At 38.1% G+C, this 144179-nt stretch overlaps 2 protein-coding genes across 9 annotated transcripts; one reads left to right on the top strand and one right to left on the bottom strand.

Moving 5' to 3' along the window:
- Positions 1-11896: 11896 nt before the first annotated feature.
- Positions 11897-65701, top strand: GLCCI1 (glucocorticoid induced 1). Of its 4 annotated transcripts, none has more exons than XM_021538357.3 (8): positions 11897-12810; positions 31814-31965; positions 39664-39750; positions 47668-47781; positions 49717-49869; positions 55825-56035; positions 61606-61726; positions 62793-65701. In XM_021538357.3, exons 1-8 carry the CDS (start codon positions 12369-12371, stop codon positions 63139-63141), a joined length of 1629 nt encoding a protein of 542 aa, XP_021394032.1. In that variant the 5' UTR covers positions 11897-12368; the 3' UTR covers positions 63142-65701. The 4 variants fall into 4 exon arrangements, with proteins under 4 accessions (XP_021394032.1, XP_077643960.1, XP_077643955.1 ...); XM_021538356.3 differs by having other exon boundaries at positions 12099-12810; positions 47665-47781; XM_077787834.1 differs by lacking the exon at positions 61606-61726 and having other exon boundaries at positions 62793-62994.
- A 9841-nt stretch (positions 65702-75542) lies between these two features.
- ICA1 (islet cell autoantigen 1) lies at positions 75543-140215 on the bottom strand. Of its 5 annotated transcripts, none has more exons than XM_021538353.2 (17): positions 140093-140215; positions 130361-130407; positions 128748-128786; positions 126491-126662; positions 125582-125654; positions 123781-123904; positions 121391-121589; positions 99233-99358; positions 98952-99050; positions 92923-93017; positions 90885-90934; positions 87373-87441; positions 87221-87262; positions 83195-83470; positions 78221-78316; positions 76363-76498; positions 75543-75730 (listed from the first exon to the last, which is right to left on the bottom strand). In XM_021538353.2, the coding sequence occupies exons 3-16, from the start codon at positions 128762-128764 to the stop codon at positions 76377-76379; spliced, it is 1560 nt and encodes a 519-aa protein (XP_021394028.2). In that variant the 5' UTR covers positions 128765-128786; positions 130361-130407; positions 140093-140215; the 3' UTR covers positions 75543-75730; positions 76363-76376. The 5 variants fall into 5 exon arrangements, with proteins under 5 accessions (XP_021394028.2, XP_077643932.1, XP_077643930.1 ...); XM_077787806.1 differs by adding an exon at positions 131605-131647 and having other exon boundaries at positions 75543-76498; positions 140093-140208; XM_077787804.1 differs by having other exon boundaries at positions 75543-76498.
- Between the last annotated feature and the right edge of the window lie 3964 nt (positions 140216-144179).

The raw sequence follows: 144179 nt of genomic DNA, 5'->3' as shown, positions 1-144179 counted from the left end.
TTGTCACTGTACAAGGATCTGAGTCTTATTTTCACTTCAGACATGAGATTGGAAACAGTTTTAAAATTTTTACATCTGTCACATTGATTCAGATTACACAAGAAATTTTTACATATCTGTCAAATTTATTCAAATGATGTAATATGCTTAATTTGTAAATACAAACATTTAATTTAAATAATGTTATCCTGAAATCAGCTTCACACACCTCTCCCTCTTCTTATCCATGTTATCAGTTCTTTCTTTTTCAAGAGAAGATCTAATTAACAAATCCATTTTCTTTCTCCTTTCATTAAGTTTCCCATTTTCTTCTCTCATTCCCAATCCCTTTTCCTGGCAATTCTTATCAGATTTTCATTTTTCCCCTCCTTTTTTACCAGTAATCCTGTATGATTTCTTCCCTTGTTTGCTGTTTGTTGTAACTCTTCACCAATATCCCAGTATACATAGAATGATATCTGTCTCCATGTTTTTTTTAAATCCTATATTTGACCTATTTTTTTCTCTCATATTTCTGCTGAGTTTTCCTCCTGTGTATAAGTTTTAAAATAAAATAATGCATTGCCTGCAACTATGACCTCAGTTGGCTTTCTGACAACTTCACATTTTCCCAAGTTGTCTTTAACTTCAGCTGTGTACACCCCACTCAGCTCTTTTGAGGCTGTTATTAGTGATGTGACCAGCTCTCAGGACTCCTTCTACCTCCACAGCCTGTGATGTTATTGCTTATACAGGGACTCAGAAAAATTGTCCTCTCTTTACTCATCGTTGAAAAGATGGAAAGGGGTTGGTTTTTTTTCTTTTCTTGTTTTATTTTTCAAATTATTGCCAATTCCTTAACCTTTCTTTCAGCTGTGGGAGATGTCCATCCTGAATTTCAAGAGATACCTCACCAGGCTCTCTTTTTATCTCTTAGTATTCTACTTGTGTGTTTTTCTAGGTGATTTCTTCTAGTTTTGTCAGTGCAACTGTCATATCTAGAATGCAACTTCTCCACCTTTCATTACCCATACCTGATTTCCCCTTGAGCCTAAAACACTATAGTGAAGATACCTTCCTAAATTTTCTCTCTGATTTTATCAGCCTATCTCTGTATCCTTTCCTGGCACTCATTTCCCTTCAGTGCCTTTTTGAATAGAAGTTAGGAGCATCCATTGGCACTCACCTGTAATCTTATCTCATATCTTACTGTGCAGTTCCAGGCTGACAATGCCATTTTCAGTTGTCCTTACATCTTTGTCTCTCAGAAGTTCTTTCATATATGTATTTCAGGCTTTCTTGTAGAAAACTATGCCCAAAACAGACTTTTTAAAAGACTATAAAGCCTTCCTTCAAAGTTATCTCAAATCCCACTTCATGATTCAGCAAACAGAATTGATATTAGGCTGTGGCATTTTCAGTGGAGCATGCTTGTTTTCATTTATTTGTAGATTTTAAAAAATATTGTGTGCTACATTTTACAGTATAAATATCTAGACTATACTAAATACATTCCCTTCTTGTCCCATCTTGTGGGTTTTTTCTTCAATTTCTCTTATAAATGTTGTAAAGAGTTTTTTTTGCTTTAAAAAGTGCTTTTTGGGCATGCACAGTAACCAGTACAATATCCCATAAAATGACAAATAATACTAACTTAATTTTTTTAAGCTCTACTCACATGACACTGATGAGATTTCAAAAAGCACTTTGCCCAGACACCTGTAGTAGCACATGCACAGCAATAAGACTCAGTGCTGAATTATGTGATGACGAAGAAGTAATTAAGTTCGAAGATGTCAGATGGTTTGATACATTATTATTGTCAACTCATTTCACAGCATTGAAATACTGTAAAAATGTAGCTTGAAAACAAATCTTTGTGTGTTTTCAAACAAACACTTCTATCAATATATTTTCACAATCAAAATTTCACCCCTATTTTTAGGATAGTGATGTAGATAGGGATTCGCATTGCTGCCCGTCAAAACTGCCTATATCAGAACTGTCTATATTCTATATCAGACTAAGGGATGGAGAAGCATTTATTTTCTGTGTATATGCAATGCCAGACATAATAGAATCACAAGTAACTAACAGGCAAGAAAACAGTTGAAATAAAGTTGGTTAGCAATTTGAATTTGATTTCTTAAAGGTGTGAGAATCTCAGACCATTTCTGATCAGCATATTCTAATTTTATATAAATGAAAAAATTACCAAATCTGCAAAGGTCAAGCCTACTGGATTGCATAACTTATAAATCACTTCAAGAGAGTTCAGTGTGAAAGGTGATATGAAAGTGTGAGTTGTTAGCCACCGTCACAGCTGACTGAGCGTTTTGTTTATTCTCTAACCAGATTCTGCTTTGGGAGTCGGTACCACAACTAATTAACCATAATGCTTTATAATTGTATAAACAGAATATATAACAGATCTTTATGATATATAATTAATTCTGCCCGTAAGGAAAGCTTTTATAAGTCAAACCATGTGCTGTTGGAGAACTGCCTCTTTATGTTCTCCCTTACAAGTAATGTATATTTCCCTGCCAGCAGAGCTCTGGGAACATTCTAGAAAATAATGTTCGTTAAGGCCAGCCAGGTGTTTTCTTACAGACTGACTACTGGGAGCTCCATCTCTGAAGCTGAGGTGGTTGCAGCTGCCTCTTCTCCTTCCTTTATGCAGACTGCAGTGAGGAAAGGCAGTTTAGCACAGAAAACTTTCTGGTTTTAAAGATCAAACTCACTTGCTGTTGCCAGGCATTAGTTATTAATTTAATCTTGAGTTTTGTCAGCCTTACTTTTTTGTATTTTTTTGGTGTATTAAATTCCAGGCTGAATTCAATTATTGCAGCAAGACCAGAACAAGAACCCAGACAAACACAAACAATTTGGTTTTGGATTATGACCCATGAATAAGCACCACTCAATATGGTTAGAGGATGGCCATTCTCCCATCTGCCATTTAATTTGCTTGTGCTTCCTGTGGAAAAAAAAAAAACCAAAAAAAAAAAAAAAACCACAAAAAAACCAAACCAACAACAAATAGACACACATGAGTTCAGGAGACCTGGGAGATCAGACGCCTGATTTCACTATATGGAGACCTTCTTTCTTGAAGAAACAATATCCATCTCTAAGACCTGTTCAATCAAAGGGGTGAGTTTCCCTTACATCGGGCCTGGAGCTTTGCGTGTCCCAGGCCAGAGCTGCTAGCAAAATCTCGAAACAGCAGGCTTAGGAGAGCTGAAAGTACCGTGAAAGTCTCCAGCAGACTGTTTGCAGAGAAACCCTATGTTTGTAAAATGCTGAGCAGAACCAGCAAATTTCCAAGCATCCCAAGATGAGAAACTCATCCACCTAGTACTCTACTGATGGTCTAGTAAGAGGTCCATTTCTAAGAGCCACTGTGCCTTAGGACATCAGCTCACTCTTTGGACATCTTAAATGTACATAATAAAAGAAGTTAATATGAAGTTAAGTTGTTTGCTGGATGAAAAAAAAAAGGGAAAGAAAGAGAAGAAACAAAGAAAGAGTGACTAAAGAGCAGAAGCCTCCTTGATCTAGCCATCACTTGGCTGAATGGGAGGCACAGGTTCACATTACACTCCTTTGGAATGATAATCACACCCTTCTTTGAGGCTGACACACCACAGGGAGGATTATCTTTGCAGGGCAGCCCAGATCCTTCTCACTGATAAAGCTGCTGTATCTGAAAAGTATTTGGCAGAACTGTCACCATACACACAAACAGAGGAGCTGACTCTCCTAACCTCAGAGGCTTGGTATGGGGAGTTGTCTGCATCAGCTCCTGTGTCCTCCAGATCAACTCTGCAGATCACCTATGTAACTTGGAGAAGAAAACATGGTTTCCTTGGGGAGCTTTGAGATGGTTTTATTAATGATTTCCAAACCTTTTGAGGTAAAATTTTCAAGGTAATAAGCTTTTTCTTCACCCATTGCTTTCCCACCCACATCCACTTCTGAGCATACAGCTTTCTTCTGTCTCCTTGTGAGCTAAAAAGTCACCAAAAAAAATTCTTCTTTATTGCTTTTCTTTCCAAAATTAAGAGATACTGCTTCTTCTACCCTTGCATGATCAACTGCTCTTATTACTCCCTTTTTCTAGACTCCTTATAAGTTATATTACATATAATCATTTTTCCAGATACATTTTTTGTTTAACATTCCTGTTTATTGGTAGAGCCAAAGGCATAACTCAGTACTATAGGGGAAGGTGTTCCCCTTGAGACCTTTCATCATGGGTGTATAATGACTGAGCAGTTACATCAAAGAGTTTGGTTTCTGCATGATGACACCGATTCCCACTGTTTATTGGAATGTTCTATCTCCACCAGCAATGGTCACAGTGTATCTCAAGCATCAGGGAAATAATGCCTGTCTACATCTACTTGGCTGGCAAGTAGAAGTTTGAATTTCTTCAAGTAACATGCTTGCTTTTTGTCATTTAGGACTAAAAAGTATCTGAAGAAATTATCCAGTAGCTGTGCTTAATTGGAACTGCTCTGATCTATCAGAGAAAATACTCTTTATGGCCAAATAGTGCTTATAGATAGATTTGCCAAACAATGCTTTTCTTTCCAAGGACCCATAAATCTCAGAGTACTTTTGAGAGTAATAAATGTTGCAATAATGCTGTTCTTGATTACAGGCAACACTATAACAGCTCTGACTGGTAGTGATTCCATAATTATATGTGATTACAGACAGGCTCTGTGCCATGCAAGGGGGTTGTTTGTTGCCTTCTATCAGTCCTAGATTCCACTGGGTTCCACTGGAGACCAAGAGCATGCCATGCCAGCACACACAGCTTACTCAGCTGCCTTCCTCAGAGCTTTGTCATTAAAGCATAGCATTTAATAGCAGGAGCCATCATAGCTGGGTGTGCAAAACCTTTTACGGAACTGTAATTAAGTTACTGTGTAACTACATCAAGTGAGGGCCCCTGCCTAAGAGGATCCTGAATTTCAGCAGCCCTTAAGGACTTGATCTTGCATACTTCATAGTGTGGAGGGGCTAAAGTTACTTGTGCCTTTATTACAAGGACAGTAAGGGCCAAAGTGACAATGAAAAATAAACTATATCTGTAACATTGCCCACACTTTCTATTACTAAAGAATTTTTAAAAAGGAAAATCTCCATTACGTCAAAAAGCCCTCCCTCTGTCAATGAACAATAAAAAAAAAATTCATGCCTTACAATTTATTCTCCAGTGCTTTGTTTATTCAGTATTAAATGACTCATGGAATAAGGTTTCCACCTCTCCCCATGGGAGGTTATTCCAGCTGCTGAGGACCTATTAGCAGCTCCCTTTCTTTTCTCTTTTAAGGATGCTGAAGTTTTGCATTATATTTTACTTTGGGATGTAAAAGAGACAAGCGAAATTCACATCCCTAAACTTGCTTTAAAATGCAACTAAAGCTGTTGACATGGACTTCAAAATCCAAGGAAACATGCAGTTAAAACAGAAATGCATCATATATTTCACTTAAATACTGTGCCACCTCAACTGAACACTTTTAAGCTAACTGCATGCTTCCTTGCTTTTACAGGTTTGTTTCATACTGTTATGTAAATTGCACTTTTATTGTATTTAGCATATTGTATTGTAAATTAGCATTGGGCAAACTCCTAAAGCCTGTTTTATAGCAGTCACACCAACAAACCACATTTACAAATAAATATTTGTTTCTACAGGCGAGTATATTACCTACTTGGAAATTATAATTATTTCCAGCATTTTGACTCAGCGCTGTGACTCTGCTCTGGCTCCACAACCTGTTGTATGCACAGAATGGAACATTCTTACAAAGAATACTTTGCTTATAGAGTAGCATGCCCTAAAATTCTTTAAATGTGTCTCTTGAATGCATTTTATTGTTATTATTTTTACCAGGCGCTGCAAAATCTATTTAAAAAGAGAATATGCTTTGAAAATTCATTGCGTGTTTACCTCCCAGCAGTAGTTGTGGAGTCCACCTTGTCACTCAACAGCATCCCATTTTCCTAGTAAAGGAACAGCGATGATAAGTTCCAAATAAAACTGAGTCCTGTTTGTTGTGCCTGCAAAGAAAGGTCGTGGTGAACAAGGCTGTATTTGTCAGAAACAGTGAAGTAGGATAACTAGAAGGGTAGAAACAACCCAGAAAAGGACTCTCTGAAATGAAGGTTGAAGTTCCCCAACTTTCAGATTTGCCTTTTAAACCAGTATTGTCCAAATGTACCCTTATTAACATCAGCACTAATCTGATAGCTAGGACACTGATGTGGTAGGGGCATTAATGCTTAATGCAGTTCAGAAAAAAACAACACAAAACCAGATACAGACCAAATCAAGAAATCTTAATAGAAAGATGTGAGGGACTCTACTATCAGACACTTATTACTGTTTTAATGGATCATAATGGTTTCAAATCTACCTTGTTAGGGGGATGCTGCTCATTTAAAAATTTTAATATCATATAAATCAAAGTACTACATTTGTGCTTTCCTAATATCCTTAGCAAGGTAACTGCTCACATGAAATGGTGCTCTCTTTTATTATATTGGTGTGAATGGTAACAGATTTCAATAATTTCAATATCATTATATTGAAATTGCTACTGGCATTTGCTTACTGTTTCTACCTTTTCCATTAAAGATACTACTGCTATCTAAGTACTCTGAAAACAATTTTTTCCTCACAGATGGTTTTATGATGTAGCATGAAGCTATTTTAAGGGATAATTACTTTTGTTATGTAAACATGAAGTGTTGCATTATTTTGCTATTATTATTGATATATTTTAGATAAGAGACTTACAAGAGAAATTATAGTAAAGAAGTGCTAGAAGTGTCCACTACATTTAACGTGGCAGGTTATCAGAATACCAGCCATTTTACCTTTGTTTCAATCAGTTTCTCTTTGGAGAATAGCAACAACACATACTTATCCAAAAGTGTTCTCATACCAAATGCCTAAAATGGAAAAGAGAAAAGAAACCTGCAGGATCCCTCAGCTCTTCATTTGAAAGAACTTAGCTCCAGCTGTGCAAATCAGACCTTTTTCCAGATAATGAAATGGGGAAGGGAGATGGAGGTGGTGGTTGAGTCAAGTAGTCAAACTCAGAATAGGGCAGGATTGCTGCCTGCACAAAACTCAGCAGGCAGCTGAGTTTGGGATACGGTCTGACATGGTTAACTTGCTAGCTAAAAGAAAGCATTGAATGGAGTTACCTGTACCAATGAATAGAAAGAAAAACAGACTAAATGGAGAGCTGGAAGGAAGATTTGGTGATTTTAGCTGTGGGTTTTGAATGTTTGCCTTTATGTTAAAGCAGATGCCTAAGGAATACATAATTCAAAAGTCCAAAGTGGTTGGCCTATTTTCCTGAAGAAGAGAAGAGAATGTAGAAGTAGGTCTGATTCCAGATGAGATAAGACTTTGTTATAACAAAGGTAATGTTAATGGGCAGGTTCTGGTTTAAGTGAGTTATTCAGTATCACAAAAAGACTTCTGACAGATAGGAAAAAAAAAGACAATTATCCAAAACGGTATTCAATTTTCTTAAGGGAAAATCTTACAGCTGGCTCTTACTCTGTAGTTGCCTGGCTTGTTCATTATGCACTCCTAGTGACAATCCTTTGCACTGAATGAAATAATGTTAACAATGGCATTTGACTAAAAAGGAAGTACTATAATACCTTCTGGCTGAAATTAGACTGTAAACTTGATTCTGAAATTTTCTGAAGTTTGTAAGTATTCATAAAGAGTAATTTTGATCTAGTATAAATACTGTTGGACCATAGGTCTAACAGCCCTTTACTTAATGCATTTTCCCCATATCCAGGAAAAAAAGACACGACAAAAAGAAACCTAATACTTTACCACATGCTTGACCCTAAATTGGATGATCAGCAGTGTTAAGGTAAGTCCTCAGTTTCCTTTTGTTGTTGGAAGATAACTTGAGCATGTAGAGACTTGAAAGTGATCATAGTTGGAAGTCTTGTCCCTGGCTAGTACCAACAGAGCCAGCAGTGGGGATAATGATGTTGTGCCAGCAGCCCTGGAGAATTCAAGGGCTCAAATGCAAGGTAATTCCCAAGAGGCTTGGGGATAGAGAGTGCTTGGCTGATCTGAGGAGATCACATCTGTGTCACTGAACGTTTTGGAGCAGTGAGAAGATGGAGTGTGGTTGATGAAGGCAGTGTCTGTCTGTCAAAAATCCTTGTAGTAAAAACAATTCCATATCTATTTTTCCCCATTACTGTCTTCTTCTAGCTAGAACTTTGTTTGATGGCAAAACAGACCAAAAACAAAACCAACATCTCCACAGCTTGAGACAGATATTTTCTAGGAAAATGGGCCACTGCTGCTTCAGCAGAGCTGCTCAGCTCCAGACAGCAGTTGCATTTCACATGGGGGCCCTTACTACAGGTGCTGTTCCCATTCCTGCCTAGGGATGCTCCCAAGTCCACAGAGGCAAGCCTGTTTTAGCATGTTTTGTCATTTGAGAGTGACAGTTTAGGTCATTAGGGGCTATTCTAGTTTTTTCCACAAATAATGCTTTCTGGTCATCATCTCTTTCAGAATTACTTACTGTGATGTAAGTAATTCTTGTTATTTCTCTCTTCCCAAATGTAATATTCCCAGCTGTATATTCATTACAAATAAGAGAAACACAAGGAATGGACCTGAACATACATGAAGGTAAATGCACCCTTTCTCATTACTGTTTTGTGTTAGATACTGTGTTAATACCTCAGAGACAGTCACAAAGGACTTTATTACAAGTGGAATGGGGAACGGGCAGTAAAGAAAACATAGAGGGAGATAAGAGAGGCATAAAAATAATGAAACAGGTGGATAGATACACTGGGAGCAGAGCATTGATGGCCTTTTGCCCTGGTAAGTGCATAGAACCAAAGTTATGTCCAGATTTGAAGAGTCTGCCTTCTCTAAAACCTTCAAGTAGGAACCAAATAAGGATTAGGATTGCATCTAGTCTAATGACTGTTTAAAACTTCTCAGATTCCATGGCTCATGGCACTCACGTAAATCTGTTTCTGACCTCAAGAGATGAACCCATTATCAACTGATAATGGAGAGATGTGAGTAATTTTGCTTCAGCCTTGCCTGGCACTGCTCCCTCCTAAAGTTCACTCCCTTGCAGTTGTGCTCTTGCTGTGATGTACAATTTCCACTGCTCTCAGGATGCCTCTCCCAGAAGCTGTGTTAAGGATGTCCTTGTCTCCCAGAAGGATTTAAGATTCAGAAATACCTGTTACCTCCAGTATAAACTCCCTTAAGCACATGCCAGCTGACAAAGTATTTCCTTAAAGTGGTAAAGAGATGTGAGAAATGCCTTTAACGTGGCTTTTTAAAAGTAGAAAAGGGTATTTAAGGCAAACATAGGTTTTTGAAAGATATGAAGATTCTGATAGGAGCTCAGGTTTTACTTCACTTTCCCTGTAATATCTTCTTGGTATTATTTAGCAGTGGTATTCCCTGAGGGCACTAATCTGGAACCTAGATGAAAAATGGTGGAAAATTCAACAGCTGGTATCCCACTTTAAAATACTGTCTTCTAGAAGAATACTCTTGTCATCTTTTCTGGAATCACTTTTTCCTAGGCACATGGCATGGTGCTGTAACATGTATGCTAACTCTAGTTTAGAAGGAATTAGGATGGAAAAAACTTTTGGGGAGCAAAGTCTCCATCATACAGCTGTTGTGCCTGGTAACAGTTTGGCTGGAAGCAGTCCCAGTGGATCTTTTCTTCTCTGGTTGCTGTGAAGGCAAATGAAGTGTTGACTCAGTTTGGACTGTAAGGATGTGGCATGGTCTTCAGGTTGTTTGGGAAGGAAGACTTGGTATTTTACACTGACATGCCCTGTGGTTTGGGGGGTGTGTGGGTGTTCTTGTTTTGGGGCTGGGACTTTCTTTGTCAAACATTCACCTTGTCGTTACACATCCATTCTTCCTATCCAAATACGTTGCTTGTTCAATGTGCAAGAACATGGAAATTCTAAAATTTAGCCATTGTAAAGTAGTATTTAAACAGACAAATTCAAGGGTTATACTAGTTCATCCTTATTTTAGTCTGACATAACCTCAGTGTTGGCAATAGCTGGAATGTATCAGCTATCGTTAGTCAAAGGTGTACTTTCTTTCTCAACTGACACCAAATGATTTTTGTCTGTAAGACACTACTGTATCAGCAATGTTATCTGACAAAGGTACAGATATAGGAAAGCATGCTTATTGTTTAAAACACTGCTGATATTACTGTTTGGCAGATGGCTACTACAGGTGAATGCTTTCCACTCATTTCAAGCCCAGTGCAATGAAGCAGAAAAAAAAATAAACTAGATGGACTTCATAGCTGTGATTAAACACAGTGAAAATCCTTGGGAAAAAAAGTCTCTACAGCCCAGATTTACAAACAAATTTGGCTCATGCTATCAGAAAACAGAAAGATCAGACTAGTGGAAAAATATATGGTTGCTGATTTTTCTTCAAATTAATTTACACGAGTGGCTTTGTTGACTGAGCACATTCACTTGGATGTGCGGGGTATTATTCCAACCCTTTCTGTAACATAACCACGGTGACTGCGTCACATGGTGCTAGTGCAAACAAAGTCCTGCTAACAGCCCATGAATAGAAGCATTTTCCAAGAATACGGTTTCTCATTGGGACTATCGACTGATTCCTGTGCTACCAAGGGATAAGGATAGCTATGGACAGCTTTGGAAGTATATAAGTGCAGTAATCTGAAGCGTGCAAAACAAAAATTAGAGTTTGTTATATAATCAGAAAATGGTACAAGGGATATAGTTAATTCTGTAGCACTTTTAATTGATTCCTGATTGGTAGGTGGTGTCTAAAATAAGAGAGTGTATCTCGTTAAACATTCTATTTCAATGTATATTCCATGTCCTTTCGGATCTCCTAACGTTTAAATATGAGAGGCCATCACTGAGCAGACTTCCTCCACATAGCAAGCCTCCCTGCATTTTCCCTTCTCTTCCATTAGCATCCTGTTTGCATCAGATCCAAAAAAGCACTGTTTTCCTGATGGACTCAGCTCCACTTATCTTTCTGTTCTCACAGCCATTTATTTTCTTAGCTATTAAGCTACTCATCCTAACCTTTATTTTGTTTCTCATTGTTTCAGGTTATAAATTCATCTAATGGCAGCTCTTTTTCCTAGAACAAAAGCACTTTCTAAAAATATCACTGTAAAACTTTCTTTTGCTCTTGACATTCTCCAAGAAGCGTTTTTGGATGCACATTAGGAAAAAGACAGCAATATTCTATATACACTTAAAGGAAATGACGAAACCACACTTATTTAGATTTTGAAGAACATCTTGATTTTTTAACGGAAGTAGAAATACTGTCAAGGTTTGATGGACGTGAACAGACTTCGTTGTGAGAAATTCTGGCTGTTTCTGAGCCTTCCCTGCATGGGAGTGGAGTAAGCGTGAAGAGGCAGACAGTCCCCTGGGAATAGGGATAGCGCAAGATTTGGTCCAGAGCACTGCCTCTCTTTAAGTCAGTGTTAAGTCGGCACCTCGTAAGTTCACTTTGAACTCAGAAGCGCATCTCGTCACCTCACGCAGCGCACACCAGCGCTGCTCTCCCGGCGTTCCCCCGACGGGCACCGCATCCCGGCGGCGCCGGCCCGCCCCTGCCGCCGCCACATCCCACTTCCCCCGGCCCGCCTCTCCGCCGCCGCCACACCTCCGCCGCGCCGCCCGCTCCCATTGGCTGACAGCCATGAGCGACAGGGCCCCTGGCCAATGGCGCCCGCGCTGGTGCCGCGCTGGCGCCCAATGGGCTGCCGCGCCCACCACCGCTGCCCGTCGCGGCCGGGCGCTGGAGCTGCGTGGTGCCATTAGGAGGGCGGGCGGCGTGGGGAGCGGATGGTGCTGGCGGCGGCTCCCGGGCGCCGGCGGGGGCAGGAGCAAGAGCAAGAGCTGGCTGCGAGCGCCTTCTCCCCTCCCCATCCTTCCCGCTCCGGCTGCGTGTCCCCTCGTCGTGCTCTGCCGCCGACCGCCCTGAGCCGGCAGCGCTCTACGATGTGAGCGGCCGTTGGTCTCGGCAGCGCCCCCGGTGCTCTCGACGCTGGGGCGGGCAGCGATGGCCAGAGCCTGGCGTGGAAGCAGCAGTCGCCGTCGCCGATAGGAAGCGCCGGGGGCAGCTGGGCTGGCGGCGCGGAGACTCCCCAGGGCCGTGCAGTGCTTGTCCCGCCCCGCCCCCTCTCTCCTTCCCTCCCCTCCTCCTCCTCTCCCCGCGGCCGGTGCATGCGGGGCGCTGGGGGCTGAGCTCGGGTCCCCCGCAGCCCCCGGAGCGAGTGACCGGGGACGTCTTGCGCATCCCCGCTATGTCCTCGTCCAGCTCCTCGCAAACCCCCCCGTCCCACCACCAGCCCCCGCCGCAGAGGATGAGGCGCGGCGCCGCCGGGTCCCCCACCGCCGGCACGGCCGCGGGCCCCGGTAACGGCGCTGGGGGAGGCTCGGCGGGGACCAGCCGGCTGCTCCAGCCTATCCGAGCGACCGTCCCGTACCAGCTCCTGCGGGGCAACCAGCACAGCCCGACCCGGTCCCCATCCGCCTCGGTGGGCAGCAACACGGGGCCGGGGGGCGGCGGGGGTCGCGGCGGAGGCAGCCCCCCGCCGCCGTCCAGCGCCACGCCGCCGCTGGCGGCGGGCGGTGGAGCGGAGCCGGGCAGGGTGAAGGGCAGGCAGCGGCGGTCGCCGGAGAGCGGCGGCAGCAGGAGGAGCAGCTCACCTGAGAGACGGAGCCCCAGCTCCCCGGTGTACAGAGGTAAAGCACCGGGAGAAAGCCGGTCTCGCTTCCCTGCCCTGCGGGGGTGCGGGCCGGGCTGGGGCCGCCCAGGCTCCGGGCACCCTGGGCTCTGCGTTCCGCCGCTGGGCTGCGCCCTGCCTTCCCCCCGGGCCAGCGCGGGTGGGACGCCGGGGAACCCTCGGCCTGGCGGGAGGAGCCCAGCCGGAGCCTCAGGGAGCGGGTCGGGGGGCGAAGGCGAGCCCTAAATCCTGCACCCCCGGGGCAGGTGCCGTGCCCGGGTTCGCTTTGCCAGGAAGCGGGGGGGAAAGCGCTTCGTCCCGCGGCCCTGCCCCGCGATGGGGGCAGGCGACCCCTCAATTGTCATCCTTCTCGGGCAAGGTGAGAATCCTGCCCAGGAAAGCCCCCCCGCGCCGGCCTTGGGAGGAGCGGCGCGGGGCGAGCCCGGGGGCCGGCGGCGGCTCCCGTGCCCGGGGGCAGGAGCTGTCGGGGGCTCCGACGGCGGTGCTCTCGCCGCTTCTGCCCTTGGCCTCGGGCTCTGGCAGCGGAGGAGTGTAATAGGGAAACGAGCCTAAAATTAACCCGCTTCCCTGTCTCCAGCTGTAACTATCTAGTAGGGGTGATAATGAGTTAGATTTATATCTGGGGTGTCACAACCCAGTTCTGAAGCGTGTGTTAAAACCAAGCCTCAACTGCTCTTCCTTTCTGCAGATCTCGTTTTCTTAAAAGACTTGCATTTTTGTAAGATCATAGGTTAAAAGATGTGATGTTTCCAAGCACAGACTCCAAAACAAGGAAATTCCCATTTTGAGGTGCTTAATGTCTCCTTGTGATATTTAGTACAGAATCCTTGAGACTGTAAAAAACTCAACCAAAGAAACCACTGCAAACCAACCCCATGTAGCCAAAATAGGCCTGTAAAGTTTAAAATGTAAATCTGACTTAGCCTGCGTCAGGTTGTCTCTTAAATTATTGAATGTATTAAAGCGGCAGTGGCCATCTTACCTCCCCCACTCCCTTCTGCCTTCCCCCATCACTTGAGCAGTTGAATGAATTGGACTAAATGCACTTTTTATGTTGTCCTGCTGTAGCTATCAGTTATTGCACATCATCTCTTTCTGAGAATGCTTTCCGTGGTTTGCTAACACTTGTTTTTTCTGTCCCTTCCTTAAGTCTTTACTGTGTGTGATTTCTGTGTCAAATTGTGGTCTGTGTTGGGTGCCAGGGTTATGTTGTAGCAGTGGAATCTTACCTTCTTTCCTCTTCAGTTTTTATGTGTAGTAAACCCTTGCTATCTGTAGTATTTGCAACTTGGGCAGATCTGTCATCAGAATTGTCCTAGGTTGGGGCAGCATTTTACAAATGAGCAAAATGTCACTGCCAGTTACAAATGGAGTTAATTTGCCCTATGCATCTTCTTATGCTGATGACCTAATTGATTGTGCTATAATCTGACCAGAGTTACTTTTTAATGTATTTTTCAAAAAGAGTCTATTTCTGCAGAGTTTTGCGTGCTTGAAAATGGAACTGAGCTTCTGTGGTTTTGATTCATTCATTCAAGCTCTATTTAAAATTTTAAAGATCATATTTCTTCTGGCCGTATGGAGCATTAAATGTCGATGTCCCTTTTACGTCTTAAACCTTTGGAAAATGCTAATGGGAAACTAAGGAAAACCAAAATATCTGTGTGTATGAGTTGTGACAGTGCTGACGGTGAGCAGTAAATTATTTAATTATGGGAACCCGGAGGAAAACATTGTAGTGGTGCAGTGTATAAAGCCTACGCTTAAGGTGTATTGAAGAGGGAGGAATATGGGCAGTTACCTGCAAGCCAGAAAAATACTGCAAAGCTATGAAGTACTTAATTAATGTGTAGGATTTTTTTGTTGGAGGGGAAATTTTAATTTTAGAAAGTGGTTTCAGTCTTCTTCATCTATGGGCTATTTTAGCCTTAATAAATCAGACTATAAATTAATACTGAATGACTTTTCTGTCATTAAACTTGTTTGAGCTTGCCTCCTGGTGAACTGTGTCACAGAGCTTGATTTGGTTTAATGAGTGCAGTGTATAAAATCATAAACGGTGCGTCGAGAAATGCACCCTGTAATCTGTATGCACTGCAAAGAATTCGTTCCCCCTCCTCCAGGTCAAGCCAGCTGCTGCTGCAGAAGCTGACATCCTTTAGCAAATCCTGAATGAATGAAGGAAAACAACGTGATCGCCCTAATAATGACCACAATTGCACACGTCAACAGCTTTATTTTACTGAAATACAGGCACCATTTTCTAGCGGACGAGAGTAATAAGATACTCTATTTCTTCAGTCTCGCAAATGAAAAAAGATTACCAAACCTCCCCTTCGTCTGCCCCTCCACCCCCCGCCCAGAACTAGACGTGTTTTTACACAATTTGGAATATAGTTACATGCCATGGGGCAGTATTGTCTTTGTTTCTCTGCTTGTTCTCAGCATCTCAGTAAATGATGTCTGGACACTAAAAACATGTTTGTAGTGTGTATGGTGATAACAGTATCTAGAAAATTGATTGCTGAGCTGGAGGACTACTGCAGTAATAATGGAGGACTTGAAAAAAAATTTAAATGTTCCATTTTCAGACATGGACCATTTTACTGTGGCTTGTTAAACAATGCTACTCCAGCTATTTATAGTTGTTATCAGTATGCAAGTCTTGGGGAAGTGGCTTGATTAAGTTTTTTTGTCAGTTTTTAAAAGCCATTTCCCACTGCTGTAAAATGTGAGCTTAGGCTCTAGGTTTAATCCTGTTGTTTTCCTCACCAGTGCAGGAGATGTGTTTGTCTTTGGCTCTGCAGTCTGATTTGGATTGTTTCACAAATATGCTTGTTCTGGAAACTGCTTATGATTCTGATGGATACATGTTATTCTCTTAAGACACCTGTCCCTTCCCCATCTCCTTTCAGTCTTTTTCAGTATAGATGCCTTGAACTGACTATCCCACTAAGACTTTTTGTGTGGGTATTCTAGTGATTTGCTAGAGGTTCCTTTATGAAGGAGATTTCTGTGCAAACACTCCAGCTTTGAGCCTCTACAGGTCAGAGCAGCTACCACTGCAGGCACTGACATCACTACTACATGAATGAAAGCAGCATGGTCTGTTTTTTCTCCCATCATCTTGTTTTTTACCCCTTCTTTCTAGTATACTGTAAGGGTTTTTGTTCTGTAGCAAAATCCCTGTGTTTTTAGGACTATTGAAACTTTCAATAATATGATATTTTCTTTTAAGCAAATTTGTGTATTTTTAGTTGTTAGGAAGCTGTCAATGCCAGTAGCAGTATTTGTTTAGTACTGTTGCTGAATGGGTGAGAAATCGTGAATGTTACATATATATTTTTAAGGTGCTAAAAAAAGAGGGAAGAAGAGGGGAAAGACCTGCTATCATAGGATAAATATGGAATGTGCAAGTCAGCACCTTTCCTCTTTCTTGAAATGTGTTTATTCCTTACTAGTAGATATTTTTTTATAGTGTGTGTTCATGTTTTGGAGAGCTGGCAGTGGAGAAAGTGTCTGGTTGAATGTAACAACTCGTGGTTTTCTTAGAGGGAATATATCTGTTAGATCTCTGAGTGCATAAAAGTAATGTCAACAGAATCTTAAGTTGTGTGGTTTATGACAAAGGATGTTCCAGTAACAATCCAAAAAAGCCAAACCCTTGGACATGTCAAATAAAACTTGCTACTTGCCTGTGGACACATCTTTTAAAGAAAAAAGCAACCTCTTCCTCCTTACCTTACCTGGATAAAATCATCAGCATCTGCTGTTATGTAAGGTAGCTTGTATAAATATGAGAGTGGGTTTCCTGTTTAGTTTCTTTTTTCGTGATACATTATTCTTTTGTATACAAGGAGGTTGTAAATGACTTCTCTATGATTCAAACTCAACACTGCTCTCACTAAATGCTTTGATTTTAGTTTTAACTCTGGTGGTACTGTAATATTATGCCTCATATATTGCAACTTTCACTTACACATTTTATAGTACAAACTTTTTGCCATTCCATTTCCAAATGTTAAAGACAACTGTTAGTTTTAAGGACATATGAAAAATACTGTAATCGGTTTGGCTGTTAAAGGTTCCCAGTGCCTTTTACTTCCCAAAATAACTCCTGAAGATTTGCCAACATGAGTGAGAGAAAGGAATTACAAAAGATGCAAAACAACTGCATAACCCAGTTCAGTATAAGAAGTATATATGTCTGGTTTTAGGCTAGTGGAATTAGGAGTGGAGTAAAACAAACAATATTGTTGATCTCTAGACTTGTGAGAGATATCAATATTTAAAAAACACCAAAATTTGTACTTCAAAAGGTAGAACTATTTTAATATCCTGGATTGAAACCATCCAATATTTTGGCATCATAAGCATTTATGCCAGAGATCAAGAAGATCTTTCCTTTATTTCTAGCAAATGTAGGTAAGGAAGTAATTTTTGTGACGCTTCCTATTTCCTGATCCCTGAATAATGCAGTATTCCCATACTTGTATGGCCAAAACAGCTTTGCTCCAGCTTTGTCCCTCTTGCTTCCCAAAATAACTTTCATTGGAATATAATATGATGACATAAAAGATCCTGGCTAAATTTGATCCAGTTGTCCTGAACTCAGAGTCTTTTTAATTACATGCTTTAATGTGACTGTAAATGAGAATGGTGTATTAAATGCCTTTAATAAATAATGCTTTATAAAACAAATTAACTGAGCTTCTTTCAGGTGTTAAACTGCAGGAAATAAAAATTAGGAAGGTATTTTCTCGGTTGAACTTGAATAGTGCTGTAGCAAGGCATTAGCTTTGAGGACAGAAGCTCCTGGTTTCATGGAAAAAAAAAAAAAAAACAAAACTTAAAAATTATATGATTATACATGTTTTAAATTGCTTCCTGACCATTAATTCTTATTTGGACATAAGCAAGTATTCGTGTGTTACATATGGCCAAAGTGAAGTTACTTGCCAACATCTGTACATAGTAAAACAGTGGCAAATACTGAAATTTGGTTTCTGAAATTCATGGTTCCTGTGTTTTGTTTTTTTCTTTCCCATGGTGGTGGGGTGAATGGAGGTTCTTAAAATGTATTTAAAATGCAGGGAGGGTAGATAAGTGGAGTGTATCTTAGAATCTTAGAAAAAAGTCAGTGTTCACCAAGTCTAGACTGCTATATTGCAAAAATTCACAGTGGAAAGCCAGTTATTTTTAAAATGGGTTTTGTGCTACTACTCTATATCATTATAAAAAATAACTGATGCAGTAATTCTCAAGTTTCAGTTAAGTATAGACTTGAAAGCAGTAGCTGTAACAATACAAAACGTATTGGAAATAGAGTATATGCTCCTCAGTATTTCAGTATAAGTGAATATCTGCAATACATTTTAAATGGGGCTTTACCAGTTGATTAATTATCTTCATCTGAAGAAGATAATATTTTTTTTAACCTGCAGTGAAAAATGAAAGTTCCTGTTTAAATCAATTGACAGTTACTTCAGTAGAGAGCAGTGTTGCCAGGACTTGACAAAATAGGTAGCTCTTCATGGATTTCACATATGTTCCTGGGAAGCTGTTAAAATAGTAGAGTTTAAACATCAACTAGCATTTTTTTAAATGTATCTTTTATTGATGAAAAAAATGACCCTGTATTATACATGACTGGAAAATTGTGCTCAAGTATTTAACTGTCAGTGATCATCATCTTGCTTTAGTGTTAGTATTTAAATGGATGTTTATGTTAGTCTTTCAGTGCTGCCTCCTTTTGTAGTGCTTAAACAATGGCTTAAGGCAATTTCAGGCAAGTAGAATATTATTTACATCTCATCATTAGAATACATCATAGTAACTCGTCAGCCTGAGATTATGACCTTTTCCTTTGTGTCACCATTTCTAAGGTTTGAGTAATTGCAAAATTAAAAGCATTGGAGATCAGGGTGAAGGAAAATGGGTGTTTGTACTTAAAAATCAAATTCTGAATAACAATTTTGAATGAATATTCACTTCCCCAAAACAAGATAGTCTTTCAGTTGTGCTTTATTTTTTTCCCATCTGATTTGACTCTGAAGCTCATCTCTGCCATACAAATAGTTTTGAATTGGAGATTAAGTACTGAGGTGTAGAAATAGTACTGAAAGGGATCAGAGATTGCTCCGGTATGGATAATGCACAGAGTATCATGTCCCAGTGTGTAATAGCAATTCTTTGGAATGGCAAGTTGGACTCTCTGGTTCTTACCTTTCTGAAGCTGAGACGGTGTTGATGGAAGCCCTCATCCACAGGTGAAACTGAAAAACATGAGCTCTTGGGGACTCTTCTCTACTCTCCCAGCTGTGTGAGTCTGGGTTTAGGACCAGAGCTGTTCTGTTACATGGCCCCCTGGGATTGTCTGGTGATAACTTTGCTCCAGCAATGTCTCCTTGGTAGGACAGAGGAAGGCACGTAGCTCCTGGAAGTCTGTCCTGGAAGGAAGCACAGGCAGGTGAAGGGTGGTTGTGTTGAGGAGTGCCCTCAGCCTGCTGTCTCAGGCCCTGTCATACCGTCTCTGTCCTGGGTGTGTTCATTTCACTTCTCCTCCTTTGGTATATGCACTTCCTAGCTGCTGCTGCTGATTGCTGCCAAACTACTCACCCTGTTAGATTAGTTTTCTCTGACAGGGAGAAAAAACACCCAGAAGGTGTGAGTGCCTGCACTCAAGCTATAACAGTTTTCTGCACACAAAAAAATGTAAATAGGGGATTAACCTAAACGGTTTGTTGATGGTTGTGATGGGGAGTTTTAATTTTTTTAGTAGTAGATCTCTTAATTAGCTTTCCATAGTAGATATTGTTGCTTTGCAGTTTGTATATACTTCCCATTGGGTCATGAAATGTTACGAACTTGAGTTTTGAAACCCTAATGCAAAGTACTGTATGGTTAGGCTCCTTTATTTAGTGTTGCATATGCCCCAGTGATACATGATGCCACTGATGGTGTTTTTAGGACTTGACTTTCACTGTTGCTGGTGTCAATTGAGGAGTAGCTGTTTGCAATGTACATTGTTCTCACATGAGTGAGTAACAGCATTGGTTCTTACATGCCATTTATTTTGCACAACTTGAAACTAGCTTTACCCAAACAATGCATTGTTTCCTCTTTAGGAAGAAAGTGTCTTGTATTTTGCTCACAGGAGCAGAAGGTAGCAGTTCTGTCATGGTTTTTGAATAATCTTAACATCCTCTAGAATATTTTCTTCTCAATCTGCTTAGTCTAAATAAGAATAATAATTTAAGTGTCTCATTCTCTGAACAATGCTAGTCACCTGTTTGAAGAAGGCTACCTTCAGCCTCCTGTCCTATGCTCTTATCATTAGCCATGAAGCAGTGTTGTAAACACACTTATGAACTTCATGAATTAATACTTATTTCTGACTGTTAGGTCATTGCAGGATGACTGACACTCATACTTGAATTTGAAATGAATTTCTATAGCTAAATTAATTGTAATATTATATAATAAGTATAAATCTATCTTATAGAAATGTTTTGTATAACAGTAGCTACTCAGCTGTGAACCAATTAAATGTATGGCAATGTGGATATTGTTATATTATGTACCTTTTTATCTCAGGTCTTTTGGTTTACAATGCCTGTTCTGGAGTTCTGAAAGAAATAATTAGTAAAGGTTAGCTAGCTGGATTACCTGGGTATCTACACTTTTAAAAAGTCTTCATGGTTAGGAAAAAACCCCAAACATTTTAATATAGGTGCTTAGGCTGCAGTAAAAAAAAAAAAAAAATCAAATAAAAACTTTAATAATTGTTTGACATTTGTCAGCATTTGGAGACCAAGCTATCATTTGGAAGTAATGTGTTCTTACCAGTAAGCAAGTTTTTGTTATTCAGTGTTCAATTACTAGCTAATTCAATTAATTATAGTCTGCACAATTTACACTGTAAATACAAACCCCACTTTAAATTATGCCATGAAGTCAGAAGTTGACTATTAGGAGGCAGATTACATAGGTGCAGATATAAAATCCCAGGTTTGTGAACAGGTAGCTCTCAGGGATAACAGTGCAGTTGCTTTTCTTAGATGAAGTGCTGTATGCATGCTGCATCAGAAATGTTGCTGGATAAACTTTGAAAATTTTGCTCTGTGTTCCCATAATTCAGGCTACGGAGAGACAGCATAGAGGAGCCAGCTCTACAAGAGCTATGAATTTCTGTAGGTATTTAACGTGATCCCAGTACCACTCTTTCTGCATGCCATGGCAGAGCTCCCTAGCCCAGTAGGACTAGAACATGGTGGTGACTCTAGTAGGTATCAGAGTGGTGCTGCTCTGGAAACGTTTGAGTCCACTGCTCACACATGGAATCCAATTCAGTGCTGATTGTCAGTTAGTCAGTCTTTCTGGAATCTGGAGCCCTGGAAAGTACATTGTGAAAACCAAGTAGCTTTGCAGCTTTGACTCTGTGAGCTAGGTGCTATACTTCCATATTCAGCATATATTATTGTAAATCTTTGTTATATGTGATACCTTAACTTACTGCTTTTCAAAACAATGAAGAGTTGAGCTGCTCACTGAAAGTTAAACTCAGATTTACGCCATGTCCCGGAACAGACTTTGACCAGTGTGACTCTAAAAATACCAGCTAACTGCTGAAGAATGCAGAATGAGACTTAGGTTTACACAGTAGCTGGGAAGCTGCCAGGTTAAAGGAGAAGCTGTCTTCACAGAAGTAAATTTCTGTTCAAGGTCTTAAAATCTTCATTCTTAACTGATAATGGTGTTTGCTTAATTGTGGCAATTGATAGTGGAATACCACACTTCCTTTCTCCCATACTCTGATTCCTCAGCTATTTCACCTTCAGTGGCTCCTTTGTTATACCTGATAACCTGCCTGCAATAATTCTTTGCAATGTTTTCTTCACCCACAAAGAAACCATAAAATACATTTGAAATACTTTCTGTTCTTTTCAAAGGGAGCACGGAAAAGGCCTAATCTGGAAGAGAAAAATTTCTCATGGACAAAAATGTGATTAACTCATGCATATCTAAAAGTAATGTGTATTTGAGAAATGTCCATACAAGGAACTGACTGCAGACATATACTCTGTGTAGGATATTGCCCATGTGGAAGATCCAAATAAACTTTGGGTGTTGCTGTAGAAAGAGAGGCTCATTCTTTCAAAACAAATTTTTTAGCAAAGTATGCAGTCCATACATTATTTGAAATATTTTGTAAATCTGTTGCATAGATCTACCTTAATTTCTTCCAAAGAAGGAACTCAGCTATTCAGATGATTAGAGGTGCATGATTTGTGTTTAGTGGTGTGTATAGCCTTTAATATGAAGTTGAAGGATGCAGCGAGATCTTTTGACCTCAAGATTTATAGTACAAACTTAGACTGGCCACATTGAAGATAGGAATTACCAACTGTAACAAATCAAAATTTCAGAGAAGCAGAAGAAATGGGTGTGCTGACTCTGTACATACATTAAAGAAATGTTAGATCTAGCCTTTGTGCAGTTATGCAAATTTACACGCGTATACATCAAAAGAAGAAAATCCTACATAGAGGTTTCTTTAAAACTCATGAATCGGGAGTAAAGTTTTGGATTTTGGAAGGAAGTAGTTTGAAAATTTGTCTAAACGGTGTTGCTCTGCCTTGAATTATAGAGAATCTGTTTTAATGAAAAATGTTAATGCTATTGGAGTCTTTCAGACATCAGAAAAGTTCAAGGATGTGATCTGATTGCATGGATACTTACCTCGAAAAGGCTGCTAGGAATAAGCAGAGCGCCTGCAAGAAACAGCAGGAAGAACTGAGGAAACAATGTCATGTTACCAATCAAAAGGTGAACCTTAGCTGAAAATTTTAAAACATGAACAGGCTTGGACTTTGTGTACTTTAAGAGATATAATAGAAACATGCAGATTGAAAAATGAGGAAAAAATTGTAACCGTTTGGTATGAAGAAAAAAATTCTGAAAATGATCTGAGACTGATTTGCTTCAATGTATGGGTTCAAAATCAGCTCCAAGGAATAGTAGCTACAGTCTCAGAGGAAATAGCACAGATGCTATTCAATGCTTCTTAGAAAAAAGTCAAAGAAATCACTTTCCATAGGAACAGTGATTTTTAACCCAGAAATATTTAAAAAACCCCCAAAATTGTAAGGGACAAGGATAATTTGGAGTAGGAATTACCAAGACTGTGGTAAATACAGATTGCGTATTTCAGTAAAGTCAGTTCAGAGATCTGCATTGCAGGATTCTAGAAAAGCCTACTCAGAAATTGACACTTACCTTCAAATTTCTGAGGCAGTCTTGTTAGTAGGGGTGATATCATTAGAGAATAGATACCTCCTGAGTATAGCAGGTACATCAGCAATGCTGATGTTTTAAAAATGTGAAAAACATTGTGTCCAGTTCTAAAGCATGGAGAACTGTTGGTGAAACTTCAGAAGAAATTTGAAGGGATGGTCGAAACTAGAGAGAAATGTTAAAGTGCAAAATGAGCTTTCCAAGTAGTGTCATGCTAACCTGGCTGATTTGATAGGAAAACTGATGAACTAGACGGGAAGTAGATCTTATCTGTTTAGGCAAATTTTGAAATTAGGATGATGAAACTGTTGATGAATATTGAGAGGTTTAATTAGTACACAGGAAGATTATGCAAGAAGAATTTAAGAACCATGGGAATTGAAGTAATGAGTTTAAAAAATTGGATGTAAGAGTAAAAATTGGCCGTTAATGTATGTGGAGTTGTGCTTGATCAGAGTATCTTTTTCTCACAGGAGAAACATCTAATTTGAAAATTCTGGAGGGTGGAGTTGGGTGATGGTGAGATCTCTAAACTACCAACATGAAGCAACTGAAAAACTTCTGGGCACAGGCCTGGTTTTACATAAAGAGCACTTGGCCACACAGGGGTTTCTGAGGCATTAAATGGAGTACTGCACACCCTTTTCATGCTCCACAGGTCAAGAAAAGTAAAATCAAACTGGAGTTGACTCAGAGAAGGACTCGCAGGTTAGGAGTTAAACTGTGTGATTCTGAAAAAATGTGAATAAAAATACACTTGCTCTGTCAGGTGAGCAAAGAAGGGAATGAGTGGGTGGATTAGATTGGCAGTATAAATATTTATATATTAAACTGTAAGAAGGCTTGAAACCATCAGGAAAAGTTAAGTTCCTGAATTATTTTTCCAGTAGGAATTGTGAGGACAAATAGCTGATGTAAGATTTGACTTTAGTCTGTTTTGAAGTGATTATGTATTTTGTCAGTGATAGCTGCAAAGTGGGCTCCAGATTTAGGAAGTTGTTTCTAGTCCTTTGTTTCTATGTTTATGTTCTATGATAATGAAAAGATCATTTATTTAATCATCAAAGTTAAGCATTCTCATTTAGGCAATCAATTTTAGTCTGGTTTTACATTTCTATTTTTCATTTTTTTTCAGAAAAATATATTGTTGTTTAGTGTAATTTGCTCTAGCTGGGAGAATGCTTTCTGTCTCTAATAATTGGTGATCATTATGATGGCATTGTATAGCCTCTGTGCATTGATTACAGTTATTTGTGTATTTTGATTATGAAAATGGTGAGTTGTTCCTTCTGATTTGTTTTATTCATTATTATGTCCAGCTGCATTTTGATGGAAAGAAGAATTAGATTGAAGGTTTACAAAACCCTCACTTTCTACTTCTTGTTAAATTTTAAGTATTGTCTTTATAATAACAACCACAGCAAAAAAACCCTTCAGAGTCATCAAATTTATTTGAAAAAAGTGTTCTTCAGTTACTAAATCAACTGCATGTGTTTATAATGACCTTCAGTATTTTAATTATTAATATATTGGAAATAAAAATAATACCCCAAGCTTTAGAGCTGTTCTTGGTTGCCAGTTTGTTTCTCAGTGTTGGATACATAGAATAGATGATTCAGCTGATCTAAATTAATGAACTAAAAGGAAGGAAATTCTCTGTATCTGCTGAAGTGTCTAACAGTTAATGGATGGTTGTTTCAGTGTGCTTTTTCCCAAGTACTTAGCTGCTGAGCTCCAATCAAATTTGTCTTAACTTTATAGTACAAACACTTTATTGAATGATACTAAGTTTAGACACTTGTGTAGTATTTCAATTTGGAGTAATAATCTTACAAAGAAAAATATATTCTAAAAACATGAAATACATAAAAATATGGAAGTTTGGAATTAGTGTTTTTTACCTACATGTCATCCTGTTAGAAGAGTGCAAGTGTGTAGGTTACATCTGTTGAACAAAGCAGGCTTTTGTGATATGAAATCCTACAGGTCCTGTGCATGCCAGCAGTAATCCTTGTTAGAAGAATAGTTTAGCTTTAGCGGGCTGCAACTTTCTGCCATATGGTTTGTTTACTTTTCTTATGGAGATTAGAGCATTCTTTCTGTGTTTGATCTCTAAGGATAATGTTGATTTTAAACAGGAGAGTTTTGCTGTGAACAAAATCTGACTTCTGAAATATATTCATAGTCACATTTTACTTGACATGTGGTTGGGGGGAATAAGGGACATGAGGCAGAGACCAGGATTTTGAGTCAACTGCAGGTCCAGTGCAATATACCTACAAATTCATCCATGTGTTCTACTTCCTCTGGTATCCATGCTAGCCCTGCCCCTGTGCTATCCTGCATGGCTACGAGTCCTTGAGAGTCTTGCATGAAACCTCCATTATGGAAGGGAGTGCCTTAACCTATGGGTTGGATTCAGTGGCTAATCAGAAGATCTCTTCCCTTTTTAGTTGACTTGGTCATAGCTATAAAAGATAGTATAGTTGATTCCTAAATCCCATACTGTGGGTCAGTGTGTGTACAATTTTCCTTTGAAGGGACAAGCTGGTTTTGTCTTATGTTGTTTTCACAGTATTGGTGACGTCTTGATAGACTTCTGTTTCTTGCAGTTCAATCTGATAAGCCTTGTTAGGTACAAAACCAAATCGGCCCTGACTACCAGACTGTGTGGAAATGAACTGTGTGGAAGACTGGTCCCCCTCTTTATTTTTTTCTTCTCCCTGAAGAATTCTAGATGCAGAAAGCACATCATTCGTGAACCTGGATCTCTGAAAAGATCTTCGCTCTCAAGAAGTAATCTGCTTTCTGCTTGTTTGGTTTTGGTTGCTGGAGCCTTGGTTAGATTATGGTGCTGTTCTGTGCTGCCTTTATTTTCCCCTTCAGTTAGGATGATAAGAGGAAATTAGAGCGTATTGTGTCTGTCTCTTCAGGGTAGTAACTTCAGAACGTCAGCCCTCTTAGTTTTCAGTCATTCTCTCTTGTAATTTCTAAAGATATAAACTGGGGAACTAAACCAAAACCAGTGTAGTGCACATAATGAAAACACGTTTTAAGGAGCTGAATGTAAGGTACTTTAGAGATGTATCAGAAGGTAGCTTAAAAAGACTGTCTCTTCTTATATTCTCTTAGAATTACAATTTTGGTAGCAAAGCACTGTACTGCCTTTTAAATTTTTGAAATGCTAGTGTTTTGTTTTAAGCTATTAAAACGATTAGGCTATTTTAATTTGAAATGATGAAGGAAGAGTGCAGTAATTTAACTTTTTTTTCTTTTCAATTACATAAAAGGGTGCTGTGGGTTTTTTAAGATCCTATTTAAAATCCTATTTTTTGTTATTTTGTATGAGCAGTACGTGGCAAACAGCATGTTCTTTGTTGCTCTGCACCTTTCTGAACTGTTAATGCATTCATGCAGCCAGTTAGCAGATTGGGTCAGAAACAAGTCCGTCAGTCACTGGGAAATGTCTTTTGAGCCAACAGATCTCTTTACTCCTCTGGAGTAAAACTTCAGGGGACCCCAAATCCCTTGTTAATCTTTTTCATGAGAGATTTTGGCTCCAATTACAAGAGAAAAGCCTCCTTGAGAATGAAGATTGAAATATTTTTTTAGAGAGGCCTCTGAATCCCCATTATTCAATCTTTTTCCTGGCAAAGTCATAGAGACCAGTTCTGCAAATTAAACACGCACCAGTTTGACCATCTACCTACATAGTCAGAACAGGGGAGACCAATCAGATATGCATTCAGATGTCAGTACCATGTCACTATATACATGCTTAAAAAACAAGCAAAAAAGAAGAAAAGCCTCCCTTGACCAGGCTTTTCAGAGACAGAGTCTTCTTGAATCCAGAAGTCTGCTTTTATGGTACTCAGGGAATCACTGTCCAAAGTAAGCAAGAGCAAAGGTATCCCTTTTTCATGCATTTACAAGGTGTAACAGGAGAGGGGACTTTAAATTAGGTGTAGGACAGTCATCGGTAGCTGCTGTGGGAAATGTACTTAAATTTTGTCAGGCCATCATTCACTGTGGGTCACCATTCCTTAATATTCAGCTTTCATTGCTAGTTTTTGATTTCCTAGACTGCATTCCCACATAATTCATTATTTAAGAAGCAATCACACTGGCACTTCTGCATCTCATTGGGTTAGTAGATTGTTGTAAATTTCTTGTCAGATCTGATAGGAATGTCCTAGAAATATCTGATGCTATTTTTTTGTGGTATACATAGTCTCTGAATATCCTTTGGGCCAGACTATTTGAACTCTGACTTCGTGGCTCTTGAAAAGATTTTTAGACAGACTAGGATATCCATCATAGTGACTCTTCCCAAGAGTATTTTTGTAGAAAATTCTTTTGAAGTTGGTATTTATTTGAAGTTGTGTTTGAAGTTTTTTGAAGTTAATATTTATTTCCTAGATAAAATCTGAAATTCTTCAGGAATGGATGAGTCCTAAGCTTGGGACTCATTTCATGAGTAGCTTGTGACCAGAAGGTTGTGCAGGGTGCTAGCAACTAAACTGAAGAGAAACAACATCTCATGAAAACGATTGTGGAATCTAATACTGATACTTCATGGTTTTGGGTTAATAGTTTAAATTAAAAAAAAAAAAAACTTTTGAGAAAAGAAATTAAGAAATTACTGCAAGAATGTTGTCTAACCTTTTGGCAGGACAGTGTCACAATTAGCTGACATCAATAGTGAAATGACAATACTAGTTTTGGAGAATAATAAATTTTATTTTTATGTCATGGTTTTCATTCAGTTTGAGAGTAGTCTGTGTTATCTGAGATTCTTAGGATAATTTTAGTCCTTTAAAATCAGTTATATCTATGCAAGTATGTGAGTGGAAAAGTTCTGGCCAAATTTGAACTGAATTTGCTAACTGTTGAAAGAAACATGGGAAGAAAAGATGTTGACAGATGAGCTCTGGTAGATTGAGCTGAACCAGTTTTTTTACTGCTACCAGTGCTAGCTGTCAGTCCTGCTGTTCTGTTGCAGGTGATTTTCCTCATTGCACATGTGGCACAAAGCTATTTAAGCTAAAAATGGACTGTGAACATGGCTTTCAGATTATGTGCAGGTTAGCTGCCTCTATCCTAGATGGGAAGGCATGCTCTTCATTTTAGAACTGCAGCAGATGGTTTTATTTGAGCCCCATGTCCTTTTCAAAAGAACTGTCGTGTTAGGCTCTTACTGAATTACATTTTGCTGTCAGAGAAACGGAAACCTTTTTTCAGTCAGTCTAGGTGGTATAACTAGAACTCTCTTTGCTCTCAATGCAGCATGCAGAATCATGATTTCATGCAGGTTATTTTAGTTGATTCCTGCTGGGAGGTAGGATCATGCTGAATTTTGCCAGCTGTAGTATTCAGGTGGACCCTTGTGTCACTTTGTGTAACATTCATAACTAGAATGGTGTAGCAACTTGTCCTAAATACATGCTATTAAAACTTCTGGCATATTTTAAGTAACACATAGAATCACGGAATATTCTGAATTGGGACTCACAGGGATCATGGAGTCCCACTCTTAAGAGAAGAGCCATACAGGGATCAAATCCACAACCTGGGCAGTATTATCATTATTCTCTAATCAACCAAGCTAATCTCAGTGGTCATGAGGTATTTTGCCTTGCTGCAAGCATATGTCTTGCTTTTCTTGTTTCTAGATAACTTCCTCAGGTTATGTTACACTGCTTAAGTGCTGTGATTTTAAGTTTGCTTATTCTGGAGGTAGGGCTGTGTTTCATATGAGGTGTCTCACTTGTCAATAAAACAACAGAATCCTTTGACTTACTGCTGCAGCAAAATCCATTCATGCGCTTGGGATATTGTCAAATGAGTTTTAATCTGAAACTTGGAAGTTTCAGTCTTCAGAACCTTACAGTGTGTAATTTTAGAGATTTCTTCACATTGTTGAAGCCTTTCTGAATGCTGAAGTCTGTTGGCTATCTTCAGGAGCTGTTGAAGCACTTCAGCTGTTTTGATTCTCTGAGAAAACTGGAGCATGAGGTTTCCAACCAGAGAAAGTGATCTGGGCTGGAGAAGGGTATTCATGATAGTAGCATCAGCATTCCATTGATAATGAAAATTTGGGAAGAAGTGTTACATAGTAGCTCCCTACAGTAGTGGGAAGCCACATACATGATGAGGTGAGAAAAACAAGATGAAGAAATAAACCTTGAGAGCAGTTCTAATATTTAGAAAACTACTTAAGCTGATCTGATCTGCCACTGTTGGGGTCCAGTACAGTGATGCTCTCCAGGGCATTCCATCATGTCTGAGTCCATCACTATACAAGACACTTTTGTCAAACACTAATTTGCAGAAGATCCTTCAAATATCATGCTTATGGATCCCTTCTCCTTTATTTTTTATGTTCTAATGACACATAAGAGGTGAGGAGCCAAAACTGTTTTTGAACAGACCACAGGGCTGCTGTTCTTCTAGCTCTCCTGGTGGTTTCTGCTCATTATGTTGTGCCAACTCTGCTGTAATGGGGGAAAAAAAAATGGGGCGCACTTTAGCCTTCATTATATTTAACTCAGTGAATTATTTTGCCAGGTGGATTCACACATCTGTCTGTGCATGCCTTCTCAAAGGAGATGGAAGGAGCACAGACAATGGTGGAATAGGGATGGCATGAAATCCATCTCAAAAGAGATGGAAGGAGCACAGACAACAGTGGAATAGGGATGTAATTAAATTAGTGTTAACTTGAATTGGTTTATGCAGTTGAGAAGTGGTTTATTTCCCTAATTCAGAGAAACATTGATGAATAGTAGGGACTTTGGAAACCATGTCTTGATCTTTTTCTTCTTGCAGCTTTAAGGCTTGATAGGGACTTGCAGTGTACTTCCAAGATGGAAAAACAAAACTAGTAATTTTTGGTAGTGTTGGTTTCTCTTTAGTTTTAATGACATTATTTTAGTTATTAATGTTGGGACTTCTGTTGCCTTTCCTCTTGGTGTAGAACAAGTTACAAACCTTAACTGTCTGATTGTATATATTTTGTTGTGTCTTTTGGGCTTGTGTTTTCTGGGTTTACTCTTTACTTCCTCATCTTCAAACATTATCTTGTGCATTGTTTCTGACTTGTTTTAAAAGGTGTTTTTTGAGAAACTTTCAAAACTTGGGCTGAGAGAGTAGCATAGTGCCATAGCATGACAGGGAAGGTTGGAAGAATTTTTTGTAGCTTTTTACCCATTAGGTACTCTTGTGTTTCAGTGCAGATGTAAACACTACTTTAATTTTTAAAATTTGTCATCTGTTTTGCATTTCAGACTTCTTTACTTTTAATAGTTCAAGGTTCTTTCTTACAATGCAGATTTGTCATAATTGGAATCCTGTAAGGATAGATCTGTTAGAAATGGTAGAGATTTGATTTATAGATAAGGCAGTCAGAATAATTATAGTATGAAAGTCATCATGATACATTACATCATGTCCAATTCACAGCATTATTTAGAACCCTTCACCTAAAATGAGTAGCTAATACAGTGTTTGAACTGGTCTATATATTTGTCTAAAATGGTCTGTTTTAACATTGTCTTCATCTATCATACTATAACCATACTGTATTAGTGCAAGCTATACCCTAACTGTGCTGAATGCTGTATATAACATTGATGATGGACTCTGCCTTTTGAGAGCCATCAGTTCTAGCTGATAAACTAATAGAAAATACTTGTGAAGTCCAGGTTCCATGTTTGGATTCATAAGTGTGCCAGCAGGTCTGCTCTCATGTTCTGAGCAGTCACTAGGCTTTTGGTGGGTCAGATCATTGCATGCCATGTGATTAACTTGGAAGTTATCTCACTTGTGAATTTCTTTTAGTAGGGATGAGCAGAAAAGACAGTAGCTGCCATGTAGGGCTTAGGTTGGCTAATGTGAAGTCTAGAAAATGAGTATATGAAGTAATTTTGCCTAAAGGACAAATCAGACAAAGACAATCCAGAGAGCATGCTGTAAAATTGTGCTCTTTCCCACATTAATCTTGTGAATCACCCTGCACATTGCTCTCCAAATGAAATGCAAAAAGTGTTCCATGATCTAGGTATGTGGTGAGAAAAGTACAGGGAGAAGTTGAGGACTGCAGGCACAATGATGAGTGAAAACAAACAAGGCAGCTGCTCTGACTGCAAGGCATTTCCCTCTGTCAGAGGGAAAGATGGAGTCACACTCTCAGCTTGCTAAGGCCTGCAATGGGATCTTGTAAATAATATGGAATTGATTGAAATGATGAAATAATATGGAAAAGAGGATAAATCCAATATGCATCCTCTTAACAACCACAATTTTTCTCATGATATGTATTTTAGTATTTAGAAAGCTAAGCAAGCTGACTTAAAAAGTGCTATGCTATATTTTCTATTTCTGCATGTCTGGCTTTCCTGAGTTGCATCATCACTGTATTTAAATTTGCTTGGTGATTTTTGCTGATGAAAATACATAGGATAAGCTCTTTGCAGATATGAACACCTTAAGCATTGGGACTTTTGTAACTGTTAAGTTTTCCCTTTTCTATTTGTTTTTCTTTTTTGTCTGATGTATTTGCTTTGATGTGGTGGTGTTCTCTTCAGCTTGGCATTTAGACAAAGATTTCTGATATGTTCTTGCCATTGTGTGTCATAGCTAGCTTTTAACATTTCACGTCAAATTTAGCCTGACTTTTTTGTTGATTTTGTTCTGGTTTTCTACAGTGGACAGGCCAAAATCCCAGCAAATCAGAACTTCTGGTACCATAAGGCGAACTTCTTCTTTGGACACAATAACAGGACCTTACCTCACAGGACAGTGGCCACGTGATCCCCATGTACACTACCCTTCATGTATGAAAGATAAATCTACTCAGGTAAAAGCAGTAAAACAAGACAGAGATGTTTCATATAATTGATGTCTACTCAATTTAATTCTGAAGAAATGTGGATTCTCTTAATTTTATTAGAAATATGAAATCCTAAAATAAGTTACAGTAGTCTTTTTTTAATCGGTGCTAATGCAGTAACATGGTATGTGATGATAATATTTGTATGCTTTTAGAAAACAGTTGTTAAAGATAATTTTCTCAATGTGGGCAGATCTATTGAGGCTAAATATGCAGATATCAATCTCAGCCTTATATCTGATTTATTTTGAAGCTGTTATATGCAAAATTGTGCTGAGTATTATTTAAGAAAAAGAGTCCATATAACAGTGGCTAACAAAGGAAAAAAGATTTTACTAAATCATGATAATAAATCTGTGAGTCTGAAAAACTATGTGTGTGTGGGGCTGAGGGAAGGCCACTGAGGTTATTCATGGCCTGATACTCTTATGATAGCCTTGCATTCTCTTCAGGGCTCTGTCCTTAGTAGGACCCTCTGGCAGGTAGGTTGCTGGGGCATTCTACTGCTCCAGTGCTCTTCGACTAGAAAGGTGAATGTTCTTTCGCACCTTCTTCCTCCTTGTGCCGGAGCTTGTTGCCACAAAGATGATCACTGTCAAACAGATTAAAAATACATAATTCTAACTACCCCTCCCCAGTTATTCTCAAAGGAGCTGCATTCTTGTTTTTTTCAGCGGTGCTTTTGAGGTTTGGAATAAGCCATCTGAGTTTGTCTTCCAAACTAAATTGGAAACTAGAAGAAACTAGCTCTTTTTAGTTATAGTTTCAATCTAACAGGCCATGTAGTTTGGTTGTTAAATCAGTTGTTTATCTCTTGGGCCACAATTCTGATCCATAGTTATCATGGATCTTTAAATAGATTCTGTGATTCTAGTCTTTTGTGTAATACTGAGTTTCTCAGGACAAGTTAGAATGTATAGAGAAGTTTCCTCATTGCTAAAATATGGTGTTATGCAGCACAGGAAGCACTTTGATGGGGTAAAGATAAGCACAGAATGCATAGAAAAGAAAAAAAAGGGTTTGTATGTTTCAGAAATTTTACTTAATGAATTAGAGAAACTGATGATTAAAATGTTCCAAGAAAATTTTTAGAAGCTGTAATGAAGACTCTTTGGAAAAGGCTGTCTTCATGTTCTGCTTATTTTGAAATGAGACAGTCAGTTTTAGCCAAAAAGCAGCAGTCATATTTACTGTCACAAAAGATCTACTTAAAAAGGTCTTAATCCTGGATTTATTTTCAAGATGCCTTCTTTTCACAATACTATGACCTTAGTGTTTCTGTTTTGAAAGCATAATTTCCATTCAGGAGATTTTCAGTAGCATGCTTTGTAGTTATTGTATTTCTTAACTCTTCTCTTAAAATGCATATCCATATCAATCTCTACAAATACCCTTACGAATAGAAAATTTAGAATATTTAAACATTCACAAACAAACATTTTCACTAGTTACAGAAAAGATAAACAAACTGTTCTATAAGTATTTCAGCTCCAAGTATTTGGCAGTAAAATTCCTTTCCTAGTGAGCACAAGTAAGTGTTCAGGTTATGTGAATATTTGGCTGCCTCCCTTTGCCTCATTCAGAAACTAAAAATGAAATTTTACCTTTTCAGCATAATCAAGTATAAAAGAGAGGAAAAGCATACTGTTGTCATTCCAAATTATGTATTATTTCAAGGGGATAGGAGCAGGGAGATCTCAAGGTTTGCATTTGTGGATATCTTCCAGCATGGAGTTATATTAGCAGTCTCTTTATTCAAATTGTGCCAGACTCAAGCATTTTTCAGTGCTTAAGTTGAGTCACTTCTTGGGACTACGAATATGTAAAATGGAACAAGCTTATTGATATGCACAGTGATTTCCAGTTGGAGGGGTTTTTCTGTTAGGTGGTTTTTTTTTTTTTATTTGGTTTTTGGATGTTTTTTCCCAAATAAAATTCTCACTTGGAGGCTTGAAGATGATCATAAAACATTGTCTTATGTTTTGGTGTATGTCTAGGTTTTTGTTGTTTGAGCTCTGTGTTTTTTGAAGTCTATCTAATTTCAAGAACTGAGGATGAGTTCCAAGTTGTTGATGGGATACATGCATAGTAAATTAAGTTAAATAAAAAGAAGTTAATTTATTCTCCAATGAAACATGCAAGTACAGAAAAATGGTTTCTTGATGTTCATTATCTCTTGTTTTACTTTTAAATTCAAGAACAATGCTGTCAGTATACCTTACATTGTAGGTAGAATAATTATTTCTCTTTTGAGGGTATATTTTGTTCCTAATTAAATGTTAACCTAAAATCTAAATTTTGTGCATTTTTGCTAAGGTGGTGATTATGGCTGTTCCAAGTTTCTTAGAATTCAAGTTGTTTAAAAAAAGAGAGACAGTTTCTGGTCTTCATGGTGATCAGATGAACCTTTAGTGAGCTTTATTCCAAGTCCACTTAAATTCTTTCAACTTGTATAATATTAATGAATAAAATTTTATTCACAGTAATAGAAGGGAGGGAACATAATTTTGTTTGGTTTAGTTTCTGTCATATCTTGGAGAATAGGAACTATAGTTCGTATTTCTGTGTCCTTGTTACTTGCCCCAGGTGTTTTGACTGAAACTACAGAAGAGAAGTGGTTGTTTGCTTTTGGAAAAATGCACTGTCACACTGAATTGTGGTATTTGTACAATTCAATATTTCTCAGAATTCATGTGTGTTAAGGAGCAGCACATTTTTGATAACTAGACATATGCAATTTTATTTAGTAGTGTTATAAGTATTTCAGAAATGCAGGTAAACTTTTTATTATAAGAAGTTACTTGTGTTGATATACTTTGTAATTCCCTTCCTGAGTTTCTCTATTGTCCTACTTTCCTCTCCTTTTGTAAAATCTGAACTTTTCATTAAGGCCATTTAAAACTTAGTATAACTTCTTTCCCCATTTTTTCTGTCTTTTTTGGAAGCACTGGTGGAACAATTTTGCACACCACTTCTATATGCTTCATCATTTAAGTATTTCTGCCCTTAATAGTGTAAGGAACAACTCAATGTTGAAATGGCTGTGTCTAACTTTGGAATCTTCAGAAACGTTTGGATAATTGTCAGAGTTGATAAATATAGTTATTTGGCAGTAGCTAAGTAATTGAAAAGATATTTATAAAATTAAAAAATATTAGAAAGAAACATGATGTTGATGTCATAACAAAAATATTGTCAGTTAAACTTTGTCTTGGAGTCTTTCTCAATCTAAATAATACAAAGAAGAGCAAATGCCCTGGTGGCATTTTATTATTCAGTGATTTCCAATTGATGACTTAGGCATATCCAGGAATGTTGGGATCTAGTTTTTCTCATGGGTAGGTCAAGGCTTTAATATGGATAGCTCTCATTAGACACTTTTTTTTTTCTTCTGGGTAGATTTTTTTTTTGCTGTAATATGAACAGACATAAACAAAGAGGCTCAATTCCATGAAGCTTTTTATTGGTGTATTAGTTATAATTAATTTTGTGGTGCATTTTAATGATGTATATTGTCAGAAAAGACAGGGAATCAGATATGTCATAGAGCTGTGGATTTGTCATTCTGACGTAACCTGTTTGATGTTTAAGAGTCGTCATCTATAGTCAAATTGACTTCTAACTGCTTAGGCAATTTCTCATTGTAAAGTTTCTAGATGGCCCTTGAATGCTTTAGAAATATCTGAAAACCCATCAGTTTTTATCTTCTAGTGCTGCAGTGGGGTTTCTTTTGAATGTGGAAGTTCTTAAAAAATATATTGCTTCCCCTGTAAAGCATAGACATATGCAGATATTCTGGAATGCAGGCTGGATGTAGTAGTAGGACTGAAGGGCTGGCAATAAATATGAGATACTTAAAGTAATACAGTCTTATTTTAGGTTTAGGTAGGTTGGTATGCTGTGCAGTCATTCTGATCTAAGTGGAAAGAATGTAGGTGTATGTCCTGGCCATGGATGGAAAAGCAAGGCAGGATTACCAAACGTGTTGGAAGAAATGCTGATCTCCACAAGGCTGGGTGAGTTAGAACTGTGGTAATTGAAGACTGAAGAGAGCAAACAGCTTTGGCATTCTGAGCATGTCCTTTCCCACATGTCAGCTGAAATGGACCACAAGCCTTAATATCTTGAAAACAAGGGATCCATGTCTTGTAGGATGCATGCATTATCTAGTGTTTTCAAGGATCTCCCCTAAAATCTTATTTTCTTAATATGGCCTTGCAGGACTAATCTTTTTCATGAAGTTCAGTGTATAACTTCTGTGGTGCTCTGAAATATACCAGTTTCAGAGATAGTGCCTGGCATTTCTTACTGTGAGAGATACTCTTACCCTTCCTCTGACTTGAAGTGCAGCAACTGTGGTTTTGTTTGTGATTCAGAAATGTTTCTTCTAATACAATTCTGAATTACATTTTGGCTTTAATATTGTTTTTTTTTTTTCCATATGTTTAACACTTCAGAAATACACTTGCAGCTTCAAATGAGGCTTCCATTAATAAGGCTGTTTTGTGGAAGTTGTAAATAAGATGTGAAAACAATTTCCATGAAATGTGACAGATCGTGGGTGCTACACACCCTCATCTTATTTGTGATCTAAATGACATCATTTGAGATGAGGTGTTCATACATAAGCTAAAATTGGAAAAGCAGAATTTCTGTTTGAATACAACAAATCTGTGGTGCTTCTATTTGTTTTTTAAAAGTTTTTCTTGAATACAATGATTTGATGTTACAAACCCAAAATTATTCTTCATATAATGTAGGTTGCAATTTCCACGGTTTGAAGAAGAATACCTTGCAATAATACTCTAGTAACTGCTTATGTTGTCTGATTTTTATAAAGCTTATTATTTTTTAAATTTGCCTCTAAATAACACATAAATATAACACTGTCTGACTTCAGTACTGTGCTAGGAACTTAATACAGTGTTTGTAATCTAATACTGCAGGTAAAACTGAGGATCACAAATAGTCTGCCCCCTGTATACTTTGCAGGTTGTGCAAACTTGACTCAGTTTACTAGGGACTGAAAGTATCCATGTAGTCCTTGTCTCAAAGGAGATGCTATTTGAGTGGAAGAGAATATCAAAGCATTCTTGAACAAGTACAAAATTTAGTATGAAGTGAATAGATGTTTTCTGATTTTTATTTTTGATTTCTGAGTAGATTCTCTGCACTATAAAGATTTCCACTTGTCTCTCCTAGCAATCAGTGCTGTTGTTGATGAAGGTCTTCAGGGGTTGATCTTGGTTTGTGTTTTATCCTTGCTATCTGAATCAATATCTCTGTTTATGAAAAATACAGTCAGGTCTGTGTGTTCTACATACTTGTTTTGTTTTTTAACAGTTTACTTTATTGAGAAAGTCACTTTGGCTTTTTAGAATCTTGATATAATTTCAGTTTATTAAACTATAGTTTAAAGGATATAAGCTTTTAGTGATCCCTGGTACACCCTTTTGCACTACAGGTAAGTATTTAAGCCCCCAGACTGCCTGATTCTAATTCATCCTGATGTTCCCCAAATGGTGGAGCAGTGTTGTAGTGAGTGACACTCTTTAGAAGATAAATTTTTTCAGAATTCCCTTTTTATTACTGGTGTTGTGTGAGGGTATGGTTCCAGCTGTACTTGGGATATAGTAAAATATTGTAAGAGCAGTTTAAATTACAAAGTAAATTGTAACAGATTGTGAAATCTTATGATTTTGAAAAAGTAAAAAATTTTCCCCATTTTCACTAGTCTAGTAGAATCTGCAAGCTACTTCAATGTTTAAAAAACCCCAACATTTAAACCAAACAGAATGTCTTCCACACAAATTTCAGGGAGATGAATCTGGAAAATGAAGTAATTATTTAGAAGGTGGCTCTGTTAAAATGCAGATCAAGCAGATGCACACATACAGGTTGCACATGCATATGGCAGGGGCTCTGCTTTGGGTCAGGAGAGTTAAGTGCTGCCTGGCTGAGGGACTGCCTTGTCTTTCACATAGTTTTAAGTAGCTGTTTTCACTTCTCACATTTGATTTTATTCTTTTTTTTCATAACCACATTATCTGGGTTTCTTACCCAGACCCAGACAGAAGGGGTTATTTTATAACATAGTCATGTAATAAGTACACAGAACTCTTAACTTTTCATATAAGAACTTACTTTTTCTTTTCTGGGAACATGCAGGAAAAACTTCAAGACTGACTTTTTCCATTTGGCTTTCTAGTCATCCACACAGCTTGCTGGGCCTTTGGTTGAAGTATTACTGGTGGCGTAAGAATAACAGAGAAAAAGCCCCCACCAAAATCATGGGAAGTGCAGAGGTGGCAGAAAACACAAGAGGGTTATGTAGGCCTGTGCACACAGACTGAGGACATGAAATATTAGCACTGATGAGTTAGGTGCTGGGCTGTAGGCTGTATAATACTGTGGCAGTGTGGTGGTTATGAAGGTGCAGCCTGTGCTCTGAAGTTACTATTCTGAGCTTGACAGTACCATGGCTGGCCTGGAGTGGCCTGGCCTGGGGGCTGCTCCCAGCTCCCTTTGCAGGGCAGCAAGGAGCTGTAGGGGCTGGTTTGATGGTGTTCTCCAGAGGTGCCCAGCCTCCTGCCTGAGCCAAACAGTCTCCAGTATCTGTGCGGGTACTACAAAAGCTTCTAGATCCTACATGGGAAGCAAGAGTAAGGAAGGCTGTGGAAGAGCAGGGTTTCCATCCATGAGAACAAGTCCCACAGGCACGAGAATCTCAGATCCTATTTGTCTTGTGGGCTTGGGTTTTGTCTCCCTAGAAGTGTCAGCAGTGGTCCCCTCCCTTAAAAACCCCATGGACAAATTGTTGTTTTCAGTGGTACAGTTTTATTTCTTGTGTACTTACTGTGAAAGATTCAGCTAATACTAGTAGGAATTGTTGAGGGATCAACATCAACAGATTTATATTTATCTGCCTATAGCACTGAATTTTATATAGTTCATATCCCAAACTTTCTGAATTTTAGATGTTTCCATTGTTCCTGTGACTCTTGCTCAGGAATTCTGGTGGATAACCTCAATTTTCATTATAGCCTTGTTGCAAATAAACATAGTGGTTAAGAGTTTGGGCTTTCTGATGCTTCTCAGTCTTTAGCTCCTACATCCTAAGGACAGTCCCCAAACCTCTAAGATTTGAGATATGGCTGGAAAAGGCCTGTCTGCCATTGTGCTGGTCATGTAAATTGGTGCCAAAAATAAATGGTGTATCCAGATCTTACCAAGTTTGAGTTAGCAAGAAGGGATTGGTTCTGTGGTCCAGTTGCTGAGCAAGACAGGTGGGAGAAGTGAATCCTGGCTTAAGTTTGTTCTACAGTTTTTTTAATTGTATGGTTTTCTAAACTTTCCACCAAGTGAAATGTAGACATGGATGCCAAAGCACAGTGGGATCAGCCAGGTAAGGTTTTTTGTCAGGCCTCTGATTCTTTCTTCAGTAACGTGCATTGTTCTCATCCTTTGTAAATGCAAGTTTACAAAGCTTTGTTTTCTATATTGCATTTTATTTACTGAGATTATTAGTGCTGCATATCAGGATCTGAAATTTATTCACATAACTCTGACACTGTCTAAAGAGTAAAGCAGTAATTTCTGCCAGAAAGCTTTTCTTACCTGGAGAATTCAGTACAGTGCATTTTCTTCCTTTTTTTCCCCTTCTAGACACCCAGCTGTTGGGCTGAAGAGGGAGCAGAAAAGAGATCACATCAGCGCTCGGCATCGTGGGGAAGTGCTGATCAGCTGAAAGAGGTGAGAAGTTTTGCACAGTGGAGCCTTTCAAGTTTTGATAAGCCCAAGACATTTTTTAAACCATATCTGGAGTCCAGGAAACTGCACCCTTTCACTCTCCTTTTTTGCTTTTGAAACAGGTTTTACCCCCAGTCTAAGAGTTGTTTAAAGAGTGATTGTTATTTTATGCTTCCTCCCTGCATACTAAGTATTGATTATGAAAGAGTGGCCAGAGTGAGCATTGAGGAATTGGCTTCTTGTTCAGTGTAATGTTAGTTAGCTTTCTGACCTTTAATGTTGCTCTCCTGGAAAATGCAAAGTGTCAGGTGGTATGTTCACATCCTTGCTTAGAAATTTTGTTCAGATTTTAGGTTGGAGATGGAGAGGACACCACTTCCACAAAAAAAGTGTTGATACAGTAATGGTATGAGTACTTGAAATGCTCTTTAATCCATAAATATTTTGCTGTAGACTACAATTGCAACTAGAAAGAACCTACAAAAAGTGGATTTTCATAATGAGAAAGTTGATACAGTAAAATGGTCTCCAGCTCAGCTGAAATGACAATATCTCAGTTTTTGTCCCAGTAACCTCCATTTTGTCCAGAGTCTGAATAACTAAATCTGTCCAGAACCTAATAATGAGCTACATTCAGCCTTATGCCCCTGTCAGGAAGAGTGTATCCTCTTTTCAAGAACTGCACTTTTCCTTTAGAAAAATGAATCTTGCAGTATGTTCCCATGAGGTGGAACTTTTCCCTCATACTCTGGGCTTCTTGCATGCTCTTTCCTGACTCCCTGTTGAATATGGCATTCAAAAATGAGAAGGAGTGTATAGGTTATCTAAGGCGATGACATTAAAAGGCAGTCTTCTTCTGGACAGCCATTGATAGAATAATTATCAGAAGGAGTGATGCAAGTTTAATTACTCAAATTTTAAAACCACATTTGACAAATGTAGATTAATCTTGAAATCCATTGGTGGCAATAGCCTTATTTCTAAGGGTGAGGTCCTGGGCCAAAGATGGGTTGATCAGAAGAGGGTTTTCTGTTCCCATTTCACTGACTACATCTCATGAAACCTTGTATTGACACATGGGCCTTCAGTTGCCTGGATGACTTCATCTACAGCTCTGAGGAAGCACTTGGGATCACAGATTAAGTGACCAGAAATAAGTGTGGAAGGAGTTTTGTGTCTGAGAAGTTTTGGCTTAAACCTTTACCTATCATCACAAAGAAACTATAATACAGACAGGAGTAGCATCTGTTTTTCTATGATAATGTTTCCTTGCTTTTACTGCAAGACTATCCTTCATACTCTGGCAGTTTCCTATCAGTTTGTGCAACAAGCAGCTCTTCTCCACAGGCCTGTGGCTGTCAGTGATAGTGAACCTTTCAGCATGTAAGCAAGTCTCTGCCATTTGATAACTGTAATCCATTGTGCTGGGTTGCCACCCTCTTGGTGTACTGACCACAAGAGAAAGATAAGAAATGTGTGGCCAATGCGTTTCCTTTTTTTTTTTGCTAGAATGCCTTAGTAGACAAAATAGGTTTTGTTTCTGTCCAAACTTTGCAATGGTTGCTCACGCCAAAACCTACCTTTGTCTTCTTCAGCATACAGTTCTTCCTCTTCCTCTGCTTTCCTTTCTCCAGCTACTCAGGCCAGTTTTCTTACCTTTTCTAGTTCCTTGGGCTCATAACTCATGTCATACTTCACTCATCATCCAGCCACTATTCAACTACCCTATTTGAGCTCTTACTCTGTTAACTTCCAGCTCCTTGTTAGTTCTGGCTATCCATTGTTTGTCTCTTTCTTTTTCCTTTCCCTCAGTGTCAGCCTATGTGGTGGGTATTAAGTATTTGTTCAATACCAGCAGTATCTGTGCACTCAGTTTCTTTGTGCCACATTAATCTGCAGTTCCTGGAAGGAGAAATTCCCTGGGGTGGTTCTATTCAAGCTGTAAAGCCCACCAGAGACAGAATTGTTAACAAGTGCAGCTGCCAGTTCCAGATATCTTTCTTGAACATGTGCAAACTGAAATTTTTGCCAAAGCTTCACCAAATGTAAAGATTCTTCCAAGGGACTAGAGGAAGACCTTTGCAGCATAAAGGACCCTCAGGAAAATGTTTGGCTTTTTCATCCAAAGCAGTAGAAAACAGAAACATGAAGGTAAAAAACCTTAAAGTAATATGCTTTGGCACATAAACTGGCAAAATTTCTTCCACTCCCCCTTTCATTTTAAATCACATTCTTAAACAGCCCTAACAATTCTATTGAAGTCTCTAACTGGAAGGAGATATAGCAGAATGCTGCATGGTAGACATCTGACAAAGCTATGGGCAACTCAAAGCAAGGGCATAAATAATGGAAATAAAATTATCACCTTCTCCTGGGCAACTGCATTTCTTATGTGTAGTGTAGGTAACATTGTTCTGCTCAGAATTTTGAATTGTTTTCCACAGTATTTGACAGTAAACAAGTAGATAGCTGTTGGCAGTTTACATTATTTGTTTTAGGAATTTGTATTCCTGTTTTCTTGCTTCAGAAATTAATGTAATGATTTCTAGCAATTTTTTTAATATGTTGGTAGTGTAAACTAGCTAAACACTTGTGTGGTAATTACTAGTTTTGATAAAATAAGATTGTGCATTTAAGTTCAAAAAATAGTTTTTTCCTTGGTTAATTTGAGTACTAATAAAATTAAATACATTTATTTAATACAACTGGTAGACCTTTTTTAAACATCTACATTGTAAAAACTAAAAGCGAGTATATAAGTTTAACATCCCAAGCAAGCAGATGAATTCAGAATAAGCACTTAAAAAAGGATTTCAGTTTGGGTAGTGAGACTTACTTTGCCCTTAATTGAAATAGCTGTGTGTCAGGATTTAAGTCTGTCTAGCAATAAAATAGATATATGTTTGCTTTCTTGTAGTGAGTCTTACTAGAAATTTAGAAGTCCTTAGCTCTCAATATAAACTTTCTTTTAATCATTTCATGACAAGATCTACTTTTAAAGAATTTGTTTATTCTGAAGGATTCTACTACTTGATTTTAAGAAACTTTAAGTGTAACTTGTCTAAGATGATGGCACACTGCTTTAATATTATTTCAATAGATACATGTCTTGACTGGGACATAAAGATTGCTTTCAGTCTTTATACAGGACACTGGTATTTTTTCCCTTCTCAACCTGAATAATTAATTTGAAATTTCTTGATGTTGTTCAGGGACAATTTTAGTTATAGCTTACCCCAAACTGGAATTTACCCAGAACTAGGAAAAACCCTTTATTTAAAACTAGTAGATTTCACTTTGTATAGGTTTTTAAAGATATATTTCAGCTGATTTTTCACTTCACTTAAGCATCTCTCTGTGCTGTATCTGTTACACAGACAGCAGCAGCTCCCCATTGGAAGGTCCCTTTTGCTCTAACAGAGTACTTGAAAAGGACTTTGGAATAAAAGAGAATTGAATATGAAAGCTTGCATGCCTAATGTGCTTTCATATAGCAATTGAAAGATTATATTCAAAGGTTTAGAGAGAATTTCTAATGCTTGATTTGCTCTTTGACCTACTGGTTAACTTGTTTATTAACAAACATTTAATGAATGAGATGGAGCACACTTACTAATAATGAGTTTGTGGCTTGATCAGCAATAGGAAGTTACCATGTTGTGTAGGCTGAGCTGTAGAAATGCAGCCTATTGACTGGTAAATATTAGTGAGCACTTGAGAGACATGGTGGAATGTGTCAGGTTCCTTCATATTAGTTTGCATCCATGTCCCTTCAAAAGGGAAGAATTACCAGGATATATAGATTATCCCAGTGTTATAACCTAATATGGTTATTTCTCAATTTTGTGCCATTAGTTATATTAGACTGCATGCATATCACAACTGGCATAGAAAAAAATATATTATTTGTTGTGCAGCTTTGAGCTCTAGAAATACTTAGCAAGGAAAAAAAAAATACTTATAGGGGGTTTTCTTGAGTTGTTTGTTCAATAATCCTGGATGGTCATCTTACCTTTGGCTGACTGTAAACCATGAAAACCAAACTGAAACTTGGTGCCCTGAATGACTTGGTGTAGGTTTCTGATGCACTGTTCTTCATGTTTTCTCAGCATTTTTTGCTGGTGGGGGTTTTTATAAATTACTTTAAAATAGGTGAAGAAAAGAGTCTTTCCACTGCATCAGCAACATTACAGAAAACAGTCACTTGGAAGAGCAAAGTCTAAAATTTTCTTAATTTTTTTTTAAATGTGCACAGATCTGTGATGTGTTTTCCCCCTCCTTGCGGTCACATGAGAGTACTTGCCAAATGTGAATTAAAATATACTTTTTGAAATTTACTACCATATATGTTTATGCATAGAAATGTAGAAAAGCAGTTTTAGATAACAAATGGCATTCAAACATTAGAAGTAGCATTCAAATTGAGGTTACTCCTTGATGAATTCCTTGATTTTTTTTTTAAGATATATTTTACTTTCAGCTGTATCCTCTAAGAAAATAGCTGTATTTTCTAATGAGAATGTTCTGCTCATCTTCAGGTTAGGTAGGCAGGGAGAGCATTTGAGTTGGTATACAAAAATAATTCATATGTTATGGATCTAAGCGCACATATGTGCTAGGCTAAGGGTTAAATATCTCTAACAAGTGGGTGCTTTAGGATACGGAATAGATCTTTTTGTGATGATTTACACATGTTCCTTAATATGACTGTGTGTACCCCAGTCACATTAATGCTCGCTTTTATTAGACTGCATGCAGTTGGGCATGTGGGGGAAGTGTTGTCCCAAACCCTTTCTGTTCTTAGCTGCTCAGTAAAAATAGAGTGTTCTGTTGCTGCCCTTTGGTTTCCCCAGTGTAGCACATGGCTTCTTTCCTGCCACTTCATTGTTCCCATTTTCTTTGCACAGATCTGGTCTTAATGCTGCATCTTCAAATGCCTGTTTTCCTGATACCACTCACTTGGCACCATTTTCTTTGCACAGCAGACTCCCTAGTTCATATTCGCTGCATTGGTTGAGTGCCCAAGAGACAGGATCTGCTGCTTCTTTGAGATAATTGGTAAAACAGGTGCCATCAAGGCATATGTTTTAGACTATTTTCTTACTTCATTAATTATATTTGTTTTGCAAGAATTAGTGTAGCTCATACTGTAGATGATTTTGCTTATGTTTGGCACTCTGATGGCTCTTCTGCTGCCTGAAGAAGGAGGACGCTAGCCCAGCTGTCTATTCCTGTTAGTGGCACTAACTTTATTCAGCTTGAGATAGAAAATAATTGGTAATAAAAAGATAATCTTGTAGAAGAAAAAAACTGTTGCAATGTCAGGATTAGCAAGTGGTAGAATCACTGTGGATTCCCCTTGGTGAAGAGATGGAGCATTGTTTAGTTCAGCAGATTCTGTGTACTCATTGACACTGCCAGCTTGCTGGTTGTCTGTGCCAGTAAGCTTCTATCTCCCAGGTCTGCAGTATAAATAGGAAATGGCAGATTCATTTTTATATGCCCATTGTTACTTTCTCGTTTTCTTGTCCAAAAGTAACTACCACATCATGGTCCTGCAAGTTCAGGGCTAAGGACATATGATCTAAGAAGGCACATCTCTTTCTTCACTGCATTGCTTGTTTGGCTTAAGAGATTGTATCAGCTCCAGATGCACAATCAAATCAACAATTTTCTGTCTTCTGTTTCTCCTCAGTGACCCAAGGACTCTTTTCTTTGTTAATGTCAAGAACCTACTGACTAGCAAAATACACATAATCTTGAGGTGGCTCAGAGAACCTTAAATTCCAGGGATCCATTGATTCCTTTCACAGTATCAGAGCTTCAAGGTTTTTGGCTGGCCTAGAGACATACCAGCCTATCAACACTCTCCCATTTAGAGTTTTCACTATCCAAATTTTACAGTGGGAGGCTATGTTGTCAAGGATTTGCAAGCTTATTTGTGACAGAAATCAGTCAGTCAGATCTCTGAGGTAGTATTATGTATATATTTTCTTTTCATAGTGTGCTCTTGATAAAAACTCAGAAGCCACATTTTATTTAAATTAAATAAAATAGTGTATTTAACTTTTTTACTTAGGAGGAAGTTCATAAAATCAAGTAGAGGCAATAGAAATGAAAGATCTATATACAGCACTCTCCTTGCTTTCTGATTATTCTTGTAGCCAGCCAACTCTGTCCACAGCTGCCTTCTGATCTGGACATCATTTTTCTCCTCTGTTTTTAAAGGGGGAGATGAAGATTATTTCCCAGTTCTCCCCATTCTTCAACATTCCAGTGTAAGGCACAAATACTTGTAATGTGTGTATGTTTGCCAGAGTAGTAACCTGCATGTTTTTTCATATATGGAGTTACTGTTGTTACTCCTGCAAGAAGGAGAAGCTTCTAGAGAAATGGATTTTTTTTTTTCAGAGATACCTCTTTTTTAGAGAAATACCTCTTCAGACTCCAAAGTTTCTTGCAACATGCTGCTTGAGTTGCACCTTTGATCAAGCATTTAGCGTCCCAGTTCTCTAAATGTAGCTCATCTGTGTAAGTAATGTAGTTGTATTAGGGCTCTGTTTTTCTGGATATATTCAATACACAGACCCTTTTGGAACTCTTGAACTGTTTGTCTGTTGTTTAAAGATCAAAGTATTCAGCCATTTCTGAGTAGCAGTTCTCTAAATACGGGTAATGAGCTATGGCAAAACTTGATATGAAGCCTTAAAGATTGTTCTTCTGTGAGTGCTACCAGAAACAGCACAAAGAAAAGTTCACAGCCTGTAGCAGAGCACCATCCAAACCTCTTCACCAAGCACTGTCATCTCTGACACTGTGAAGAGTGATGTGAAGTGATTCTCTGACACAGGGTTGCTTTGCAGGAGTACCAGTGATATATTTAACTACTTGGAAATAACCACAGAGTTCATGTACTTGTGAGTTGTCACTCAGAAAGAGAGGTTAGTTTCCAGCTGATGTATGAATTCCACATGCATTCATTCTCCTTACTTGCCCTTCAGGTTTTTAAAAATTGTATTTCTAGCTGAGTTAAAAATGAAATGGGGCCATGCATGGCCTTATATTCCAGTGTGCTGAGAATGAGGAACAGTGGGATTTGACCCTAAGGGAACAAATTATCCAGTTTTAAGGAAGTGTCTGTACCTGTTGTGTGAATTTGCACACATCTAAACTTCTGAGACAATGTTTATAGAGGTAAGTACTCTCTTTCATGTAGAAGTTTCCCAGGAGGAATAAATAAGTTGAGGAATCCCAAAATGAAATTCTTTGGTTTCTTGTTAAGGAGCAGGTCAAATGGATAATGGCTTTAGTTGCATTTGACATTTAAAATGTAACTCTTGATTAGACATCTTTGTAGCAGACAGCAGGAAGGATAATTCCATCTGTCTGAAAGAATCTGTGATAATTTTGCCTGCAGGGTAGTGCTATTAAATATATTAAATAAGTACTCTAAGATGAACAGTGCATTTTTAGTGCCAGTTGTTTGTGAAGGTTCTTTACTTTTATGATAAATTATCATGAAAAAACTTTGCTTTGGTTTAAGATCAAACAAATTAAACTGTAGGCTTCAAAGTCCCCAGTTTAAACCAGTTACAGATTAGAAGACGCTACAAATTGTCATTCTGACTACTTTTATTTGCATCAGATATTACAGTGCTTGTGTGTAAATGAGGAAATTTGATAAATAAACTAAGCCTATTGTCATATTCAGGTTGGTGAATAGGGCAGATGCTTTGGAGTAAGTATCTGATAAGCAGAAAGAAGCTTTAATGCTCATACTTCAAGGAAAGGCAATCCTATATGCCTGTAAAATCCTCCAAAGAGGATTAAAATGTCCATGATTCACTTTATATATGAAGATATGAGCAGTTAACCCATTTGATAACTCATTCTCACATCACCTGAACTTCTCTCCAGCAGATTGCCAAACTGAGGCAGCAGCTTCAGCGCAGTAAGCAGAGCAGTCGTCACAACAAAGAGAAGGAACGTCAGTCACCTCTCCATGGCAACCATATAGCAATCAGTCAGACTCAGGTAAGTGGGCAGCTCCTTATATTAACAGCCTCCCACCTTATCAGGGTTGGCTGAATAGCCTGCTGAGCCTTCCCATCTGTCTTGTGTTTGTTCTCTTGTGTGGTACATCAGATGCTTAACAGTGTGATACTGCTGTGCCTTCACTGGAGTTGGTCTGATGGTCGTCATATAATAAAAGAAGGGCTGCACCAGGATAGCAACTGGATATTATGATGCTGTAAAAGTTATGGGCATGGCTAGATAAGGCTGTGCTTCCAGGGACACATACTTGCTTCCAAGACTCAATTTTTGTGGTGAACTTTCAAAGCTCCTCTGGAAGGTATTTGCTTATCAATTTTGCAACCTAATTCCATCTGGGCTAGTTAAAAAATAAAATTAGGAAATAAAGAAAAATAAAGTACCAAAGCAGGGTGCAGTGGAGGATACCCAAGGTAGTCGTGATCTAGTCACTACAACCTGTCAGCAAGATTGAAACCCAGTTACAGTTCTAAAGCTCAGATGAGATTCAGCCAATATCTCGAGAAATCTTAAGGCACTTGTAGAAAGCATTTAACTATGGCTTATTTGAGAGTGCAAATATTTGAGTTCTGATTAGATTTCACCTATAGTAGATCCCTGTTACTAACAGGCCACTCTTTGAATATCTGAAGAGTTGGTTCTATCATGGTATTTCCTGAGTACTTTTTTAACTACCTGGTGTTCTGTAGCAGCTAGTTACAGCAGCTGTTTAAGCTGTGATGGCTGATTCCTTACATTCCTTCTATGGGGATAAAATCTTGTGGTCAAATCCTAATGCATGAAGACAATAGGAATGTGATGCTTTTCCTGAACCTGTTAGCCTTTATAACAAAGGATCCTACTACATTTGGCATCAGAAAGGGTTTTGCTTTACATCTCAAAGTAAGTTGTTGCAAGTACCTGTGCCATTATAGCGACATAGAAGACAGTCTGTGACACAGATTGAAGCCCACCTAAGACATATGCTGTGAAGAAACATTCTTTAGTACTTGGAACTCACTTTGCGTTGCTCATATGACATTTTGGTTTCCCAGGAATATGTTCTTTGATAAAGCCATTCTTCAGGCTGTGTATTCTGGTAGTCAGAGAATGCTTGCAGGCAAATGACTTACACCTTGGGAGCTGCACATTATGCAAGATTCATTTGATAAGAACTCAGAAAAAATGTTTACATTTTGACTTAAGCATCCTGTGATTCTGTGAGGAGGAGGAGAACACGTTGATTGACACGTGAGACTGTTCATGGCTGTCAGTGTAGCTGCTGCCAAGGTGAAGCTTTTAAGGTTGACTGTGCAAGACATTTGTGCACTCTTGGGAATGTTTTTTGTTGGTAACAGAGCTCCACTCAACAGGCTTTTCTGAGAATCATATTTGTACTGATGCTTATTTCTTAAACTCAAGATGATTTCTCTTAAGACCTTTGATATAAAGTTCTGAAAAGATATAAGCTAATGAAATTAAAGGTTTAGAGTGAATGTTTTATTTTGCATTTGCTAAAGCCAACCAAAAGAGAGTAAAAGTGCATTAAGTGAATATTTCAGTTGAGTCATTAAGCTTTAGGAATGTTATGAAATGCCTTTTGGATCCCAGTTAGCATCAGGGCCCCATGAACTCCCCATCCTCCTGCAGTGTAAACCTTAGTCTGTGCCTCTGGAAAGTACATACACCTGTCTGCTTACTTCCAAGTGAAGTCATAGAATGCTTTGATTTTACAGCTCTTCTTTGAGTTGAGATGATTTTATTGGCTTTTGATTTATGGAGGCATTTGTTTTTATTTAAATTCACCAAGTAAAGATGATCTTCTAGATGGGAAAATTAATACACAACTTCTTACTTAGTAATGTTTTAGTTTTGGTCTCAGACTTCTGCCTTTGTTCTGTTTTCCATCTTTAAATCATGTTGCTGTCTACCTTCTAGGCTTGTATTTCCAGATCTGTCCCTATGCCACTGTCAAGCATTTCAGTGCCAAAATCATCTGCTTCACGTGTGCCGTGTAATGTAGAAGGAATAAGCCCTGAACTGGAAAAAGTATTCATTAAGGAGAGCAGTGGAAAAGAAGAGGTATCCAAGGTAAGTGTACAGGAACAGGTTTATGGCTGTTATCTCTTTGTAATCTATAAACACAGGGAAAACCTTCCTTTTGAGGAGCCTTCATTGTGGCTGAAATTACAAATAATTTTCTTCAAAGAACTTTTTGTTTGACAACATTGTTTCAGTGTTTTAGCATGGTGGGATTTTTTTTTAAGTTTTCTTTTTTATTTTTAAAGGGCATCTGGCCAAACCTATGTTGTTTAGAATGCCCTTTCTGTAGAGAGCTCGCAAGTTTTTGTGAGAAATACAAGTGTTTGAGCATTCAGACACTTCAGGCTGCAGTAATAAATAATTAGAGAGCAGGAGGTTGTTATATTTACTTTATTTTGCACTCTTTTTCTTGAGCAAGATGCAAGTTTCCAGTGCTATGCTCTCCATTCTGGTTTTACTGTTTGTTTTTTTTTTCCATGAACTGAAATGGAAATGTAGACCATTTTACTGCCATGAAACCTCTGTGATCTGTCATGGGAGGTCTCTGTATGGGAAATACTGACATGGGGCAGCTTTGCTTTGGAGCATTGGACTTTTCATTTAGGAATTTAGTGCATTTTATTTGATGACACTGAAAATGTGGAATGCTTGGTTTGCAGCCACTGTTTCCTAAACAGCCAGTGAAAATTTTCTGCTGTGGAATAAAGTACTTCACTTTTTTTTTCCTAATCTTCTCCAAGTTGTAGGTGCTTTTCTCATGAATGGTCATACAATAGCAGTTCTATACACAAGTCAAGCTATAAAGCTTCCATCAGAGGTTTAAGATTCTGAAACCTTATATTTGCAATTCTGCATGTCAGTAGTAAACTTAAAAATTTTTGGAGTAGTCTTGGCTTCTCCAGACACATAGTTGTATGGACAAAACGGTCTCGAAAATGAAAAGCTGTAGTAGTACTTCTAGGCTGGTTTCTTTCCTAAAGCTGTCTTATCCCTTTAGAAGAGGTGTGTATGGTACCAGGGGAATAAAGAAATAAAAGTCAAATATGCAAACTGAAAGCCCAGCTCAACAAGCCTTGTGGCAGCCTCTCCAAAGAGTACCAAAAAGTGTGTATTGTAGTGCCATCACTGATGTTGCTATGGCTAGGGTTGTAATCTCCTGTAGTTGGAGGATATTTCATTTATCTGTCAGACAAATCATCCTTGTAAATGTTGTCCTTGGGTTTTAACAGCTTATTGCTTGGGATGCAGAGCTCTCCTGTGTTACTGAATGTACTGACTGATCCAGCAAAACAGTTAAGCACATACTTAAGTGCATTGTTGGATTTGGGCCAGAGGTGCTCGGAGTTTACGCAACCAAGGCAGTAGTGAACCCTTCCTCCAAACACTGAGCTGGCAAGAGCTTCAGACACAAAAGAAAGTCATAAATCAGCATTGCCCTTGAAGTCAAGTCCGCCTTTGTGGGCAGAGGGTTGTTTCCTGCTATGTAACTGTTAATTTCTGTGAAGTCTGGTCTTGTGGGACCTAGAGTGGGACTCCTAGCACTGTCTGTGAGATTACAAGATCTCCGTTTGCTTATGGAAGAGCATAACAAGATCATCATTTACTCAAGTCTTGCTGCCAGTGAACTTTCTCCTCATACAACAATTTAGCTGTGTTTTAGCCTAGGGAAGTAAGGGCAGCTAGGTTAGAGGTTAGGAATCACTGAACAAAAGATAAACCATAGGAAACCAAACTCTAGTGAACCTGTTTGTTTTTCTTTCAGTTTTCTGCTATTCTTGCTGTAACATTTTGTATATTTAGATACTTTTTTAAAAGCACAGTCAAAGATACTTTGTTGCTTTGGAATATGTCTTCTGTCTTTACTCATGCTGATTTAGTTCTGTTCTGTTATTTGAAACATTTTTTTAAAATTTTGTTTTAACATCTTAATGATGGTTAAAATTGTAGTTATAAAAGCAAAAATAACCAAACCACTCTTGTACTGTCCTGATATTTTTGTATTTTATAAAGATAGTTGAGGATTAGTAGTGTCTTTGTGTCATTACCTTTTAAAAATCCTATTGACTATAAAATTTAGAGAGATTGCGTAGTGGTCAAAATATTAAAAAATTTCATTTTTGCAGTTTAGCCGTAGCTGTATTTTTTCACATAATTCATCTTGCTTAGTTAGCTGAAGGTGTTTCCTTTTTGCTTTCATAAAACTAATTTGTCCTTTTTGAGTAATTTCTTAATAATCTCTTTCTCCTCAAATTTATTAATAAACTTTTAGTTAAATGTTCTCATGCATTTATTCAAAATTCTTGGATATATTTTCCTTCCTTCTTTTATAACTTGCTGATTAACTTTGACAAGGTGTAATGGTGTGTCTCTGTTCTCACCATAACTTGTAAGATGGAACGAGCTTTTTGTGAAGTTGCTGCAGGCTTTTGTTCTTTGTCCCATTGTAAATAATTCCACAACACCATCATTGGAGACTCAGGTGCAAAAAGATGATGGACTTTTTGTAGGGATTAGAGGATAATTAGTATTCCCTCTTCTGGAATACAATAGTGAAAATCATGAAAAGTGCCCTGTAGCAGAACACAGACACATTCATAGGCCTCCTGTTAGGAAAAACATTCTAACAGAACTATCAAGTATACAGAAATAATTAGAAATAAATTAATTTTGATGGCCTATCAGGCAATGTAAGTAAACTGATTACTGTGTTCCTTGTTTGATTTCTAATGCTTCTGGAAGGAGATGGCAAGGTGGTTTTATGTACCTATCTGGAAACTTAATCCTTTAATAAAATGACTTCTTTCATTTTGTACAGATGCAGAGGATCCTTACTTAACTCTTCATAGACTTCATCTGAGAACTGTTTTTTTCCAGGTGTTTGTTCCTAGGATACATTATGCTTTTTGCACTTGAACCTTATCTAGTGCATTGATGGCTTCACTGATGCCAGCAGGAAGAAGCACTTTCCTGTATTGGCCTTTTTGTTCCAGTCTAGAGGGAAGTTTTTAAATCAATAGCATTGATTGTTTTGCTTTGAAGAAGTTGCCTCCCAAATAGATGTGCAGCTTATGAGGAGACTCCCATTGGCAATGCAATTATAGTCTGGTAGCATTCCTGATTCTTTGAACATTGTTGAGGTCGTTTCCAGCAAGATTGATACTGAAAACAAATTGGTGAATGTTAACAGTGCATTGAGAAATGCATGCTTTGTTGTCACATGCAGCTTTTTCATACCTTTGCTGGGAGATGAGAGCAATATCTGTGTCCAAGAACACACATCCAATAGGGATGGAAAAGTGTCCCTTCAGAATGCATTTGGCATGAAGTTAATACATGACTGGACATCCTTGAAAAAAAAAACCCAAGAAATAGCATGTAGGATGCAGTAATTTCTAGTTGTTTTCCAGGCACTGGGCATTATGGGAAGTAATAGCAGCTGTACCAAATTAGTTACTCTCTTTCTTATCTTGTAAGGTTGTGAGAACTTCAGTTTTAGAATAGTTCATGCATGACTCATAGAAAGTAACTTCAAGAATGGTTTTTTACATTAATCAGGTTTGATATATAAAGTTTTAACAAGCTAAATACTTCTAGTTGATATTTTCATGGAGATTTTTCCACTTGTCAGCAGTGAGGGAAAGATAAATACAAGAACACAGTAATCTGAGATATTAACTGGCATTTTCTATGCCTAGTAAGTGTTACTGCACTTGTAAAAAATTATAAATATTTAGCTTTTTCTGCTTATGTGTATATGTAGATATGTGTCTAAATATTATGGATTATTTTTGTACTTCAGGCTTTAGTTCAGGGGAGATTGAAATATGTGATGTGGGATATACTTCCTGACTGCCTGAGACTACAATTGTTCCTCCAGGTGTGGAAGAACATCTGTCTTATCCTGAAGTCTTTAATTATGTGATCACTTGCTGTTTCTTTCTCCTCCCTGGAATCCTTATTTTACCTGTTACATAGACCATAGTGTATGCCCTTAATGAGCAGCTGTTTGGTGTTCTTCCCTTCTCCTCCTTAGTTTGTGTCCTCATGCTTACTGTTACACCTTGCTTTGAAGTCAGAAATCTGAATTTTTGCCTGAGATTTTGCTTCTTTGTAATAGGAGCATGTCCAAAATTTTGTTCACTTTACCATCACAGTTATGTGAGAAGGAAGATGACATCAATTTACAATTTATGGATGGGGAAGCACAAATCCATCAGGATTCTATAGTGTGGTTGTTCAGGTAACTCAGGATGTTGCATTTCACTTTAGGAGTTCAAAACGCAGCACCTGTAGTCTCCTTCTGCATCTGTTAATGCAGAGGACTTAAAAATGAGACCTGTATAAAGTGGGCATCCAGAAGAGATACTGTAAAAGACAGAGGTTGGTTCAGTTGATTCCCTGACATCTCACAGAATTTTTGTGGCAGAAAGAGAAATAGAAATGCTGGTTTGTATGGCAGTTTTTGGGAGGGTTTTTTTTTTTTTGTTTTGTTTTTTTTGAGGGTTTTTGTTTGTTGTTTTTTTTGGTATGGTCTTTTTTTCCTTGTTGGTTTGGTTATGATAATTATGGGACGGCTTTCTTTCTACAGCTTCAGTCTTGTTTTCTCTCTTCTGTCTGAGTAACAAATGCTACAGAGTTGTAGGTCTGTCTGTGCTGAATGAGTCAGGGCCTGTTGGGGTGATGGGAATAGAACAGCGAGTCGTGTTACAATGCATATGCAATGTGAAGTGAGCTGTTGGAGCAGACCACACAGCTGTGCCCAAACCTTACAGCGTCTGATGGAGCAACTGAGGTTCTCTTTATAGTGTGTTTCTTTGCTCTTATTTGAAGTATGAAATGGTAGTAACTGGAAGATTCATAAGAAGAAAATTATCTTCCTGCTCTGCTATGTCTGCCTCTTTGTGTAATATGTGGTGGTTTTCTGGATAGACTGTTGCTGAAAAAGGGAGAATGTGATACTCAGCCAATAGGTGTTATGTCCTCGTTGCTAGCAAAAGTGTTGGGTTGAATTTTAGTCTCTGGAACAAGCTGTTAGAGTTTTGGAATATATGTGGAAGAGAAGCAATAAAATAAAAATGTTCGCTTGAAGTGAGAAGGAAAAAGACATTAATTTTTTTGTAGCTAGATCATTTAAGCTTTTCTTTATGATTTGGACACAGTTCTCACTGAAGTGAGAACAAAACTTTTTTAATTCTTGCAGACATTTTTTTCCCCCTTTGCTTCTAAGCAAGACTAATTCCCACTTGGTTTCTTACATTTAAAACATCACTGTCTTTATTTAAGAACTAATTTTCCATTGGGAAGGACAAATAAGTAGAGCATGCCAATCTACTGCTGTGAACATGTCTATGCAGTACGTTGCAGAATGGGATGCACCATCGCTCTGGCCAGTGCCAGCTAGGCTGATACAGGCAGGTAGAGCTTACTAGCTTTGGCTCAAGACAAAGCTTGTGAGCCTTGTTACAAGCCTGTGTGTGTGCATCATCTGTAGAAGGATGGAATGTAGGGGTGTGCCGGAGAATTGCAACTTATTAGCAAAACTTGGATGGTTTCCTTTTATAATTGTAATTCAACTGGTTGTTATGGCAATAATATGCTATTGTATTTGACATTTTCTACTTTCCGTTTTATCCAAATGTGATCTCTGTCAGGGTACTTGTTTTTGTATTATAATAGCAGTGACCTTTATTGAAAATTGTAGCACTACATATAATTAATGAGGGAGATTTGCTTTTTTTAACAATTGTAAAAACCATAAAAACATAACACTGGTATATGTTGAATTGTGGATGCTAACTTTGCATTGGAACGTGTGCACATTGCCCCAGTACTCTGTATAATTAATGTATGTTGTATCCACTGTACACTGCATTATCTTTTTGTGTGAGATCTCCCTGTTCTTTCTAAAATGCTTTGTTTGTTCTTAGGGCCTTTGCTTATGAGTGCTACAGGCTGCCATTGCTTGTTTGATCTTTTCTCTGTATTTGCTTGTTTCTCTTGCAGCCTCTGGATATCCCTGACGGTCGAAGGGCGCCGTTGCCTGCTCACTATCGTAGTAGTAGCACGCGAAGCATTGACACTCAAACTCCGTCTGTCCAGGAGCGCAGCAGCAGCTGCAGCAGTCACTCACCATGTGTCTCTCCCTTTTGCCCTCCTGAATCTCAGGATGGGAGTCCCTGTTCAGCAGAAGATTTGCTCTATGACCGTGATAAAGGTGAGAGTAGAATGGCCTGCCTTTACCTATGGGAGGCATGTGATGTCATGCTTTTACAACTACCTTCATTTTACTCATTACATCAGTTTTTGTTTTTGTTTGATGGTTGTGGAGGGATTGAGGATTTATCTGAAAATTGGTTTTGTTTGTTTACATATCTTTTTCCCTCTTGTTTGTGAAACTTCACAAACATCTTCCATAAATACGTCAGAGGAGCACAGCAAACAGTTACCTATTTATGAAGATTTTAATGTGAAGAATTCAGACTGTAACGTGTTTACATTTAAGAAACATTTCAGGAAGGTTTGTGGTAGACTATATTTATTGTAGGTGAGTTGCTTACTGTTGAAAATGGTGATGAAGTTTTGGACTGCTTTTAAAAGAACTCTGCTTCTGAACTCTCACATTCTACTAGAAGCTATTTGGTGAGAAGCTCAGATATCTGTTTGAACAGCCTGGCGGAGGGTAATTACTTCTCTGCGTATGCTGCATTACAGATCAAAAATTCTGAATAATTTATGCGTTTATCAATAGCCTGTGTTTTTTTCGAAGTCTGTAAAATGTTTGGTTTTATAGTGGGAGTACAACTGGAGTTTCAGTAATTTAGAGTTACTGACAGACTATGGAGTATGAGAATATAGGCACCAGTGTAAAATACACTGCGGTTTTTTGACAACTGTTTATTAATAAAATTGCCCTTGTGCTTCTGGTCAGCTAGCTGAAACATGAACTCATATGGAGCATGTAGGATTTGGGTAACTCATGCAAGCTAAGAGGAGTAAGTTCCACAGAGGAAATTAAAACTTCTAAGATTAAGCGTATATTTATTTACCAATGAGCTAAAGATAACAGAGTTTTGAGGTTGTAAGTAAGGTTAAACATTTTTTTGTAAATGCTGTCTGTTTATTAAGAGTTAAAGTAATTTGGGAATAGGATTGGGGAAGTCAACAGGAGAAACACTAGCTCTTCTTGATTTCTGAGAAGTATTTTTTCCCCATGTTGGATTTAAAAGGAAACAGTGGAAAACAAATCCATCTGCCCAAATCCTGAACTGGGGGTGGGTGTGTGCAAGTTAACCACATTAAAATAGAAGTCTTAGCTCAATGTGATAGTTGGCTATGCTCCAAAAATATCAGTGTTATTAGCTTGTCCCCACCATACTTCTCTTTCTTACACTATGCATGTGAATTTTAATTCTTGTCAAAACTGAATCACTATAGAAACATCTACTAAAGTATTAACACACAAAAAACCATCTTGACAGGTAAATTGGTTCATATATGTCCCGATAACAAATATAAGTTAAAAAGAAAGGAAATTCCTGTTGCAGTCAGTACTTGGTTATCACAGTAATGGGAATTTTCAGTGATACATTTATTGGCAGTAGCGAGTGAAGACAGTTTGAAATAGTGCATCTAGCCTTTTTAATGCTTTTCAAGGCTTTTTATCTCTTGCCTTGGATTTTTTGAACAGCTGAGAAGTGAAATTTATGATTAGATACTTATTTGAGGATTTTGGTTTGAAGACTGGCTTTAATGCTAGGCTTGCATCAAAAGTCTTCTCCAGGAGAAGTGTGTAGGTGATGATGATAAACAGCCAGTTTTTTAAGTCCTCATAATTGCATTTTAAAATTAAAGTAAGGTATGTTATACTGTGCGTATGAAAGATAAAACCTTGAACTTCTCATCACAACTTAATTTTTAAGGGCAAGGTAAAAACTAGGAAAACATGTAGCAGTTTTCCAAGAGAAAGTAATTTTTTCAGAGGTTGTAGTAGTATAGTCAGAAAGGTGCTTTTTGCTCTCATATCATCCAGATACTACAGGCCAGTTGGTCTGAATTAGAATATTACTTCAAAATCATTAAATTATAGATAAATGAGAGATATGGCTGGAAATTAAAACAGAATAGCAAGTTTGAGGGACAGTTTATTACATTTGTTGTGGCTGTTAATTGTTCTATACCATAAAAACTTCGGAAGGTTTTCACGCCTTCATTTTAAAAGCTTTTGTGAGCTAGAATAAAACCATCACCACTTTTCTTTGTGAGGCCTGTTGAGTTTGGAAATATGCATTGTGTAACCAAATGTAGATGTTTTGGTGACATTTTCTTGCTACTTTTCTAAAGTTTTAGTTTTCCTCTTGATGGAAATCACTTGTATTTACCATTAAAAAGCTGAGTTATTGACGTTAGTAATGGTTGTGGGGTGTGTTACTGAATAGGAAAGGAAAGAAGGTTAGTTTGACTAAGAGACATAAGCAGTGAGAGGAGTCAATGCTCTGTACAGACACAGCACTGCTTTGCATTCCTAAAGCATCTTTTACTTTTTGTGCAAAGCTGGGCTTTGGCCTGAGGCCCCTCCAGCTGCCCTTTGGACTCTGTCAAACTGTTGGGTTTTCCTTTCTGCAAGAAGCTGTTAAATAATTGAATTTCTCAAAAGCAAGTGAAAGCTAATTTTCAGAAGAGGGCCACAGTATTACTCTGCACAGAGCAGTGATACTACACCATATTGATTAGAGCAGACAAGGAAGGGTTGGGAAAGAAGGTGTTTTCATGGCATCTGGCTTTATGATTTTGTATTGAAACTACTACTGTTTTCACTAGCTCTGTTTTGTGATACTCTGGTCCATGAAACTAATTCAGAGCCCATCCTCAGCAGCTGTGACAGAGGTGAAATTCAAAGGCATCTGAAGGTATAAGCAGATGAAATCTGGAGGCATTTCTTTGTACAAATATAAATTGTATACCCTGTTTTTCAGGGATTTTGATTTAGGTGCCTTTACATAGCATTTAGTAGTCCCACTGTTGCTAGCAGGCTCTTCCAAGTAACATGTTTGTGAAGATCCTTGTTAAATTCTGGGCATCTGATTCATAGTTCTTTAAAGGAAGGTTGTTAGTGGAGTCTTTGGATAGTCTTATTAGTTATTTTTGGACCTATCAAAAATAATCCCAAGGCTCACCGGCAAAGTTTCTTATTAAAGTGTAGTCACTCAAACAACTGTTCTAAAGACTGTTTTTTAGTTAGCCCTTTTTCTTGTTCTAATATGTGCAAGATATAATTTCCTGCATTAAGGTTAAAATAGTAATTAATTACAGTCTTAAAATGTTTTCTAGATAACAGAATATACGTGTTTTAAATATGTGTCCAGAAATTCTGTGTGATAAGCCTCCATATTGTCCGCTGTGCGTCTGTGGCAGCGCAACTCCCTTTAAGGATTCCACGATCAGTCCCTGTCAGTGGGATGGGACGGGTGGGACGGAATGGGACGGGTGGGACAGAATGGGACGGGTGGGCTGGGACACGCCAGCAGGGCACCCCCTGCTAGTGGGAGCTGAGGGCTCGGGGGGCGGTGACCGCACACATGGCAGCCTGGGACAGCACGCAGGGATTTGTTGTGTCCTGAGCCATTAATGACGGGACAGTTCAGTGCTGCAGCGCTCACAGGATGCACAAGTGGAGACTGGCTTAAGCTGTGCATTCCAGCTCTTGCCACTTAACTCCTGGCCTGTGTTCCCAGTTCCTCCTGCTCTCGCCCAATGCCCGGCTCGTACGTGCGAGTCTCCTCACAGCCGCACGTGTTCTCCAAACGGTGCATGCCGTGCATTTGGTCAAAATGAATATCTAACAACTTGGTAAGCTTTAAAAGCAGGGAGGGTAAAGAGAAATACTTGTTTAGCAGCTGTCTTATGTAGAAAGTTTCAGCCAGGCAGGCCTAACTAAACCAAAAACTTGATTGAAAGCTGAACTGGCTATTAGACAAGACTCTTAAATCTTCCAAAAACTGACTTGACTTTGTGTTCTGCTTAATTTTTCCCTTGGATGTACTGCCATGGTTTTCCACTATTCAGTAGAATGAACAGTAGTACATTTTATGTCTCTAATTTTTTAAATAGAAACTTGGATGTTCAATTTTAAATATTAGCAGGAGGAAACAAACTGTCTGGGTTCTGTTAATGATTTCTGTGTTTGGAATGAGTGGTGTGGGCCAACAGTGGAAAGATGCCAACAGGACCATCATGCTCCCAACTTGGCAAATATCTGTAGCGTCTCTAAGCACTTTCTGCCTTCGTAGTTAACACCAACATTTCTGTAAATAGAAGTTCTGTATTCACTCTACAGCAGGAAAGAGCTGAATAATCAATATGCTACTGAGGTTCACTTAACATTTTTCATCTCATATCTTTTATAATAAATTTTCAAAGGGAAGTGTGGCATTTGAGTTGATTTGTTTCTTTTTGTAAGAGGAAGCAGAAATGTTTCAAAACATCTAATGATTAGCCTTAGTATTTGAGTCATGGTAATATAGTAGTTTGTGTAGTTACTCTTTGCAAGCTGTTAAAGACAAATCTGTCCACTTTGTGAAGATAGGTCATAGTGCTTGAAGCTTGGATAGCTGAAAAGGCAACATACATGCACAACAGGAAAGTAAACAAAGGTTATAAACTTGAGTTAAAAATATGTATCCCACATTAGTGGAAAGACTTGAAAAGAGCTAAAGCAAGAGCAGCTGTTTCTCCCCAGTTAAGGTGTATCTGTGAGTTGGTGGGTCCTTGTTAATTTCGCTATTTCATTTTTTAATTGTAATCCTTAGCAGGGAATAGGGAACCACTAATACTGTCCTGGGAAAGATGTTGCTCTTTGAAAAGGTAGAAGCCCTACAAAAAGCTAATTTTCTGTGGATAACTATTTCTGTACCTATTTTATTTCCTTAATGCATTTACTATCATATTGTCAGCATGACTGTTCAAAGTAAACCTTTTCATAGTCCTAATATTTCAGACTTCTGTGTTTGTCATTACCAGACTTGAGCCTTCTCATCCTTTCTGGGAAATACAAATAAATCTGCCCTGTTGCCTTTTGTCCTAGATCTTCATACCTTTAATTCTAAGTGTGTCTGGCTAAAATATGCACAGACAACTGGAGTTATGAAGACTACCTGTATCATACAGTCAGTAGTGATGAGAGAATTAAACTGTGGAAGTTTTATTCTACATATTAAAGCAACTTCACAACTGTGAAGCAAGTAAGATAAGACGTTGTAATGATAAGGTAGCAGTACCTGTGTTACAAATGTGTTTTTGCTTAGTTTCAACTTCTGAGCTGTTCATGAGGCTAATGAGGTTAATATTCCAGTGAAGTTATGTTTTAAAAAAAGATACAAGTTGTATACACTGTTTATACAGTGAGAAGGCGTTTTATCATTACCACTCATAATTCTTCTGCATGTATTATGCATATTATCTTGTTCATTTTTGGTTTTTGAAGTGTGTAATAAAGATTGTATTTGTTTCCAGGATCACAGCTCTGCTTTGTTCCAATTGCAGTGTTCTGGATAAAAATATCCTCCTGTTACATGTTGTTATACAATAGATTGCTGCTGCACCAAAGCTGTTACTCAGAAGAAATGTGCTATACAAGGGTGTTAGAAGTAGCCTGCAATAAAGGAAGCGTTGTGGTAGAGGCAAACCAGCGTAGTGGCTAAATTGTGAAAAAAGGCATCTTGTTTGGAAATCGAATTTAATTAAAAAGCACTCTCAATCTCTAGTAATATAACTGCTTTAAATTTTCAGACAGTGGGAGTAGCTCACCGTTGCCCAAGTATGCCTCATCTCCCAAACCAAACAACAGCTACATGTTCAAACGAGAGCCCCCAGAGGGATGTGAGCGAGTGAAGGTCTTTGAGGAAATGTCGTAAGTAATGCCTTTTATATCAGCTGGTATCTGCAAAGCAGTAAACCTGTTTACTGAGCCTATTCAACTGCAGATGAATAAACTATTCCAGCTGATGGGTTTTTCAGGAGCAAACTATTCTTATAGTTTGTGCAAAAGAGAAGTTCAAGTGTTTACATTGGTGTGAAGAGAAAATGGAGTCCTTTACCTTTTTTTATGCGTTTACAAAAAAACAACAAAAATCCAAGCAGGAAAGATAAGGTACATTAATTTCCTAAGCATTTATATAAACCTCTTTCCATGTATTCTTTTTAACATTTTAAATTTTCATAGCTTAAGCAAAAGCTCTCCTTGTCATAATTACCTGTTTCAAGCATAGGTTGCATTTTGATGTGTATAAAACATAGAAAATGGAATGAAACATAAGAAAAGCGTTTGTAGATAGTAGTATGCTTACGGCATGGACTTTGCTCAATACTTTTGCTGAGCAAGAAATTGGAGATTAAACTCTTGGACATCATGTCTTTTTCCCCTAGACCCAGCAGTATTTGAGCACAGCACATGCTGTTGAGGTTGCATGCTAAGTTCCTGTGGATGAAAGAATTAAGGAGGGGACGTTTCTTGCTCTAACAGCATTCGTTGCCTTCTGGGTGGTAAAGGGAGCAATGTTGGATTGTGGAAAAAGCCTCCAGACAAATTATGGAATATGGGAAATGAGTGGTCTGTTTTGTGGAGATCCTCAAAGGAATTTAAAATGATTAAATGTGTTGTTGTTGCATCGCTTATCAAAGAAGAATTTGTGCCATTCTAAATTAACCGTGGCATTTTTTCATGTGCATATGTACTGCAGATTTTTTGTGCTGGAAGTTGCATGTTTGTCCAGTAATTACCAAGTCATTTTTTGTGATGGTACTATTTTTAATGCTGTGGATCAGTTAGCTGACTACCAATATGGAAGATGTTTGCCCCTCTGTCCAATTAATCCCATTCCTCGTCATTCACATTTTAGCAATGTATAGAACCACAAAGTTCATAATGTGAAGAACATCTCGGCTGGCCAGATATGTAATCTTTTTTCTCGTTGTAGGTCTCGTCAGCCTGTCTCAGCCCCTCTCTTTTCATGTCCTGACAAAAACAAGGTTAATTTCATCCCAACCGGATCAGCTTTCTGTCCTGTAAAACTTCTGGGCCCCCTCCTTCCCGCTTCAGACCTGACGCTGAAGAACTCTCCAAACTCTGGTCAAAGCACAGGTTTGAGCACCCTGACTGTTGAGCAGCTTTCGTCTCGGGTCTCGTTCTCATCTCTGACAGATGACACCAGCACAATGGACTCCCCAGAGATCCCGGTACAGCCGCCGTCCCAGCAGCAGCCGCCGCTTCTGCCAGAGCTTCAGGCTGAAGAGCATTCCTCTCCTCAGAGCTACGTGTTAATCTAGAGCAAGGTGGAGCAGGTCTCTGCCCCGGGACAAGGAGTGAGGAGATCCTTCTTCAGATACATCTGCACGAGGCGGCAACCTTTCGGAACACCATGGAATACTTAGCAGCATTCAAAAAAATATCTCAACACTGTTCTTGGCAGGGACAGAATCCATATTCAGCATTTTTTTGTGAGAAAGCAGTAATGCCTGCAGAATCCATATTACATTAAACGTTTTAAGTGGAGACTATGCATTTCATAGTACATTTGACCAGATTAGTACTGTGTCCTGTGTTCTGTTTCAAATTCTACAGTATAAATAAGCTCTCTCTATATATAAAAAAATGTTGCCTGTCTGAATAGAAAATGTCTTGCTGTGTTGTGTCCTATGGAAAATACTGTACTTCAGGATTATGTTTACAATTGATCCAGGTGTTTGTTTCTAACTTCTGTAATACACACAATGCAAAAAAAAAAAAAAAATGGCCACAGCAGTTGCACAGTGCCCACCCTATGGCCTAGCTTCAGGTACTTCTCTTGAAGTGTAAACTCAGGTAACTTGGAATGTATATCATATTGGAATATAAAATATTTTACAGCTACAAAGCTAAAGAGGGAACATCACTCTTTTGCCTTTCCTTGTTTTATGCATTATATTTCCTCATTACATTCCACTTTCTTGGAATTAAGTGCATTCAGATCCAGGTGAATGATGACCCTGGACATGGGTGAACATGAGGAGAACCAGCAAATCTGTGATGTATATCACTTTGTCACGTGCTTACAAGTAAAACAACTGTTGCATTTACTGTCATTTCAATAGATGTAAAATTGTGGCATTTAAAAGGTTTCAGGTGTTGCTCAGTTAATGACTGTTAAACTGTTGCAAATAAAATGTTCAGTACTAGGCTGTACATGAGAAACATTCCACGTTGTGTGTGAGAGGATTTTGAAAGACAAGAATGTTTTTGTTAAAGGACAGAAATTCTTTTAGGTTTCATGGGGGGTGATTGGGGATTTCCTCTCATGGTTTTTGTTGGCAGTTAAGGATGTGAAATGCTACTGTTACCGTCTAAAAGTCAAATTAATGTTTAGTTTCTCTTTTGGAAATGTTCATTCATTTGCTGGTTGGAAATAGGTTTTCAGATTTTGTTGAGCAGTGTTAGATGAGCAGCGTTTTATTTATGTAGAGAGTAATTGTGTTTGGATGAATGTCCAGAAGTAGCAAGTGGGTGTTCTAAGAGGGGTGGGGAAAACAATAGTTTTAAGTTCATGTTACTTAAAGCTTCTCCCATAACTTTCAGTTACTTAAGCTGTGTGTGTAAAAGTGTGTTTCCCCCTCCTTAAGTGTAAATAAAAGAAAAATCCAATTAAAATAATGCTGGTTTTGCAGGCTGGACTGTCTCAAAATAGTACATAGCAAGATTGGGTTTGTGGCACTTTTCTATTGTACTAGAAAAAGAGGAGCATTGCTTTCAGAGATAATTTCCTGTGATACAAAGAGGACCCCAAAGGCAAAATAAACTTGATGTTCTTGCTCCATTGCTTTCAGCTCAGTGAAACTGCGTGTATGCTGTCTGCTCCTAAGAGAATAAGGTTCACCATTTCCAGGAATTGAAGAGATTAGTAGCCTGCAGCTACTAGGAGCATTTAAACATGCTCTTTTATATTTTTTTTTTCTGCTTTTGAAGATGAGATGGGAGGGGGAGGAGAGTGAGCCACCAGTATCTACTCACTAGATCTGTGCTTTTTTTGGAGATAAAGCATTGCTTCCTTTTTTTACTGAGTTTTTGTTAACGCTGTCTTACAAGGTGAAATTCACAGCCTATGAAACATCCACTGTTTTTTGACTCCCCTTGCAGAAAATGTAGAAGGAGAGAGGTCTGTCTCTAACCATTTTCATGTGAAAAAGCTTATTGAAACACAGCAGCCATCTTTAACCCTACTAATCTCAGGCCTAGGTGAAAACACTATATATTTTATAGACTGAAGATAAAGGGGAGAAAATACTCGTGATGTAAGTATCAATTCCTTTTAATATTTTTCTTTCTAGACTAACATTGCAGTATGATGACCTTTTTATGCTCTGGTTATGTCCAGATAAGAAATTGTAATCTCAGTTATTGGTGTTAGGTTACCAGGGGATATGATGAGTGGTTTTTAGATCAGTACTGCACTCTGTACAATATTTGCAATGCCATTACATGTTCTTTATATTTTTTCCATGAGAAACTAAATATTAATTAAAATGCACATTTGTTCTTAGCAGAATTGAAGGTTTTGAACCAAATGTGTTAAAGCTAATGCTTTGCCATGTAAATATCCCAGCAGTTGTTTATCTCAATTGTATTCTACATCCAGCTGTAGAAATTTGTCAAATATTGTTTAAAGTTTTGTACATAGTTATACTGTTATTTCTAGCCACTGTGCTGAACAGTATTCAAGTTATCACACAATATTGCTTTACACAAGGAAATGTGTGGCTTTTGTTTTGTATTTTTTTCGGTATAGAAGTTCCTGTGTCTTATTTAAATAAAAATTATAGTTAAAAAAAAAAGTGGTGGGGACAACACACAAAAGCAGTGGTTCGTTTATTTGTTTTGGAAACTGCATGCAACACCATAGAAGGATATTAAATTTTAATATTGTTACAAATTTACATCTAGAATAATGTCAATCATGTTTGACTAGTGTGTTATGTCTTCTAGAACAAGATAATATTTAATCTATTTTTGCATAATGCTATACTCAGGAGCGGGGAAAACCCCTTAAAATAGCTAAATGTTTAAATATGCTTTAAATAGCATACTCTATTTCAACATAGCACAGGAAAAAAAATCAGTTAAGAGTTACTTGAAACTGTCTATCTACTGCTGTGTTTGTGGTATGGCTAATTTCAAGTTATCTGTTGAAAATTATGAAATTCATTAGATGTTTCACTATGTGAATGTGAAACTAAACTAAACTCCTAAAGGATGTGGTATAAATCTACTGACAGTCTTGGTTTCATGTTGTTTTGTATGACTCAAATGATTGTCATTTGACTTGCAGAATAATTCTTTCCAGATGGGGGTGGGGGGGAAGGAGGAAGAAAGAAGGATAATATTAAAATACATGTAAATCCTCCAAAGTCAGTGTTTACTGAAGAGTACTATGGCAATAACCATCAGTAATGGATTAATGCTTATTGTCATCAGTCAGTGGAAATTGTAAGTTTGCAGCAGCCTAAAGATTACAAGGTTTCTATGTGACTGTGTTAAAAACATTAACTGGAGCTATAGGAATAAAGTACTGGAAAAATTAGAAGGCGGCTGTGTAGGAGCTCAGCATGATTAACTTGAGGGTTGAAAAGTTACTTAATTTCAGTTAGTAAATACCTACTAGGTATAGGAAATACTTACTAATGAGCTTTAAGTTTAGCAGACATGGAATATTAAGCAGTAAGAAAATGAAGTCAAATGAATTCATACTAAAAATGTGTATTTGTTTTAGCACTAAGTATAATTAACTACTGGGCAAACATGCAAGGAAAGTTTTTTTTTTTTTCAAGTATTGATATGTTTAAAATGAGATGATTTTACAAAGGGTGTGCTCAAATAAGGTTTCTATATGCCTTACTAACTTGTGATTATTTGGGGCATTTTACATTTCAGTTGGTAGTTAAGAGGTGGAATTTTTGAGCTACCCTAAGAATTCTTGCCTCGCTGCAATATTTTCAACTAGGGTGTTAATACATCTTTTAAACTGTCTGGAATAGGTTTGAGGGTAACTTTTAGCTTCTGAGAATTTTTGGTGTGGTAAACATGAATAATGTCTCCAGTAAAGCGGATAGTTAAGTGGCTTTATTACTTTCTTTGATTTTGGCACCTCCTCTATAGCCGCATAATTATGGAGAGGTGGCAAGAAACTGGAGAGTAGGAGTTGTCTTTTTCGAGTGCAGCAGGTCCCAGAAAATAATGTGTTACTTGAGTGGGGCTGAGAGCAGGTAGGGCGTTTCCTCAGTCAAGGCCACATTGGAAATGAGTGAACATGTAAGTTAAACTGCAAATTCAGTTGATGAAAAGAAAGAAGAGCAATTAGATGAAGCTGGATAGAGAGGTGACCCCATTTTTAAGAATAGTTGAAGTTTTATCTGAGGTTGTAAGAAGTTCTGATGGGGAATTTTTAGGCTGCCTTGATCTGTAGCCTGGAAAGCTCAGAGGCAGAGGAGCTGGAATCCTGGGAGAAGAGAAGGTTGTATAATCTCTTCCCCACATTGAATTAGAGACTGAGCTTCACAACAGAGCACAATTAGGTTAATGCCTGTAGAAAAGTAAGGGGGTGTAAATCTTTGTGTGTGTGCACAGTAAAGTGTGTGTGTGGTTAAACTTTCCAGTGCTTTGTGCAGCTGTTGGTTGAAAATAGTTTGCTCAGGGCAATAGTGATTTCCCTGGCAATCTACTTCTTGTACCTTTGTTTTTAACTTCTCCTAATAAGTAGTAAGTAGCATCATCCAAGTCCCAGACTGCCAGGCGTAAATAATGTTAACTAAAATCTCACCTTTCTGCAGGCAAGATCCGAGTGCTCTTGAGATTTTTATGGAGAGAAGTTCTTTCTTCAAGGAGAAGAAATCTGAAAGAAACTAGACTTGCTGTTAAAGTTTGTTGCCAAAAGTCTGGGTGATGGCAATTACTCCCCTTCTGAGCTTTATTTGGATAAGAATTTCTAGTTGTACCCTATCTTTGTGATGCAGGGGTTTCTCCAAGAGTAGCAGCCTCACTTTCCATAACATTGGTGCTATCCTTGGGCTTGTTACCTAAGGAAGTAAGAACTCATGAAAGATTTAAAGAGAGTGTTGCCTTTGGAAACGAAATACTGTTATTAGGAAATTGGAAGTGGCAGGGAGAAGCACTTAAATCTGCCTTTATGATTCCTTTGGATTCTAATTCATTGTATGTCCTGAGAATGCTGAGATCCATTCATTTTGATGTCAGTTGCTGAAAGTATAGGAAGCTTCAGATGTAGCTTTCCATCTCTGTGACAGTACAGAGATAGTACCATACTACCTACTTTCACTGCATGGTTGTATTTTGGATGGGGCATGTAGGTGTATTTCAAGGACTGCTACTTCATTCAGGGGCTCTGTTCATTAAGTGACTTTGGTGGATCTTGTTTTGGTTCTAGTGGAAAATTCCAAAGAGATAATTTAAACACTTTCCGAATTGAATACCTAAGAAATCTGTTCTCTTCTAGGGAGGATTTTCTGGTTTTCCTCTTCTGCAGGGGAATATTAACCTTTGGGTAGGAGAGTGATGAAGATGTGAGTAGTGGGTGTTGCACTTTCTAAACAATGGGGAAGCAAAGGCAACCTAGGCCCCTGATTTGGAGGGTAACCTTGTATGTCTGTATTGGTACACACCGGATGTTCCTTGGGTTAGGAACACAGCAGATGCCTTAATACTCCAGAGGAGTATTAGTCTGGATAAATGTCATTTGTTCTCTAAATCAGGCCATCTGTAGATTGCAGTCTGCCCCTTTGGTTGCATCGTGGCTGAAAGGCTGAGAATGCTGCTCTGTATTCACTAAGTGAGAAAATGTACCCAGACTGGACAACAAATGGTGCTTCTGTCTGGTGCAGGGGCTTTGTGGCACTGGCTTTGTCCTGTGGCTGCAGGTCTGCCCGAGCAGGAGCTATTGTCCATCTCTCAGCCTTCACCACTGTGGAAGTTTCCATTTCCCACCATGGTATGTACAGGCTCTGCCTGCCCTCCTGCATGGGAGTCTCATTTCTACCACCTGTGGGGATTGGGAGATGTTGTCCCCTTGTTGCAAACCAGGGGGAAAACCTGCAGATCTGGACTCCTGCTGCTGTTGGTGGTGGTGTACACTGGGCACAGGAACATCATCACCTGAGTCATGGTAAGACTGGCCCAAATCTACTTGATGCTGTCGTGGGTCAGGTGTTTGGGGTTTTTTTGCTGATAGGCCCTGGTACAGAAACTTAAGGACCTTGACAGAGATTCTGAGATTGCTGATGGTGCATATATTGGATTAATCTTCCCTGAAAGAAAGACACTTCATTTTGGCAGTTGGGCCCTGCAGAAAGGAACTTGGTTTGTATTGGTGCTGCTACACAAGACTTACTTTGGGCCTTTCAATGCATTTTCTTGTATGTTGAAACACTTTGTTTTTTTCACTTTGATAATGACCACTAAAGAAAACAACATTATGTACCTCAACCTCAATTAGGCCCTGCATTAAATACTTCACATGTTTATGGGGAACAGAGAGGGAATCCAAACCACTTATAGACAAGCTGCACTGTTCATTAAAAACCACCCCAGGACAAACAGTTCAATCTGCTCCTGCAAATCTCAAGTAGGATAATGACCACGTTATTATTTAGTGCTATTCAATTGCATTTAATATTTGCTAACAGGGCTGATAAAATGGATGGGGACAAGAGAGGGGCTGTAAAGCAGTGTCAGTGCAGCCTTTCTGAATACCTCTGCTTTTTAATCTTACTTCCTTTTATACTTTGTTTTGGCAACATTCCCATGGCTTAAACTGCAAGCAGTGAGATGGACCTGCACACTCTGAGGTCTAGCCAGGCTTTGAAGCACAGCACTAATAACTTATGAACATTGCAAAGGCTGGTTTCCTACCTTCAAGGAGACCTGGGTCACTTCCCTTAAAAATGAAAGCAAAAGCTGCAAAGTGCTCAGTGCTGCAGGGTGGAGGGAGGGAAGGTTAAGAATTAACAAAAGATTTTGTTTGAGTAAGGTATCTTGTAATCATTTCCTTACCTGAAGAGCAGCATGAATATCTGTGGCTGTGAATATCTTGCATGTGAGCTTGGCTGTGGTTTGGTGACAAGCAGAGGTGACCACAGGTCTTGCCTGAGGGCTGTGGCAGTGCTGCTTACCTCTCCCCACTGCACAGCCTCACACCCCTGTGTGGCCTCTGCTGCCTCAAACGTTTTTGGTTTATTGGGCTTTTTGTTTGTTTGTTTGTTTGGGTTTTCTTTTGGCAGGGGTCAGGGTGGCAAGTTTTCAGCCAGATCAGTGCCATTGCAGGCTTTTCCAGTTGGAGATGACCTGCTAGGCCAGTGGTGGCCCATGTTTAAATGGGTTTGGGGTGCTCACAGCCCCCAGGCTTGGGGCAGGCTTCTCTGACTTCCAGAGCACAGACTGGCTCTTGGGGAAAGAGTCTTGAATTGCTCCTGTGCCTTGGGCTCCTGCAACCATGGCTACTGACTCCAAATCCAGGGAAAACCTTGCAGAAAAGGCTCGCTCTGCCCAAGACCCAGCTGAACCACAAAGCAGAAAAGTTCCCCATGGGGCTTGTCTCATGTTTTGTATTGTCTTCTAAAAATTTTTCTGAAAATCAAACTCTCACCCACTACAGTGAGGGCTGCTCTCTGCTGTCAGGCTTTGGTGTTCTGAAGCTCTGGTACTCAAGTTCAAGGCAGAGACAGTTGTGAGAACACCACACAGACTGCCAAAACAGTCCAGAAAAATAGCAGCTGTAACAGCAAAGTGGCTCATTATTTCAATTCCTGTATTTTGTGTATCAAGGGTTTATTCTGAGGATTGTACTTGGAGTGGCAGGAGTTTGGGCTTTTTCTTTGTCACATCCTGCTCCTGTTGTATTCAGCATGTTTGTTTCCTGCAGACAGCTGCTATCCACCCACCTGGATGGAGACAGGATTTGATGATTTGATGATTTTAAAGTTATTTTTTACCTTGCTCCAGCCTATAGATGAAACAAGCATATGGCTTCCAGCACCTGTCCTCAGGCCTTTCCTACTGCCGTTATAGCTGTGGAAGTCCAAAATAAAAGAAGCACCCTGCAAAGTAAGTTTCTGTGATGATAGATAAAAGACTTTAGTTTAAAGAGAAGACTGGCTGTAACTTCTTTAACAGCTTAGTCTGCTCTCTCTTCTAAAATTGCTAATCTACTTTTTTTCCTCATATTTTTGGGTAGTCCCAAAAAGGATTCTGACAGCAGCCAGTGTAAATAGCTGTCAGGTAGTGTCAGCCAGGCTTCCACCTCCAAGCTACAGAATGCTTCTCTTAATTTAAATTTTGTAATTTTTTTGCAAGCAGCTGAAACTTCATACCCACTATGGATTAATTACAAGGCTGGGCCCATCAAGCTTTTGCTATGGTAGAGTTAAAAGTTGATGCAGCTGCTGGGACCTGAACACTGCTGTCTGGCAAACAGCGGCCTCCTCTCTTGGTCATGGACTTGCAGAATTATTTGGATTGGCAGGGACCTCTAAAGGTCTTCTAGTCCAACCATGGACATTTTTTTTAATGAGATGAGATTCTTCATAGTCCCATTGAACCAGATCTTGACCATTTCCAGGGCTGGGGCATCTGTCACTTTCCTGGCCAAACAGTTCCAATGTCTCACCAGAAAAAAATTATTTTGTGCAATCTAAACCCTACACTCTTTCAGCTAAAAACCTGCCTCTTGTCCTCAGGCCTCAATAACGTGTCTCAGCCTCTCGTACAAACTGTATACATTAAAAAGAAAGCCCCACAGTAAAGTCTCCCAAAAGAGACTTCTGGACCCCAGGTTGGCCCCCAGCTCTCTCAGCCTTTCTTCACAGGACAGCTGCTCCAGCCCTGCTCTGACTGGTTTTGTGGTCCTCCTCTGGACCCACTCCAGCAGGGAGAGCTCCTGTGCTGTCAAGCACCTTGTCTGACTTGAAGGGAGTGCCATACTTTAGCCCTTAGGGTTTGTAATTAGTAAGTGAGGGGAAAAGCCAATTTTATGCTTGGGAGAGTGCTGTTAATGAATGGCCAGGTACTGGTCTAATTGACTGCAAGACCTGCCTGCCTTGGTGCTGGAGCCTGGCTGGCTATCCAAAGCCAGCCTTGCTGGACCTGCAGGGCCTGTCTGGCCATGGTGCCCTTGTTTACTGTCCCAGGAGGGGCACTGCCTGTGCTCTCTGTGTGTGCACCGCTGCGCCGAGCACACGCACAGGGAGGATGGCAGCCCCAGCAGTGCTAGGTTGGCCAATGAGGTGCTAGATCATCTCACCATTTCTGCTGCTCAGCTGAGGCAAAGCCTCTGCTGCTGGTTGTTGGCAAACCTGGTGGTTGCTCTGCTTCCTGCCTCCCCCATATGGTGGCTTGTTTAAAAATAAGACAATTACAAGGAACAGAAGTTATAAAAGTAGGCTAACTAGAGGGGGATTTGCAGTAAGCACCTGGAAGGAAACTTGAAGTGAGGAGGGACCCAATACTGGCAGCTGCACCTGTACCATGTTCATTCTTGCTGCTGCTCTGACATGTGATCATCTTTGGGAACTGCACTGAGAGAAGACAGGATGTTCCAGATGGCCCTCCTGTCTTCTGGGGCTATTCAACTCCATACACCCTCAACAACAAAACTGGACAGTGCACCCACCATTCATTCCTGGGTGCTGCTCATCCAGTGTCCCCTGGCACACACAGTGGGATGTGATGGAAGGATGCAGATAGCAGTTTACAGACTCCAGGAAAAGGCAGCATGATGCCAGCACCTGGCAATGGTGTCCTCATACCAACCTCCTACTCTGCTGAGCCCCTCCAGGCTCAGATCCTGTCATGGCTTGCAGGCCTTGACATTTCCTGTATTCCCACTTCGAGCAAAGCTGCTTGCTTGTCACCTTGTTGCTCAGGTGGTCCCACTTTTTCCTAGCATGTGAAGCCCCTAATGTTTGAAGGGAATTTAAAAGAACTTTTGGGAAAGGCAGGTGGCTGCTTGTGGCCAAGTGGTCCTGCTTCAAAGTATGTTAATGTCATGCCCAAGCAATGTTGGATATGGAAACAGCAGAAAAGAACAAGGTAAGTCCTTTTCTACTCTATTGAAATAAATCATGGTCATTTCAAAAGGCCAGAAAAGTTACATTAAAAAGTTACTTGTTAGTTTTCTCTGTGAGCTGTTCAATTCCCAAAGCTCACAGTCCAATTCCTGTGAAGCAGCTGCTCTGAGATTTGTAGAAACCTTGAATCATCAGAATCAATTACATCAAATTTAATAAACTTCACAATAAGGACAGTTCATCAATTGCCACTGTTTTCATCTGCTATAGGGGTTCTGCAGCTGTTTTTATTTTAGAACAATCCACTACTGAATCAGAATATGCAACTGGAATGAAGCATATTAAATCAAGATGAACATTAAATGTGTAGAAAATCAAACTGTAATTTTACCAGGATGCTGAACTGGCCTGTTGTCCCAAGCCTGAAAGCACAGCACAGTCCTCTCAGTGGCGCTGGCCTGGGAGTGACTCCACAGCCCAGACTGCTGACAAGCACTGCTGGACACTTCTTTAGTAGTAGGGAATGTTGTTTGTAGCTCTGTACTTTGCATTAACCATGTCTATTTGCAGGATGGTAGCTTTCCTGCTTGGTTTTTCAACTTCACTAAATCTTTATGATGATAATGCATTGTACACAGGGATTTCAATTGCTTTTCTTTAAGCAAAATCAATTACATTTTCAATACCTCTGGCTTGTTTTTTGGTTTTTTTTCTCATTTGAAAGTATAAAAAAAATTGCATTGCAAATGATTCAATGCTTAAGTAATTTCAAAAATTATATATTACAAGAAATCAATGCTTAATATGAACTACTTGGTAGCGCAGTTTATGTGAGGAGGAGGAAAAAGAAAAAAAACTCCTTCTGTGGTTTGCCTTGTGTGAAACAGGATAAGGATTTAGAACATCATTAGTGAACCTCTGCAATGCTCTTAATTGTCTCAGTCAGGACAGGAGTTTGGTTTTTTGTGCCTTGTTTTGATTGTTTTGGTTTTTTTGAAATCCTGGAAGTCTAGAATCTGTGACCTAAAGAACAAACAAACTTTTTTTGAGCCTTTGAGAACAGTTAATTGGGCATTTTGAACTCAATACAGCCTCCTCTCTGCTTTACACCTAACTGCTTCAGCTACTAAAAAATGCTGGAGTGGATTGTCCACAAGTGTTTTAGAAACTATCCAGACAAATGTAATCCCCAGCAAATTTAGCAACCACAGACTTGCTTAAAGTTGCAAGAATCTGTTTAATGATTTTGTGGTAAACCAGCTGGGCTGAAGAACAGCCTGGTTCTCCCTCAAGTGCCTGACAGTAACATTTTCAGCACTGCAGATAATTACAGCTTGGGATGAAGAGGATTTCAGGCAAACAGTCTCTGCTACGAGTACAAACTAGCTCTCCTAAGTTTAAGTGCACCCCAGTGTAAACCATAGGTATTTCCCAGTTAATCCCCTTTGTAGATGTCTTATTTACTGCCAGAACTGCAGCCCAAAGTTGTGAATTCAGCCCCCTCTTAGTGCTCAAGAAAGTTACAGAGCGCAGAAAAGGCAGCTCACCGAGCAAGGACCTGCCACTACTAAAGAGTAGCACATACGATGGAGGGAACCAAGTTTTACCTTTAGAAAGAGTACAACACTGACATCAGATTCCAGGTCTTACATGCCTCAGGGCCCAGCTGTACTGGGGACTGTGCAAAGAGAAGATCAGACCAACATTATCCATTAGACATGAAAATCTGCTCCTAAGCATCTGAATAACTTCTCTGGCAACATCTGAAGTACTTTGACACTTCCAGGTTATGGGATGGGATGGGATGGGATAATGAACATGACAGTTTGAACAGAGAGCCTGCTGAGGGTTGAGCCTGATGAACTCTGGTCAGTCCAAGCTCACATCCACTGCTAGCATGTGGCTTTTTTAGATAGGAAGCACCAAAACCACATTACTGCTGCTCAGTGTACACATCCAACAATGTTCTGCTGCACTCAAGAAGAACTTGGCCCATTCAGTGTCCCTGTAAATTTATATAGTTATTTTCAGGTACTTAGTTACCTATTAGACCATGAAACAGAGATTAACTGAGTGTACAGGTAACTGGTTGTGAAATGCTTCACCAACGTAAAAGGAAAATCAAGGAAATTAAAAAAAAGGTTAAATATAATAAATTGTAAAGTGGGTCTTGCACAGTATACAAAGCTTGTAATCTTAACTGGCTAGTGACACATCCTCAGCGTGCACCAGGGGATGTCCAGGTTGGACATCTGGAAGAATTTCTCCACTGAAGAGGTGGTCAGGCATTGGAATGGGCTGCCCAGGAAGGCGGTGGAAGGCCCTGGAAGTGTTCAGAAGACAACCAGACATAGCACTGAGTGCTGTGGTTTAGTTGGCAGGGGAACTGTTTGTTCCGAGGCTGGACTCAGTAGTCATAGAGGCCATTTCCAACCTTTATGATTCTATGAGCCTTTTCCCCTTCTTTTGTGGGGGAGCAAAGGGACACCACATTGAGTACAAATTTTCTCACTGTCCTTCCTTCTGGATTACTATTCAGAAACAAAGGGTTCAGTACTGTCTACAAACTGGTCATCTTTTATCTTCAGATGCTTGTTACGTATCAATTCAACAGCACAACAGCATTCTAGTGGGAATAAAGTTGTGATTTTTGTCAAAATCATTTTATTAAAGAGTTAATGTCACAACAAGCTTAAAATAACACATGCTTCAGAAACAAACTGGATGAAAAATTCTCAGAACAGAAACAGAAATGGATTGAAGGCATGGCAAAGCATCCGTTCCACGAAACTTCTGCAAACAAGTGCGAATTCTGTTGGTGCAATGGAGAAAAAACTCAGAAAAAGAAGCCTCCTGGGCATGACTTCTCTTATGTTTATGTAGTGCAGTCTGTCAAATAAGTTAGAATGGAAAGGGCACAATTTCGATGGCTGCACAGACCCAAATTTACTTCTTCAATATTTAGCTCCAGCACAGGTTTTTCAACTGTGAGTACTAACAAAACAAAGTTAGTTGACATCTTAACATAGTAGTAACAGATATATTATATACATGTAGATGTTTGACTCATGCAGCCTCTTCAGTTACATGATTTTTTTTTTATTTACTCAAGAAACATTATAAAAAAATAGGTTTGCAATTTGTATTTCACTCCGGTGTTAGCTCCACATCACCCCAGGCAAAGACAGTGTTTCAGCAGACAATCTAATTTGGCAAGAAATCTGCCCTAATTCTTAACCTCATTTTTGTAAGTCCACATAGAAAATAAATGCAAACTCTTTATACAAAACAAGAAGAAATAACTGTACCTATAGAAAAGGGGATTAATTCCCTTTAGTTTTGTTATCATGGCACATACTTTATAGTTTCACAACAGCATACTAATTTTCATTTCGTTTTTTTAAACTCCAAAATAGTGTTGATGAAGGGAAGAATGTGAATTACCAGAGGCAGCTGACTCATGCATTAAGCAATTCATGTTCTTTATCAGTTTTCCCAACAGCATCAGGATTGGATAATGGGTCAAGGTCAGCAAAGAGACTGAACCAAGCAGTCAAATCTTTAGGATTCTTTGTAGATTCTGGAAAGAAAAAGAAAGAAAAAAAGAAATGTACAGACTTGTCAGCTATTTTAAAACAAAACTGACTGAATGTTTGACCGAGGTCAAACAAATGGCATGCTATTGTTTAAGTTATTACCAAGGGCACTTCTGACAAGAAAACCAGAATGAGCATTTGAAAACACTATCATTGTCAGAATATAGAACTTTATTAAGAATGAGTGTCTAACATGTCTGCTATGTATTTTGTATGGCTCCTGCCATGATAAGTACAGGAACATTTTAACTAGAAATAGAAACAATGTCGCTCTGTCTAGTTTTGTTTCATGAAAGGTATTTGAGTGTGCCCCTGCATGCCTACAAACAAGGAAAAGGAAAGTGGAAGGCAAATTTTACTTGCAAGCTCTCTTACAGGACTAAATTCCTTTGCCTAAATCCAATTCATGTGACTGTTCCAACTCCCCTGTATGCAACCAACAAGGTCATTACTCATCTGGAATGAAGCTTTAATGGGAAGGTACTGGCTGGAGAGAGAAAGAGAGGGGTTATATTTGATAGGCAGTCCCCAGTACAGCTTCTAGTTTAATTCTGATGGATGTAGACAAAATGTGAATAGGGAATATACCCAACAGCAGCTGGACTACTCCACCTCTGTGTCCACATTGATATATGTATTTCACAGAGGTCTCCTGCCTGCTTTTATTCCAAATGGGCAGATGTTTAGGTTAAAGCAGTAACAACTTGGGCATAGGCCCACAAAAAAAAAAGCAAGTGGAGATGTACCTTCTTCATAGCAGCCAAACATGTATTATCCTGATAGTGAAAAAAGATATGCTCTTCTCTCAGAGAGATAATGGCACATGAAAACTTTCTTTGTGACACAAAGGATTTACAGACAAAACAGGCTCTGCCTGGCATGACACTCCTCTTGGTACCGGCCACTTTCAGAACTACAGATATTTAAATAGCTGAAGTCCATTCCTTTTGCTGGTGCCAGTCCTGTGGCTGCATAATCACACTGATTTCCAAACCAGTTTCCAAAACATCTTAACACTCTTTTTTTTTTTTTTTTTTCCTCTGAGCTGAAAAATCTCAGGGGAAGGAGTACGTGTCAACCCTTTCTTCTGTATAATCAAATGTGAATGCACAGAATTGGCTACAAACTGGCAACAGAATTCAACGTAATTCTGGTTCACTTACCCACAAAATCCTAGTCAAAAATCAGCAGGCCATCTCAGTAGATGGCAGGACTATGCACTCTTGGCTCAGTTGCAACAATTAAATTAAGTTTTAAACAGATAATTACTGATGTCATATGTGTTTATAAAAAAAATTTGCAATTAGGGCTCTTCTGCCTTATCAGCAGCCTGTATTTTAGCCACAATGCTAAATCTTAGAGCTTAAGAACATTGTTTATCTCAGACAAAGTGCATGCAGATGCTAATCTGTGCGAGTCTAAATTACAGCAGGTAAAAGAAACTGTAGCTTCAACTCCTTTGTTATATAGTAAATTACTCTTTTGACATGCTGTTATCACTAAGCCTACCAAAAATATACATAGAAAAATGTATCATACACCTAATCAAGGTGAAATAGAGTAATCAGGGAGCACAAGACTGAGCTGTAGCTACTACCAAAATAAGTTTTGTTACCACAGTTACTGAGAAGACATGAGACACCGTACATGATAAAAGTGCTAAAAAGGAAAAGCCAAGTAAACTGAAAAAAATACACAATTATCACCTTTCACAGGCATCTTCTCATCACTCACATTCTGGCTGTGTGGTTTCTGTGCTGGCTGTGGCATTGATGGTGGGCTCACACTGCTGGCTGCCCATCCTAAAATTCAGTAATATAGCAGCATTACATGAGGAGGTACTTTGTTAACTCCACCACCCACCCCAGTGTCTGGCAGCATCAGAAGAGGAGCAGAGTTTATGGCCATTCATACCTGTCCGTGTACACACAAAGTCAGCAGTCAGACCTGCACAGGAGCAACACCCTTGACAAGAGAGTATCTCTAGATCTCTTTTACCAACTTCAGGCAACTACACTTATTTCAAATCTTTCATCTGGCTAGAAAATATTTTTGTTTTTCTTATTGAATCACAGTTAATACTCATTCAGAGAAAAGCCAGTTCAGTGATCAAGTCCAACACAGCTGTAGGGAAAAGAATCACTTACATTTGGGTGGAAATACCACACATAATAAATATTTTTTCCAAGTCCAAAGGCTTTCATTTCATCCATTGTTTCAGACAAAACCTTATTTAGAGACCCTAGATTTTTTAGTTAATTTTGAAGTAATTCTGGAAAAAAAAGATAATTTTTTTTTTTCTTCAGCCAAACACTAAAAAATTAAATTCAAGATTAATTACTTCAAGTTAATTTAAAACTACACTTTAATGGACTATTTATTTTTTCTCTTTATTTGAAAGGAGAGTTTTAGCAAGAAGAGAGCAACTATGCAGGAAAAAGTGAAATAATTTTTTTGTTCATATTCTATATTTTGTGCATATTCTATATCCACAAAAGAGTAATGATAAATACAGTTAGTAAGGCCAAATGAACAGGCTGGCAAAATTAACTAGGGGTAATAAACTGCAGAAACGTATTAGGAAAAAAGCAAAAATTTTGAACCTTGCTTAAGATATTTAAATTCATGTGCTTTATTACATTTAGAGGACTGAAGATAGTGTTTCTAATTTAATTAATATGTCCTTTAAGTTTGGCCTGGTCCATTATCCATCTAATTTGGCAGTATCATACACAGGATGCTCATCTATGCACCTAGCTACCATTTTATTATTCAGTCTCTTTTTTTGTACAAGTGCATGCTTTCACATCCTTTTTTACTCTTTTTGTCCGTCATCCCCTTACTTTCTGTTCTTTTGGGAACCCTGTCTGATACTGGCACCAAGCATTCTGACAGGTAATGCAACAACCACATCAGTCACATCAACCCTTTCTCTCTCAGTAGATTATTCTCATCACTTTCTAATCTTACCTTGCCTATAAAAGGTCTAAAGCCCAAGCTGTGTTATAAAAAGAGGCAAGAAGGGTTTTTCTGTAAAATCACATGAATTAGGAAGGAAATTTAAAGCCACAAACATCCTCTGTTATCTTTCTCTAAGGAAACTAACCAAAAACATCTTCAAAATCTGGATGCAGATTGCTCACATGTATTTGCTCTAGACAAAGGTGATAAAGGCTTGTGAGCCAGCTTCTGCCTTCTGAAAGTGAGGTTTTAGACTTTAATCTTTCAAATAAGCAAATCTGAATGATAATAATGGAAAGCATGGCATTACCCCTTCAGAATGACATACCTTTCCAGATGTTTTCTCTGCTTGTGTTACAAACAAGAATGGCCTGAGATCAATATACACAACTACAGTAGACTGCGATGCTTTAGTGTGCTTGGAGATGCATTGGGAGAAAGTGTTTGATATGGCAATGAATTACAACAGGTAAATTCAGCTGCTTAAACAAAGGGGACCAAATCCTAATCTGATAGAAATGAATGGGAGCTGTCCCAGAAACTTTCTGTGCAAGTTCCAGTGACTTCAGAAAAATCAGGAACTGGCTCCTGGCAACACCATTGATGTTCCTGTACAATGGTGTGCTTGGCAGGTCAGGGAGCAAACCACTTCAGACCAGTGAACTCCTTCAGAGCCCTCCCTCTTTTTGAGTCCCTGGACTAAGGCCTGTTGGGCAGCACAGCCATGCAAGATGCTGTGGCCTGGATGTCATTTAATGAAATGCAGGCAGCTCACTTAGAAAACAAGAAGACCCTAACAATAGCAACAAAAATCTAACCAAGTACACTCCAGAAAATATGTGATGCTGTCATAATGAAATTACTGATTTATGAAGGTACTGGGAAAGACTGACACAGAATTTGTATGAAATACTTTAATGAATTAAATTTTTAGTGAGCTACAGAGAACAACTTTGCCTTTTGAAAGCAAACCGCAGGCTATCAGTTTGAAAGTAGTTGTTGGCCCAAAGCCTGTTTTGGTTTGCCTGTTCACAGGATGGCTTTGTTACGTAGCCAGACAAAAGGTCATTGCCAAGACAGCAAGGAAACCAAACAGCCTGCTGTTCAGCAAGCATCTTCACCAACATTGCAATGATTAAATTTAGAAAAGGAAATGGTGAGCTGTGCCTTTTCTTATGAACTAGAATATATGCACACGTAGGGAAGATAAAAAGGAGCCCTTAATGGTACGGATGAGTAAGTAAATGAGGACATAAACATCACGAAAAGAGAAAGCCAATGCTCCCTCTGAAAAAGCAGAAAGGCTTCAGTTGCTGTATCTGGAGGAGAATCTGAAAGATATATTGGGAGCATGCTTTGTTTCTATTATATATACACACACATTTATATGTATTTTAAACCAGCACCTGGTAGCCCCATAGCAATTCAGAGTCCCATTGTGCTGGATCCTGCCTATAAATACAGCCAGAGAAAACTCTGAGCTGGGAATTCCTGACTGTAACACTTTATAACCTGCATAGCATTGTGCCTGTTTTACAGATTAAGATCTGAGGCAGAGAGAAAACAAAGCCCCAAAGATTTATGAGTGTGCTTAACGTAAAATAAGTAAGTAATCCCACTGAAGTTAATAGAAAAGTTAATGTGCTTAAAGTTAAGCATGTGAGTTTTAAGAATCTTTATGGTCTTAAGGCCAAATTCACACAGGAAGTATGCAACATTGAGGCTACAGTGTAGCACCTCACACTGAATAATTATTAAGCAATCCTACCAAGTTAGGGAAATAAACAAAGGAGATGTATCGCAAGTCCTCAGTAAAAATATAATGCATATATTCTAATATTTCCAACTTGTATGTCTGGATATGATTACACTCCAGTTAGTATTACAAAAAAAAAAAATCTCTCTTCCCATATTTAATGATAAGATCAAATTCTGAAAGAAAAGTTGTGAAGTGAAATGAAATGTAGTTTAAGATTAAAACTGAATTTTTACGAGATATAAAATGGACCAAATTTAATCTTCTGTTAAAAAATAGGAAACAAAAAAACTTGGAAATATTTAGAAAGATAAAACACTTAGAAAGAAACAAAAGAAAGTGTTTCTAAAGAAACACTATAGAAAGAAGCAAAACACTTAGATTATTTTCAGATACAATCACTCAGCTGACTAACCCTGACTTTTCAAGTGCCGGTACATCAATTACCATAATCTTCTGCCAAAACCTTGGAAACCCATTTGAAAACATCCAAATGTTTTTGTTTTTTTTTTTTTTTTTGTTTTTTTTTTTTTTTTTTTTACTCAAAAAGATTTTGGAATACCATGTTGACTGGAATGGATTTTCCATTTCTACTATTCCTTGAATGCAACATTACTGAATTCTGATTCTGAAGTCTCTAAACTGCACCCAAGGCCAGTGCAAATGAAAGCTAACAGCCGCATCAGAAAGGATGCACAACTCTGTTTGCTACTTATACCTAAACAATATTTTCCTTTAAAAACATATTTACATTAAAAAATGGAAATTGCACTGAAATGTAAAATATATTTAAAAACATGTAAAGCTGAGGAAAAAAATCAATCTCACCATATTTCTGTTGCTATTTTTAGTAATTTTCTTAAAATCATGGACCTTATAAAAATACATCTAAACCTGTGCATCATTACAACTGTCATTCTCCCATTTTTCATTTTTCATAAATGCTGAAGCCAATGAACTGAGGTATCTTGCTTTAGGGGTGCTAGTAGTAACTGCGTTCATTATAAAGTAAGTCTGACTTTCTTATTCCTGACAAAAATTTACATCATGTATGACTTAGGACTCTTCCAGGGTTCTAAGAAATAGTTTTAAGATAGGATCAGCCTGCTACTGTTTCCTATATTGCTCTTCCCCAAGTGAGATTTAAATTACTTGGGACAGAGCCCAAAAAGGCAAGGTCCCCTCCCAGCTTGCAAAGCCCTACAGAAGACCCAGCCAGACTGCAAGGAGCACAGACTGCAAGGTGCTGTTGGCTGTTTATCACCAGCCTGCCTTCCTCCCTCTCTTCCTTCCTCAAGGCCAAAGCAGCAGCAGGAAAGCTCTACCCTAGTTCCCCTCTTCTCTTTTCCCCAGCAGTAGCCTGGAAAAGCCAAGAGAATTAACTGAACAGAAGAAAGTGGAGAGAAAGAGTTGCATCAGTAACCAGCCTGCAAGAGACATCCACCTAGATGGTTGCTAGGATGAGATAATACATTCTACTTGACCCATATCCCTACATCCAGTGTATAGGATTCTTGGGAAAAAAAAAAAAATGCAACAGATTTTCACTACATGGTTTAAAAATAGTATCCCCAGACAAAATACAGTAATTATTTTTGGTTCCTTGGCCCCTTAACAGAGATAGCAGTTGTGATTAAATCAGTAAAACCCACTCAAACATTTTCTGTTTCAGGAAAAAAAAAGATCTCAAAGTTCTACAGAACATTTCAAGAAATTAAACAAAAACATTCAAGACACTAATCTTGACTTTAGGTTTTGGGTACTTCTTTCAAACACTGTATGAGCAGGGCTAAAAAACAAATAAGTTACTTGTGTTTTTTCTCCAGGCCATCCTCTGCTTTAATTTCAGGCACAATTTCTGCAGCCATGGCACAATAAAAACTTTCATCACACTTCGACATACTAGAAAACCATACTCTAAACCCTAACTCCAACATACTGACAGAACAAGATGAGCTCTCACCATGTAAGGATGACTGCAAATCATTCATGTTTTGGTCTAGCAGCTGTGAGGGTAAGTAGCCTGATGGTGCTGGTACTGCAGACGATGAAGTGCTCTCCCCATCTCTAGCTGCAGGGTTCATGGTGAGATCAGCAGCCTGTCCAAAAACAGCTGTCCACTCTTTGCTGAATTCCCCCTCCTCCAGGGAGGAGGCGTTGAGGATCTCGTTTAATAATATCATGTCATCCTTATCACCAAGTTCTGGCTCCAAGGACCTCACAAACTTTTCCTTTGAAGCTGTCTCAGAACAAGAGAGTCAAGATAAATCATTTTTCTTAGACCAAGTAAACAAGGAACTTTTTAAAACATACCAAATCTAGGCTAGGTATGTTAAGTGAGATGGAGTATTTTTTCATGAATATTTATTCTCTTTTTTTAGACTCAATTCTCTTGGACATCTGGGTTTATACCTTATGCAACAAATAATTCCTTCATTATCTTAGATGACCTCACTGCTGTTAAGACTTGCTTCTCATTAAAAATAATAGAACAAATATGCTTTAAAATCTATTAAACACAAAAATCATTACACAGTCTAATATTTAAATAATTGGAAAATAGTACTTCTATGTTGCTTCTTGAAACATTATATGAAAGTCTCAAAAAAAACCCAGATAGGTATAAACTAAAAAAAAGTAAGACTTGGGGATTTAAGAACTCCCTTATGACTTTCTGAACAATGCTTGAATTACTGGGGCATTTCCCCATAAAAAAAAGATTAGTCTATCACACAGAGTTAGATTTCTATGCTGACCATTGCTGTAGTATTTTTTTTCTTCTCATAAGCTGCTGAGAAATAATAGTGGCTCACTTTCCTTCTGATTCCCTGTGCAAGTTTTTCCAGCACCAGAACTGAAGCTGAAGAAGCTCTTACATCACTTGAGCCACTGCTACTTAAAACAATTTTTTTCCTATTCTAGAAATGTTAAATAGTTATATAAAATACATGAAACTGGTAACCAGGATCATTATCCTTTCCCAGAACATTCTGAGAGTTAAAGAACTATCAAGGACCCCAAGTGTTATTTTACTTGGAAGCATTTGGAGCTCCACTGTGGAAGTCTGCAGATGACACAAATGGTGGTTAACAAAGCTAATAATGTTACATTCCTGAAATCCAGATCAGTTTATCTTAATTATGCCTGTTTCAAACTTGTGGTAAGGCACAGAAGCAACTTCAGTTTTCCAAAGTTTCGGTAGATCAGCTGAACTCTCCAATTTGGATTCAACTTACAAAATGCTTTTAACCCTTTTGGTTTGGGATAAAAGATTGACAGTATAAAGTGTTTGCAACAGGCCATTTTACTGAAACTCAACAGCCTTCTCAGAAAAGTTTCCTGGTAACAGCTGTAATAATTTATAATTAAATGGTGGAAGTTGAGTCAGAGGAGGAAAAAAAAGCACAAAACTGTGTTTTAGAATAGGCTCATGCGTCAGCGCACACACCTACGAACTAAGAAACAAATAAACCAACACAAATTAAAATGATTTTATTCATTACTGAAGTCAGCTGTGAGATTCAACTCCTTTCTAACTCACTATTTTGATATACCTCTGTATTCCCTGTCAGGGTCTAAAAATTAGAAATAGAAACATTAGAAACACATCAATTCTCCTGATGTTCTCCCTAGACTATAACTAAAATACCACAGAAAACAATTTGTTCTTATGAATTTTCAGGCTGTTTCCCATCTTCAGATAAAGAGCAAAGAATATTAACATTGTCTAAGCACCTCCAATTCCCCATTATTCAGCAGGTAAGACAGAGGGGTAAATCCTCCCATAGGGAAAGACACCTGCTATTTCAAAGGCCCTTAAGAACTCTGAGCTCTATGGGGCATCACCACTTCAAAGCTGCTCTCAGGAAGCCCCTTCATGGACTTGTAGGGGGAGATGAAGAGATGCATTTGTAGCAGACCTGCTACGACACAGCATCAACACCACACACAACCACAAGTGCCCTGAACGGAACAGATGCAGCAGCACAGCTCGGAGCCAAGCTCTGCTTCATTTGCGGAACCACTGCAGGAGCCCCATCTTGACTTTAGGAGCAAGTACAACATAAAGCTTTACATGTGAAGAGCAGTCAGGTCTTGCTGCAAGGGTGTACAGCCACCAGAAATCTGAGGAGTGACACATTTTGTGGCTCAGCTATCTTCCTGATCTTCCTGTGGGGACTGTGCAGCCATGGCAGGGCAGGATAGGGTGTGTTCAGGCTCAGGGTGCTGCTCTGAGTAAGCAGGAGCCACAGCAGGTTTTACTCCTGTTTGCAGTAAAGGTTATCTATAAACCAGCCTTGCTTACCGAGATATTACTCATGTGGTATCTCTGCTAGATTACTAAAATGATAGGGACTTTCTCACTTTACCCATAAATCTTCTATTACTTCTTTTTCTGTTTCTGTTTTCACTGCCTATTTTCAGTCAAAATCCTTTTTTCTGTTTGCACATGCTGCCCCAACCTTAAAAATGCCCATGAAAAAAATTCAAACTTTCCATTAAAACACTGAAAGAACAATCTGACTATATCCTTTCTGTTCTGTTTGAACAAGCCTCTAGCAATGCTCACAATTCCACTGTAAACTTACCTCATTTTGTTGCTATTAAAAAAAAGGGAAGAGAAACTAAAAATATTTACGACAGTACATGACTGGCAACACATGATAAAGACTTCCTTCTGAAACACAAATATAAGTGTATCTCTACCTATACTGCTTCACTTAAAATAGTACAACATTCATTAGCCTAAAGCTAGCTAATGTGTAAAATTAGGACAAATGGCTGATACTGTAACACTGCCACAGCAACCTAGCCAATGCAGACACTCCACGGCAGTTTTTGCATTAATTTAACTGTTTAAGTAAAGAAAAAAGTGTTCTAAGTGACAGAGCTAAGCTTGTATGAGCAATAATTGTATGTATTATCTGTATCTCCACTAGGAAGGCCCAACAAGGAACAGAACTGAGTAAGAAGAAAACCAGAAGAAAAAAAAATGCCACTAGAAGACATGCACCTATCTTTTTTATTAACCACAGAAAAGAAGTCATTGTTACCTTATCTATTCATAGATTAGGGCTGCTTCTGCAGACAGCTGAGGAACTTCCCTGATGCCCGCCTTCATGGGTGATTTTCCACATGGATAATTTCCCCCCCTGTGCAAGACACTGCCCATGGCAAATCCAAACTCAAGGTGTTTGCAAATGTCCTTACCTACCATGAAGGCAGTGTTTTAAATACCCCAAATGCTCTCAGTCTGACTGACTAAACCACACAAATGGATTTTCTTTCTTTGCTTAATTTGCTTTTTGAATTGTCACAATTGTTTTGGTTGTTGAAGTTTTTTTTTTACTCATTCTTCTGACATGTATGAGTGAAACTGAAAAATTATAGACAGCACTCTAACTTCTTATGAAAGCTTATAAAACTTTAACCCAGATATTTCATATGTTATCTGGTAAAAGGGCATATCCCCTTGAGCTGCTAGGGATCTCACAGAAGTATAAGGACAGCACAGTGGATTTAATTAACTCTCTATCTGAAAGAAGTCACCAGTTCTTACAAGGTTTTAAGATGCCTAGATGATTTGTTTCTGATATGTACATTTTTAACACAAAATCTTGTGGTTACTAGTGTATTGCCAAGAGTTGTAGCACAACAACTAGAAAACCCAAATGAAAAAGTTGTGAAATGTTATAGGAGGGATAAGGTTTACAATGGAGCCTACTTCAGTTCAGCAAATAGGATACAGACTAGTCTACCTAATCTTGAATTACTGGCATAAACATTTTATCCCCACTAAGGTTTACTTCATATTGTAACATTAGGAATAGTGTCTCTGCTGGATTTCTTTTAACACTATTTAAATACTGCAGCTGAATAATTTAATTCCACCTTTCACACTGTGAAAGAAATTAAGATCTAAAATTAAAAGTATACTTGGCTACTATGATTGAAATAGATGGAACAGATATGCACAATCATATCATACCATTTTCTTCAGGTTGCAGGTCTAATAACTCATCTATAGCACCTAAAAATTAAAAAAAGAACAAATACAGAAAAAAGTCACAAAGGAAGATCTGCAGTACACTGACAATCAGTATGTAAACATATAAAGATAACTTTCTGAAGTGTCTTCACCTGAGTTCTGCTCGTGGTTACAATGTCCTTGTAAAGTGGAGATGACATCCTTGCCATCATCAGCTGTAACTGAGATCCATAAACATGTCAAATTGCACTTGGCAGGAGACCATGCTTATAAACAACACCACTATACGATCAACATGCAGTGGTTGTTGGGATTCACATTTTAAATGAGTCATGTTTAAAATGAGCCTGGTCACAATGAATGAAAGATCCAAGGCACAAGCAATTAAAAATGAGGCAAATTGCTGAATAACAACCTGAGAGAGATCTTCCTTTGAGTCTCTGCCTGCTACACTAGCCTTTCCAGGCTGAGTGTACCCAACCAAGGCAACTACAAAAATCAGTCCTCCAGAAGCAGAGAAATTTATTTTAGAAGCTTGTACTTAGGCCAGGAGAGTGCAAAACAGTGGTGGGATCTTGTCACTCTCTTAACTGCCTTCCTTACAATGTGCTCTTCCTCGTGACACAATCTCTGGGAACAGGGAGAAGGAGCCTTCACCCAACGTACCCCAACTCGAGATATCAGTAACAGCATCTCCTCTGCAGGGAAATAAATAGACTAAGACCAACAGGGAGTAAAATGTAGAGCTGAGAGTTATAGGCTATTAGAGGTGACAAAACATGGCTTAAATTCTCAGCAAGTTTCTTAGATGACACATAGAGTCAAAACAATCATCTAGATTCTGTTAATCAGTGAAGAGAAAGATACCTCCATCAGTGATTAACCCCATTTAAGACGTGGCAAAACATGAGGGATGACTTACTGCTGAATATGCCATTTTCTCCCTTATTAACTGTTGAAATCTAGCTCCTAGACAACAAAGTCTGTAGCTCTAAGGGCAAAGGAAGGGTTTGGCCACAGTATTGCCAGAACTGGAAGGTCCATCTACTGGAAGCCTCACACAAGAGGCTGGAAAGGTGAAATAGAATTCTCTATTATGAAATAAAAACTGAATCCCAAACTCTTTGAAGAGAATTGCCAATCCTTTCCAAGAGAAGCTTCAAGGTGTGATCAGAACTAAAGGAAACAGAACAGCTTGCTGTTTGTATCATTATCTTCATAAAGCTTTGCTAGGACAGAAATGTGCTCCTAGCACAAGAATCAGCTGGTCATTTAAGAACCCATGAGCACGTCTGATTACACTCTATATAGACAGCACAGGGATAGAAACTCATGAACAAATATACATACTTTCATAAAAGCACAATGCACAAAGCTAAAGGGGAAAATCCTAACCCTAAACTGTCTGGCAGAGGGGAAAAGAAAATCAGAAAGAGAAGTTCATGACATGTGGGATATGGATGGCCACAATTCTGTAATGAAAAGGGCTTAACTGTTGCCCAAAGCCTGCCTTAGGTTGAGTGGTAAACATGAGGGACCCAATCTTAAAGGCTTCTGTAGCTTAGTAAGGGAAAATGCAAAGCAAACAATAAAAAAAATGAAATCAAAGTAGTTGGTGAGGAGAGCTAAGAAGCAACATAGCTCCCTCACAAGAAGCACTGCATCTGTATGATTTTAGAATTTACAGGGTAATTTAAGAAAAAAAAAAACCTCAGCAATGGCACAGACCTGTTGGTATATGAAGAGAAAAATTTAGAAGACCAGTTAAAAATATTTCAAAACACTTCCACTCCTTTTAGAGGTGATGAAGAAAGAGACAGAACAAGGTATTATATATTATGATGAAATATTTTACAGTCTATAAGAAACTGAGATTCTACAAAATATCTGCTAAGAAAATATAAGTCAGATTTTGTACCCATATATATTAGACTATCTTGACAAAGATATATCTGATCTAATTAATTGCAAAATTTTCAAAACACTGAGAAAGTCCTAATAGTGTCTCCCTATTACAAAAAAACCCCACCCAAATGACAAGAAGTGACTCAAGTTACTATGGGCTGGTAGATCACCATTACTCCCAGTTAAAAGACTAATGGAAGGCCATTCAGTATGGCATCCAGCAAAATACTGTGAACATAATAAATGATCCTCTAATAATTTACTGTTGATTTTATGGAAAGCAGGCCTAGTTGAAAAAAAAAACAGCTAATTTAATTCTTCAATAAAACCATGAGCTTTTTTCAGCAAAGATACTTGTTTAGAAACAACTTGACTTTGCACTGCACAGCCTTCCAGCTGAAAAGTAAGCACTGCATAACATCTACAACGAACATATTGAATAGATTAGGAATGTGACAACTAACAGATGTCAAAAAAATGTTGTTAGGAGAAGTAATTGCAAAGCAGAAGTGTTTCTAGTTTAGTTCTGCAAGGTTTACTGTTTTATCCATTGCTAGTCAATGGCTTTAGCAGTCATCTGGAAATAAACACAAAATCACTCTAGAAAAAAGATGTGCAAACAACTAGCAGACTACTAGAGGTGGTCAGTCAGTCCACTTATTTGGTTTCTGCAGTCAGAGCTGGGAGAATTCAATACCACCAAGATGTAAGTTACATCTCCAGGACTAAGGAATATAAGCCATGCTGTAGAGAAAGGAGAAATGAATCCTGGAAAGCTATGACTAAAAGGAACTGAGCCTTGGTAAATAATGCATTCAGACACGAGCTTCAAACTTGATGTTGCAGCAAAATGGGATGTTCTTCTTGGATATAGAAACAGTAATGTGATTCTACCTTCTAGAAACATGACAGGCGAGAACAACATCAGAAATCTCTTGTCCAGCTACATATTTCATATTTGAAAAGGGATCTTGTAAAGTGGAGTGAAAACAAAAACTTCAAAAATAAAGATGAGATGATGAGTTCAAGATATCAATATGATCAACCCATTGAAATAAAGATTTAAGAGTAGTCTTGACTTTCATGTAATACCTTACAAGTATCTTAATGAAGGATAACATATAACATATTAAAGTTACTCTTCATAAATTTAGTAGAAAAAGTTAGATCATCTTGAAGAATTCCACAGATAAAGATTCCACTTTTTAAAGTAGTTCACCACCCTCACTGCAAGCATTTGCTTCTTAGTATGTACTCAGAATTTCCCTTTCTATTACTTGTATATGTTCCCTCCTTTCATTCTCAGTGCACTTCCAACTGGAGCCTGGCTGTGTCACTGGGTAATAGCAACACATAAGGTCATTGGCAGCAGCTGCGTATGATCTTGCCTGGCTTTTAAGCAGAAGTTCCACTGAATTCATCAAGTTTTTCACAGACTACAGTTTAGTGACTGGAACAAACTAGTAAGCTAAATGGCACACTTCCCTTGTCTCACTTACTAACTTGCAGATCCCTTTCTTGAAGGGTACATGCCCCATGTGAGAATTCAGCTTTGGAACACAAGCAATTTGACTTGTCTAAGATTGACTGAATGAAATGAAGTGGGATGTAATATGTAAGAGATTAACAAATTCTCCTGGCCTTTGGTTTTATGCATTTGTAGGGATTTGCTGGGTGAAGCTGATACAGGAAATAAACCAAACAAAAAAGCCCAAGTATTACAGCACTTATGGAGTTATGATAACATGAAATATAATACCTGAATAGTTCGATTCCTTGGTATGGCTCTCGTCATCTAATGAAATCAACCTTAATTTGAAGGAATAAGAAAAAAATTGGGAAAATAATTCCAATGCTCTAAAATAACAATACATTTTCCTCTTTTTTGTCAAATCATTACAGATTCATATCAATAACAAATAAACTGTAATAACAGATGGACTCTTGCATTTGCTGGCCTGTTGTTACCTTGTATTGTTGCATTGGCAGGTCTGTTGAAAATTAAAATTAGATTGAACTACTAAATCCTATCAGCTTCCATTTTTAGTCTGACTCAACCTCTACTGAAAAGTATTGTGTATTCTGTGTTTGCACATTTGGTCTTTCATAGCTATCACAAAGGAGCTACAACTGTTCCCCAGTCCCCTCCCCCTCCTTCTCCCCAAAAAAGGCAACCAACCACTTTGTGCTTCTCTTTTTAACAGCAACTAATTAAAAATCAACACTCAGGACAGTTTTGCCCCATGTCAGCAGATTTCTAAAATAACAGATCAGCAGCATTGATGAAAAAAGCTCTCAACAGGGACAAATAAAAGGTGCAGTTTACATGCAATTCTTATACAAAGGTGATCTCTTCAATGCAGAATACACACTTTCCAACTGCTATTACTTTGTGTAAAGCCATTCAAGGAGTAGGAACAGAAGCAGCCACAAGGCTGATGTGGTGGTGAAAAGGACTGTGTGGGCACATTCCTCCCACCCTCTAGTGACAGGACAGAAGAAACCTCCCCTGCTCTTGGGGGTAGGACTGTGGTAGAGGAAAATTAGGTTCAGGCCAAATTCTAGTATAATGAATGTTTAATGTGAATGGGAAATTCATGAGGATTTAAAAAGCTTTGTCATGTGTAATTCTTCTTGAATCTTAGGTGTTTGTTTGTTATGGTTCTAGACAGCAAAAGGGTGACATATTTTGTTCCTCCCTTTTATGCCAGACAAGGACAAAGATAATCCATAAACACAAGTACAACCATGACATGGCATCTGATGCATTTCCTGGTAGGTGCCAACGCACACATCTTGCATAAATCAGACATTTATTCTAGAACTTTATATTCAACACTGAGGAGAGAGCTATTTATTAAATTCTATTACTATCATGTGAGATGACACAGATGGAAGTAAGTGCTGTGGAAACAACCACCTACCAAATGGTACTTGGTCAAGTCCTTTCTAATATCAACAGCACCAAATCTGACCAATTTATAAAGTGGTATTGGTCAGTGGCTCTGAATCTGAACCAGAGAAATGACTGAAAACCTGAACTCCTTAAAAATCCATTATAATAAATAGAAAAGCAAAATCCACTAATCAGTCAAGCTGTTCTCTGCTTTTTGACAACTGATCCTTTGCTGGGTGCTTCATTTAAGCATAGATAGTCAAAACAACAGGTGGGAGCAGGACTGTATCAACATTGCATCTCCTGGCAACCAAATCCTGACGGTCAGGTAGGGAGGGATCACATCTCTCTCCTGTTCTCCTCTCCCCACAGCAGCCCATTCATAAGTCTCTCTCAGCTCAGAGCTACAGGTAACTCAAAACTTGACAGCATCAGCTCACTTAGATGTACTTTATACTAAGTACCTACTGCTTCATTGGATTACTAACTGATGCTGTATACATTACAAAAACTAATTGCTACTCAGAGCAATCAGTAATCTATATCCTATTTCCAGGTGAAAGGAGATGCTGCTGAAAGGAGAAATACAATGCTCATATATCTTCTCCCATGTATAGCTGTTTACCATTTCTTTTAATAAAGAAAAAAATGAAGCAAAAGCTGAAAAAAAAGGAAAGCTGAAAAACTCATATGGTCCTTTTTAAAGCTCTTAATTTCACTGTAAATTTCATTAGTTTTGATGTACACGTGACAACATTTCAGGAATTTTTCTACTGAGGTAACCAGTAGAATTAGACTAGCTGTGTCTGCATCTCTATTTATGTTAGGTGACTTTAGCAACCAGGAAGCAGATTACAGACAAAAATACTTATTATTTTGATATGCAGGATATATGACTTACTGACTCTGCTGATCTTCCACTGAATTGGCGCTCTCAATCTGCTGGTTCTCCTTTTCTGCTTTTTCTGTTAGTTTATTCACAGGATCTTGCAAGCTCTAGATCATAATCATAATATAAATATAAAGAAGAAAACCAATTAGAATCAGGGAAGCTAAGGAGTGTCATTTGAGACCAAATCTGATTCTAGTACCAAGAGAAATCAAGCAAGAATGGTTTTATACCATATCAAAACAGCATCTGACTCAAGCAGAATTAAAAGTGTTAGAAGATACTAATTCAAATTCAGTCTGTGAACACACTTTATGTAAGAAGGTGACATGTGGCAACTTCTAGAGTCATGTTCTGTTTCTAATATTTCTAGATGATTACTTCTAGGTAAATCTTGCCAATATTTTAAAGTAAATCTATCTATACCATGTGCAAAGCAGGCCAGATGGCATATTTCTTTGCTATTTTGGGGATTTGCTTATTTTTTCCTTCTTTTCCTTTTTTTTATGATGGAAAACAAATTCTTTACATCTGTTTGTTGCTCATATACTGCTTCTTTTCTTATTTATTCTCTTTTTCCCCTCCACAATTGTTTACACAAACTTGGCAACTCCAGCTGTGGCAGGAAGATATTGATTGTATTCTGAATCTGAAAACAAGGGTTAAGATCTTGGATGACAGTTGATGAAGGCCAGGTGTGGTATTATGAAACCCTACTGTCCTTTTGCAGTCTGAAAGGCTGTGCTGCAAGATAACGTGCAGATTCACAGTCAGCATTTTTATTACCAAAATTTGGAGATGAGAGTAAGCTAACACAAGCATTATAGACTGACTAGGAAGTGATAAATATACTACTTGTTGTCACTCTTATGTATCAATTAGAAATTCTGTCTAAAAAATTAAATAAAGGAACACAGTAATTAGGTAAAGCAGATGTTAGCAATGTAAATATTTCCATTTCTCTCAAACAGTTTTGCTCTGAAGGTGAAAAAAAATTCCTCTTTCTAAAGTCCAACTCAGTTTCTGAAAAATTAAACCATGCTACATGTGAATAGTCTTGACACCCTCCCGCCGCCCCCCCCAGGGTAAAACAGAGAAGTCACCTTCTATACAAACTTAAAAGCCACAAAAATATAGTGGTTTTGCATCTGGAATTTGAAAAAAACATAAATGTGTTTCATGAGAAAAGTAAAACGAAAAACCACAGCCTAATTGACTGAATAAAAGTTAGGGTGCCCAGCCCATCTGTTACAACAAAAGCATTCCCAGACATGCTGCAGGTCTTGTTTCCACTGCCCTGTTAACCAGAATAGAGGAGTTCCCAGAAGGAGCATTCCAGTTTCTGTTTGGTTCAGTATTTGTCTGTATAAGGAATCTACATTTCAGGATTTTAGAAGCTAAGTTTCTAGATTTGTAATATGCTGCAGGTTTTTTTTTTTTTTCCTCTCTCAATAAATTAATTCTACACGGAACTGCTGATTAATTTGTCATAAGCAGCCTCAGCACTGCAGACATGGTCAAAAGATGAAAGCCACAAAACCAGTAAAAATTAAAAAAAAAAAGCCTTAAAGAAATGAACCTTATTCTGTGGTTTTCACTTTTTTATTTGACACTGTTCCTACCTAGAATCACATCTAAGTGTACTTCTTGGATGCTGAATAAGGACAATAGCCAGTTCAGCTAGATAACCTATGTTTGAATGTCACCCTTTACCTGAATATGTACTGGGTATTGATTAGACTGCACCTCTTGTGCTATTAAAATAGATGAGAAATATTCCATTGACTCTAAGAAGTCCTGGACTGGAGTTCAAGAACAAATATCAACTATAATTGCACAAAAGTGCAGGGTAGAGAAAGAAAGCAGCTCTGCATAATGGCGACTGTGCTGCTCTGGTCACTTGAACCACCTGGATATTTTCACAACAGGACATACAGCCCACTGAATCAGGAGATGATGGTCAAACAATTGTGGTGCTCTGCCTACCACCAAGTATAGCACCTCAGAGCTTGCTCCAAAAGGGTTGTAAAGGTTTTGGACAAAAACCAGAATTACTTTAACCACTGCCTAGCTATACAAGTTAAAGAAAATTATTAGAAGTAAAGAAGTAAAGTCTCCATATTCACAAAAAAAAAAAAACCCGGGAAATAAGCATCCTTCTTTAAAGACCTATATTTTAAGAAGCTTCCTTCATCAGTGTTTCAGGAAATCTGTAATTAAAGGACTGTGATCAAACCACGGAAACAGCATATAGAAAGGGAGTTCACAAGTACCTTGGGAAGGAAACAGTATGATAATAATGGCAGTTACTATTTCCTGTATCAGAAAAATAAACATAGCTCTGAAATACAGCTTTGGTTTCAATGGTGATTATGATAAAAATTGTCAAAAATCAGAAGCTGTATTTTGATGCAGTAATTCCATGTAACAACTTATTCAGACTCAAATCAGATACCAAATAATGAAATTACTTTCCTCACCCATGCCTCCCTCTACTCCGCATTCTGAGGTTCACAACAAACAGGTATCTTTTCAAAAAGATTTTTAAAAGCTAGAGAATGTGTAAGAAATGAAACTGAATGCTAAAAAAGCCAGTCAACAATTTTGTAAACATGAACCCATAGTAGTGTGATCACTACTGCCAGCAGGCATAGAAATAAAACCATGACATTCTCTTAATTGCTTTAGATTACACTAGAAGAAAGGGAAGAAGCCTCACCATCTAGAAAGTGCAGGGATTAAACAGAGTTATGACAACACAAACTGACTTCAGACCAAAGTGAGAGCATTTCATCTGGACATAGCCCTGATTTGGCTGCTCAGAGCACACAGGTGTGTAACTTCACAGCATTCTTCTGGCTGCTCTTGTGGGCTAGAATGGGTTTTATTGTGAGCTACACCACATTGTGGCTTGAAGTAGGATCCTTGCATATTTAGAAAATTGTCTTTCTAGCTTCTTAGATCTCTCTTTTACTACAGAAAATAGAGTAACACCTTACACACTAGCAGAGCAAGTTCACAATCATTCAATCTGCCTGATCTATCATTCCCTAACACCAAAAGTCACCCAGTGATATTTCACCTGCTCCGAGGACTTAGACTACGTATCCAAGCCAGCAAGGGATCCTTCACTGCAGAGTTAACTCTGGCTCCAGCTCAGGCTCCATTTCTGACTGCTACTCACTCACTAAATTCCTTCACCTGCATCTGGGCTGCTTTCAAGTCAAGCCAAGATCATCTGGATTGCACATAAAATCTGCCCTCCGCAGTTAACTCAGCAGTGTTGACATTGCACTCAGCTCACCCACAGCTCCTCCCAAGTGCCTTGGACAACTAATGCACTTCTCGACAGAGGAAAAAATCAAAGCAACACAGCTAAGGGCAGTTTCAGGAGCCAGGCATACATTCCAAGATGTCACAACATTTGTGAAAAAGTGCAATAGCACTGAGGAGACAAAAACTTGAATATATTTCATTTGCGGGAGAGAACTGAAGAGGAAAAGCAGGTTGTCTCAGAATTTCCTCCCATCAAGAAAAGAAATACCACACCTCTCCAAAACCCTTAGAAAAGCAAAATCACAGGGAATCTTGTCTATGAGTAAAGAAACAAGAGAGGATACCAGACTACAGCAGAGGTCAGCAGAAGGCAATAGTGTTGGAATACCTGTTTGGACAGAGTACTCCAAGGGTGTTACTCCATGTGAGGAGCTCAGGCAACAGTATTCCACTTCACACAGAAACAAACAGATGCACTGAAATTTCTTTTGACTCCCTTACCAGGGTAACTATTATTTCTAAGTTAATACAAACTCTTCAGAAAGTTTGGTATTCTAACATTTAAATTTTAAAAATGCAACTAAATATTATTTAAGTAACTAAGGCAAATAAACGGTCACAGAAATTAGAAAAAGGTATTATTCATTAAAAGTAGCCCCTGAAATAAACTTGAATTCATTTGATATTTGTTAATTTCAAGACAATGAAACCTTAATGGCTTTACTAAAGCAGCAGCCCATCACCTGTAATAGTAAAGTGATGGATACAGTAACAGATACTTTTACATCACTATACATAGAGCTGTTAGCACATTAATAACCGTCTTTCATCAGGCACAAAACTCAAGAGTTACAAAATACAGCTGCAATAGCACAATTATACTGCTCTCTGCACATACCCTGAAGCAAAGAAAACAAATGAGCTGCTTTTCATTCAGGAAGTTAGGCAAACATCTCTAAAGACAATGTTTTCTTTCTAGAAACAATCCCGAGAGGCGTTTCAGAGTCTCTTTCCTGAGGTAAACCTGGTACACAAATATATATTTATACTACGAAATACAAATAGCAGTTTTCTAGTACATAGCACCTCTTAATTTTTCAATAAAACAATCTATGTCTAAGTCAAATATTAACTTGCATTAGTTTCTTGTTTTAAAGTGGAACACTAATCCTACATTCAAATATCCCCAGTTTAATTTGTATGAGCAAGATTTTGTCATTTATGGATGATAAAAGACAAAAATTATTCGCAAGCATCAAATTCAAAATTTCCATTTAAAAAAGACCCCTTTTGTAGTATCAGGCAGGGAAAAATAGTCTAAAACAATAACTTCCAATTAATTGTAGAGGTAGGCATATTGAAATATTTTATATATTGAAATATTTATACATTTTAATCCAGTATATATCTGGATTTTATATTTTAATGCATAAATTCAACAACAGACATGGCATCTCTATTGGGTACATTTTTAGACCAAAAGTTTCTCCATAAGAAACTACACTACTTTAGATCAGCTATAGCTATCTAGCATACTTCATTAAAAAATAATACCTCATAATCTCAATGTAAAATTAGTTTGCAGCTCATTTTTAATTTTTACTCTGGCATGAACATACGATATGACTGGCAGGGATCAATTCCCTAACCATAATCACCTGTTGTTATTCCACACCCAGGTGTATCAAGAGGTGAGACGGGACTCACCACACCCTTCAGAAGTGACAAGCAGAGATCACCCTAGTAATGCAACTGAAGTAGCAGCAGACATCTATTCTCATAGGCAACACAATCTCACCTGATGCAACCACCAGATTTTGATTTAATCATCTTAGCAATCATTTAATGTAAACAATCAGAAACTAATCACTGGGGACAAGAGATTGTAGAGAAGACTTGGGTACAGAAAATAACCCCACACTCCAGAGACCGAAAGAAAAAAAACCTGATACTAAAAGCCAGTCTTACTCCCAAACGGCTGTTTTCTGAAAGAATTACATAAAATCCTATAGTTTTAAAATATCTCCTGATCAGCATAATTTATCAGTATACATATCAGTGCAAAACCAGGAAATCACACCTTTCAGTGCAGGAGGTGAGAACTATAATTGGTCAAGATTTTCGTAACAGAGACTGCATCCTAAACACACTACAATACTCCCAACCATTTTTACAGTTACTTTTTTCTTCAAGGGGTTGCTTGCTACATGTGTGGGTTCAATATAGATGGTATTTCTTTATCACAGATTCCAATTTAATTTCAAATTTAAATCATGGTGAAATGTTTCACAGGAGGAAGTTCAAAAGGTACAAAGCATCCCCAGATGTCCCTCCTCCTCCATCACAAGGGTACACCAAAGCAGGTGCATTTTCTTTCCAAGTTCCTCTCCAAGGTGTCCAAATATTATTATACATCTTGAAACATCCTATGTGTTGTTCAAATAGTCAAACTTTTAGACACAAAAGAGCATGAAGAATAAATACACAGTAAAAATACAGGCTACCTACACAAATTATTTTGGATCAAAGCAAAGATAAAAACATCCTCAGAAACCTTTTAACATCAGGAAGGTGAGAGAAGAGCCCACCAGCACAGCTAGTCAGAAGGACATTAAACAGAAAACCTGTATTTAAATGAAAAGACAGAACAGGGATAAAAGTGTCAGAAAATATATGGAAAAAATATCAACATATGCTTTCTACACCCTTGTATGATCTCTTACTGGTTATCACTGGGAAGACATATATATCTACATACTCCTTACCTTTAACATAGTGAATTCATATGGCTGATAACCTTTGAAACTTTCATGGATGGCTGCCATTGTGTGTGAAGTTTTTTCCCAAAAATGAAGCAGTGTTGTCTGTAAGACAGGGTAAAATTTCAGTGCCAATGTTAACACAAATCTGTTTTCAGTGCAAATTTCACATCTTCCCTCCAACACTAGTTACATATTCTTATGGTTGAATATTGCCATGGTAACCTCTTAAAAAGCCACATTAACAGGAAAACATTTTTTCAGAGGTCAGCATTTTCCTTAGATACCTGATATGTTGTTAACACATGAGAAAGGAGGTTGCATCTACTGGCTCCCAGAAGATCCACTTTTTGACAGACATCAGTCTTCAGTTTGTCAAAGTTGAGTTTTGCATGTCGCACTTGTGCTTGAACCTTCAGATAAAGGGACAATTGTTTATGTAGTGATCTTTTTCTCTATTTTTAAGGAAAGAGCAAACTAATACAACCTCTAGGGAAATCAGACAACTGAACAGACCCAATTACAATTTTGTTTTCGTCAATCCCACTGAAATGAAGATAAACTAGCTGATAAATGGTATTCTTGTTATCTTCTTTGTTATTGCTTTTTGCAATGTATCCAGTGAAGAATTTTTGTTTTCTAACCCTGGTTTTGTATGATGGATATTAGTATAAAACATACACTGAGAACAACTGGAAAAGATACTCATATTGGCATCTCTTTCAAGAAAGACAAATTCAAAGCCCAACCAACAAATTTTGAGCTAAAATTTATGACCTAATATATAGGTGTACAGTCACAGACATTTCCATGTACCTATAGCAAGAGACAAATTACTCTGACAAAGTTTAAAGTCTGTCTGCAATGATACAGCACTTCAATATCTTTGCATCACTAGAAAAATTTCACTCATTAAAATTCTCCTTGTAAAATGGGACTGCCTTTTCTGTTTACTGCTATCAGAAAAATATCAAGTCCCCTTTTCCTAGGACCTAACAATTTCAGTTTCAAGGGGTTCTAGTTTTTCAAATTATTTTTCTATCACCTATTAAGTACATATACATGTACATTAAGTACACATCTCCTATAACTCTTTCATGGTTAAAATAAAGTATTTACCCAAAAAATGAAAACAAACTACTGAAGTAAATCATACATTTCTTTCCTTTCCTGGTCTAACTTGGAGAGTAAACCCATTTTGTCCAGAATACCCAAACTCAAAGATTTGTCAAACTTGAATGCCCCTGATCTTCAGAAGTGAATCTTGAACTCTGCAGCAAGAACAAATACAGACATCTCATAATACAATCTGAAATGTTTACTGTACTTCTGCCCTTATTTTCCCAAACTCAGAGTACACAAGACCTACAACGATGCAGAAAACCAGCCAAAAATCAATATCACAAATTCATCAGATGACCTACTCATACAAATTGTAGAACTCCTGGATTGCTGGACACATGGCAACTTTGTTTTAGTGATCAGATCAGTTCTGCTTAAGCAATACTGCACATCAGCCTAATCTCTTCATAAGGAAGAAACTTCCACAATTCAAAATATGTCATAAATTCAGAATCTTACAGATGAGATTTAGAAAAAGATTATTCCAAATGAAAAAAAAAAACACCAAAATACCCAAACACTTCTCCTTTTTTTTTAGTAAAGGGCAGTGCTAGTCTACCTTTACAAATAGCTCTGTGGTTTGTGCATTCATCCTGGAGAGGAAGTTTTCCAGGATAACTCCACCAAATCACCAGTGAACAAATCTTGAGTTTTAGTATTAACAAAGACAGCTGAAAAGTCTTGACTGGATCCACTGCTCTAAGCACAAGTAAAACATCCTACTGATGACTTGCTTGTCTTCACATATTGAAGAGTTAAAAAAAAAAAAACCCAGAGGTATCTCCAGAAGATAAAAGACTTCTTAAGTAGTAAGGAGATGTTTCAGTGAAGTAGAGACAGATTTGAATTTCCTCAGGAAGGAGAAAATGGCTCCAATGGCTTCCACTTCTCAGTCAAGCATGACAAATGCTAAGCTATGATATAAAGCAAGGAGCAGCTACTGCCAAGATATTTACTATAAGGTATGGAATGTCATGAAAAGCTCTATCCAGTCAGAGTTACACTGCTATGAGCTGAGGCTGCTTCAAAGTTTGGGGTTTCCAAGGACCTGCTACACTTTTAGCTTGTGCCTGATGGAAGCCCAAGCAAGGCACCATCCTATGCATGCCAGGAGTGCCATCCAAAGCACATCTGTCTAGTCCAAACAACATGTGGGTAAAGAGTTTACGAACCTCCAAAACTGAGCAGTAGTGGAGGAAGATAGGAGCAATAGCAGAAGTGTAAAAACTTTATGCAGTGCTGGATGAAGACATTTGACCTGTGTAAGGTCCTCAAATTCTTCATTTGCTTTAGTTGCAAGTGCCTGAGAACACAGTTACAACTTCAGTGTGAAAAGGAGAGTTGTGAAGAAAACCATGCACCTGTACAAAAAGGAACTCCTAACTGAAATCCAAATATGGGCTTATGTGCATCTTTTGCCACAAAGAATTGCTGCAACTGGTAGGGATTTAAGTAAGAGATGTTGTAGGGCTTTGAAAAAAAGAATCTCAGTTACAGCCATGAAAATCCAGAGAAATTCAACTGATGCAAATGTGTCACATATATAACTACATTTTACAATGGTGCAGCTGAGAACAGAATCCCTTTCCTACTTGGTATATCACAGCACTGGTGAAAGCTGTTCTGTAAGAACAGCTGTGGCTTTGTAGACTGAAAGTCCAAGTAAGCAAAGAATGTGAATTCTGGGAACTATAAATGCTCTGCCAGTGATAGTGAGCCACAATATTTAAAAAAATAAGTACTACTAAATGGAATTATGAATTCCTACTCCAAATCCTTAAAAAAGGAGAAAAAAAAAATCCATAAAACAAAAGCACCTGCATAGTTTGAGCTTTAGTCTTCCTGCATATATTCTTCAGGGACATTTAGAAAAGAACAAGGTCGGCATTTATCTTAACTGAACATATAATTATTGTCTCTTTTAAAAACTAAAGCATTCATAAAGAGAAAGAGGTGATCCACAACACAATGTGGAATACAAACCCTTATATTTACCATGCTCATACAGATAATTCAACATACTTAATGCTGTGTTACCAAATGCTACACATTTCTCTTGCCAACCAGCAAAGATGCAATATTATGAAAACTAATATAACACGCTTTTAGGTTTTTTGATCTATTGAAAGTTTATTGAGCAGAAGTATTCTTTTTTCAGCAGCAGTGCAGGACAACTAAGAAAGAACACCACACACTACATCAGCATGACCTTTTGCTTTTTATGTGTGCCAATAAATGCATTTTCAATTGAAATTATTATTATTAGACATCTTTTAAGATTACTTGTTGGCTTCAGGAATTGGGTATTAAACATTAGTGCTTACAAAGCATAATCTATTTAATACCACACAAGTTATCAGAATGAACCTTTGGTTCTCTGCTCAGGGGAAAGCTGATATAATACATACTAATCTTCTCCTTTCTCTGCAATTACTCTTTAAGACATGAGAAACAGAACCTCATTGTGGTCTCAGTACTGCAAATTTTTATTCATAGATTTAAATTTATTAAAGCTGAACATACAAAATTTATTGAAAATCCTGATCTGAAAACTGTCAGGATTTTACTCACCCTAGGAGAACTGCCTTGGTCCAAACACAACCTGAACATTTTATGATAAACAAGCTTCTAAGCATCTGCCACCATAGGTGCTAGATGTGAGATTGATATCATACAAGAAAATCTTACAGTACTCTTGACATAAAAAATATTATTACTATTTTTATTTTTCTAAGCAGCAACCTGCCTTTAATTTCCCAATGCAAACACCTAAGTACAATATTCATAAAGAACACACAAGAAAACATTAATTTGGAAAGCAGTATCTTATTCAATCAACAGCCATTTCAAAGGACTGAAATGCTACAGTCCTAAATCCTGGGGGCTCAACAGTCAGATTTTAGAATGCTTGATTTTAAGGGCAAATATTTGGTAACAGTTTCCTAAACACTATCCCAAAATGGATCAGGTTGGAAGGGACCACAGTAGATCCTCTGGTTCAACCTCTCTGCTCAAGCACATCCATCCCAGAGCACACAGCACTGGATTGTGTCCAGACAGCTCTTGAATATCCCCAGTGACAGAGATTTCACTGCCTCTCTGGGCAACCTGTTCCAGTTCATGGCCACCTGCACAGTGAAGCTCTTCTTCCTCATGTTCAGGTGGATTTCCTGTGCATCAGTTTCTGCCCAGTCCCTTTTGTCCTGTTGCCTGGCATCACTGAGAAGAACCTGGTCCATCCTTCTGCCACCCTCCTTTCAAATACTTAGAGACACTGTAAACAGGTCCTTTCTCAGTCACCTCTTCAAGAGTCTGAACAGGCCCAGGTCCCTCAGCCTTTCCTCATAAGAGAGATGCTCTAGTCCCTAAATCATCTTTGTCACCCTCCACTGGACCTAGTTCAGGAGAACTGAACTGAACCCATGTCTCTTTTTCACTGAGGAGCCTGGAACTGGACACAGCACTCTAGGTGTGGTCTCACTAGTGCAGAGCAGAGTGGCAGGATCATCTCTCTCAACCTGTTGTCAATGCTCTTCCTAGTGAACACCAGCATATCACTGGCCTTCTTGGTCACAAGGGCATTGCTGGCTCATGGACAGCTTGTTATCCACCAGTACCCCCAGGTCCTTTGCCACAAAGCTGCTTTCCATCAAGTATGGTGAAAATCGTTATTCAAACAGAAAAGTTCTAACCTTCAAGCATGCTAACATTTAAAAAAAAAATCCTTAGACCCGTTAAAAAACTCTATTCAATATGTTGAGTTACTAAAATACAGATTGGCCATGTACTTTCAAGGAGTCTTTATGCTGTCTACAGTATATCTGTGTTACTACTTTCTTTCAGTGTCCTATAAAATTCAAAATGTATTTTCAGTAGTAGCCTAATTTCAGGCACAATTCAGCTAGTGAAGCATCATCTCCAAAATTATGTTGGATAAATGTACTAACTCACTTTACATACAGTATATTTTTGTCTCAGCACTTCCAGCATAGAAGGAGAAACAGATGCTTTTAGTCTAATTTGTCACCCAGCCTCTCACTTACTCAATCTGAAAAGCATGCACAGTGTATGTATAGGCTGGAAGGAGGGGATAAGCAAATTGAAGGGGGAAAACGCCTGGCACATAACAAAATTTCCTGCTCAAGGCTCTCAGTAAACTCTACCAGCTGATAGAATCAGCGCAAATCTTTGCATTAAGTAAGTAAAGCACCTTCTAGCATACCTGATCATTGTAAAGACTACATGAAAATGAAATCAAACTGTAGTTTGAGGATCAAGTATTTACCACAGAGTGCAACTTACAGCATTTCTGCATATGACACAGAAAACATAAGGGAACTAGATTCTCAGTTCCCACAAACTCTAGTAATTTCATAGTTTGAGTGGTGTTTTGATAAGGAGCACCCATTATAATTTCACATGAGTATAACTAACTACTTATTGGTTTATTTTTCCCTTTCTTTTTAATTCAAGACTGATGATGCACAGTCAGAGAGCAGAAAAAGTAATGTTTTATACAAAATAATGCCTGTAACTAAACTTTTCCATAGGCAAGGTACGGACTTCCAATGCCTTGCACAGTATGAAACCTGATTTCCATGTGCTTTGGTATATTCTACATTTTGCAGACTATACTTTGATTCAACTGTTCCCTTGGGTTGGAATAGTATTTATTGCATTCATTAATCTCCGCTCCATTTTTTTTTAAGATTAACACATAAAAACACTGGTTAAAGAAGAGTGGGCATACTTCTTCCTGGTTATTAAAATATTTATTTATGGTCCGATGAAAAACACTGGTAGAAATTAATTTTAGGAGACAAAATTTTTAAAGTGAGCCACGTCTAGGTAAAAGGGGAAACTACTTGGACAGTATAAACAGATCTAAATGATATCTTTAAGTCTGAAGCTGAGCAGATGTACATCAAATTTGTTCAAGAAACAAAACTATTCTTGACAATTGAATTAAGATAATTTTAGTGCAGACCAAGTTCCAATAATACATTTCTTAAATTTGCCATTTTGGACTTAATGATGATTGTCTATGCTTGTGCAAAAGCCCTGTGCAACTCACTCACTTGATTAAACAAGTTTGCAGTCACGTTGCAACTCATATAAAGGACCTAATTACCATTGCATGTCTGCCTGTCTCACTCTGGAAACCAACCAAACATCTTCCAAGGAAGGGTCCTCGCCCATGACAAAGGAGTTGGAACTACATGGTTTTTAAGGTCCCTCCCAACCAAACCACTCTAAGGTTCTGCAAAAAGTCTGCCTTTCTGTGACAAAAGAACAAGTGGCATGTCAGCTTTGAAAAAGCACTTATGTTTGTGTTTTGAGGAACCTTAAATATATCGGCAAATTCATGTGGAAAGACAGCAAGTAAGTGAAAGCTGAATTAAAGATGTACTAGATCAAGTGCACTGCAAGAGAAAGATTCTGGAAAGGGAGACAATACAACTTTCTGATGTCCTGAAGGGGTAGAAATCTCTCATTATATACAGACTTGAACAAGGCAAGTCTATCGCAAGATAAAAGACAACACAAAATCTTTTAAGCCGCCAAAGACCATTTTTCTAATGGCTGAAACATTCATGGTGAGAAACAATTAAAATATTGCACTAAAACACAATGATATACAACATAATCCAATTAAATCAATGCCAATTGAAATAACTGCAAATATCTACTAGAATATTACCTGCCATAATTACTCAAGAGATTTTAGGTTTACTTGTTCATGATAGTCCTGGAACGCAGTGTAAGCAATAGAAAAAGAGTGCTAAAGTACACAAAGGAAAATTAAGACAAAAAAAGAACAAAGGCAGAAGCAATGCTATATTGCTACATAACAAAATATAGACAAATGCATCTTAACACAGATTAGTATAACAGTAGCTCCATTTCCCTTTATTTACTGGGACCAGATCATGTTTCTTTGCCAGAAAACTCAATATGAAACATCAACTGTCTACAAACAGAGTGACCATAAAGTCAGTATAAGTTGATGAAAAGGTTTTTTCATTTAATATTGACACTTTTGATTCCAGTCAGAACCATCAAATCTCCATGACTTAAACATGTATTTTGCTCTCCTTATGCTACAATGAAGAAGCCTAGAGAAAAAAAAAAGTAAAAAATTCACATTATAACCAAAATGTTATTCCCCCAAGCCCAGCAGCTTTCATACAAACTTTGTCACTCAAACCTGCTACAATTTACTTAATTTCCTTTTTTTTCAGTATGTTAAAAACATTTTATTAGAAAAATTTAATACCTGTGGATGCCAAAATTTTAAACCCCAAGAAGCACCAAAAAGTGTATCATACTTTCTCCAATTTTGTGATTTTTCAAATGTCCTATGGTCTATGGCAGCTCTTGAGGACAGCCATTATGACTCATCAAAATTGTCATCACAATTTTGGCTCCGTTTTTACCAGAATTTGTCTCTGTGCACACACCTCTCACCTTGGTCACTCGTATCTAAGCCAGCTTTGGGAAGCTCCACAGGTCTCTAGAAAAGCCTTGCTGGAGAGTTGCTGTGTGTTTCATCATCAGAGAGATTAAAAGCAGTACAAATTAGCAGATGAACATCACGAAACACTACTCTTGCACTTACCTTCAGGCACACCTTCCACCCAGGAAAGTATGTTTGGTGTGCCTAGCTCAGGCCTTGACATCCACCTTGTTACCTTGTGCCTGTGTTAGTGGATGGAGATCAAGCAAACACAGACAACTGACACTAGAATTCACTTCATATTACCCTGTTTCTCTCTACTGGACTATAAATGGAACTCTCATTCATCAATTTAGGTGAAGACATCTACAGAGCACATGCTTGAAGTTATGTTTGATAAATCCCAACCTAAATGACATCCAGAAAATTATTTTCTTTATTGCTAAAAATAACCACAAGTATTTGAATGTGTGCCTTATTTACCCTTTTAATTGATCCAATATAAGCTTCCAAGCCATGATTCTTGATAAACTCCTGATAAAAAGACTGAGGAGTCTCAGCAGCTTATATATCATGGTCTAACCAATTGTCATCTTGTCTTTGTTAAATGAGACAGATTGACTTAGAAACACCTCATCTTAAGTAGCTTCCCCTAGTCCCTGTATTACATTTTACACTTTTTGATATTCTTCTCTCCAAGTTTTCAATCCAGAGATGCGGACTGTGATCTCTGCTTGCTCAAACTGCACCAAGAGACATCACTGCCTTACAGCTAAGCTACATCTTTACATAAGATCTTCACAAAAACTTGCAAAAAGCTTTCAAGTGTAGTTGTAGAGCTGCAATTAGCAGTTTGCTGCTGGGAGAAAATAATTAAATATACAAAAGAGATGAAATTGTGATTAAATACACAAAAGAACTCTTAAATCTAGCACTTCAAACATACATTTTGTTGTTTTTATGTCCAGTCACCAAAGATGAGGCCATTGTACCCAGGATACAAATATATCACAGATGAAGTACAACTACCATTCTCTGTTCTCTTCTTTGACCATAGAGCCTCATGTTTTTATTTTCTCCTGCCTATGTAGCTTTGCCCTAATTTTTAGTTCAGTTATTATCTTCTTATTACTTTGGGTCAGAGGCATGTGTTTTTCTTCCTGTTTGAAATTTATGTCTACGGTCTGGTTCAAGGAGAATGCTATGTTAAGGAACAATGTGTTTAATGAGCTTTGGTGCAATTTCTACTTTAACAGCAATAGAAAAATCTAAGGTAGGACTATGTTATTATGTACACTGAATTAACTTCTATTATTTTTAAATCCCAACAAAGGATTTTTTCTAAAAGATACAAATATCTACCAAAGGGCCAGACCATGGATATACAGCAGGATCTCTGTGGATTTTTTTTTTCAGGAGTGTATGAAATTTGGTCTTTGTGTCACATTTATGCCATATCTCTCTCTTCAGTTTTTCAGTATTTGGCCTGTAAAAATTTTACTGCCTTCAGCCTGTTGGCTCACACAGCATGCAACTCCAGCCTGGCAGTAATGAGTAAACCATGGCCAGAAGTGCTTACTTCACAACCAGTGAGAGCAGATGTGAGCAATTCTCTGAACCCTGTGAGGATATAAGGTTATGGCTGCCTTGAATATTCTTCCTTTTTTCCCCTCCAAAACACAAAGGTTGGTTGTACCATCTTCTGATATATTCAGTGATGGCTATCACAGAAATTGAACATCTCTCCCTCTCATTTATGCAAACACACAGACATTTATCTTACTCTTTTTTTTTTTTTTTTTTTTTTTGCTACTGCCTCACTTCCTTCCCAGTCTTGTGTTTATTCCTGCTGTTTCATAATGTACCTTTTTCAACTCTCTTGTGTCTCTTTAAGGATGGGGAAAAATGAGAACCTCCTCACACTTTATGCCTGTGATTCCATAAATATTATACAGGGACATGACTTTTCACTCTGCATTTCAACTGAAAGCCAAGTTGGATCTGCAAACACAGATCAGCTCAGGCTTAGCAATGGGGAAAAAAAGGCAGGCAGCAACAAAATATCTGATCAAATATGTAAATTAGTTTCTGTAAAAAGAATGATAGATGAGTGTTTGTGAGGCCAGGAAAAAAAAATAGTGAGGAGTATGATGGAAGGCAATCATCCCACAGATACAAAACTTGAAAAAGATGAGACTTCAGCCAACACAGGAACCAGAGGGCATTATACTGAACAAACCATCTGAACACAAAATGAAGTGAGGTGATCTTTACATAACATCTATGTCTGCAGGGAAGGTCTTTGATCACAGCCATGCATGGGGGATGGCCAGAATTTTTCTTGGTTCAAAAGGCAACTGGACAATTCTACAGAAAAACAAATCCTATGTCCTGTGACGTGTGCACTGGTCACAGTACTAAAAAAAAACACCGCTGTGTATTTGCTCTGTGCAGCTCCCTAGTTGCTACCACTGGACATGAGTGAAGAAAGATGATGCACTGACAGCGGATTTTTGTCTGAAGAATAAAGTAACCCTGAGGCACATTCACAGGTTAAGGGGAGGTTGAGAGTATCCTTTGCTAGATTCAGACCAACCTAGCATCCTCTTATGCCAGAAGAACTCTCTGTTCTGTGGTCTAAGGTAGCACAGATACTTCAAATTAGCTTGTCCAATATAACACCTGTGTAACTGCAGATTTTCCACTACAAAAATTTAAAATCATGAGTTACATAATTTTGTAACTGTTAGAGGTGCCAGCGTGCATTCAAGCACTGCCTATGCCCAAACATGCTTAAGTAACAGAAGTCACATGGAAATGCTTCACAGATTATAACTGTATAACAGAATGTAATCTTTACATCACAGATTTACCATGAGAAGGGGTGGGGGCAATTCTGAGGTGCTCTAACATTTCTACAATTACAACTGCAGTATGGAGAGAAGATCAGAACTTTCAAAAAATTTTATACTCCCATGCAAAAAGTCTACATATACATTAAGACCCGAGTTTTGAATTTTGGAAATCAATTGTCAAAACCTACAGGATTTACCTGGACAGGCCTAGCTTATCTTTCAGCATCCACCACAATCTCCTCTCTTCTTTCCAGAGGGTTGACTGCCAAGTGAAATGGCTCCTCATGGTATTTCGTTGGGGGCTAGAATACTAAACAGTGCTATTGTCTACATGAAACCTGTGGGAAATGCATATCTAACTATTTTTTCCCTCCATTTTTTAGAGGGTAGTTTGCTAAAAATAAATATTATTGAAACATCCCTGCTTTTGGATTAGGCATTTAATCAGAACAGGACCATCAACTACATGTTCTCTAAATTTATATTAATAAAGTTACTCTGCTATTCAACCAACAAGATATTCTAATTTCAGATGTCTCAAGAGAATGCGTTTTTTCCTTGCCTGTTTTAACCTTTTTTGATGCAAATTTGGGATATTTTCTTCCCTACTCTCACTATTATAGTAGTGCAAAGACATGGATCCAAATATCTCTTAGCAGCAGCAAAGTTTTGTTATATCCAAATTAAATTTCTCTGAGACATGAAAACTATTTGTGGCAAGCAATACAGTGTTCTGTACTAAATAACATTCTGAACAGCTGCCCTAAAGCAACAGACATATACTTCCTCCTCCATTATTAAAAAGTAATTTAGCCCCTTCATTGGAAAAAAAACCCAAACACCACAGGTTGAACGGTACAGCCCAACAGCAACAGAAAACCTCTGAAGTTTTTTTCTAAGGAATTACCAGGAATTAAAATGGTATTTTTTTCCTCCTCCTTCCTGATTTTTGCCCCTCTAGCATGGCCGAGTAGAGGCAGACACAGTGTGTCACTTGGGGAGAGTAACGCCTCTACAGAATCCTTTCCACTTAACCAGCAGCTGGACACAGCCCTGATCAAATTACATCCACAGTCCAGCAAGTTCATCCAGCCAAACAACAAAGTCTTTAGCTTAAAGCCTCACAACATCTTTCATAAACAGAACACACAGTGCAGACCCAGAATGTGAATCCAATCACTTAAAATAAAACAATTACAACAAAATAGACAAAGAAATATTCACAGAAAATACATCAGCTTAAAAAAAAATTCTATCAAATACAGCATGCAACTGACTCTCAAATACATGATGTGGACCACTTTTGTAATTCCAACCACTATTTACTGTAAAATGAAGTCTTCTAAATTTAAGAAGATGAAAACAACAATAGTCTTCAGTTTTTCAGAACAGCACTCAGAGTCATTATAGAAATTATCATCACATCACAACATAAAAATTCAGGCAAAGCAAAAAACCATTCCTGAGTTACCCCACTTTAAAACACTCCAGCTTTTGAGCTCACAGCCCAAGAAATGGAGATATGCTACTTTTCTGCAGGTTAACTAAGTTGTTTTAACAAAAATTTTGAATTAAACAGATGCTAAGTGTGTTTACACAAGACTTATTTCAAATAAGGAGTGGCTGACTTGAATTTAAGTTTGGGAAAATACATTTTTAAGGTAAATAGATAAATGCTATGCTTAAAATACAGTGAGTGTTTACACCAAGTTCTGCACCAGGCCAGGTTCATTTAGGCATCACCTTTCAGCATCTCTGCACAGCCATATATTTTCCTCAGAAAACAGGTCATACATACTCCTGTCTTTGCCTGTTGAAAAATCTTCCCTTACTCTTCAAATACACAGCCCCACACTCCTTACATGTTGCCAAGCAACTTCTCTATCTCCTGCCTGTGCAGAAATAGATAACTCCAAATGAATGTGTCCACACTCCGTGCAGGATAGAACCTGGCCTCAGCAGCTTTGATCCAAAAAGCTGTAGCTTGTGTTCCCATGAAAGGTTCATGGGGAAATAAAGGGATACAGCCAGCAGCTGACATTTCTGCTGGCTGCATGAGGCCTTTCCTCCTATTTTATGCAGTATAAAGACAAACTACTTGTGGTCAATATGTTTAACTTCAAACTGTATCAAAAAAATGAGTTTTAATGCAGTGAGATAGGTGACAGCTGAGAGCTGGAGTGCACACAGCCTCTCCTCCCAAGCCATTCACACAGGGTCATTACAGGCATAAACTGTGTATGAAAGCAGCTCCACCTCTCTGAGCTTGTAACTCCTGGCTACTCTTAGATTTATGAGTGAGCAGAGACCACATCATGCTCCTGAAACTATTAATATGGATGGCTTCCTCACAGCCATTGTATTCATTTTTACAGCTTAGATCAATGTGCCAATTATTTTAAAAAGGGAACAAACATGAAATGACAATTTTAATGAAAGGAAGGCAATAAATATATAACTTCTATCCTTATTAAAACATCTACTTTTCTTCTACTTTAAGAAGCCTTCTAAATGTGTGCTTCAGCTTTCTGTTGGTAACAAGTTTCAGTTCTGGTCCAACCCAGAATATGTGGTTTACCAGGCTGAAAAGAAAAAAAGACCAAAAAACACTTGTTGACACTGACAGGGACCTTGAAGTAAGGACATACAAAAAAAAAATATTAATGATCAGCAGACTCTTAAATTGAATACAGAATGACATTCATCTAAACAGCATTATTTCAGAGTTTGGGGATAGAGTTTTACATTATGAGCCCCAAATGCAGTTCCAGTAGGAACATACATCTGTCACTCTGCAGACATGAGTCATTACCACCACAGAGTACTTGGACACACCCTCCCAATTTATAAACAGGTGCGTATCTTCATGCATGGACAAACATCCTCTTTAGGGAAGAATATGGTCCTGAAAACTACTGAACTCTCCTCTCCTGAAATGACTCTAAAGGAGTTGATAAAAAAGCCAACAGTTCTTTGCATAGATGCAAATAACTATGTATAGTCATGTTTTATAGATATGATCCAAGTCTATGACTTGCTAACAATTATTGAAAAGATTTGTAGCAAGGAGCAGGCCAACCAAAATAAATGGCAAAAATGAAGAAATAATACAGTCTTTCAGGTTTGAAAGATCACATCTAGCTCTAAAGCAGGCATAATCTGAACTGAGTGTTAAAAGTACTGAGAATTGCTGAACTTGTCATAACTAACTTGTGTTAATCATATCAGACAACCTGAGATGGTTGCCACACATGGTACAGAGGGCAATGCTGGCAAGTGGAGAGCAATTAAACAGTCAGCCCCTGCAGGAAACTGAGACATGTAATAACTGCTTCTGAACACTGAAGACCAGAAGTGATGTAACGAATATTGTAATATAGCATAAAACTAACACATCTACTATGCCCATGACTCTATTAATCTAGTAATTATATAGTTCAGTTTATCTCAGATAATGCAGATAATTTGAAGGTCTTCTTACTCCTTCAGATACAGTGTCCTCATAGGAAAAATATATAATTCATATTTTTAATTTCTCTGCACCCAAATTAAATTCTTCAAGGCCTAATCAAGATTGCTACTTGAATTTGGGTCTCCTCTGAGCAGGCAGATGGGAGGAGTGAATATGCTGGAATTAGGTAAAGGGACTTGAAAAGCTTAAATTTAAGTGCACTAACAATATCCCCATTGAAAGCTCACTGTAAAACACTGAGCTGGCCTGTACAATCTCCTTAGCCATTGCAAAGGGCAGTGGGATGAAGAGATATACAAAGTGCCAGGAAATAGGAAATAGCACTGACACACGTTGCAGATCCTAGCTAGATGTGACACCAACATTTTAAGAAAGATACCTTTAACAAAATCAAGATGATTACCAAATCCCTTTAATATTCAGTCCTGAGTGTAAAGCCACCCTGTTTACAGTGCTAATGCAGAAATCCTGTTAAGTCAAGGTTTTCTATTTAACATTTCCGCACAGAATATAAAATGGCACCCACAAATAATCACAATTCATTTGTAACACAAAGTCTAGTGTAAATAATCCCATGCATTGTTACTGCTCTTTCTGGTTGGCATTTAATATATCAATAAGCATGGCTTGTTTCCATCAAAACAATTTAATTATATTTTGGCAAGACATGAACTCTGAAAGAGTACAAATCTATAAAAAAGACACAAATCTTTTTGTGGTGCTCTTCAGACTTCACAGTGTGCTATTACAGATGAAACAACATTTGAAATCTAAGCAGGGTTCAGGCAGAACCCTGAGTCATAGATGGTGGTATATTTGCCATTTTTTTGGTTAGAACAGAACCTTTTTGTTTGTTGGCTTTTTTTTACTCCTATCTAATTTGGTTTCATTATGTGAAGGAGAAAAATCAAACATAGCATTTTTTTAATCATTCAGAGCCTATGCAACATACAACTGAACAGCTAAGGCCTTATGAAGTAAAAGCAGATGGACTACATTATGCATGTGCCCAAGCATTTTAGGAAAGTATAAGAAGAATTCCTGGGCAGTGGCGACTATAGAAAAACTTGGTTCTCTTGTGTAAACAATGTTTTCCCCAACAGCTGTATTCCCCTTCCTGTTTATTCTTCACTTCTGCAGAATTCTCTCAGTTCAGTCACATCTGTATTTCATTTATTTTTAAAAAATATTTCTTTAACTATCCTCCTAGCCTTTTCAGATTATTAAGGCTGAGGGAATTTTCCAAATCTCATTTCTCTTTTCAAAGCCTACTCTGGTCATATTTTTTACACTTCATTTAGGTTCTGAATTCACAAAATTATCCACATGGGTAGCAGGCTTTGCCCATATAGACCATCTTGATTTGAGACCCATCTAGGGTTTGAGTTTTCATGTGAGCAATAGAAATTGTCTAGGCAATCATCTTTTCTTTCCCATTTTCAGAATAATATTTCAGAAAATAGTGTTCAGTTCCTATTTTTGTTTTTAAATCCAATATTAAATTTAATATTTACACATTCCTATAATTATTAGACATGAGAAAATTCCTGGAGCTTAATTTTTATCACACCATGTTTGAGAGAGTCTTTTTAATACTGGGACCAAAACCAATTATTACACAAAAGTTAAGACTACTGACTTAAATCACTGATTTTTTTAAGAATACTTGTTGTACTCTATTGAAACATTCTATATTATTTAGGTGATTAGAAATTTTCAGGATGTGTCTGATGTGTCTGCCTACCTTTTCTCAACATAAATACAAGCCTGAAAATGTACAAATAACCCAAATCTACCTATTTTAATATCAGCAAGGTTACATGAAACAAAGTTGTTAAAAAACTATATTGTATCTGTAGTCTAGCAGACGAATTAGGAGACGAATTAGCAGACTAATTTTATTTTATTTCAACACCATTTTTCAGTCTCACCTCAAAATCTTATTTCATAAAAATAACTGAACAGATGATGAATCATTTCTCAAGGGTAAACATCAGCCTCTGGAAGCAACCATATTCTACAAGCAATACCTCTAAAGATTATATAATCTGTTCCAAGAAGTCTGTTTCTATATTTGAGTGGCATACTCTTATTATGCTTTTAAAAGGGCATCTCCATCACACATTGTTACCTTTAACTCAGTTACAATCATCAGTGATATTTAATATCCATGAAATGGCTTCAGAAAATAATTGATTTTGTATCATTATGTACTCTGAGTCTTACAAATGGTACTTGAAATGGTAATTTAAAGTTGTAAGACTATAAAATGCTTTTACTGTGGAGAACATCTCTTCTTAAGGTTATGTTTTCAAAACAGGTACATCTTTCCTAACTGCCTTAAAATGCTTGGACATTTCATATGTGAGATATCTTGCGACGTTTTGGTTTCTCCGCTTAATGTTACTAAATATGATATGGGAAAAGCCAGAAGGAGCATTATAGCAGAAACTCCTCAAAGAAAACATGCTCAGCACTGGAACTGCATTTTCTTTTACCAGGAAATCAAACAATCACAAAGCAACAACTACAATTTTGATTGAAGAGCACTTTTTAATGCGCTTTGTCTTTCACTACACTAATTTCTCGGTAAATCACTGAATTTAGCATTTCCAACACCATATACTTCGATATTTAAAACCCTGACTTCAACACCCATACTGTAAATGCTATTCCCTACCAGAATGAAACCAAACCTACTCTCGATGGCACAGGCATGTCACAAGAAGAGATGTGTAGGTGTTGCTTATCGTCATATCATAAGAGCGGGCTGTTATCTCTATGTCTGCTATCACATTGCTGCACTAAGATGTGGATCTCAGAGTGCAGTTTGACACCATCTCACTAATTTTAGAGGAGACACAGCTACCTTGCAGAGGGTATTATTGCACCTCCTGGAAGTTTACCTATTCTTCTAGTAAGCAGCAACAGCAATTCCAATCACTCAAAGAGAATAGGTGGGGTTTGTTTTGTTTTTTTTAAAGGAAGATTTTGAACCAAGGCTGATAAAAATCCTACCTATTAATGTGATAGGCTTTACAATCCCAGATTCCTAGCAGGTATTAAGAAAGCCACCATTCTTTTTTCACATCGCTATGCCACATCTCATATCCAGCATACAGTCTATTGAAGCAACTCAGATCTCTCTGACACCTCCAGAGCACAAATACCAACATGTGCTCTCTCACATGCAGGGGCCTATGTTATTGTCACCTCAAGATAAACGTGCTTCAAGTTTTTCATATGAAGTTGGAATCTAATGGGAAAGTATCACCTAAAATCAAACAGAGATGACTGGTGTTGAAAACTTCTTTTTAGAATTCCTTTTGTTAATTTTTAAAACCCAAGGCTGGTCAACAGTGACTACCCTAGCTGACTCTAAACATCCATCAATTATATTGCTACTTGTAAGTATTTCCACTTAGAGTCTTTTATTTACACCATTGTGACTGTCATGGCCATAGATATTTTTCTTTAAGATGCTGGTGTATTTTGCTGTTGGAAAACCAAAGACTTTTCAGCTTAATATCATCTGCAGATGCAAATAGTATTAGCATATTTTCTCTTGGTTGGCTTTTAATAATTGAACTAGAACATGACCAACAAACAGCACCACAAAACTTCTAAGAGGGTCACCCTCAAATTAATTGTTTTATTAGATATAGAAAAACACTAGGAAAATATTTTGCAGATGTACAGATTTTGTCCTGGCAGGAAGAGAGTTTAGTTGATCTTTAAGTTGGTTTCCGTCTTTAAATTCTATGATCCTCTGAAACTTTGTTTAGTGTTCCTTGGTCAATGTTCTCAACTCACAGCTCCTGAGAGCTCTTATTTTTCTAGCAAAATTAAATTCACTTTTCCAGTAATCACTCATAAGAAACTGAAACAATACAGATTTGCAATTTGTTTTCCAGTAAAAGAACAATTTAACTAAAAATGCAAGAATATAAAAAACACCAATATGTGATGTTATTTATAAACCTACGTTTTTATTTGCTCTTCAGTTTGCTAGCTTCTAAATGCCTACAAATTTCCTTTTCAATTTATTTTTACCAGAAACTGAAATTTAGTTCCCAAAGATGGCAACTGCCAAATCTGTTCTTATTTCAAAGTTCAGCTTCATATTTGGTTTTTCTCCTTTTCTAGGCTTTTGCATTTTCCAAACTCTCCAAGAGTTTTCAGAAGTAACAGAGAATTAAAAAAAAAATTGAAACCATACTCCAGGACATTTCCACAGTGTCTTTACATTTGCCTGGCTGTTAGCCGCTGATGTTAATGGACAGGTGAGCAGCAAATAATGCTGTAGCATGGTACAACACCTTTATCATCACACCCTCATGCCCAGCAGTAGAAACAGGCAAGGGGACAGAAGGGGAACAGAGTTGTAGATCCTGAACCTTCCCAACAGGCCACAGCAGATGTATCTGAGCCATACTTGCTGAGACCTTTACAATGAATACATATAGGCAGTGCTTCCTTTATGACCTTTTAATCAGTAGATTTATTTCTATCTTCATTATTTCCCATCTATCCATAGATGTTTTAACTTTCAAGAAATAAAAAAAATATTCAAGGAAAGCTTGCACAGGTCAGACACTCCCTATATTAATACATTTATAACAACAGCAGTTTAAGTTATTATTATGCCATTTTGAGTTCTTGTTGAACTTTCCTTCCTGCTTGATAGATTTATCTTTAAAATTACATGTAAGGCCATTAGTTTTTTGGTTTTTTTCAAGTATATAAAGGACTATAACTAGAAAGAACTGGAGATAAAAAGTATCCAAACAATTCATCTTCTAGCTTGCAAGTTCTCAAGATCTGTGTGCAAACCAAGAGCTGGGGCCCTAAGGTGCAGTGCAGCCTGTCTCAGGGAGCCCAGCATAGTCACTGCTATTTACAAAGATACTCCAGATTTGGTTCAAGCCTCAGAATGAAGGGGAAGCAGAGGAGTATGAGAACAATGGAAATGAAAAAACAAATATAGAAGGGATTAGTCTGCTTTATCAATGTAGCACAATAAACAACCTATTATGCCACAGATGTAATTTTCTCATAGTTAGCTTTAAGGTCAGCATGACAATTTTTTTCAGCTCTCACTCTTTAGTTGTTAGAGATGGCACTGAAATGCACAGGTTTGATGATAAAGTCTATATTGAATTGTACATGCATCTGAGATAGCACAGCCCAGTAAAACTGAACAGCACTCTGTCCTGTGTCCTGTAGGCTGCATGTGGAAGGCTGTTGCCTGGTCTCATAGTTTACCCTACACACTGTTGCATTCCTGCTCAGAAAATGCATGGAAAAGCTTAACTTTTTCAGAGCTGGAATGAGTACACCAGCACTTGGGCCATTCGGTCTATATTTTTACAACATCGTTCATGTTAGAGTGTACAGTCTCCAGACAGATAAAAGAGACCAGATTTAAGAACTTTAAAAACCTGATCAGTGTGGAGAATTTGGTAAAAGGATATTAGCTCATTAAAATTCTTCTATATATCACAGTACTGTTCAGATGCTCTCAAGGAACACTTCAAACCCTGAACTTGGGATGGAAGACCTCTACAACCAGAACAGCACTGGACTGGTAATAAAAACTGGTAACAGGAAAAAAAAAAGTTACATAGCATTTATAGAACTCTGCAAGGAAAAGTAAATACCTATTTTCCTAGTTTGACTCAAGTAGCTACAATTGCATAGCTATCCTCAAACAACAGTGCAAAAAGGCTGCTCTGCAGTGTTCTGAGACACTCTGAAAGGGGTAGTGTTGCTGCGTCTTCCACACAGACTGACGCCTTAAGAACAGCATTAGAAAATTCTTTCAAATACCTCATTGTTTAGAAAGAGAGCTACAAAAATGTCAGTGTTTTAACTCAGATTTTATCAGCTCTGAAAATACTGACTCAGCTATTGATCTTTTAGCCTGAGCTATTCTGAGGGAAGGTATGAAAACCCCATCTGGATTGATTTAGCTTTGGTCTCCAAAAACAAGTACCATATCTGTATACATAATGATACATTAAGGTTTATGTTATAAAAGGCTACATACTTGAAAAACATTCCCTTAACTAAATGATGTAAATACTGCTGATGCACTACGTGCATTAAAGATCATTAAACTAGCACTGTTTACTAGAAATAAAAAAAAAAAAAAACATTTACTAAAGTAATACTTTGGATTTTTACAATCAGAAGTCTGAAGAAAACTTTCTTTCAAGTGCTCTGACAGGATCAGCTTCACTAACTACTTGGCAGTGTACCACTCAATATGCAGCTCCAGCTCAAAATGCTTCTCTCTAGCAATGGTAAATTTAAGAACCAAAACCTTACATTAATAATTATAACATCTTTCTCAACAGAAAACTAGCATGATTTCTTAAATTGTTACAGATCCAAAATAAGCCCTAAAACCTCAGCATTACACTGCCACACTATGGTACAATTAAGATCTGCAAGCAAAAATAGAAAAAAGACAATAAAAACTCTTATACATTAATTATTTAGAACAGTATCCACCATTAATTTATGTAAAGCACTAAAAAGAAACTTGGCTCTTGCTCAGCAACAGCTACCTATGAACATTATGCTTGTGGATTTTCAGTATTTTTTTCCCAGTTAAAAACCAAAAAGTTTACTTTCTGCAAGCATGAAATCTTCAAAGGCTAGTTTGATATGCCTGTTGCACAGATGGGATATGTGGGAAAGTGGATACCAGGGGCATTTCTTTACTTTGGTGGCTACAAAATACTCAGCTTTTTGTTCCCTGCATTACAATGTGAACTGAAAGGTTTTGAGTTGACAACAAGCTGGACAAGAGAAATGTTCAGAAAACTTTCAACTTTGGTTTTTTTAATGATTTGAGGTCATGCTACAGGATTTTAGAATTTACTTTTATTTTTTTATGTCAGAATAGAATTTATTTCAGACCTAGAAATATTTAAAAATACTTAGTATTTCCACATTTTTGCTACTAAATTTTGTAAGAACTTAAAAAAAACCTTTTTTTTCCTGACCCTGAAGCACAGCAACTCAAGATGTCCAAAATTTCACATCTAGGTTTTTATCTACAGCAGCTCACTGCACAAGCCATATGTTATTTTAATTACTTTGTCATTTATATAATTTATGCTTTCCACAACACTGGTTTTGCAAGAAAGCTATAAATCAGTTTTCTATGATTATTACCAGTATTGCTTTATTAATTCTAACATTCCATTTTTAAGTGTTTTCCTAATAAATCAAACAATGTACATAAGCAATCAGCTGAGGCCAAGACCATACCAATTATTTTACCTGCAAGAACTTGCCGTTACAAACATTTCCCATAGGGCATAATAAAATATATGTCTGGTGCCACAAGACTTACAGGAATACCCTGTACTGAAGCATTAAATAAAGATTAGATGGCTAACTGGGGTACTATTTGTTCCATCCCTTTCTTAATTGCTATTGTCACCACTTTGGTTTACAGAAAATGACATAGTTAGATGAATGCCAGTCCTTTCCTGTTAGGATGGTTTATTCAAGCTTCTAAAATCCATAATTATGTGTATTTTATCTTCAAACACTTTCAGTTACAGACAGCTTAAGCCATCAATTAACAGGGTTTTCTCTTTTATACATTACCTATCTCTAAGCCATATACATATATACATGCACACTTTAATACAGCTTCTGTTATTAGACCTCTGCTTTCAATTATGACACAATTTCTGTAAATTTTTTTACTGCCTTTACTCAAAGTATGAGCCACTTGGTTATACCCAAGATCCTAAGTCTTCCTGATAGAATCTATAAACAGTCAACTGTGAACATTATAGACTTTTAACAAACTCGGCTCTAGGGTCCCACTAGAAAATGTGAAGGTCTCATGTGCATTTCTGAACTGTGATAAGATCAGCCTAAATAAATTCTATACTTTCACCTGGTAGCAAAATTGCAGCCTACCACCTAGGGCTTGTGATTTTGCAAGTCTTTTGGGAGGGGAGGAGTTTGGCAAACTTGAGTGACACTGAATGAAAACTATTTATGGAGAATGCCTCCTTAGCAGCTTTAGTGTTTAGCAGCTGTCAAAGAATCATGCTGAACTGCATCAGCGTGAACTGCATCACGCTGAACTGCATTCCAGATTTACACATCCAACAATAGCGAATTTTGAAATTGTTGGTCTTTAACTGCCCTCAAAATTTAGCAGCAGATAGCAGAGCACTTCTGGTTTTGTTTTTTTAGTTGCAAAAATCAATATTCCCTTCCCCCTCTGACAGCAGACATATGTTCCTCTATTAGTCATTCGGGCATCACTCCTAAGTATTCAAAATTAGATAACCTTCTTCCAAAAGATATATTATTTAAATTATAAAGATGTATGCTGAACTTGAATATACTACTGAAAAATGCCTTCCCTTACAGCCCACAAAGAAGTTAGGCTAAATGGCATCCTTACTGCTTCTCAATTATGCCCTCCTTGGAAGAGTCAAAACCATGCTTCATTGTCATTCATTAGGCAATCCCTTCTAGGAAACTAGAGGAAACTTCATACCTTCCTGAACTTTTCCATCTGCTTATAAAGATCTGGATCCAGCTCCTGAGACACATCTTTCATCCAGAGTAGAGCTCCTCTGTATTCAGTCCGATACTGCTCCATTCTGTTCACTGTCAGCCAGGTGTCTGAGATGGCCCTGTATCTGAAAGTCTCCACTTCTTGATACAATCTACTGAGGGGAGCACGGAGCGCTAGTCTGGGGGAAGGCACGAAGGAAAGAGAGGAACAAGAGCAACATGTTAAATATGTTGTTCTACAAAGAATTAATACAATTTCTGACAGTTTACTAGCACTCAAAAAAAAAAAAAAACATACACAGCCAATATAGTTCACTTAAGTACCAGTGTACATGCAGATGATTCTACCACATGGTTGGAGGTACACATGAATCAATTATTTTGAATGAATATTGTGTTTGCAACCCTTCTGTTCAAATAGCAACTTTTCAATTACATGTGTGAGTGGAAAATAAACCTCTTCTACTGTGCCTATGTATTTTAGTTTGACCATTTGTATGTTATTACCATTCCTCTTCACAAGTTTCATTTAACAACTATAAAAATATACCCAAGGTAATTTACTACTGGGAAGGTATCACAGATGTATCAGGAATGTCATGCTAAACATCATAAAAAGCATTCCATAAGCCTTTCAGTCTTCAAATGTAAATGTAAATAAACTCAGATAATTATCTACCTGACAGATTACTTTTCTTTGTGGTTTTTTGGGGCTTTTTTTTTTTTTTTTTTTTTTTTACATAATTGGAAGATTTCTTGGAAGGACATTACCTTTTGGAAGATTTAGACATTTATCTAAATGTTTTTTCTAACAACCACACTTTGGAAAAGCAGTAGGGGACACTGTTGTCCTCCCTATGCCATCACTTCAGATCCTAATGGGATCTCAACAGTAGAAAGGATTACTCCTCTTGCTTTGCTTCCTCCTGCTGCTTCTGCTTTCCTCTTAGTTTCCAACAGCAGCTCACTGGAATGGATTCAATCAGCTCCACACCAGCAGAGAGATAGTTTAATGTGCCAGGAAGTCCCTTGGCAGAAGAGAATTTCTCATTTTGGCTCCAGTATCCCAAGAATTGTCATCTTGATCTCCAGCTACTCAGCTAGCTATGAGCATGAAACATAAATAAAAGCAGTCCCAATTTCACAAGAGTTTGATGATAGCTCAAAAGAAGAAAGACAAATGGTTTTATTTTTATGTGAATTTATTTTAAAAGATGCCTTAAAAATGGGCTGGGCAAGAGCTATAAAAATATGTGAATTTAATGTGACTTGGTTTTTCCACTATGCTTTTTCTCTTTCTACAAATTCTTACCCAGATAGCCAAAAGAAAGTTTAGTTTATGTAGATATGCATTGGGATTTCTACTAACAGTTAAGCTTCATAAAGAAGCAAGTCATCAGCACTCTTCCTCAAAGGTGCCTTACATGTGCCTTAAAGATCCCAGTCATGACTGTTACTGGAGGTGAAAATGACCAAACTGTAGCCCAAGATAAGCATATGAAATTCTCAGTGCTTTGTATGCTATGCTTTATTTTGAACCAAACAACTGCACTGTTAAGATAAAGCCAGAAGGTATCACTGTAGTTAAAAACCCTCCAAATTCTATAAAACATAACAGAATAAAATTCTCCTTTGTGAGTGATGGTGAATTTCATACTTTCATAGTCCTAATGCTTTGAAAAAGAGCATCACAATACTTATAATGACATCAGGTAATGTTACTTTTAAACTGCTAGAGCAAACACTGGGTCAGTGAGACATTAAGGACTCTGGGTAACAGCAGGTCTTAGTGTGCTTGTGTGTCCATCTGGATTCCTTACCTTTTACTTGCCCCTGCACAAGCTACATGAGCTCCACAGGGATCTAGGATTTTCTCTAAGAGGAACTTTACACTCAAGTTCAAGCAGAAGATGGCAGACTCCTCCTTTCTCACCTTGATGGCCCGAAAAAAGTATTCCCTTACTCATTCCCTCCCTTGCAGGAAGCAGACACCTCCACAGTGAGCTTGCTGCAGCACTTCTCTGCAGAGTGAGAAGTGAGAACTGCCACCAAACAGGAGAAGGATCTGACATCAGCTCCTTTACAGCCCTGCTGCTGGAGAGGCCATGAAGATGCTCCAGAACAGCCTTAGAACTACTGAGCTGAACAGGATAGGCAGGGGACAGACATAGCAGGTCTATGGACAAAAAGCATCAGGCAGAATTCAAGCAGTCTCCAATATTGCCAATAGTACAGCAGATTTTATCAATAATTTTCCTATCAATTGGTTCCTCAAACATTACAAATGGCCAAATGAATTATGACATTGATGAACCAACTACCATTATCACAAGTACCATGCAAATCAGACAGCAATGTTGACCCTTATACCTTTGCTGAGAAGAAAAGCAGAGGGCCTTTCCTGTAGCTTGCATCATTTTTCCTGCTCTTGTTTTATCCTGAGAACCCTGTGATCGAAGAAATTTCCCCAATTCATTTTCTTCCTGAGACAGAACTAACAAAAAATAAATTAGTTGTCAAATATGTTATTTAATTGATTCCTAACAGCTTTAAAACTGGCCTAGCAGCAAACAGTTTAAGTCACTTTAAGTCCAAGTGGCAAAGCAAAAAGAAATAATTTCACAGAATTCTTGCATTTACTAAACAGAAGACCTAATTCATTTGAGACATTTGCTGATACACTTAACAAGAATCATAAAATTCCATTAGCACCAAAAGACAACAGGAAAAATGTGCTATTTTTTCTTAAAAATAAAAAGTTGGGTTGATTGCAGTTAACTTTCAGTGTTGGGTTTTTTGGGTTCTGTCTGGTTTGGTTAGGTTGGTTTTTAGTTCTTTTTTACTACTTGGATTGCCTCAGCTGATACTTTTATTGAAGCTAATTCCAAGTTGTACTAACCAAAACTCATTCACTTGCTTTTCTCTTGCTCACCATTTTTCATGCTTGACTACATAAAATTTCACATGACAATTCAAGTACTTAATTTTAAAGAACATTTACTTTCAAATTACTTGGCAAGATTACTTGACAACTTGAACATTCTATAATTCAAACACTGTATTTCAATTACCTGAAACACATGTACCTCAAAGTAACTGATCATTTTTTAAACAGGAAGATGAAGTGGTTTTACACTGAATTGCTGATTGCCTCTAAACTGGGACCATGACCTCAGAGAACAAAAACATTTCATGATAGCCACTTTAAAAGACAAGGAGATGAGGGCATCTCCTATAGGACCAATGTCAACTGACTATCAAGAGGGAGAATGGCCTAAAACAATGAAAGATCTCCTGAAGTCCTCTTCCCACTTGCCAAAATGGCAACAGTCAACTCCAATGCAGACTCAGCATTCTTTGGCAGAAGATGCACATCTGCATCTGATGCAAATCTTTCCATCAGATTTCACCTGCCAGTTCTTTAACTTGATACACTACTATTCTGTATTTCAATTTTACCTCCTGATTGTGAAACAACAACTCTGACTCTCTTTGGATAAAGAAAAATGAAAAGCTCAAGAAAATGTGTAAGATTCAAGAAAAAGACAGTAAATTGGAAGATGATTTCATAGCTGGAGTCTCTCCTTCAGGTCAGAAATCAAACAATATGGACTGCAGAGAACTTTTAGAGGACATTTAATGCAACTTGCTGTTTGAAACATCCCAAATTAGGTCCCCCATCTCTCACTAATGACTGTCACTAATTATTGTATGGTTTTCACAATCAAATCAGCATTTTCAAATTCATCATAATAGCATAGATTACTTAATTATAAAACTAGTAATAAGCAAAAAATTCTTCATCAGCAATCCTGATTAAAAAAAAAGCAAAACAAAACACTAAAACTGTTTAGAAAGAAGTTATGATTCCTTGACAAGATACTTTTGAATTTAAACAAGTCAACCAAATCATGGGAAAAAAATTAAAAAAATCTTTCTCCAGTCATTACTGCTGTCACTGCATTATATCAATACATAAAACTTCAGAACTGGGAGATCTTCAAACAAATAACCAAATCTGCATTCAGCTGTCTGCAAGGAACATTATCTTTACTTTTGAATAGGATGAAACTAGTAGTTCCCCACTTTTATTTTTACCTTTTCACTTGTTCAATGACTCCATAATGCAGACCTTCTTATCATTTTAACTAGTGTGTTTGATCATACTTACAACAAATCCTTTTTTGATACAGTTCAATTGCTTTCAGCAACTCCATACATGTTCTCTGAATAGAATGGAACAGCTGATATTGAAACAAAACACACAAAAATTTGTCAAATGTATGCAAGAAACACTGAGGAATAAAATACAAGAGAGAACTCAATTTTTTGTAGAAATTATTAGGGACCATTCTTTTCTTCTTGAACAGTGAGCAATATTTCTGGTATTGTCCTTATCAATTGTGCTCTTCTTTTAAGTTTTTTACTGAAACTAAAGACTGACCAATCATAACTTTACAGAAGGAAAATAAAGAAAAAAATAGCTTTGGAAACAGATCTACAACAAACAGTTGGTAGTTAACCAAATGACTTGTGTTGGCTGTTTTTTTTTTTTTTAGGTAGTATCTTTGTATAGATATGAAGATGTACAAATCTGTTTCTAGAAACCTCCAGCCTACAACTTAAATCTAACTCTACCATATCACACATTACACAGCTAGAAGTAAAATAGACCACTGGCACACAGTTAGTTCCTTCTTTTAAGGCTGCTTGACTACAAATTTACACAGGTCTTGTCCTTTAAAATGGGATTATGACTTGAAGGTGAGAATTTGTCCAAAACATTCCCATGCTAACAAAGGAGAAAATCTGTCCCTAAAACATGAAAATAAATCTGAGATATGTTAAGTTCCAAATAAATTTAGAGGGACATAGGGTTTTGTGTTTAAAAAATCCCCTATATTCCCTGAATTTACCTACGTAAGTCTTCTGATTCGTCAGAATCTGGAAGAGATATTACATGAAAATTATAAAAATTTTATTATATCCTATGTGCACACATATTAAAGGTTTGGTAGAAATGAAAATCCTTTAAAAACCAACAAACAGAGAACAGACATTATGTGTAAAAATTACAAACCTCTAGTTTTGCATCTAGATCTGCATCTGAAGCCACAACATGTTCATCTTCCTTTTTTCCCGTAACTTTTATAAGGGTTTGTTTTGTTTTCCAGTACTTCTGTTGCATTTTATTGACCACAGATTTTTCTTGGCTTTGAGCATATTGATCATAAAATTCTCTTGGATAGTTGCTAGAATATTAAAAAACAAATTTAAAACTTCAATTGGAAGCTTTAAAAATAAGTCTAACACATTCAATTAATACATTTCCATTAAAAATATTGCATTTGCATGCTAACACGTATATTCTAACATGCAGCTCCTCATTATGCATTAATAACAAAGCAACTAAACTACTGTATTTCCCATCCTTCTCTGAAAAATAATACACCGATTTCAACTTGAATATCTTAACCATGCAGTACTGCCTAATAAACAGCTTCAAAGAATTCTTCCCGATGCATTAGGAAATTATTTATAGTCCATGGAATTAACTTTTTATTTTGTATAATTAATGGGAGAGTTGCTTAAGCAGGTAACAATTTTCATGCCATTTCAGCATTGTTGGGATTTGACACAGCTCATTTTAAGAATGGGATTAGACTACTTCTAGCCCTCCTTTTTTTAATTGAATAAAAAAAACCAATTAGAAGAACGCTCATCTCTTTTGAGCATGTTATGTGAAAGACTGATATCTCACATGTCCCTTTATACAAATGACTACATGACAACTGTGGGTGTTTAACAGGTAACCTTGTCTTTCAAGGATTAGTTTTCACTGAGATAATTCTGCATTCCTGTAGCAGACCTAATAAAAAGTGCAATATATAAATTCCATATTCCACACTATTTAGGCCATACCCAGACAGCTTAATAAAAAATACAGTTTTACCATGAAAATCTCGGTGTCTTTCAGGAAGTGTAATTCCATTTTTAATTTGTGCAAAAGTACATGCATTTTCCCCTCTGTTCATATATAAAAAGCTGTGGTACTCTTTCAGCTTTTTAGAAGTACATGGTTGCTAAACACTGCTATATTGGATACTTATCAAAACTTAAATAGGTTGATTTTATTTTGAGAAGACACACCTGGAGTGACAAACTGGGGTTCATTAGTGAGATATTGACCTCTAGTTCTGTTCACAACACACAGATTGTTCAGATGCTACCCCAAAAGGTCTTCAGACCCAACACACACATCAAGTCATGTATTGAGACATGTGTCCTTGCCCATGGCGGGGGGGTTAGAACCAGATCAGCTGTAAAGTTCCTTCCAATCCAGGTCATTCAATCATCCTATGACCCTCTGATTATATCTACTTATATCTATATATTTGCTGTGAAGCAATACAGCCATTCTGAAAAAACCAGCTGTTGGTACATATTCCCAAAAGGGATGACATCTACTCTATGCAATCACTAGTGACACAGTTTAACATGAAAAGGAAACTTTTTCACAGGTTATATTACTTGCTCTAGTTACTTTTAATCAGTAAGTTAGATGACAATGCCTTAATTACAAAGAGATGGTAAGAAATTAAACTGGAAGTGAGCAGAGACATAATTTAGAAAAGCACTTATATAGAACACTTAATGGCTTCTTCACCAAACTTGAAATGCAAAGATATTTATCCATTTAATTCTACATAAATATTAGTTCCAATAATTTAATTTATTAATCAAAATAAAGGTCTTTGGTGCTACAGAAAAAAAAGTACAAAATATACCACACTTTATTTGGACTTCTGTATAAAAAAAGCCACTATACATACTGACAACAGACAGCCTATCAAGTTGGGTGAAGACCTGATACATGCTGCACCTTTAAAATACAAAATTTAAAGCCCTTAATGAATAAAAAAATCCTCCTGTATTATGAGTTTAATAAAAATAGCTTTACTTTAATCATAATTAAAAAAAACCGTCAAAGTTCTCACAAGATATTATAAAGGCCTTAGCTGCCTGGCTAATTGTGTGCTTTGACTTCTGCTACAGCAGTGAAAAAAACTGAGATCTCATTTCAGTAGTGAAACCACCATAACTCATCTGATTTTAACCAGCCCTGAGAGCTACCTCAGCTGAGGTCACCAGAAATTGTGGGGGGCATAGTGCAAGGACTAAAAATTAGCTACTAATATAAGGTCACAAAAAGATTAGAAAAAGTGCTGGGAATAATACAGATTCCTGAATTAAGAGACTGATAAACAAACTGAACAAATCAACACACCAAACACTATTAGCTCTTTAGAATAAAAAACAATTATCAAGATGCTTACTATTTATGACCTTCCATGATTCTTGTTTTCTTCAGACACCTAAATAAGAAATTATCAGTTAATACAAGTATCTGCAACATCTTGTTTACCATATTACAAAAGAAAACTCTTCAATCTGTGAGCCAAATGTCTTCCTTGGGTACCACACAATTCTCTTGAAAACCCATTACAAATGGATTTAAGTGCTGCCATCAATTATGCCAATCCTTCTATGTTAGCAAGTTTTTCAAGCAAAAGCAAATTTACCAGGCATAAATTCAGTGACTTTTGATGAGGCATGCCAAAATTGTCCATGTTAGGCATTGCCCTCAGTCAAGATTTTTCCTACAAGTTTTAGCAGTAACAAAATTCAATTAATTTTTATCTTTTTTTTCTGCCTATATCACACTGACCTAGTTTTTAAAACACTAGTTACATCATGTCTTGAGTCAGAGATGTGAAATTTAATAGCCAGATGGTTTTTCTATGAGGGACACTGCAGATGGCATGCACATAATTTCCCACCACTACCTGAGCACGCTCCTTCCAGGCCAAATTTACCAGCCAAGCCAGATACTCATGAACAACAAGCACTCGGCTTCTCCTCTGCTGCTTTCAGAGAGGACTGGCACATGGTTAACATGGGAATGGAGGCACTGCAGCAGGGTCTGGATGAACCAAAATGCAGCTAGTGAGATGGGTGGTGCTGATGGGGAATGGAGTTCAGCAAGTAGAGGCACAGAATAAATACACCAACAGCTCCAATAAGGTATGAAGCTGACTGACTGAGAAAACAGTAAAGAAAAAAGCAGCTATGGAGGTAACAGTGCTGAAACTGAACTTTGGCACTAACCCAAGTAAGAAAGAAAAGGGGCTACAAAGGGAAGTCATGATGTTGGAAATGTACCTACCACAGTACTGCATACAGACAGTGTAGTTAGCACTGGAGAGGCAAAGGGACTGGAACAGATTGCAGGAACCCAAACAAGGCAATGCAAACAACCTGGATGCTTCCTGCAAGCATGAAGCACATGCACTTCCATTTGGAGCTGAATGGAGCCAAATCTCAGATTCCTGAGTCTAACCTCTCTGCTGGCAGTACCTGTGATACTTGCTGGCAAAGTTCCAAGAGATACTGCAAGATTATATCAGAGCAGGAATTTTGCCTGAATTGGAATTTTAGTGAAATGCTCTTAAGCACTGCAGGAGAGACCACAAGAAAATTAGTAACTCTGTCTTCAGACCAGAGTTTAAATGTAAGGTAAAAAAGGAGGAAGAAAGAATCTTTTCAGATTGTTGTTTGTATTACAGAACCATTGAGTCAGACAAGATACAGAATGGACTGCTTTGCTGTTCCTTCTAGAGGCATTGCCACAGACACTACTAACTCATTTTCTAATACCTTTATGTTCTTGACTTCGCTGTTTTCACACTGGTCCTCAAATCAACTGTGGGGGTGTGTGAGTGAGATAAGACCACAGGATTTAGCTTGTATACACATCCATGGCGCAGTTATTCAGCAGCACACTTGGTTTGACAGGAAGCAAAGAACAGCCTATCTAGGTGGAGTAACATGTATATTACTTGGAACAAAGTATAAGCAATGACTATGGGAAAAGGTGTAAGGCACTGACCTTATTCACTGTACACATCCACCTGCTTCTCCTGGAAACCTAGGTCCCTACAAAAAATAAACAGGGTCATGGTGAAACAGTTGTCATTTGCAATTACAGCCCATGCTCTTTCTTCCTTAACATCTGACCTCACCTTTTGATTCTGAAATCTTAGTTATACTCTTTCAGGTCCTACATAGCACTCTTATGCCCTGAAGATATTCTTTGTGGGAATTTTTACATTCAAAGTGGACAATATTTTCATGGTATGAAAATGAAGTAGTGTTCTCTGTTCTGCTGTGTGACAGGATGGCATTTGAGGTGTTTGAGGCTACAGGACCTGCTGGCATGGTTAATCAGGGTGTAAGGAAACATAAGTGGAGCCTTACCTATACTGCCTGCTGGAAATGGCTCCTGGCATGTGATATCACCCAAAATGGGCCAGGAGGGAAAAAGGTCCCAGAGAATTCTAGACAGTGTAGATAAAAAGCATGCCAGGGAGATTGCTGTAATTAAGTAGTAGCAACAAGCAGCAGCCCAGGACACAAACTCAATCGCTCTGCCCGTTTTATTTCCTGTATGGAGCTGACTTTTGGTCCTAAATGAGAGTTCAGTTTGCAAAGACAGCTTAGTAAGTACCAGCATTGAAAAACCAGAAATGTAGTTGCTAAAAAAAAAAGTGCAGTAAATTGTCTCTCTTGCAGTAATTTAACAGGGGCCTAATTTATTAATATAATCTCTTACTTCATGTGTTGTTACTGTCTGTTCCAGATCCAGGAACCAAAAAGGGTTAAGATACTGGTTCAGCTCTATCAAAGGACACTTAAAAGCATAGAGCTTAGCTGAAAGCAGTGAGATTTTCAAAAAGAAATACCAAAATCTAAGTCTAGTCTCAAAAACTGAGATAATAATAAGAGGGGACTGGAAACAGCGCAGGGAAGTATCCAAGATTAAAAGGAACATTTAACAGCCATGTAAAGAATCCCTACAGTCACAAAATGTTGGCCCTGAGGCTGCAGAGAAATACCAAGAATGAACACATAACTTCTTATTACTTCTAAGTTTTCAACTTTTATGCTTTTGAAGAACAACACAAATGTCCCAAACAGAAGTAACAAGCCAGCTGATCTTTACCAAAATTGACTACAATACAAGCACGTGACACTAACTTGAATCTACCAGTACTTGCTCCAAAAATTGCAGTCAAATTTAAAATTAACCCATGTTATCATACAGTTTTAGGTATAAAAATAAGCTTTACTTGCCACAAGGAGTTGATGTAGAGGACTTTTTTTTTTGCTTGTTTTTCTTCTCAGTGTATTAAAACAAACAAACAAAAAAGATAAGTTTCAATCAATAGTATTATGCTAACAATGATTAACTAAAGAAAATAAAATCACCACCCTGTAAAAAAGCATTTGTATTGGGAAGTTTCCATGATATTTGACAATAAAGAGTTATTGTTATTGCCACAACAGACTTTATCTTGACAAACAAAAGGGAGGGATACTCTAGATGAGAGGGTGGGTTTCAGAAGCAAACACACCTGCTTTATTCACACCAGAGAAAGCAGTGCCACATTACAGATGTACACAAACCCACACATAATACTGCACAGTGATGGATCTGAGGCTTCCTGAAGAAGTCCACTTATGGCTCCAGTAATCTTGCAAGTGCTTCTCTGTTTTGAAAGAGAGTGATGCTACCCTCAGTTTCAGCATTAAACCGGAGCAGGCTCCATTCATAACAAGTTTGCTTGGAACACAAGGGACCACAGAGCTGAAAGACTCACTCCCATACAGAACCAGGTGGAGTCACAAGCCCTGCCAAAACCTTGAAAATCCTTAGCAGGTGTTTCTGAGGCACCAAGAAGCCTCAGCATCACTTTCCACAAGCCATCCTTTTTGCAGACTGATGCCAGAGAAGACAGGCACAGCCCGGACACTGAAATACATGAGAATTGTTTCTAGACTCCACCTGGCTTCAGGTGTAATACAGCCAAATTCAGGCAGTGCTCTGCCACAGACAAGAAATGCTGAAACCAAGATGGTCCTGCAAACAGCCAACTATGGCAGAGTTTCTCTGGGTGGTAGACTACTTACCCATAAATTATTTCCACAGGAAGCCATAACAACTGGAACGCACACAGAACTTCATGCTATTTCTGCCATATTCATCATCCTACTAAGAAATTTATTAGCTGTGACACTGAAATGAAACTTGATGGAGGACACTCGTCATTAAAAAGTGGCATTTCTATTCCTATGGAGAATCCTCTGATTCTCTATATTCTCCAAGACTACTTGAATAAACATGTACATTTTTTCTGTGCAAATAGAAAATGCTTTTACGGTATTTTGTGGGATTTGAACTGCAGTATACATTAGGATTACCTTCCAGCTTGTGCTCTGTACCACATTTATACAAGTTTGCTTCTCTTTTTTAGCTTTAGTACATTTTGTTTCAGCATAAGTGGTCTGGTTTCCCAAGAGCTAAACACCTTCATGAATAATCTTTAGATTCTGCTTGTATAAGAACAAGATGGTATGAGTGCCTTCTCTCCAACAGCTACATTGGTAACAAACAAGTCTGTATATCAATGTCACTTACATTACTTCTCTTTTTCAGTGAGTCTAAACATAAGAAGTGTCATGTGCCAAAGGCACGTAAAGGTCAGACCTTAATACTCTCCTAGGTTATGAGGAAATCAGTTTAAAACCCAACCCAACAAACAAAAGCTTTACTCCTAATGCAAGTATCTCTTCTTGTCTGAGCATTGTTACATAGCTCTTCGTGTGCTCTTAGCTCAGGCAACAGACCACCTAGAAAAACATCAGCATCCAGAGGCATCAGACAGGAATCTTTTCAACTCTGAAGTCTGTACATAAAACAAACTGTTGATCTAATCACAGTTTCTCAGAACAAAGAGATGATATGAAATCTTTACGAAAGCCTTATAAATGCTGATGTACAGAGCAAATCTAACATTCAAAGATGACCAAGCATTTATGTACAAAAGCAGTAGACTGAACAACACAATCTTTTGAGATACATCCAGAAACAAGGAAAGGGAACTAAGCAAACAGCATAGCAAAATTCAGCAAACCTTACGTGAAGGCAGTATGTTCATCAAAACACACAGAAGAGTCTGCACTTTCACTGACAGAGCTGTCCTCCAAGTCTACTGTTTTTTCAAATCAGATAATATGTTCTGTGGCTTCTCAAATCCCAATAGATTGTCCACATCCTAAAATCCTTGCAATTTACAACTTTCAAGTATGGCAGAATCATAAATTGCAGCTGACTTACCTACATCAACAGTTTTATTAAAATGAATAATCTTCTAAGAAACCTTTTGTAATAGTAATAGTATAGTGGTGCTAAGTAACAAAAAAAAAAAAAAAAGGAATCCTATATATAAAAGTTAAGACTGATAGTTTCATTTATGTAAAATACTTCAAAGGGAAGAAAATGTGCCTAGGTGAGGGAATCAATGCCATCTGTGCCTCCAACAGCTCTTGGCTGACAACCTATCTCTTCCACTCTGCTCCCTGGAAGCTGCGATCAAACTGAACCAAGTAAATGGGTCTGCAAAATAAGATGCAGTCTCACTGCAAGATGAAGACTAGAAAGGGTACAGTTTTATCTTCTTTGGTGTGCCTAAAAACACACAGACCAGGAGCTTCAAATGGTGTTTGATTTTGCCTTTCCCAAGCAAAAGAGAATATAGATCTGAATTATCCATGTTGTCAATGCAGGAAAAGAGGAAAGCTGAAGTCTGGGTCTTTCAGCATAAAGATTACACACAGACTTAGAAATATTCCTACTTTTAAATACAAGAATAGCTACCACTCTAATTCAGCTAAAATTAATCTAGAGTTCAAGCCATATCTATGACAAACGACAAGATTTAATTTTTCCTCTAAAGCTCTTAATTCTCAATATTGATGTGCTAATCCTGCAGAATCATCCATGCTTAGCTTTAAATCCAGGAATCTTTTTGTTGTGTTAGACTACTCACTAATGCACTTGTTTACTAATTGAAAAAGTTTGTCAATTGGTCTGTAAATGCTGAATTAGCACTTCACCCATTACAACTTTTTGTCTAATCCTTTGTCTCAGACCGATCCACAGCTTTGCTACTTATCCTGGAAAGTGTCTATCTTGGAGATTATCCATGAGTTCTCAGAAGAAGAAATACAAGATTGCAGTATCAACAGAATTACTCTTTCAGTCTATTTCAGGGATTGACACCTAGAAAGAATTTCATACATCCTTAAAAGAAGCACAGGATAAATGGCATCTGTTACACAGCGAAGGCTCCTGCTATATTCATACACCTGGGAGGTGCTGAGAGGGGAAAAAATCATCCTGTTTGACTGCAATTATCTAACTTTAGTGCCTAAATTACCATAAAAGCCTCTCAAGACTAAGTCCCTGTACAGATAGTGAATACAACCTCCAAAGAGCAACACTGAGCACCTCAGCCAGAGTCTCACCACTGTGCTCTGTGCACACAGAAATTACACTTTTTGCATTAGGCACCTGAACTACAAAGTTAAATCCTGCTGGGAGACCACTGCTCTATTCCCCATCTTTTAGAGCTAGATTTCATGGTGGTCTGTTGAATCATTGGAGAAAAAAAAAAAAAAAAAAAAAAAATCAGCAGCATACTGAGTAACACCATCCTTGGGACATGGCCACATCCCATGAAGTCCCCTGGAATCAATTTTCTCTTTCACTACAAACACCTCTGGAATATACACCATTCTGTTTCTGTCATTTCCTTCTCCTCTCTACCAAGGTCTTTGAGATATCCCAGAAAATTACTCATTTATTCAATTTCATTTATTCATTTGTCTTGATCCTGCAAAGAATTAAAAAACCCAAAGAATTAACCTACTCTACCATGCCCCCTACCCCTGCCAAATTTGACATGCAGAAAAATCCCAAGCATATACTTAAAACAACAGAAGTATCAGAGAAATTGGAGTCTGTTCTCCAAGGAGGTAGTTTGACCCAATACAACACACATTTATTTTTCAAGTTAGTAAACTTGTGGAGAACAAACCACACTAATACCAGCAGGTATCCTAAATGACTAAGACTGCGTGATGAGAGACTTACACTGTAAAAAACCATATACAAGGCATGAAGAAATCTGAATGTTTTGGGTCTTCTTTCTGTCATTTTGTAGCACTACCGAGGCACCTGTCTGCACACAGTACATCCAACCAAATGAGCAGCAGTACTATTGACACCTGTCTTTCACTCAGTTTTACACTGACTCTATTTAATACTCTCTGTAGGGCATGTATGGGTCACATCAATTGCAGAGAGTACCGTAAGAGTTACTTTCTTCCAAAACAAAATTGTCATACTTCTAATTTCAGAATACACAATTAATGTGGAAAATTGTTCTACTTAAGTTTCTGGTGTAGTCTAAAAAAACGGTGATATCTGGGGCCATGTTTCTTATGATAACATTTAGTCTTTATTTTGCTATTCCCAACTCTGATGTGTACAAGTGGCAGATAAATTTACACTTAGTTTATTGCTCCCTTACACCAAGAACTAAAGAGTATCCATCCATCCATCCCTCTGGCTTTCAGTACTTGAAAGATTACAAGAAATTTTTTTAGCCAACCTGAAAAAACAGAAATTTAGCACTGTCAACATGTTTTTTAAAACTTATTTTTACCCTCACAAAGTGCAAGGACTCAACAGTAGCATTCCTCTCTAAAAAATAATTTTATGTCTATCTGGTACTATATATCTGTCATATTGTTCCAAAAACTATCAGGTCAAACTTACAGGCATAAGTGATCTCCTTGGAACTGGGTTGGGGGTTTCTTTTGGTTGTTTTTTAAACAGTTGACAACAAAAAAATTCCTAAACTCAGTGGATTCTCAAAAACATCAATAAGCATGGCACATGAAGTCACAACATGTACATGTAGTCTCAGAACAAAATATTTCAAATAAATGCTGGTAGACTGCAAGATTGACAGGCAAACAACAGACTTTCTTGATAAGCTCATTTGCACACAACTTTATCATTTGCACATATATCATTTAATCACACAAAAATTTAATTTTAAATTTCTTCTTTAGATTATACTGATTTTTCATCTGCTTATTGTGGAATAATGAAGGGACAGTACACAGTATCAGTTCCCCCTCAGATAACATCTTGTACTTCACTAGTAAAGTGTTCCACTTTATTTGTGGAGAACAGTGAGACAACCAGGTAAACATTGCAAGTACTACATTAATTTTATAGAATTATTTGAGTATAAGTCATTGAATGGTAGGTCTAAGCTCACTGCAAATGAGCAAAACTGGAGATATTTACTATGCAGTATTTAATCTTTTTTCTAAATGCAGCCTCACTTTGTTTCTTCAAGATGACTATCAAATTGTTTTGTAATACACATTTGTTCTGCTAGTTTAAGAATCACTATTCATAAACTTAATAGCTGAATATTATTAAACAAAATATCATATGGAACATGCACTGTACCTAGATTATAGGGGACAAGATTGTTTTTCTAACGCACTCTACCTGTAGTCAGTGTAGAGTCTTTAATATTGGGAAACTTTCCTTTTGCAAAATTATGGGAAAAGTAGTGAATGAACAAAAAAAAATCCTGAACTATTTTTTCATGTACAGTATATTAGATACAGACATATAAGGCTTTAGAACTTCAAACTAATGACTCTCTTATTTAGATACCCTATTTGCTGGCACAGTCAACCTTCTCGCATTTCGGACTCCCTCCTGCTTTTTTATCCATTCACAAGCCAGAAGGCAATGACATTTATACCCAAGGGGAAACAATGCTGGAGGAGCAAACACAAGAAAATAATTTTCTCCAGATTCCCTTAGAGATTTTTTCACATCTGTGGATAAGAGATTCAATTAACAAAACAGCCTTAGCATGCACAGCAACAACAATACCAGGCGATCTCCTTGCACCACCCTTTGAGTAAACACCATCAGTGCGGGCTATATATTCTCAGCAGACACAGTCCACTCCACTTTTGTATTACTGCGCTCAGTAATATCCTGACACACTCCTAGAGCAGTGGTGATCCCTATGAAGCTACTTGCAAGATGGACCCAAGTGCTGTTTCAGTGACTTGGTACAGACAGTTCTCCAGGTTGACGCAAGCAATTGCATAACCGGTCAAAATGACCCTCAGTTTGCTGTGGCTAACAATAGCTACAGGAAAAAGTACTGTGAGACTGTTATTACTAGCAACACTTAAAAGGTCAAACATTTCTACTGTTCTTAACTGTTTGGTTCTTTCTCTAACAAACTTCACTCTCTGGGCTTTTGTACTTTTAATGCTTCTGCATCATGTGGCATAATTTTGTCTCCAGAGTGATTTTATGGTTGAACAGCAGCAAAACATCTTGAAGAATAAAATACAGAGCAATACTCTTGGAGGTGATTTTGAAAAGTATTAAAAAGTCTTTGAGATAATTTTCTGTCTTCTTGTTTATATGAGACATTAGCACATTTCTTTTTCTGCCAACTCGTACCAACAGCTTTCAATACCAGCTGAAGACTGAAAAGAGCTGTTATTATTAATTTCTTCAAGAAAAGATTACATGGGAAATCATCAGAACAATTTAGCAACTGTGTAAAGTATGGATAACAGGGATGAACTGGCAAGATGGTTGGCCTTGAAACTCTACTAAGCCAGGACAAAACCCCCTAAGTCTGTAGTAGGGTTCAACAGAAATTTTACTTTGCACTATTCACCCCCCATTAATATAAACTTCCAGAAGAAAAATGTCAATGAAACCTCCCCCTTCCATAAACTTATAACTGGTCTTCTTGAACATGCAAATCTGCAGTTCATATTTGAATCTCAACTCCAACACACACAATAGAAGAAAGCACCATTATCTAAAATGCATTTTTTTTCTTAGCTGAAAAGGAAGCAAATTCCACTGACCATCATCTAGACACATAAGTGCTGGAACCTTTCTGGAAACGTTTTATGCATGACCTTCTGACAGTGAAGAAACTTTAGAAACTCATTTAGACTGAGGTTTGCCACTATTTAACCACCGCATCATCTTTCAGTAGAATTTGTCATGTGCAAAATGTGACTGGTTATACCAGTTATGGCAGTTCACTACCCAGAAGTTTTCTGCAGCATGACACTAAATTCCTCCTTCAGTGGTATTAACATTAAACTATTTAATTACTAAGTTTAAACCAACAGTCTGTTCAAACAGCAGTTAAAAAAACCTGCTAAAGTCTAAACAAAGTGTTGCTGGTCATCATGCGAAGCACCAGTAAGAACTACAACTTCTAGATCTGTGCCAGACAGCACTGTGAAGGGGTTCTTCCACTCTCTCTTTGAGAGCACTGGATAGACAAAGTGGAAAGAGTGGATTATGAAAAAATCAGATAAAATACTATAACCAAATGCCACTGCACTACAGATACCAAAATCAAGCTCACCGTTTTTTATGTCCAACAGTTTGGAAAAGTGATCAAACAGTTTTGTCCTTAAACGAGTATGCTAGAACAAAACACAAGGACAGCTTATTTCCAAAAAGTCTACTGTAAAACAAGGGCCACAGCTGCTTTCTGAGACTCAAATTAAATAAAATCTATTCAGAAACTGAAACAGAACGAGGATAACACAATTAAACATGGGGAGAACAAAAGCAAACAAGCAGGTGTTTAATGGAAATAAAAGGTCATCTTGGCTTAAAGCAAGACTTGTAGGCAGGGAGAAAACATCACAAACAACCAAACAGAAGAACAGCTCCAATGCTGAGCGTCCAAAATACTACCACAATGTAACTTGGTGGCAGGGTATTAAAGGATGTAATTGTGATATTATCAATTTCACATTTACACCTCTGAACTAAGGCAAGCCTGAATTACTAATTTAAGAGGGGTCACACAGATCCTCGAGGCTATCAGCTTTACACAAAACAGTGTGAAACAGAAGACTTATTTAAATATGGCACTGAACATATATATATACATAATGATATTGACAAATAACACAGTGCCCTTCACCCCTTTCTGCTACTAAAAACTGACCTGATTTTTCAAGTAACATCCGATTTTTATATTTTCTTCTAAAAGACTATGACAGCTTTCATGGGTCAGGTGGATGGATGTAAAATAAATCTGATTACCAAGATGAACCTTTCACAAATTCTAAGCTTTCAACCGTAAATGTGGGTTTCTTGAATTGCCATTTCACCAGCTGTTACTGCCTCGGTGCTGGTTGGAGATCTGACATTACCTGACCAGAGGATGCCCTGCCACCCCTCTCCACCCGGCCGGTCCCAGGAGGGTTCTGAGCGCAGCCGGGCAACCTGCGCCTCATCCCGGCAGCCAGCCGGAAACCGCCGAGGAGAAGCGGCCGTTTCCCTCCCCGCTTCCAGCGGGCACAGCGCCAGGGAGGATGTACGGGAGGCACAAACGGATAAATGCAATAATCATGGCGAGACAACCGCACGGCGGGAGGGGGAACACAAGGCAAAAGGAGGGACAGATGCCATCTTGTGCCTCGGAAATTTCGCTCTGAACAGGTCCGCCCGTAGTCACAGCGCTGACGGGCACCAGCTCCGCAGGCCCGGCGGCCGCGCCGCCTCCCTCGCCCCGAGCTGCCCGCGGGGGAGGCGGCGCCCACCCGGGGCTGGTACCGCGGCACCAGCTCTCCCCGCCCGCCCCGGCTCGGAGAGCAGCGAGCCCCCCCTCCCCGCACTCACCTTGCGGAGGGAAGGAACGGGGAGGGAAGGGCCGAGCCGCAGGCGCCGCCGCCCCTCCAGGTGCTCCAGCGCCGCCGGCGTCAGCGCGGCCGGCGGAGCCGCCTGTGCCGGCGCGGGCGCCCCCGCAGCGGGGCGGAGCCGCTGCCCGGCCCGGCCCAGCCCGGCCCCCCGGGAGGGCGCGGCCGGGGGTCCGCGGCGCTCGGGCCGGCCGGGGCAGGGACGCGTTTCCTTCTCTTTCCCTGCAGCGCTGTGAGGGAGGCGACGGGAAAGTCACCCCGGTTGGGGCCCTTCTGGGGCTCTGATCGCCACCACCTTGATAAAGCCCTAAGTCCCGTGCCGCCGCCCCAGCCTGCTGGGGACCGCAGGTGTCCCGCGAGGAGCAGCGAGGAAATAATAAAGTGTTTTAGTTGTCATGAATCGCTGCCATCGAGATAGTGGAAACTTGGAGAAAAAAGCCCTTTAACGTCGCGGGCAGGTGGCCGTGTCGGGGGGGAGGGGGGCAAGGAGAGCGTTGGTTTTTAGCTCATGTCGGAATTGGGTCATTGGGGTTGTATGAGAGCTTTTTGAGTAAAGGAGGTGGATTTGAAGCTGATTGCAGAGCTTGAAATGAGGAGAATAGTTCACAGGTGGCATTTGAAATGGAAGTAAAAGGAGAAACGGAGAGCAGCAAGATCGAGTGAAAAATGATCCCACTAAACTGGGGCAGTGTTAATTTACGGTGTGAGAGAGCAGAGGTGTAAGTACAACACAGGCCATGAAAGAATGGAAAGGAAGGAGTTGGGTTGTTAGGGCCCCCGAAAAGGGTTGAAGAAGAGTGGACAGAAGGAAACTAGAAAATGAAGAGAGGAGAGGTAGTGAAGCATCGTTTTCTGAACTTTACAGAGGTCCCAAGCACTCGTGTCAGTGTCTCCATGTTTCTGTGAGACAGAGCTGAGCTACTTCGCTAGAAGTCAGAAATCTAAAAGTGCAAGATATTTTCAGCAACAGGGACTGTGCTTTGAGACAGTGACTGTGAAAGGGACTTGGGGTCCTACTGGGTAGAGAGCTAGGGATGCACTCCCTGAGCTCTGAAGAATCAACAGAGATAATTTAACACTATATAATGTGAGGAATTTCAGTATCATTTGGGAGCTTGTTTAGTTTCCCTGTTTGGCATTAGTGTGACCGCTAACAGCAGGTCATACCCCCAGGCATGGTGTACATAGCACAGACCGTGTGTTGACAAACAAGAATGGTTTTATGGCAAGAAATACAGGATTGTTTCCTAGAACTACAGAAACCCTAATAGGATAGATTTTGTGTTAAAGCAAAGTAACAGCAAGAAAATATTTTCATGTGAGACAAATCTCTTAATGAGGTCCTTCATCTTGCAGAAAAAGGTATGACACAGCTTGGAATACAGGAAACCCTGTGTAAAATATCTCATTTACTTTTGGACATTATACTGTAAACACCCTTCAACTGCCTTGTTATTCTAGAGCTCTCTTTAGAGCAATTATTAAAAGATGCATTTTAGGGCGTGGTTATCTGGTTTATTTTTGTTTCCAGTGAGGTTAATCATTCTCTGGATAGGGGTTGCTGTGACCAAAAGAGTGACAGGCTGAAGTGTAAATACTTGCATTAGACATATTGCCCCCTTAGTCAAATAAATTCCAGGTGTTACTGGTTTTGAGAGAAAAAAATGTTCATGGAGTTCTTACCTTGCCAAAGGGAAGTGGTGCGAATAAGTGACAAGAGGTTTCTCTGCCGTGGAGGAGGATCTGGGATCTCTTCAGCCATGTCTGGCTTTTAGTTTCTTAGTGAACATGAAGAATCTGTTGTGTCTTTTAGTAGTATTTGCATGTGCAAATCTTCTAGAGGAAGATGTAAAAGAAAATCTCACAGGATGTAAGGAACTACTTTAGCCATTGTAGGAGCAGAACCAAGCCAAAAACATTTTTTTTTTTTTGTAAATTTGCAAGTATTTTTCTTAGCTGCTCCACAGTAAGGAAGAGGGGAACTAATCCTGAATAAACCTCGATTCTGCAGAACACTGTACTTTTGTAGTAACGGAATTATTTTTATGCCAATATTTATTCATGTATGTGAATATACCAAAATTCAGGACTTAGGCTAATACATTTCATGTACTTCAGGGCTATATCCTGCAAATTACAGACTATCTTAATGTCTCAAACTATTAGCTGAGATTACTATATAACCTCAAATAATTAGTTTTAAAGCTTTATTCCTCACTAAAGTGCAGGCATTTCTTAATCTTTTCTCATGTTTCATGTAGTTTATCACCAGATGTAAATGTTATAAATATAAGCAAATGCCATCTGGTTGTTCTAGCACCTCTCTTATCTCCCATGGAGATATTTTTAGGGCATCAGAAATACAGAAATGTAACTAAAACAGTTATTGTAAGTGATAGTTGAAATAAGGTATACTTTCTACTTTTCACAAACTTAGTTCTTTGATAAAGCTGACTGGATGTGTGAAGAACCTTGAAGCATGGTGCTTCATACTTTCTCCTACTATCAACTTTTCCCCATTTGAGCATCAAAGTATTCTAAGGTACTTAAATTAACTAAGCAGTTGGTCCCCTGACCTTAAAAAAGTTCAATTCTGCTGTTCCATAGAGCACCCAATCCTCCCGCAAACTGAGATTGTTTGGATGACATCATTAAAATTGCTGTAAGTTGCAAGTAAAGATGAAGTACAGCCCTCTGAGGTGGAACTACTGATCATGTCATAGCTGAAAACATAATTTTTTATGGTAGAGAAATGGCTTTTCATACCCTCAATCACACAAAGCTAGAGCTTTTGGAAGACTGAGCCAGTGATTAGTTTTAGCCCTTATCTTGAAAGCTTTTTTTGCATCTGAGCTTTATGCTGCACTTTGCACCAGTTGCATTTCATTTTTAAAAAGACAAATAAAGATTGGAATCCCATGTTGACTCAGTGAGACTCACCATCCAGTTGTATTTACTGTACCACTTGGCTACTATAGCATTCTGTGGGATATTCTGTCCTCGTCACTTAAATTGATATTTTCTCAGGTGTTCTGTGCTGTCTATATAAAATAATCCTAAAAATGTGTGTGGTGTTTTTTAGCTTATTATATTCCTTAAGTAATAAGACTGAATTTCAAATAAGAAAATGGAAACCATCAGGAGCAATTAAAGGATTTTGGAAGCCCAGTAGTAGTGTCCTGTTTTTCAGCTGAAGCAATAAAAATTACATTTCCCAATTTGTATATATTATTTTCTTAAAGGTTATTAATGTCCCCCATTTATATGTATCTGGGAATTAGTAACTTCAGAAACTTGAATAGCATTAGCTATCCTAGAAACACCATTGAAGGTTTCTCATCTTCCCTGGACAGCAACATTATTATTGTTTATTATTATTATTGTTTATTATTATTATTATTAGTTAAACTTTCACATATTAGGATGGTTTTTAATCCTCTCATGTAATTTGCCCTCTGTTTCTTTTCCACATAAGGAAGTACAAACATTTAATGTTTTGCTGCCTGCTTGTGTTTCTGCTCAAAATTTAGAAATCAATGCTTCCCTTAAACTTCTTCAAGTCCCTCATATGAATATTTTCAGTCTTTTTTTTGTCTTGTCTAACTGTTGTTTTTTTTTAATTTTCCTGCCACACTGCTATTTGTTTTCAAATTTCTTAGCAAAATCTGTCTCATTTAAAGGTGTTTGTGTTCTGCTGTTCTGTATTTATTTTTATAGTTTCTATAATTTCGCTCTGTAAGGCATGTAGCTTGTTTGTGTGACTATTCCAGCTTAGTGACCTGCTGAAAATCTTTAGCCTCAGAGGTTTACTTAATTAGTAATTTATTTCTCCTTTCATGAGCTGAATACAGAATCATGGGATAATTTGGGTTGGGATTGGAAGAGATCTCTGAGATCATCTGGTCCAGCCCCCCTGCTAAAGCAGACTCCCCTGGAGCATGTTGCACAGGATTGTGTCCAGGTGGATTTTCAGTATGTCCAGAGAAGGAGACTTCAGAACCTTTCCATACAGCCTGTCCTGACTCTCGGTCACCCTCAAAGTGAAGTTTTACCTCATATGCTTATGGAAT

Source organism: Lonchura striata, chromosome 1 (genome assembly GCF_046129695.1).
Source record: "Lonchura striata isolate bLonStr1 chromosome 1, bLonStr1.mat, whole genome shotgun sequence".
NCBI lineage: Eukaryota > Metazoa > Chordata > Aves > Passeriformes > Estrildidae > Lonchura > Lonchura striata.
The sequence above is the reverse complement of the archived record's forward strand: the minus strand, read 5'-3'. Positions and strand labels throughout refer to the sequence as shown.

Coding starts and splice junctions, on each gene's coding strand:
- GLCCI1 (XM_021538356.3), top strand. CDS start 12,369: ATGTCCTCGTCCAGCTCCTCGCAAACCCCCCCGTCCCACCACCAGCCC. Junction 31,966..39,663: donor TGAAAGATAAATCTACTCAG/GTAAAAGCAGTA, acceptor TTCCCCTTCTAG/ACACCCAGCTGTTGGGCTGA. Junction 61,727..62,792: donor AAGGTCTTTGAGGAAATGTC/GTAAGTAATGCC, acceptor TTCTCGTTGTAG/GTCTCGTCAGCCTGTCTCAG.
- ICA1 (XM_077787804.1), bottom strand. Junction 123,905..125,581: donor GTATCAAAAAAGGATTTGTT/GTAAGTATGATC, acceptor ATTTTTTGTTAG/TTCTGTCTCAGGAAGAAAAT. Junction 93,018..98,951: donor ATGAATTCACTATGTTAAAG/GTAAGGAGTATG, acceptor ATTATGATCTAG/AGCTTGCAAGATCCTGTGAA.